The sequence below is a fragment of the Somniosus microcephalus genome, chromosome 27 (assembly GCF_052327205.1).
Source record: "Somniosus microcephalus isolate GS21.2 chromosome 27, FLI_Smic_1.0, whole genome shotgun sequence".
NCBI classification, from domain to species: Eukaryota; Metazoa; Chordata; class Chondrichthyes; order Squaliformes; family Somniosidae; genus Somniosus; species Somniosus microcephalus.
Genome location: NC_141013.1, coordinates 3182959 through 3327137, shown reverse-complemented (window position 1 = coordinate 3327137; position 144179 = coordinate 3182959). Strand labels below are relative to the sequence as shown.

At 46.8% G+C, this 144179-nt stretch overlaps 4 protein-coding genes and 1 long non-coding RNA gene across 9 annotated transcripts in view; 3 read left to right on the top strand and 2 right to left on the bottom strand.

Annotated features, from left to right (window-relative positions):
• Nucleotides 1-68910: 68910 nt before the first annotated feature.
• On the top strand, nucleotides 68911-71003 carry ankrd34c (ankyrin repeat domain 34C). Its single transcript, XM_085968369.1, has one exon. The coding sequence runs from the start codon at nucleotides 68967-68969 to the stop codon at nucleotides 70578-70580; it is 1614 nt and encodes a 537-aa protein (XP_085824495.1). The 5' UTR covers nucleotides 68911-68966; the 3' UTR covers nucleotides 70581-71003.
• Nucleotides 71004-74965: 3962 nt separating this feature from the next.
• LOC147099890 (retinol dehydrogenase 12) lies at nucleotides 74966-95100 on the bottom strand. Of its 2 annotated transcripts, XM_085968371.1 has the most exons (7): nucleotides 94918-95100; nucleotides 87498-87638; nucleotides 86778-86969; nucleotides 85929-86090; nucleotides 80321-80437; nucleotides 78110-78317; nucleotides 74966-77124 (listed from the first exon to the last, which is right to left on the bottom strand). In XM_085968371.1, the coding sequence occupies exons 1-7, from the start codon at nucleotides 94985-94987 to the stop codon at nucleotides 76992-76994; spliced, it is 1023 nt and encodes a 340-aa protein (XP_085824497.1). In that variant the 5' UTR covers nucleotides 94988-95100; the 3' UTR covers nucleotides 74966-76991. The 2 variants fall into 2 exon arrangements, with proteins under 2 accessions (XP_085824497.1, XP_085824498.1); XM_085968372.1 differs by lacking the exon at nucleotides 85929-86090.
• Nucleotides 95101-95149: 49 nt separating this feature from the next.
• On the top strand, nucleotides 95150-113736 carry snapc5 (small nuclear RNA activating complex, polypeptide 5). 3 transcript variants are annotated; one of them, XM_085968373.1, is made up of 4 exons: nucleotides 95150-95229; nucleotides 97664-97996; nucleotides 100444-100539; nucleotides 101206-101406. In XM_085968373.1, exons 2-4 carry the CDS (start codon nucleotides 97907-97909, stop codon nucleotides 101389-101391), a joined length of 372 nt encoding a protein of 123 aa, XP_085824499.1. In that variant the 5' UTR covers nucleotides 95150-95229; nucleotides 97664-97906; the 3' UTR covers nucleotides 101392-101406. The 3 variants fall into 3 exon arrangements, with proteins under 3 accessions (XP_085824499.1, XP_085824501.1, XP_085824500.1); XM_085968375.1 differs by lacking the exon at nucleotides 101206-101406 and adding an exon at nucleotides 110509-113736 and having other exon boundaries at nucleotides 95152-95229; XM_085968374.1 differs by lacking the exon at nucleotides 95150-95229 and adding an exon at nucleotides 96018-96112.
• An 84-nt stretch (nucleotides 113737-113820) lies between these two features.
• LOC147099888 (uncharacterized) lies at nucleotides 113821-125196 on the bottom strand. The gene is made up of 6 exons (XR_015073769.1): nucleotides 124951-125196; nucleotides 122696-122744; nucleotides 122481-122602; nucleotides 118327-118462; nucleotides 117468-117607; nucleotides 113821-113910 (listed from the first exon to the last, which is right to left on the bottom strand). It is a non-coding gene; the product is annotated as an uncharacterized LOC147099888 (long non-coding RNA).
• A 2062-nt stretch (nucleotides 125197-127258) lies between these two features.
• Nucleotides 127259-144179, top strand: part of LOC147099887 (lactase-like protein) — a 32510-nt gene continuing 15589 nt past the window's right edge. For both annotated transcript variants that reach the window (XM_085968367.1, XM_085968368.1), the window contains exons 1-9: nucleotides 127259-127656; nucleotides 129807-129967; nucleotides 131411-131498; nucleotides 133071-133180; nucleotides 134238-134366; nucleotides 137527-137622; nucleotides 140796-140850; nucleotides 141898-142059; nucleotides 143013-143287. In XM_085968367.1, coding sequence (XP_085824493.1) covers nucleotides 127530-127656; nucleotides 129807-129967; nucleotides 131411-131498; nucleotides 133071-133180; nucleotides 134238-134366; nucleotides 137527-137622; nucleotides 140796-140850; nucleotides 141898-142059; nucleotides 143013-143287 — 1203 coding nt within the window. In that variant the 5' untranslated portion in view covers nucleotides 127259-127529. The remainder of the gene's footprint in view (nucleotides 127657-129806; nucleotides 129968-131410; nucleotides 131499-133070; nucleotides 133181-134237; nucleotides 134367-137526; nucleotides 137623-140795; nucleotides 140851-141897; nucleotides 142060-143012; nucleotides 143288-144179) is intronic.

The following is a 144179-nucleotide window of genomic DNA, read 5'->3' as shown; positions in this document are numbered from 1 at the left end:
CCCATACCATCCCGCCACCAATGGATTGGCTGAAAGGTTTGTCCAGACCTTCAAGAAGGCCATAAAGGCCATGGGTAATGAAGACATAAAACTTCAGCACAAGGTGGATAACTTCTTGTTCGCATACAGGAATGCAACACATATGGTTACCAACCAAACTCCCACCATGATGTTCTTCAATAGAAACCTAAGATGCCGGCTGGATTTGGTCAAGCCCAACATCAGAAGGGACGTGGAGAACCGGCAGTTTCAAGGCATGAATGAAAGGCCAACTAGAACCTTCCAGATAGGTCAACAAGTTTTGGCCCGGGACTACCGTACCGAGAAATGGCAGTCTGGAACAATCTGCACACGACTAGGACCACTGATGTATACCGTGGACATCGGAGAAAGCATAATAAGGTGCCATGCTGACCAAATCATAGCGTCATCCGAAAAGGGACAACCTACACCACAACTCTGTACGCCGGTCGATGAAGTAGAGATACCCATATCTACCTCCGATCCGGTGATATTGGAACCCGATGAACCCGACACTGGCATTCAAACCGAATCAGCCTTGCCAAAAGAACCTACTACACCACCAGAAACTACTACACCACCGAGGCGTTATCCGGACCGAATCAGGAAGCCTCCAGAGAGACGGACTTATAATTAATTAACTACAGCAATGTGTATATTATTTTCTTATAACATATAATTAATAATTACTTAAAATATGATGTACTGGTTAGCTAAAAGGGGAGGAATTGTAGTGTATGTGCCTTTAAGAGCCCCATATGTGCTGTAATGCCGGTAATGGCCACTCGGGCTATATAAGCCTGTATATTGTGTTATATCCGTTAGTACCCCTCCAGACTTTGCTTAGTAAACACCTATGAACCAACTCCTGTCTTCAGTGTCTCTATCAACACACGGACACTACACTACAGGAACACCTAAATCCTACACCGCTGCTGATAGCAGAAAGATTTAAATTCCACAGGAGAAATCAGCTTAAAAATGAGAGCAATGCTGATTACCTTACGGAACTACGCAAGCTATCAAAGCACTGCCAGTTCGGAGCAGGACTGGCAGATACCTTACAGGACAAATTTGTCTGTGGACTCCTGAGTGAAGGAACCCAGAAGAGGTTACTCTCAGAGAAAGAGCTGACGCTAGATAAGGCTTTCAGCGTGGCAGTATCGTACGAAGCAGCAGCAAGGGGAGCTGCGTAAATACAACAAAAGCCACAGGAATACGGCACCCACGAAATGACACGGGGATTTGCAAAATGTTATTGCTGCGGCAGAACAAACCATGACCAGAAGGACTGCTGGTCCAAGGACAAAATATGCAGGCAATGCGGAAAGATGGGACACATTGCACGAGTTTGCAGGTCTGGGAAGAAGACCAACGACAACAAAAAGGCTACTAAGGAACCGTACAGGAAAGTACAAAAGATGACGGACAGTAGTTCCGAAGACCAGATGAGCGATAGTGAATCCGGGAACAAGAGACTAAGCTGTCTCAAACTTCACAACGTAATCGCAAAAGAGGATCACCGAATCATTTGGGTCACCCTCACGATAGCAGGGTCCCAAGTCAAAATGGAATTGGATACAGGATCAGCTCTAACCGTCATGAATCGACGAGATTACAAGCGGCTATTCTCACACATACCCTTGAGAGAGACATCCATTGTCTTGAGGATGTATACGGGGCAAAAAGTATACCCCAGAGGAAAAATAAGGGTGCCTGTCGAATACAACGGCAAGAAAATATGGAAATTGTATCTCTACATTCTGCAAGATGGTGGACCACTGTTATTGGGATGTGAATGGATCAGAAAGATAAGTTTAGACTGGCACTCCATTCAGGCACTGACGGTGGCTGGTAAAAAGGATGACGACGTCACTCCTGGACGATTGTCAACAATCTTAGCTGACGCCAAAGAGGTATTTCAACAAGAACTGGGCACTCTTAAAGGCATAACCGCCTCGATAAAAATAGAGGAGAATGCAATTCCCAAGTTTTTCAAAGCAAGACCGGTACCATATGCAATTCGCCCAGCCGTCGAGGCAGAGCTGGAGAATCTGGAGAATGCAGGCATGTTATCTAAGGTAGACTGGAGCGAGTGGGTGACACCCATCGTTCCTGTCATGAAAAAAATGTTAAACAATAAGTCTGAGGAGCCAAGGAAGGTTCGCATCTGTGGGGACTTCAAGGTGACGGTGAACCCAGTCCTTCACACAGTACAATATCCTCTTCCAAGGATAGAAGATATCTTCGTCTCACTATCTGGAGGGAAGCGTTTTACAAAAATTGACCTAGCACAAGCATATTTGCAGATGGAGGTTGAAGAATCCTCTAGGAAGTATCTCATGATAAACACCCACAAAGGTCTTTACCAGTATAATCGACTGGTATTCGGAGTAGCATCAGCTCCGGCGATATGGCAAAGAGCGATGGAACAAGTCCTGCAAGGGATTCCGGGGACTCAGTGTTACTTGAACGACATCCTAGTGACAGGTGAAGACGACAGTGAACACCTTGCCAACCTAGTGCAGGTGCTCACTAGACTACGTGAACATGGGCTACGAGCCAATCGCCCCAAGTGCGAGTTTTTTAAGAAACAGATATCGTATTGTGGCCACGTGGTTGATGAAGAGGGGTTGCATAAGTCCCCTGACAAAATTGAAGCAGTAGTTAAGGCTCCAGCGCCTGAAAATGTGTCGCAACTGAGGTCATTCCTCGGATTGGTGAATTACTACCATAAGTTTTTGCCGAATTTGTCCACAATTCTGCATCCACTGAACGCCCTACTACGAACGGGAGTAGCATGGAAATGGAGCGATGAATGCAAGCGGGCCTTTCAGAAGAGTAAGGACCTAATCACTTCAAGAGAAGTATTGGCTCACTACAACCCATCACTACTGATAAGACTGGCGTGTGATGCGTCTCCCTACGGCATTGGGGTGGTACTGTCACATAAATTCCTTGATGGTTCAGAGAGGCCGATAGCTTTTGCGTCACGCTTGTTAACTTCAGCCGAGCGTAACTACGCCCAGATTGACAGAGAGGCCCTCAGCCTGGTGTGGGGGGTGAAGAAGTTCAATCACTACCTGCACGGTCAGAAATTTACTCTACTAACTGATCATCAACCTCTCGTCTCCATTTTCAACCCTCAGAAGGGCGTACCGATAATGACAGCACAACGGCTACAGAGGTGGTCCCTTTTCCTAGGGGCTCACCAATATGACATTGAGTACAAAGGAACTAAACAGCATGGGAATGCTGATGGATTGTCGCGCCTACCGTTGCCGATGGTGGAAGAAGAACTGGCAGTGGATCCAGTGGAGTTATTCCACTCGACTATAGTCGAATGTCTCCCTGTGACGAATGCAAACATAGAAAAGGAAACACGAAATGACCCGACACTCTCCTGGGTCTATGATTTAATGGGGAAGGGATGGCCAGCACATGGCGAACCACTGCTGCCAGCATTCTCGCCGAGAACAGCTGTCAGTGTGCAGAGGAACCTTGATGTGTGGATCCAGAGTAGTAATTCCACCCAAATTGAAGGATAGAGTGCTCAATGAGCTTCATGAGGGTCATCTGGGAGGGGTAAAAATGAAGAACTTAGCCAGAGCGTTTGTGTGGTGGCCGGGAATCGATAGAGGAATTGAAGAGATGACCAAGAGCTGTACAGGATGCCAGAAGGTCCAAAACGCCCCACCACAAGCCCCTCTACATCCATGGGAGTGGCCCTCATCTCCATGGCAAAGGGTGCACATTGATTTTGCTTGTCCCTTTATGGACTCGATGTTTTTAATTGCGGTGGATGCACATTCAAAGTGGCCAGAGGTAATAAAAATGTCCTCAACCACCACAGAAAAAACTATCACAGTCTTACGAACCATATTCGCCAGGAATGGGCTGCCTGAACAGATTTGCTCTGACAATGGACCACAGTTTGTGTCTGAAGAGTTCCGGAGGTTCTTAAAGAACAATGGTGTTAAGCATTACACATCCGCCCCATATCATCCAGCCACTAATGGATTGGCCGAGAGGTTTGTTCAAACATTCAAGAAGGCTATCAAGGCAATGTGTAATGAAGATATACCCCTACAACACAAGGTGGATAACTTCTTGTTTGCCTACCGGAATGCGACACATGCAGTTACCAACCAAACTCCAGCCATGATGTTCTTCAATCGAAGACTACGATGCCGCTTGGATTTGGTTATGCCAAATGTCAGAAGAGATGTGGAGAACAGGCAGTTTCAGAATATGAATGAAAGGCCGACCAGGAGTTTTAAGATAGGTCAACTAGTTTTGGCCCGGGACTACCGCACAGAGAAATGGCAGCCAGGAACGATCTGTATACGGCAAGGACCTCTAATGTATACCGTGGACGTTGGAGAGAGCATTGTAAGACGCCATGCTGACCAGATTCTAGAGTCACTGGAAAACGTCAACTCCACACCACGATCTGATACACCTGGCGACGAAACCGAAGTACCAATTGCACCTACCGCAGAATCGGTGATATTGGAAGCAGACGAACCAAACAACGACATTGATCCTGACTCAACCTTGCCAGAAGAACCTGATATCCCAAAGAGGTGTTATCCAGACAGAATCAGGAAGCCTCCTCAAAGACTGAACTTATAATTGCTTAACTTCAACCAATGTATTTAGCAACCGTAATTGTAATTGTAATTAGTTATTATTTAGTTGTTAAATGAATGTTATGTACTGTTTATCTAAAAGGGGAGGAATTGTTGTGTATGTACCTTTAAGGGAATAACTGGTCTCAGACTGCAGTACCGGCAGTGACCACCCCTGTATAAAAGGCCCTAGCAGGCTTCTGTAGTTTCAGTTTCCAGGTTGTCTCCATTCAGTAAAGACTTGTTATAATCAACTCCTGCAGTCCGTGTCTCAATTATACACAGACATAATAAGTTCCATACCAAAGTAGTTCCATTTAACAATGTGATACTATAACAATGTAACACATCACATTGCTGTTTGTGGGAGCTTGCTGTGCGCAAATTGGCTGCTGCATTTTGGGACGTCCTGAGGTCGTGAGAGGCGCTACAGAAATGCAAGTCTTTCTTTCTTTGCTATCTCCTGTATGAGAATGTACAGGGTCTGTATAGAATGTACAGGGTCTGTATGAGAATGTACAGGGTCTGTATGAGAATGTACAGGGTTTGTATGAGAATGCACAGGGTCTGTATGAGAATGTACAGGGCTTGTATGATATCAGTGAGGGGCCAGCACAGTCTCAGCTTTCAGACAAAGCCAGTTTGTTGAAGTTGCTGCCTCTATTTATTTCTCTTTTATTGATGAATTCCTTCCACTGCAATGCTCTCCCTGAGCGATAAACCTCTGTCACAGATTGCTGCCGCTTTCAATCTCACACCTCCGACCCTTGGAGTTTTTTCTTTATTATTTTTCTCGCTGTTTTGTTTCCACGAGGAATGAGTCACTGTGGCAAGTCAGCTATCCTTCAATTCTATCAGAGGCTGCCTGGATGTTGTGTTTGAGCACGGAGAGCAGATTCTGTGTGCACTATAATAATTACAGCCTACAAATAGCTCGTCTCAGCAGCCCCTTCAGCTATGGCACAGCTGGATTTGTTTAGCTGCAAATATTCAATTATTATTTACTAATTATGATTCTCCTTAATATTATTCCCTTATTTTTAAAGAAAAAGTAAGAAAGAATTTGCATTTATATAGCGCCTTTCACAACCTTAGGACACTTTACAGCCAATGAAGTGCTTTTGAAGTGTAGTCACTGTTGTGATGTAGGAAACGTGGCAGACAATATGCGCACAGCAAGCTCCCATAAACAGCAATGAGATAAATGACCAGATCATCTGTTTTAGGTGATAAATATTGGCCAGGATCTCCAGGGAGACCTTCCCTGCTTTAAATAGCTGGGTATGACCAGTGTTTCATATCATGTGTTGTTTGTCATTGTTGCATTGTTCCATAATTTAGCACGCTGATAATCCCAGTGCCTTTTTTCCAACACCTGCCCTCGCGCTGCAGTGAAACCGCACTAAACTTATGTTTAATCTTGAAACTCAACCTACCATTAAAATTAACATTTTAGCAACTAGCAATTATGTCTCCAAAAGACACAATATTTTTATTAGCTTTGCCTTAAGTTGTGCGCATCTGTTGTATTGTCCCATGCAACTCACTGTTTAGTCTGTAGTATTTATACACAACATATCTTGTAATCACACCCTGCTGCCGTGAGTCCGGAAGGTGCAGGGTGGAGTGTTAAACCTGCATCTTCTCTTGGAGGCAACAGGCACATTCGCATTGCTGTTGGGGATCCCAAGAAAATGGTGCTTCAATGGAGACCAGCGTACTGCCTGCTCCACTATCACTTCCCTTCTCAGTACTGCTCCAAACCAAGGCCGAGTTGGAAGCCAAAGACCCAATGCTAGGATGGGAAAGTTAGATAAACACACGAGGGAGAAAGGAATAGGAGGATGTGCTGATAGGGTGAGATGGAGAGGGACGGGAGGAGGCTCGTGTGGAGCATAAACACCGGCACGGACCAGTTTGGCCGAATGGCCTGTTTCTGTGCTGTACACTCTGTGTAATTCTATGCGATGTGTTTATGCGATCTGGCTCAGAGGCAAATAGACACCTGACATCAATTTGCAGGACCCATAACAATGTGAGTCAGCGTTACAGAGGTTCCCCGCCTCAGATTGGTGGGGGTAGCCTGTGATGGTTGGCAGTGACTCTCCTTTGACACAAAAGTGCAACGTAAAGTACAATCCACGTCTCTCGGAAACCCCCACTCAGTTCAGTGGTATTTAAGACCAAATTAAGTAATTGCAAGGGGGAGCCTGATACTGGAGGCAAAGTTGCTATTAATTTGTAGCGTCCTGGTTGGAATGTGGAATATTGAAATTGCTGGATGAAAAAAGACCAACGTTCATCTAGTTCACCTTCTACCACCCTGGGAGTCCCATAATCCAATGATAATGGAGTTGTTGACCAATCACAGCGATCAATCTCTATCAATGAGTCTACAACATGAGGCGAGGGAAACCCCCAGTGGTGGAGAGCTTTGGGAACCAGAGGTCCAGAGTCACCTGTTCCTCCCGAGCTCGCTACACTCCCTACACGTCACCTCTCAAATTACTCAGATACTGGATCCCCAAATATTATTTTCTGATCAAGGATCCCATAAGAACATAACTCTCCACAAGATCACAAGGTGATTAAGAATGAGCCAGGAATGAGCCAGGCCATAAAAAGGCCTTTCCTAATCTCAGGAGATCCTAGAGTCAATGGGGAAAAAAATGGCAATTTTGGAAATCTCATGAGAAAATTAGTACCAGTGAGACATGGAGCAGAACAGAGTCCCAGCTCATCCCAGCCCATCTCATCCCAGCCCAGCCCATCCCAGCACATCCCAACCCATCCCATCCCAGCTCATCCCATCCCAGCCCAGTCCATCCCAGCCCAGCCCATCCCAGCTCAATCCATCCCAGCCCATCCCAGCTCATTCCAATCCAGCTCATCCCAGATTAACCCAGCCCACTTTAACCCAGGGTCTATTGTGTAAATCATGCTTTACTATATCATTGTTCTGCCATGTTTGCAATAATTATACACAATACAGCATATTCTTAGTATTTGTACCAGTTAAGTGTCTGGTGAGCTTCTTGAGAAATGTTACATGTTTGTTATCATTAAATCTTTTCCCCATAACTTCATGTTACAAAATCGTGTGTTCATCGGTGAATTGGTGATTTTGGAGAAAAAGTTGACCAGTCTCACAATTCTTGCATAAAAAAGGAACTTGGCTTGATTGGACACCGCCTGAAGCAGACGGTGCGGTTATTCACTTCATTGCTGTTCGTGGGACCTTGCTGTGCGCAAGTTGGCTGCTGAATTTACATTACATAGAATTTACAGCACAGAATCAAGCCATCAACAGGAACACTCTATCAAAACCCTTCATAATTTTGAACACCTCAATTAAATCTCCCCTTAATCTTCTCTCTTCTGAAGAGAACAATCCCAGCCCCACCAGTACAAATTGGGCTAAACTTCGGGTCCCCACGGGTGAGTACGCACTGGGTACTCACGCGTAGGCCCAACGACAGTGCCAGTTTCGTGCATGCACTGCGCATGCGCGGGAAACCGGAACTTCTGTTCCCTTAAAGGAAGGGGTTCACAGGTGGAACGCGTGCGCCGGAGAGGCAGCGCGTGCGCATGGAACTTCCGTTTTTTTTGCAGGTTTCTCCGGGATGATAAGTCTCCAGGAGCTACGCTTTTAAAAAGCAGTCGCAAGGCCTGCTTTTAACAAGGTAAGTGGTGAATTAAGTAAAATTAAAACATTTTTTTTCCACAGGTTTATTATTTTTAAATACTTTAAAGAAAGGTAAGTTTATTTTTAGCCCCATTGGAAACTGTAATTAATTTTTTCAAAAATTTAAATTATTGTTTAAAATAGTTATTTTATGTAATTTATAGTTATTTTAAAAATGTGATTTTTAAAAAATTTATTTGAAGTTTTAGTTATGTTTTGGGGCCGAACTGTATTCATAGATTTGACAGGTCTTCCAGTCAAATCCAAGAATAGAGATTCCCTGCTCCGATTGGCTCTCCATGGCCCACGTGATCCCAGGGGACGCTTCGAACTAACTGCGCCCCTGGGATACGTAAGCACTGCGCGCCGGCAGTTGGAGCAGGCCCAGGATCGGAATCCCACGCGGGCCCGCAGCTCAACGGCCGGCGCGCTAGGTAAGTGCAGGTCGGGGGCTTGCACCCGCGGGAAGCCCCCGACCCGAATTTCTGGGCCATTGTTTCAGAACTGTTCTGATGAAAGTTCATCGACCTGAAACGTTAACTCCATTCCTCTCTCCACAGATGCTGCCTGACCTGCTGAGTGTTTCCAGCATTTTCTGTTTCTATCCCAGTTTCTCCAGTCTCGCCACATAACTGAAGTCTTTCATCCCTGATTCCATTCTGGTAAATTTCCTCTGAGGCCTTGAAATCCGTGAAAAGAATAAAAATATAAAATGCAATGTGAAAATGGCTTCGAAGCTCTCAAGTTGTCTGACAATGACCAATACTCCCACTAGTCCATTGACCTTTTCTTTCAAGGCAGGCAGTATTATTTGCACAGAACTTTGAGTGCCTTCTCTTTTATATTTTATTATTTTCTGCTATTGCTGAGCTTAGAGGAGCTGCCTGTCTAAGAAACAAGAGTAATTGCATTTCTCCTGTCACGCTCATCCTATCGCTCCGTCCAGCACATTATCAAACCTCACACACTCTTGGTGCCACTCACTCATCTGCCTCTCTTTCCTACTCTCTCTCCCGCTCTCTCCGCTAGGGTTTGATTTTCTGTATCAGCCTTTCCTTATTCGACACTTTTTGCTTCACAGATTTCCAATGATTGGATAAGCTGCACCAATGACCTTTCACAATAATCGACACTAGTCTTAGGTTTTATTTCCTGATCCTGTCCTCACATAAATGTCCGCACTCAATTGGTGTTCAGCGATCCTGAGCCTGAGAAGTCCGTCAGAGCGGGAAAGAGCATAGAAGTCCAGGTGTTGCAAAGCCAAATCATTCATTGAATACGAATATAATACAAAATATATACAAACCGGCGACTCCCACCACCTAGAAGGACAAGGGCAGGAGACGCATGGGAACAGCACCACCTCCAAGTTCCCCTGCGAATCGCACACCATCCTGACTTGGAAATATATTGCCGTTCCTTCATCGTCATTTGGTCGAAATCCTGGAACTCGCTCCCAATGTTCCATGTCATTTTTTTTTGTGAGCAGTCCCTTTAACTGGCTGTGTGGCCCATTCAAATTTCCGCGCGTGCACGGTTTTTCCTGTGTAAAAGCCGCTGAGCGGCCTGCGCGGGACCTCCAGACCGCTGCTCGGCCATGCAGCTTAACGGGAACATTGCTCCCTCCCTAACAGCGCTGTGGGAGCACCTTCACCACACCAACTGCAGTGGTTCAAGACGGCAGCTCACCACCACCTTCTCAATGGCAATTAGGGATAAATGCCGGCCTTGCCAGCGATGCCCACATCCCGTGAATGTATAAGTTAAAAAAAGTGGTTTAAGGTGCTTATCAGAGATGTAATAATGAACTATAACAATTAATGTTTTTTTCCACTTTTATTGCTCTTTTTTAACATCAGGTCCCCTCTCCTGAAAGAGCTGATTGTCGTTGGATTCATAAGACAGGTACCAATAATCTCTTGGTGCCCCACCCAATGAGCCACACTTCACATGTGAACCTATAGTGTCAGCCTTGGCTCAATGGGTCGCTCTCTCTTGCCTCTGAGTCAGAATGTCCTGGGTACAATTCTCATTCCAGAGACTTGTGCACAAGTTTTAGGTTGACGCTCCCAGTGCAGTGCTGAGGGAGTGCTGCACTGTCGGAGGTGCCTCTTTCAGATGAGATGTTAAACTGAGGCCCCGTTTGCCCTCTGAGGTGCATGTAAAAGATCCCAGGGCACTATTTCGAAGAATAGCAGGAGAGTTCTCCCCGGTGTTCTGGGGCCAATATTTATCCCTCAACCAACATCATTAAAAACAGATTATCTGGTCATTATCACATTGCTGTTTGTGGGAGCTTGCTGTGCATAAATTGGCTGCCGCGTTTCCTACATTACAACAGTGACCACACTTCAAAAAGTATTTCATTGGCTGTAAAGCACTTTGGGACATCCTGAGGTTGTGAAAGGCGCTGTAGACATACAAGTCCCTTCTTTCTATCATTGATGAATCGCCCTTTGAGTATTGTGTCTAGTTCTGGTCACCAAGCCAGAAGCAAATCTTCAAGTACACGAGGCAGCGCAGAGCGGAACCTATCTGGCTGATCCTGGTGATAAAGGCTTGAAGCTTAAGGAAAGAGCACAGAAACAGGAACTTGCAGCTTGAAAGGAACTGACACTGCAGAGGATGTAAAATTGTTACGGGAATAGAAAAGGGAAATCAGAAAATTACTTTCAACTAAATTGCAAGAGGTCACAGTCTCCATGGACACGGTGGCATAGTGGTTAGCACTGTTGCCTCACAGCGCCAGAGACCCGGGTTCGAATCCGGCCTCGGGCGACTGTCTGTGTGGAGTTTGCACATTCTCCCCGTGTTTGCGTGGGTTTTCTCCGGGTGCTCCGGTTTCCTCCCACAGTCCAAAGATGTGCGGGTTAGGTTGATTGGCTATGATAAATTGACCCTTAGTAATAGGTGGGGTTACAGAGATAGGGTGGGATATGTGTTGGGGTTACGGGGATCGGGTGGGATATGTGTCGGTGCAGGCTCGATGGGCCGAAATGGCCTCTATCTGCACTGTGGGGTTTCTGTGATTCTGTGACACCAAGGAACTGTTCACACTACCAGCGATCAGCACAGAGAATGGACCCCTCACTAGAGGAGGGGAGGCGAAAACCCCTGGACTCATTTAAGAAACATCTGGATGCTGCAATGAAGGGATTTTAGGATCCTTCCGGGTGGATGAGCTAAGATTGGCCGAATGACCTTCCTCATCTGTAACTATCTTGTGATCTTCCCATCACAGCATCTCCCTGTCCCTGAACCGAATCTGTAGAGGAGCGAGAACGTGTCCCAGAGTTCTTCCCAGATATTGAATTACTTTTGACGTGTAGTCACATGTTTTGTAGGCAAACGGGCCAGCCAATTGGTGCACAGCAAGATCCCACCAAACAGAAAATGAGACGGATGAGCAGTTAATCTATTTTGGTTGTGTTATTTGAATGTTGGCCAGGGCACCAGGAGAGCTTCCTGAAGTTCTTCAACTAGTGCCGTGGGATCGTACCACCGGCGATCAGGATCTACGGTGCCTTACCACAGGCGCCTGCTGAAGCTGAACAATCGCAGAGAATGGGATAAGTGCGTGGAGAAAACTGTTGCTGGGTACAGGCAGAGCGGGGAGTGGGACCAGAGTGGTGAGCTCTGATGGGGTGAGCAAACATCAACACCCTCTCCTCTTGTAGCATGATGTCTTTGAATGGTACACAGAACGGTTCTGTGGGTAAGTAGATCTCATCACAGTTCTTGCCCGTTGGGGTTACCTTCTCCTTTAAGAGGAATCAACATGTGGAAATGTGTGGCCTCCACTGTGTCACTAGAGATCTCTGTGTACAGACACCCGTCTACACAACACAGCCCTGCTCATAAAACCCTTCCCATAGTCCGTAAATTCCATTACATGAAGTCGAAAGCCAAGATGAATGTCATTGTGGTAAACATGACACTAATTTATTGATTATCGCCACCTCATTATCTAGAACGGCTCACTGGAAGGCCAATTGGACATTCTCCAGCAGACTGGTGTCACTACATTGTCCCACAGCCTCAACAACCAGCAACAATATTTCAGAAAGAAAGAAGAGAGTGTCAACCACATCTATAACTTAGCAGATGAAAATTGCGAATTCACATGCCAGTTATAAGATTTACTTTAAAAAAGCAAGACTTTTAAAGCCACAAAGAAAGCATTTTGGACATGGAGTGGAGCTCCATAAACCGACCTTTCATCATATTATAGTTTGGTAACAGTAGAAGGATGGGATTAGTTTTGAGGTGTAATCACTGTTGTAATGTAGGAAACGCAGCAGCCAATTTGTGCACAGCAAGCTCCCACAAACAGCAATGTGATAATGACCAGATAATCTGTTTTTTTTAGTGATGTTGGTTGAGGGATAAATATTGGCCCCAGGACACCGGGGAGAACTGTTCTTCAAAATAGTGTCATGGGACCTTTTACGTCCGCCTGAGACAGCAGACGGGGCCTCGGTTTAATGTCGCCACCGAAAGACGGCACCTCTGACAGTGTAGCACTCCCTCAGCACTGCAACAAAGTGTCAGCCTAGATTATGGGACTCAAATCTCTGGAACGGAGCTTGATCCCACGACCTCCTGACTCAGATCCTTACAGCATTGATTCCCGCTCTGTTAGCCCATCAACAGCCGGGACACTGCAAATGGCCTCAGCGTTCCTGGGAGAAGGACACATTGGCTTGGGTTCCCACTCCCGGGTACCCTGTGCCAGGTGAGGGCAAGACCGGGCTTTGCCGTGACACCTTACGCAGTCGAATAGCCTAGCATTAAGGCCCTGAAATTTCTCAGGAATTTCCCCAAGTCTGTCCCGAACATCCTGGGACTTCCACTGTTTCTAAGAGTTTCCTCACTGCGTTGTAAGCGGTGGCACTTCTGCCCCCCTCCTACAAAGCACAGGGCGGCTGGGGGGGTGGGGGGGTGGACGGGAGACGGAGCCAGCTGAGAGACCCTATAAAGTCAGTGACGTAAGAAACTTGGTCTAAGCGTTAAACAAAGCTTTAATCAACTGTTTTACAACATGGAGGTCTAGTTGTGTCCTTCACTAGTTCCTGTTAATGAATGTCCTGCGCAAGCTGGGCCCGTGCCCGAGTATTTATACTCTCCCTGGACAGCGCCACCCGCAGGCCGCTCAGTATTATTTCATAAGTCTTTCTTTCATGAATGACTGATTCATGTCACTCGGTGTAGTAGTGTTGGCAGGTACACCCCGGGGTGGTGATTGGGGTCCCCAAGGTCTTATATGGGCCCCACTGCTGAGCCTCGGTTCTGGCATGGACGCCTGTAGATTGTTATCAACAGCGCTGCTGATCCACCCCACCTTGCACAGGGCTCAAAATAGGACCATTGGCAGGGTTGGTGGGGAGGGAATGGGGTGGGTGGGGGGGTGGGGAGAACCTGGGCAACACCCTCCTCTTATGGGCGGCTGCTGCAGTTTCTGGGGCTCATGGGCAGGTGGGCACAAGGCATACGGCCAAGTGGACCCAGGCTAAAGACTTGCCCACCCGCCGACCTCGCAAACTCTGACATTGTCAGGGTGGTGAGCAGAGGAACCTTGCGGGGGCTGGTGGGGTGAGGGCACAGCCCTCTATAATCGGGGGTGAGGAATATCCACTTGTTCACGGTACCAGCCCATGTCAGTGCCTTCAGGAGAGAAGAAATATTCAGCAGTAGATCGCAAACCCGTCACATTTATGTGACGCAGGTTAACGAATAGTGGAGCAGTCGAGGAAGATATTCAATCATGTTCCAGATCTTCTCCCACTTTAAGAATCTCACTCTCTCCTCAGCCTGATTTCCGCAGGTTCCTCCCGGCCCAGCGACTCCCCGAAAATTGTTGCGGAACTATTTTTAAACTGACAGTTGCCACGGCAACGTGGAGACCGCTGCCTCCCCTGGCACTGCTGTTGCATGTCTTCATTAGGTCTGAGTGTAGGAGTCGGCATTAATTCACAATCTGCAGCTAGCTCGAATAAACGAATCTCACACAGCGGAAACCAGCAGCCATGGCAGTGAAAAAAATTTAATCGATCAGATTCTCCTGTTGTGGCAGAGAAAGAATCAAAGCAATGCGCGGAGGAACTCGATGAGCCCCTGTTCTGGGCTGGAGTCTTCAGCAATAAACTGTAAATTGCCACTAAGTTATTCCTGTAATGTATAAAAGAGTTTAAAGAATTTTGGGAGAGGGGGAGAGGGGGGCGGGATTACTTTGTGCCTAGAAATAGTTTGGCGCCCGAGTCAGGGCACGTCGCGGGTTCAGCCGCTCCTAACGAGGCTGAGGGCACGACCCCGGGGAATTGGCTCGTTAGCCTCGCTTTCTTAATCCCGGCGCGAGCCCATCGTGGCCTCAGCGGCAGCTCACCAGCAAACACCGGCCGAGATCTTCCATTCCAACAGCCAATATGCAGGAAGTTGCCATGATGCCTTCATCCTTTGTCATTCGGTCCTCCCTGAGCTCTTCAGCGAAGAGAATCTGATCCACACATGGCTTCTGGGTGGTAAGGCCTACCACCCCCCGCCAACCCTCCACCCCCGTGCTCCCTCCCCACCCCTTCACTCCCCCCCCCCACCCCTGTGCTCCCCTAGATAAGGTCCCCAATCAGAGTGCCCCGAACAGCAGCAGAGGAGCCCGAGCGGCGACCCGGCCCGAGAGGACCATCGGGTTTTTGAAAGAGAGCTTTCGCTGCCCGGGCGGGTCGGAGGGGATCTCCAGGATCTCCAGGATCTATCGGGTATCTGGAATAGTGATAACCTGCTGTGCCCTTCACAATTGTGCCATCCAGGCAGGCCCGTGCCCTGGGCATGGTGGAGGAAAGAGAAGGAAAGAAAGAGAGAGAGAAAGAAAGAGAAAAAAGAAAGGAAGGAAGGGAGGGAGGGAGGAAAGAAATGTATTGCATTTATGTAGCACCTATCATGACATCAGGACGTCCAAAAACACTTTTGAAGTGGAGTCACTGTAATGTGGGAAACGCAGCAGCCAATTTGCGCACAGCAAGCTCCCACAAACAGCAATGTGATAATGAGCAGATAATGGGGGAGAAATTGAGTATAGCCCCATTTGGGGCGCCAGCCTCGCCAAAAAAAGCACCCCGGAAACATTCGCGCCCCCACACCGGAAATTGAGCGGTTGCGCCCCAAAGGGAAGCGCGGTGCTACTGGAGGCACCCCGCATCCCTCTTGGGGCGCTGCGAGTGAATATCGTGGCGATACGTGCCGCAGCACCACACGTTGCGGCTCGTCACGCTGCGGTATTGCAGGCCTTCCTCCCCTTCTTAAAGGGGAGGGGCCTTGTGCAGCGCGATCTGGGGCCTAGCTGGGCCCCCGAGAATCAGGAGTGCAGGCAAAAGAGCCCGGCACTGAGGAGAAGTGCCGGGCTCTTGGAGCACAGCCGGCACTCCGCGGGGTGGGGGGGGGGTTCAGGAGGCCGGGGTCGGGAGCGCAGGCAGGTGCTGGCAGGCGACCAACAACAAAAATGGCCGCCCCGCACCTCTCCTTTAATTTGCGCCTCCCCGGCCGCAGGTAGGCTCTCCTGACCCCGTCGGACATAGCGTCCGGCGGTAAATCAGGGGGCGCTGCCAAATATTGCGGCTGGGGCGTCAGCGGGGCGCTGCGCACACCGATGACGTCATCGGCAGTGGTGCAGCGCTAACGGTTAGCGCCACCACTAACATCCCGCGGAATTTAGCGGGAGGTGTGGACAGTGCCGCGCCCGGGCGCCAGTTGGCTTGCAACCCACTTAACGCCCTCTTAAGGCGCTAACGGGTGGTGCAACGTACTGAATTTCTCCCCCAATCTGTTTTAGTGATGTTGGTTGAGAGATAAATATTGGCCCCAGGACACCAGGGAGAACTCCCCTGCTCTATTTTGAAATAGTGCAATGGGATCTTTTACATCCACCTGAGAGAGCAGACGGGGCCTCGGTTTAACGTCTCATCTGAAAGACGGCACCTCCGATAGTGTGGCACTCCCTCAGCACTGCACTGGGAGTGTCAGTCTGTATTTTGTGCTCAAGTCTCTGGAGTGGGACTTGAACCCACAACCTTCAGACTCAGAGTCAAGAGAGAGTGTGACCCACCGAGCCCCGGCTGGGTCACGGAACCGATCTCCAGAGGCCAGATCCATGCTAGTGCCCGGAGAGACAGGGCAGGGGAGCAGGTTCTGTAGACACAAGTGTCACACCTGTAGACATGAGAGTTACACCTGTAGACACGAGTGTTACACCTGTAGGCACGAGGGTTACACCTGTAGACACGAATGTCACACTTGTAGACACGAGTGTCACACCTGTAGACACGAGTGTTACACCTGCAAACATGAGAGTTACGCCTGTAAAAATGAGTGTCACGCCTGTAGACACGAGTGTTACACCTGTAAACACGAGCGTCACACCTGTAGACACGAGCGTCACACCTGTAGACACGAGCGTCACACCTGTAGACTCCAGTGTCACACCTGTAGACACGAGTGTTACACCTGTAGACTCCAGTGTCACACCTGTAGACACGAGTGTTACACCTGTAGACTCCAGTGTCACACCTGTAGACACGAGTGTTACACCTGTAGATACGAGGGTTACACCTGTAGACACAAGCGTTACACCTGTAGACACGAGCGTCACACCTGTAGACACGAGCGTCACACCTGTAGGCACGAGCGTCACACCTGTAAACATGAGCGTCACACCTGTAGACTCCAGTGTCACACCTGTAGACATGAGAGTTATACCTGTAAACACGAGTGTCACACCTGTAGACATGAGAGTTACACCTGTAAACATGAGTGTCACACCTGTAGACACGAGTGTCACACCTGTAGACACGAGTGTCACACCTGTAGACACGAGTGTCACACCTGTAGACACGAGTGTCACACCTGTAGACTCCAGTGTCACACCTGTAGACTCCAGTGTCACACCTGTAGACTCCAGTGTCACACCTGTAGACACGAGTGTCACACCTGTAGACACGAGGGTCACACCTGTAGACACGAGGGTCACACCTGTAGACACGAGAGTTACACCTATCGACACGAGCATTACACCTGTAGACACTAGAGTTACACCTGTAGACACGAGGGTTACACCTGTAGACACGAGCATCACACCTGTAGACACGAGCCTCACACCTGTAGACACAAGAGTTACATCTGTAGACACGAGGGTCACACCTGCACACACGAGGTTTACACCTGTAGACACGAGCGTCACACCTGTAGACACAAGTGTCACACCTGTAGACATGAGTGTTACACCTGTAGACATGAGCATCACACCTGTAGACACGAGCGTCACACCTGTAGACATGAGCATCACACCTGTAGACATGAGCGTCACACCTGTAGACTCCAGTGTCACACCTGTAGACACAAGTGTCACACCTGTAGACATGAGTGTTACACCTGTAGACATGAGCATCACACCTGTAGACACGAGCGTCACACCTGTAGACTCCAGTGTCACACCTGTAGACACAAGTGTCACACCTGTAGACATGAGTGTTACACCTGTAGACACGAGCCTCACACCTGTAGACACGAGCCTCACACCTGTAGACATGAGCATCACACCTGTAGACATGAGCATCACACCTGTAGACACAAGCCTCACACCTGTAGACACGAGTGTCACACCTTTAGACACGAGTGTTACACCGGTAGACACGAGGGTCACACCTGCTTTTGGAGATTGTCCTCAGATTGTCTGATGTTCCTCGGAGATGATTGTTTTATTGTCCTGAGGCCTCACAATGTTCTCTTCTGGTGTTTAGTTGATTCCCAATGAACCGTGGCAACTACAGGAAGTACAATATTTTATGAGTTTCTACTACTTAGGACTGCAGCCAGCGGTATTACATTATCTCCATCTGTGTGTCTCTCTCTTTCTCTGTCTGTCTGTCTGTCTGTCTATCTATCTATCTGTATGTCTCTCTCTATATCTGTACGCGTCTCTCTGTCTCTCTCTGTCTATCTGTGTGTGTCTCTCTCTCTCTCTTTCTCTAGACAGAGATAGTTGCCAATTTGTATTCATGTCCTCAAGCGCTATGGTGAAATTTTAACTTAAAGAACCCTAATTATATTTACATTATTCATGCCTTTCAGTATTTGGAAGTCTAGGAGTGTGCTTCCTTGCAATCTTTTCCCAATGATAATAAGCTCAATTATGTCAGCCCATGCTAACCCCACATTCTAGGTCTCACAATCATCTCTGCTCAGAAGCCTCTCTAATGCATCAACAGCTATTTTAAATTGTACTGCCCAGAATTACAAACAATATTCAAACCGTGATCTTATGGGTAAATTATCAAGGGTTGAAATAATTTGGTTAAACTTGTAATAAAATGTTTCCAGGATTAGACCTGCCAGGCTCAGGTCAAGAATTATACCAAAACATCTTCTTTATTCTTTGACAATGGACAGCTTACGGGACACAGACCTTGCTGTTTAGACTCAGAGACAACAACAACAACAACTTGTAGTTATATAGCGCCTTTAACATAGTAAAACGTCCCAAGGCGCTTCACAGGAGCGATTATCAGACAAAATTTGACACCGAGCCACATAAGGAGATATTAGGACAGGTGACCAAAAGCTTGGTCAAAGAGGTAGGTTTTAAGGAGCGTCTTAAAGGAGGGGAGAGAGGTAGTGAGGCAGAGAGGTTTAGGGAGGGAATTCCAGAGCTTAGGGCCCAGGCAACAGAAGGCACGGCCGCCAATGGTGGAGCGATTAAATTCGGGGATGCACAAGAGGCCAGAGTCGGAGGAGCGCAGAGATCTCGGGGGGGGGGGGTTGTAGGACTGGAAGAGGTTACAGAGATAGGGAGGAGGCCGTGGAGGGATTTGAAAACCCAGACTGAGAGCCAATGTAGGTCAGCGAGCACAGGGGTGATGGGTAAACGGTACTTGGTGCGAGTTAGGGTACGGGCAGCAGAGTTTTGGATGAGTCTACGGAGGGTGCAAGGTCTGAAGCCAATCAGGAGAGTGTTGGAATAGCCGAATCTAGAGATAACAAAGAACTGGATGGCAGAGAGCCATTCACCATCCTAAGGAAAGATGGTTTGTCAAAAAAAAAATTCATGAAAACAATACCCCTTTACGTTGGCCCCACAGCTTCTGCCCCCTGTTTAAGGTTTGAATAACAGTAATTCCAGTCATCAGTGGAAGTGGAAGTGAAATTGTCACAAAAGGCCTCCAGTAATCGCTGAACTGGCTGGAGTGTCAGTCTGTCTCAACAACCCTCAAAGGTGTAATTAACTCCCAAATATAACAAAAAAAACCACAGCACTGACATCAGTGCATCACCATTTCACCATGGTTTATATTTAAACCTTTTATATCATTTTATTCCTCAAATGGTAACTGAATAATAAAAATAGCTTTCTATCTTTTGTCACTTAATGCATTGTTCAAAATATAATTCCTTTCCAAATATGTTTACTGGGATGTGTTAAACACAGTGAGAATTTGTTTTATCAGAAGTCTGTTATTTGTATTAAAAACTATCTGTTGGGAAGGAACTTCCTGCTCTCGAGTCAAGTCAGCTCTGCAATCCTGATTTTACAAAACAAAACATGTCGTATGTGAGAGTGAGTGAGTGAGTGTGAGTGAGTGAGTGAGTGAGTGAGTGAGTGAGTGAGTGAGTGAGTGAGTGAAAGTGAGTGAGTGAAAGTGAGTGAGTGAAAGTGAGTGAGTGAGTGTGAATGAGTGAGTGAGTGTGAATGAGTGTGAGTGAGTGAGTGAGTGAGTGTGAATGTGAGTGAGTGAGTGTGAGTGAGAGTGAGTGAGTGAGTGAGAGTGAGTGAGTGAGTGAATGAGTGAGTGAGTGAGTGTGAGTGAGAGTGAGTGATGTGTGAATGAGTGTGAGTGAGAGTGAGTGAGTGAGTGTGAATGAGTGTGAGTGTGAGTGAGTGTGAGTGAGTGTGAGTGAGTGAGAGTGAGTGAGTGAGTGAGTGTGAGTGAGTGTGAATGAGTGTGAGTATGAGTGAGTGTGAATAAGTGAAAGTTAGTGAGTGTGACTGAGTGAGTTAGTGAGAGTGACTGAGATGAGTGAAAGTGAGTGAGTGTGTGAGTGAATGTGAGTGAGTGTGAGTGTGAGTGAATGCGTGAGAGTGAGTGAGTGAGTGAGTGAAAGTGAGTGAGTGTGAGTGAGTGTGAATAAGTGAAAGTGAGTGAGTGTGACTGTGAGTGAGTGAAAGTGAGTGAGTGCGAGTGAGTGAGTGTGTGTGATTGTGAGTGAGTGAGCGTGAGTGAGAGTGTGTGCGCATGTGAGTGTGAGCGTGAATGAGTGAGTGATTGAGTGTGAGTGAGTGTGCGTGAGTGTGAGTGAGTGCATGTGAGTGAGTGTGAGTGAGTGAGTGAGTGTGAGTGAGTGTAAGTCAGTGAGTGTGAGTGTGTGCGAGTGAGAGTGTGAGTCTGTGTGAGTCAGTGAGTGTGAATCAGTGAGTGTGAGTGTGAGAGTGTGATTGAGTGAGTGTGAAACATTGAGTGTGAGTCAGTGAGTGTGAGTCAGTGAGAGTGAGAGTGAGTGAGTGTGAGAGAGTGTGAGAGTGTGCGAGAGTGTGAGTGTGTTAGTGAGCAAGTGTGTGTGAGTAAGTAAGTGAGTGTGAGTCAGTGTGAGTCAGTGTGTGTGTGAGTGTGAGTAAGTGAGTGAGTGAATGAGTGAGAGAGTGTATGGGTGTAAGTGTGAGAGTGAGTGTGTGTGAGTGAGTGAGTGAGTGAGTGAGTGAGAGGTTGAGTGTGAGTGAGCGTGAGTCAGTGTGTGAGTGTGAGTCAGTGAGTGTGAGTCAGTGAATGTGAGTCAGTGAGAGTGAGTCAGTGTGAGTGTGTGTGATTGAGTGTGTGAGTGAGTGAGAGTGAGCGTTTGTGAATGTGAGTGCGTGTGAGTGAGTCTGAGTGAATCTGAGTGTGAGTGTGAGTGAGTGAGAGAGTGAGTGAGTGTGAGTAAGTGAGAGTGAGAGTGAATGTGAGTGAGTGTGAGTGAGTGAGAGTGAGAGAGAGAATGAGTGAGTGAGTGTGAGTGAGTGAGAGTGAATGTGAGTGAGAGAGAGAATGAGTGAGTGAGTGTGAGTGAGTGAGTGAGAGAGTGAGTGAGTGAGTGAGTGAGTGAGTGAGTGAGTGAGAGAGAGTGAAAGTGAGAGTGAGTGAGTGTGAGTAAGAGTGAGTGAGTGTGAATGAGTGAGTGAGAGTGAGTGTGAGTGAGAGAGTGAGAGTGAGTGAGTGAGTGAGTGTGTGATTGAGCGTTTGTGAATGTGAGTGCGTGTGAGTGAGTCTGGGTGAGTGAGAGAGTGAGAGAGTGAGAGTGAGAGAGTGAGTGAGAGTGAGAGTGAGTGTGAGAGTGAATGTGAGTGAGAGAGTGAGTGAGTGAGAGTGAGAGTGAGAGAGAGTGTGTGAGTGAGAATGAGTGAGTGTGTGAGTGAGTGAGCAAGTGTGAGTGAAAGTGAGTGAGTGTGAATGAGTGAGTGTGACTGTGAGTGAGTGTGAGGGAGAGTGAGTGGGTGTGAGTGAGTGTGACTGTGAGTGAGAGAGTGTGGGTGAGAGAGTGTGAGTAAGAGTGAGTGTGAGTGAGTGAGAGTGGGTGTGAATGAGTGTGAGTGAGTGTGAATGAGTGAGTGTGACTGTGAGTGAGTGTGAAGGAGAGTGAGTGGGTGTGAGTGAGTGTGACTGTGAGTGAGAGAGTGTGGGTGAGAGAGTGTGAGAGTGAGTGTGAGTAAGAGTGAGTGTGAGTGAGTGAGAGTGGGTGTGAATGAGTGTGAGTGAGTGAGTGTGAGTGAGTGAGTGTGGCTGTGAGTGAGTGTGAGTGAGTGTGACTGTGAGTGAGTGAGAGTGAGTGAGTGTGAATGTGTGTGTGAGTGAGCGAGTGTGACTGTGAGTGAGTGTGAGTGAGTGAATGTGAGTGAGTGAGTGAGTGTGGCTGTGAGTGAGTGAGTGTGAGTGAATGAGAGTGACTGAAAGTGAGCGAGTGTGACTGTGAGTGAGTGTGAGTGTGAGTGAGAGTGTGAGCACATTTACTTGGATGTGCACCTGAAGTGCTGTAACCTACAGGGCTACGGACCAAGAGCTGGAAAGTGGGATTAGGGTGGATGGCTCTTTCGGCCGGCATGGACTCGATGGGCTGAATGGCCTCCTTCTGTGCCCTAAACCTCTATGATTCTATGATTCTATGTCTGAAATTCAGGCTGATAAATACTGTTACTTATTAGTCAAAGTAAGACTTCACAAGTTACAGCTACAACTCACTTGACAGGAGATGATGTTACTTTAAGAATGTTCTGGGGTTGTTGTGAACCCCAGGACAGTCCAACCAAAGGACTTTGTAGCTGCCATGGGCAGTGGAATCTCCGAGTGCCCTTAGTGCAGGTGCCACCTTGCTACCGATGGTACGTTTTATAAAACTGAGCCTGTAAGGGTTGAATCCCGAATGCTGGTATTTTTGTACCAGCAGACTCTGTTTAGTCGGCCACCAGCTATTCTGGGTAAATAATTGTAGTGATGAATGACTTCCTCTCAAATATACATTAATAGGACATTTAATCAACCAGCAAATCACTGTCCACATTTCCAACTAGCAGGAGATGACATTAAATGAAATATCGTACTGCGTAAACTGATGTCCAGTCTAATGACAGGAGCCGCACAAATCATTAATAAAACAGTCTTCCCTTAGTCACTCACACGTGAACCAGAACATACTCCAGATTTAAAGTGATGTATATCAGTGCACATCTCCCTCCACTTTAGGAGTTAAACATATGCTCAACTCACATTGCTTGCCATTTAAAAATTAGGAAAATATTTTACAGGGGTCATAAATATATCACGAATAAATCCAATCGGGAATTCAGGAGAAACTTCTTTACCCAGAGAGTGGTGAGAATGTGGAACTCGCTACCACAGGGAGCGGTTGAGGCGAATAGCAGAGATACATTTAAGGGGAAGCTGGATAAGCACATGAGGGAGAAAGGAATAGAAGGATATGCTGATAGGGTGAGATGAAGAGGGGTGGGAGGAGGCTCGCGTGAAGCAGAAACACCGGCATGGACCAGTTGGGCCGAATGGCCTGTTTCTGTGCTGTACATTCTGTGTAATAAATTGGTGCCTGTTTATCATCAAAACTGGAGTGAAATGAGCAAAACTATGAATGTACTGCCTCACAATGAATGTTCACTTCGTGGAATACCATGACAACAGCACCCATACCCGGCATTGGTGACAGGGCTACACGCAGCTCACAAACTACACAAACTAGTCGACCTTGACTAGCTCTCTCCTGTAATATGTACCAGTGTGTCAGCTGTGGCTCAGTGGGTAGCGCACTCGTCTCTTGTATGTCAGAAGGTTGGTGGGTTGAAGCCCCACTCCAGAGTATTTGAGCACATAGTCTAGTGCTGAGGGAGGGCTGCACTGTCAGAGGTGCCGTCTTTTGGATGAGATGTTACACTGAGGCCCCGTCTGCCCTCTCAGGTGGACGTAAAAGATTCCGCGGCACTATTTTGCAGAAGAGCAGGGGAGTTTTCCCCCAGTGTCCTGGCCAATATTTATCCCTCAACCAATATCACTAAAAAACAGATGATCACATTGCTGTTTGTGGGAGCTTGCTGTCCGCAAATTGGCTGCCGTGTTTCCTACATTACAACAGTGACTGCAGTTCAAACGTGTTTCATTATAAAGCATTTTCGGACTTCCTGAGGTCCTCACGATTAAATGAAGCCTCCTCGCCTGGCTACACCTTCCACCACTTGCCCCGCTCAGACTGCCGTGGTGGCGGTGTGGCCCAAATCACACCTTGGTCTGTCCCCCGGCTCCTCCGGCACTTTCTCCTCTGAGCATCTCACCTTATTCCACCCCTCTCACCTCTCATTTAAAATTCTCGTTCTTTACCGCCCACCCAAGTACCATAAAAATGTTATCATCGAGATATCTTCACTGCTCTCCTCCCTCTGCCTCTGCACCAAAGGACTTCTCATCCTCAGCGATTTCAACCTCCATTTCAATTCATCAGGCTCTCTCTCCTCTGAGTTCACTCGCCTCCTATCCTCCCTTAATCTCTCCCTCCATGTAAACTCCCCAACCCATACTCACGACCACCCCCTCGACCTTACCATTTCTCGTGGCCTCGCTACTCCCATCGTGTCAATCGCAGATAAGGCCATCTCTGACCACTTCCTCGTATCGCTCTCCACCCACATCCCCCTCCCCCCCCCCCCGCCCCCCCCCCCCCCCCCACCACCCAACCCTACTTCCTTCTGTGTCCGCCCCTGGTAAAAACTCTCTCCCAACTCTCATACAACTGCACTTATGAAATCCCAACTGTCCAGCTTTTGGCCCTCCATTCACCACAACATTTCTGCAGCTACTGATCTGCTCAACCACACCCTCACCACCACCTTTGATGTCCTAGTCCCCATTAAAACAATTACCCTCTCTCACCCTGGCCGCTCCCCCTGGTACGGCTCTCATCTCTGCTCCCTTAAGTCCAAGGGACGCAGACTCGAATGGATATGACAACTGGTTTAACCTTTCACCGCCAGATCTGGCTGGACCACATAAAGCATTATCGGGCCCTGCTCTCGTCTGACAAAATTGCTCACTATTCCAGAATCATTCTGAAATGTAAAAATAAACCCCGGCTTCTATTCTCCACTGCTAACCATCTTCTTAAACCCCTCTCCCCTGTCTCCTCCACCCTCGCCTCTAACAACAAGTGTGAGGAGCTCATGGACTTCTTTGTCTCTAAGATGGAGACCATCCGTTCAGCTGCCTCTGACACTTCCCTTCCTTCCCTTAGCCCACAGGGCCAAACATCCTCTAAGGTTCCCCCTGCCCTAGCCCTGAACTCACATCTTTCTCCAGTTTCTCTCCGATCTCCCCTCATGACCTCTCCGCGCTCATCTTGTCCATGAGACCCACCTCCTGCTCCCTCGACCCTATTCCCACCAAACTGCTGACCACCCAACTTCCTTTTCTGGCTCCCATGTTAGCTGACATTGTTAACGGTTCTCTCTCCTCAGGTACTGTCCCCCTCTCCCTCAAATCTGCCATCATCACCTCTCTCCTCAAAAAAACCCTTGACCCCTCTGTCCTTGCAAACTACCGCCCCATCTCCAACCTTCCTTTCCTCCCCTAAGTTTTTGAATGTGTTGTCGCCTCCCAAATCCGTGCCCATCTTTCCAGCAACTCCATGTTTGAATCCCTCCAATCAGGTTTCCGCCCCGCCACAGTACCGAAACGGCTACCATCATCGTCACAAATGACATCCTTTGTGACTGTGACAAAGGTAAACTATCCCTCTTCGTCCTTCTTGACTTGTCTGCAGCCTTTGGCACGGTTGACCACTCCATCCTCCTCCAACGCCTCTCCACCGTCGTCCAGCTGGGTGGGGCTGCACTCGCCTGGTTCCATTCTTATCTATCTAATCATAGCCAGAGAATCACCTGCAACGGCTTCTCTTCCCGCTCCCGCATCGTTGCCTCTGGTGTCCCCCAAGGATCTATCCTTGGCCCCCTCCTATTTCTCATCTACACGTTGCCCCCTCGGCGACATCATCCGAAAACACAGCGTCAGTTTCCACATGTACGCTGACGACACCCAGCTCTACCTCATCACTATAGTGTATGTGCTTTAAGTCAGAACTACTTTTTACAGCTCCTGTATACTGTAGTACCGGCAGTGACCACACCGGTATATAAGCTGTGCGCATGCCTCTGTACCCCAGTCTAGAGATTACCCTCCTCCAGTAAAGACCTGTTATTTGTTTATGTACAGCATCCGTGTAATTATTTATCCACTGAACCACGGATCTAACAGTGGCGACGAGTGTTGATGCGAATCTACCTGCAACATAAAAAAAATTTTTTAAATAGTCGAGTCCAGGAACATGTGCGTCGACCGCGAGCAACCGCCCAGCAGTCAGGCAGAGATCCAACTTCGCTGGGGAGGCTGTGGAGAGCCGGGCTTGGTTCCCCAGCCACAACGAGCAGTAAGAGACCGACGACAGGTCCAGAGCAGACCCTTCCCGAGCAGCGGCGGCTGGAGCCGACCGACGGCAGAGAGAGAGAGCCGGGCAGCGTCGACGGGGTAAGAAAGAGGGTGAAGAGAGCAGGGCGCAGCCGGGGGTTGATCACTGAGCGGCGTCGAGGAAAAATACTGCAAACCGGAGAGAGGGTAAGAAACAGCCGGGTTCTAGACTGAGCGGCGTCGACAAATATCAAGAGAAGAACGCGCAGAGCACAGCCAGGGATCACGGGCTGGTCAGGGTCCGCGGGGCAAAGCAAGGGGAGACGCCATTGAGAAGCAGGGAGAGCGTGGGAGGCGCCATTGAGCCGCGGAGAAGCAGGGAGAGCGTGGGAGGCGCCATTGAGCCGCGGAGAAGAAGGAAGAGCACGGGAGACGCCATTTTGCGAAGCCGCAGCGGAGAAGAAGGGGAGCGCGGGAGGCGCCATTGGTGATAGTTAACGCACAACCAAGGATGCCGAAGAGTGGCAGTATCTCTACGTTCAACAATGAAGTCGAAGATTGGGCGACATATGTGGAATGTATTGAGGTGTACTGCAGGGCGAATGAAGTGCCAGATGCTAATAAAGCACTGGTTCTGTTAAATTCCATGGGTGCAAAAACTTATGGGTTACTGCGAAATCTAATAACCCCAGAGAAGCCGGTAAACAAGAATTTTGAAAGCATAGTAGAAATCCTACAGGACCACTTAAACCCCACACCGCTGCTGATAGCAGAACGATTTAAGTTCCATAAAAGGAACCAACACAAAGATGAAAGCAATGCCGAGTACCTAGCGGAACTGCGCAAGCTATCGAAATACTGCCAGTTTGGAGCAGGACTAGCAGACACGTTAAGGGACAAGTTTGTGTGTGGGCTACAAAGTGAAGGAACCCAGAAACGGCTTCTATCAGAAAAGGACCTTACGCTGGACAAAGCTTTCAGTATGGCAGTATCACACGAAGCAGCCGCAAGGGTCGCTGCAGAGATACAATGGAGACCGCAAGAATATGGCACCAATGAAATTACCTATGGAACAGGGAAGTGCTATCGCTGCGGCAGAACAACACATGACCAGAAAGATTGTTGGTTCAAGGACCAAGTGTGCAGACAGTGTGGGAAAGCAGGACACATAGCAAGAGTCTGCAGGTCTGGGAAGAAAACCAACAGTAAGAAATCTCCACAGGAGAAGTACAAAAAGGTACACCAGATGATGGACAGTGGTTCAGACGAACAGAAAAGTGACACAGACTCTGGAAGCAAGGAGCTGGGTTGTCTGAAACTACATAATGTAACCGAAATGGAGGATCACCAGACTATCTGGGTTACACTCAAGATAGACGGAGTCCAAGTGGAAATGGAATTGGACACAGGGTCAGCTCTAACTGTCATAAATCAAAGAGACTACAAGCGGCTATTTTCACACATACCCTTGAAAGCTACAGAGATTGTCTTGAAGACGTATACGGGGCAAAAAGTCTACCCCAAAGGAAAAATAAGGGTGAAAGTGACATATAAAGGTCAGGAAATACCTAAAATGGATATATATGTATTGCCAAATGGAGGACCACCACTGATCGGGCGTGAATGGATCCGGAAGATACATTTAGATTGGCATTCCATACAGGCACTGAAGGTGGAGGCCAAAAAGGATGATGACGTCACACCTGGACGACTGTCAAAAATGCTAACTGATGCAAAAGAAGTGTTCCAGGAGGGACTAGGAACACTAAAAGGAATAACAGCAACAATTAAAATAGAGGATAATGCAAGCCCAAAGTTTCTGAAGGCCAGACCAGTGCCTTATGCGATCAGACCAGCGGTTGAAGCAGAGCTGGAAGGGTTGGAACGTTCAGGAGTACTGTCCAAAGTGGACTGGAGCGAGTGGGCTACACCCATCGTTCCTGTAATGAAGAGGTCGTTGAGTAATACGCCTGGGGAACCAAAGAAGGTCCGCATCTGTGGGGATTTTAAGGTGACAGTGAACCCAGTCCTTCACACGGTGCAATATCCGCTTCCACGAATTGAGGATATTTTCGCCTCGCTATCTGGTGGTAAACGCTTCACCAAAATTGATCTAGCCCAGGCGTACTTGCAAATGGAGGTAGAAGAAGCTTCGAAACATTACCTTACGATCAACACCCATAAAGGTCTCTATCAATACAACCAGCTGGTGTTTGGAGTAGCCTCGGCTCCGGCTATCTGGCAAAGGGTGATGGATCAGGTCCTGCAAGGGATTCCAGGGACCCAGTGTTATTTGGACGACATCTTGGTCACGGGCGAAAATGACGGTGATCACCTCGCTAACTTGGAGAAGATGCTCGCCAGATTAAAGGAATATGGGCTACGAGCTAATCGCCACAAGTGCGAGTTTTTCCAGAAACAGATCTCGTATTGCGGCCACGTCATCAATGAAGAGGGGTTACATAAGTCCCCTGACAAGATAGAGGCAGTAGTCAAGGCTCCAGCACCGGAAAATGTGTCACAACTGAGGTCGTTCCTCGGGCTGGTAAACTATTACCACAAGTTCTTACCAAATTTGTCTACGGTATTACACCCGCTGAACACCCTACTGCAAACAGGGGTACCATGGAAGTGGGATGACGAACGTAGATGAGCTTTCCAGAAGTGTAAAGAATTGATCACATCAAAAGAGGTGTTGGCCCATTTCAACCCAGCACTACCAATTCGTTTGGCATGTGATGCATCACCCTACGGCATTGGAGCGGTGCTGTCGCACAAATTCCCAGACGGGTTGGAGAGGCCAGTAGCCTTTGCGTCTCGGTCACTAACCTCAGCCGAGTGCAACGATGCCCAGATTGACAGGGAGGCCCTCAGCCTAGTATGGGGAGTAAAAAATTCAACCACTATCTGCATGGACAGAAGTTCACCTTGCTGACTGACCACCAACCACTTGTCTCCATCTTTAATCCTAAGAAGGGTGTGCCAGTAATGACTGCACAGCGGTTACAAAGATGGTCCCTGTTTCTAGGGGCGAATCAATATGAAATAGAATATAAAGGCACGAGACAGCATGGGAACGCTGATGGGCTATCGCGCCTGCCACTGCCTACTGTGGAGGAAGCACCAGCAGTGGACCCTATCGAGATATTTTATTCGTCGATAATTGAACGATTGCCAGTAACAAACGTGGATATAGAGAAGGAGACCCGCAATGATCCGACGCTGTCACGGGTATATGAATTGACGGTGAGGGGATGGCCAACACATGGCAACTCACTGTTGCCAGCATTCTCATCCAGAAGAGAACAGCTGTCAGTATGCCAGGGGACAGTGATGTGTGGATCCAGAGTGGTGATTCCACCCAAGTTAAGGGAGAGAGTGCTAAATGAGCTACATGAAGGTCATCTGGGGGGAGTGAAAATGAAAAGCCTTGCTAGGGCTTATGTGTGGTGGCCGGGAATCGATCAACAAATCGAAGACCTAACTAAGAGCTGCTTAGGATGCCAGAAGGTCCAAAATGCACCACCACATGCCCCTCTACACCCATGGGAGTGGCCCTCCTCTCCATGGCAACGGGTGCACATTGATTTCGCTGGTCCATTCATGGACTCAATGTTCTTAATAGCAGTGGATGCTCATTCAAAGTGGCCTGAGGTGATAAAGATGTCTTCAACCACTACAGAGAAAACGATTGCAGTCCTACGGACCATATTTGCCAGAAACGGGTTGCCAGAGCAGATCTGCGCTGATAATGGACCACAGTTTGTGTCCGACGAGTTCCAAAAATTCATGAAAAGGAATGGGGTAAGGCATTACACATCCGCCCCGTATCATCCAGCCACCAATGGATTGGCTGAGAGGTTCGTACAAACCTTTAAGAAGGCGATAAAGGTCATGTGCGACAAGGAAATTCCACTACAGCATAAGATGGACAATTTCTTATTAGCCTACCGAAACGCGACACATGCAGTTACCAACCAGACCCCGGCCATGATGTTCTTTAACCGAAGGTTGAGATCTCGTCTGGACTTACTCAGACCAAATGTGCGAAGAAATGTTGAGGACAAACAATTCCAGCACATCAACGAGAAGCCGACAAGGAGCTTCAATGTAGGGCAACCAGTCTTGGCCCGGGACTATCGAACAGAGAAGTGGCAACCCGGAACGATATGTACAAGGCAGGGGCCATTAATGTACACAGTGGATGTCGGGGAGAACATTGTGAGACGCCACGTCGATCAGATCTTAGCATCACAGGAATGCGTCAACCCCATGTCTCGAGTACCTGGGGATGAACCCGACATACCGGTAGTATCTACTTCAGACCCAGTAGCAGTGGAACCCGATGAACTACCCGATGAAAGGGGGTCAGAATCGCCTCTGCACCAAGAACAAGAACCTCCAGAAAGGCGCTATCCCGAAAGGGTCAGGAAACCGCCCCAAAGACTGAATCTATAAATGGACTTTTGTTATTGAATGTACATGTAAAAATGTAATTGTTATTTGAATATTAAGGGGGTATTATTAATCTAAAAAGGGAGGAATTGTAGTATATGTGCTTTAAGTCAGAACTACTTTTTACAGCTCCTGTATACTGTAGTACCGGCAGTGACCACACCGGTATATAAGCTGTGCGCATGCCTCTGTACCCCAGTCTAGAGATTACCCTCCTCCAGTAAAGACCTGTTATTTGTTTATGTACAGCATCCGTGTAATTATTTATCCACTGAACCACGGATCTAACAATCACCACTTCTCTCAACCACTCCACAGTCTCTAAATTGTCACACTGCTTGTCCGAATTCCAGTTCTGGATGAGCAGAAATTTTCTCTATTGGGAAAACTGGAGCCATTATTTTTGGTCCCCGCCACAAACTCCGTTCCCTAGCCACTGACTCCATCCCTCTCCCTAACATTTGTCTGAGGCTGAACCACACTGTTCATATTGGTATCATATTTGACCCTGAAATGAGCTTCCGACCACATATCCACAGCATAAGAAAGGCCACCTATTTCCATCTCCGCCCTTGCCTCAGCTCATCCGCGGCTGAAACCCTCATCCATGCCTTTGTTACCTCTAGACTTGACTATTCCAACACACTCCTGGCTGGCCTCACACATTCTACCCTACGTAAACTTGAGGTCATCCTAACTTGAGGTCGCACCAAGGCCCATTCACTCATCACCCCTGTGCTCGCTGACCTACATTGGCTCCGAGTTACGCAACACCTCGATTTCAAAATTCTCATCCTTGTTTTCAAATCCCTCCATGGCCTCGCCCCTCTCTATCTCTGTAATCTCCTTCAGTCCCACAACCCCCCCGAGATATCTGCGCTCCTCTAATTCTGGCCTCTTGAGCATCCCTGATTATAATCACTCAACCTTTGGTGGCCGTGCCTTCTGTTGCCTGGGCCCTAAGCTCTAGAATTCCCAGCCTAAACCTGTCCATCTCGCTACCTCTCTTTCCTCCTTTAAGACGCTCCTTAAAACCTACCTCTTTGACCAAGCTTTTGGTCACCTGTCCTAATTTCTCCTTATGTGGCTCGGTGTCAAATTTCTTGACTTATAATATTCCTGTGAAGTGTTTTGGGACGTTTTACTACATTAAAGGCGCTATATAAATACAAGTTGTTGTTGTTGCTGTTGTGAAAGCTGCTATAGAAATGCAACTCTATCAAGTCTATCCAAGAGTGGGCTACAGACCTCAAAACAGCATGACCTGTTTATTACTGGGATGGAGAAGGTAAAGGAGGGATCTAATAGAGATTTTCAAAATTATGGAAGGATTTGAGGGAGGTGAATATAGAAATATTGTTTCCCTGATTGGTATGACCAATAACAAGGGGTCACAGTCAAAGGATCATCACTAGAAGAATGAAAGGGAGAAGTTGGAAGAATGTTGCCATAGAGATGGTTTATCTTAAGATAATTTGTTCTCGGGATGTGCTTGATGTTGGCAAGGCCGGCATTTATTGGCCATCCCTAGTTTCCCTTGAGAAGGTTGTATTGGACCTGCTCCTTGAACCGCCGCAGTCTATAGTGATGGTGCTCCCATGATGGTATTAGGTAGGGAGTTCCAGGAGATTGACCCAGTGACGATGAAGGAACGGCGATATATGTCCACATCAGGATGAGGTGTGACCTGGAGGGGATGGTGTTCCCCTGATGATGCTGCACTTGTCATAGAGCTCTTTACCACAAGACCATAACATCACTTCAAAAGGAATTGGATAAATATTTGAAAAGGAATAATACAAAAAGAGTAGGGAAAGGATGAAGAAATGGGAGCAGAATAGACAGTTCCAGTTGCGAGCTAGCACCAGCACAGGTGGAATGGGCTGAATGGCCCGATCTTGTGCTGTAATTTCTATGATTCATTACAAATCAGGCAACCATCTCTGTAGAATAGATAAGAGGTCAGTATTAAATCAAGTATACAGCACAGAAACAGGCCATTCGGCCCAACAAGCCTATCCCAGTGTTTATGTTCCACACGAGCCTCCTCCCGCCTTACTTTATCTCATCCCATCAGCATATCCTCTGTTCCTTTCACCCTCGTGTCTTTATCTAGCTTCCCCTTTAACACAGCCATGCTATTTGCCTTAACTACTCCATGTGGTAGCGGGTTCCACATTCTAACCACTCTACAACACCTGCTCTATTATTTGCCTCCATGTAGTGTACTGTGGGAATTCTACTTTCAATTTTCCCTCCTTCCTTGCAGGGATGGAACCAGCCCTCTGCCCACTGGCTCCTGTGAGTCATGAGCCTCTGTCCTACCCTCCCACTCAGCAGAACAGGGCACCGACACGCTCATGTACCCAAACACTGGCTGCTGTCCTAACCGCCAAACTTAAAGCAGCGACCATGACCCATGTCCTCTATTATTACAATCACAATGTTCTAGGGAGATGCTTGGGTTTTTTTGTAAAATACATTGGATTAAAGAATATTAAACACAGCTCCAATGAGTCAGCTTGGGATATGTCAACATCGAGACGTTCTTTCACTGGTTATAGGTAACCAGGGTTTCCATGGCAACTCCAATGACAGCAAAGCCATTTAGCCATCGCCATGGATATTGTCTGTAGCCAATCAGAAGATGTGCTGATAGCATGCATGATTAGCTGAACCTGCATGAATTACTGTCGGTCCCTGACATGGTGAGGATGGTGTGGGTGTCGGGCATGAATATAGAGGAGAGCGTCATCATAGTCCTCAAGGGCACTGAGTAACACAAAAGCATCTCTTTGGGGCTATTATGATGGCATCCAACAACCAGGTAAAGTTCAGTGGGGGCAGCAAGGGCCCCGGCAGCACCTACAATAGCGGGGGCAGACCGTGCCAGCACACCCACGCACAGCCCCCACACACATACAGATGTTACATAAGCGTGTGAGTGTCAGCTTGGCTCCATGGTAGCCTTAAACTTAGAAGAGACTTTAGTGCATAATCTAGGTGGATACTAGAGGGAGCGCTGTACTGTTGGAAGTATTATCTTTCGGATGAGATGTGAAACCAAAGCCCTGTCTGCTGAAAGCAGGGTCAAAGAAGAGTAAGAGCGTTCTCCCAGTGCCCTGGCCAATAATTGCCCCTCAACCAACTCAAACAAAACAAATTAACTAGCCATTGATCTCACTGCTGTTTGTGGGATCTTGCTGTGCACAAATTGGCTGTTGTGTTTGCCTACATAATAACAGTGATAACGCTTCAAAGGTAATTCATTGGCTTCAGGACTCATGAGGACATGAAAGGGGTGATAGAATTGTAAACTGTTACTTTATTTTTTCAGATATATATGCACAAGTATGAAAACACGCACACATACACAATGTACTTGCGCACAGGAGCCTGTTTCTCGATAGAGAGAAACTATTTCCGTTGGTTGGGGATTCTACGACTAGGGGACATAGCCTAAAAATTAGAGCCAGGCCTTTGAGGAGTGAAGTTAGGAAACACTTCTACACACAAAGGGTGGTAGAAGTTTGGAACTCTCTTCCGCAAACAGCAATTGATGCTAGATCAATTGTTAATTTTAAATCGGAGATTGCTAGATTTTTGTTAACCAAAGGTATTAAGGGATACGGGCCAAAGGCGGGTATATGGAGTTAGGTCGCAGATCAGCCGTGATCTCATTGAATGGCGGAACAGGCTCGAGGGGCTGAATGGCCGACTCCTGCTCCTGTGTCCTGCTCAGCTTCTTTTGTAACACTCTTGCCCCTGAGTCTTAAGATTGTGGGTTCAAGCTGTACTCCAGAGTTTGAAGATATGATCTCGGCTGACACTCTAGCGCAGTATTGCCGCAATGTTTAAAGGTGCAACCTTCAGGTGAGATGTTACACCAAGACTTTAACTAGCTGTTCCAGTGATTCAGGTTCATTCATAGCTTGTCACTCCAAAACCACAGCCAGGATCTGGTCTCATTTACATTGAGCAATTCCTCGAGAGAACAGGCAGGATGTTGACGGGAGGCACTGCGTGAAGGAAGTGGTCAAGCATTGCCTCAGCTCTCCGCATTCACAGCGGGGCTCAGTTCCCAGCTTCCACTAGGTCACCAGAGTCCGATACTTTCTCATCGTGAACCCTGTTAATCTGCCGTTGTAACTAACTATGGGGAGAGTCCAATGCACCAAGACCAAAATAGAAGGTGTAGGAATTCAGATGAATGTTAAAGATCCCACGGCACTATTCAAAGAAGAGCAGGGAGTTCTCCCGGTGTCCTGGCCAACATTCTTCCCTCAAGCTACACCAACAAATAACAGAATAACTGGTCATGTGACTCAGTGTTGTTTCCGGGATCATTCCATGCTGCTACATTCAACTACATCGTGATGGCTGCCCTTCAAAGTAATTTGCTGTTTATGAAGGGCTTTGGATAATTCTGGAGATGTGATAAGACGTTATTTAAAATAAAGTCTTTGGGGGAGAAATTCAGTATCGCCCCGTTTGGGGCAGTATTATTGGCGGTACGCAAAGTTTAGCGCCTGGCGTTAATTATCGCCTCCGACAGCAAACTTGGCTTTTATTGCCCCTGGAGGTGATTGGAGCGCTAAATCAGGCGCTTCACACCTGTCTTAAGGCGCTAAGGCAGAGGAGCAGGGCGCTACCTCACAGCGCCGGCGAAGCTCATGTGATGTCAGTCAGCAATGGAGCACAGACACACTGGCACCATCCAGTTCTTAAAGGGGAGTTCTGACGAATGGTCATTGACCTGAAACGTTAAATCTGTTTCTCTCTTCACAGATGCTGCTTGACCTGCTGAGTTTCTCCAGCATTTTCTGTTTTTATCTTAAAGGGGAGGGATGATCTTGCTCTGCATCCACATCCTGCTCATTGCAGCCTTGAATCTCGGCCTGGAGAGACCTGTACATCAAATCTGCTGGAAAGAACAATGGAGAACCAGGGAAAGAGCTCAGAGTGCAGCCCCTGTAGCCTCTTCTAAATCAATACAAGGAAGGTCAAATCAAGACCAACCTGCAAAGTGCTGCTCAGTACCCAAAACTCCTTCACACAGCGTTGAATCTCTCCAGAAGTCTCTCTCTCTCTCTCTCTCTCTCAGAATGCGTGGTGCAAAAATGTCACCGACAAAAAAAGGCAGGAAGCGGTCGCCTTTAAATATCGCTCCCCCAGTCCCTTCTGACAGCAGAACGCTCCCCTCAACCTGTCGTTGCTAGCGGCAGGCGGTAAGGCAGGGGGCGCCACTCAATATCCGGTCCGGGGCGCTACTGGAGCGTTGCGCACTCGACTGACGTCACAATCTGCCGGCACAAGAGATCGTGGCGGTAGTGTTTAGCACCACCGCAAAATGTCCGGTCAATTTCACGAGAGGCGCAGATATCGCCGCACCCGGGCGCTAGTTGCTTTGCGCCCCACTTAGCGCCCTCTTAAGGCGCTAACGGGTGGCGCTACCAACTGAATTTTCCCCCCTTTATCTTTATGTACAAGAGGTTGATCTTTTCACAGCTCAGTATTTATCTATTCCTACAATGCAGGAGATAAGCATTTTAATCAAACATGCATCAAGAGGCAGAGGCTCGGTATGTTTGTACCACAGCGTAAAAACAGTATTCACAAGAGACGTGTCAAATAGCTTGGCTTTTTTCTAAATCTTGCTCCAGCCCTGGTGAAAAATTCACCACTGGCTTCATTGGACCCTCTGGAAAGTGCGGGGCTCAGTGACAGCCTGCAGTCTGGGCTCCAACTGCACGCCCCTCACTCCACCCCCCCCGGTCACCGGCTCACCAAATGGGAATTCCACTGCCCCACTTTGGTCACCTAACTCAGTATAAGACACGAGAATTACACAGAATGTACGGCACAGGAACAGGCCATTCGCCCAACAGGTCCGTGCCGGTGTTTCTGCTCCACACGAGCCTCCTCCCACCCTACTTCATCTCACCCTATCAGCATATCCTTCTATTCCTTTCTCCCTCATGTGTTTATCCAGCTTCCCCTTAAATGTATCTCTGCTATTCACCTCAACCACTCCCTGTGGTAGTGAGTTCCACATTCTCACCACTCTCTGGGTAAAGAAGTTTCTCCTGAATTCCCTATTGGATTTATTAGTGACTATCTTATATTTATGGCTCCTAGTTCTGGTCTCCCCCACAAGTGGAAACATCTTCTCTATGTCTACCCTATCGAACCCTTTCATTATCTTAAAGTCCTCTATCAGGTCACCCCTCAGCCTTCTCTTTTCTAGAGACAGGTCAAGAATTCCAAGATGGAGGATTTTGATAAAGTATGAACACCCAACAAACCCATTCATTTTCAGTGATGAACCCCATTCACTTTCCCACATTACAACAGTGACCACGCTTCAAAAGTATTTCATTGGCTGTAAAGCGCTTTGGGACGTCCGGTGGTCATGAAAGGCGCGATAGAAATGCAAGACTTTCTTTCTATCATCACCTCTCTGTACCCCTCAATCCCTCGTCTCTCCTCAAACTCATCCAATTGTCTTGTGGACCCATTTCCACCGTCCACTTCAGTCCCCTTCCCCAATCATTGATTCCATAACTCTACCACTCACTGGATAAAAAGGTTCTGCCTCACCTCTCTTACTCCCAGCGTTCTAAATCTTAACCTAATACTCCTGGTTTCTTGAATCCTTCACCACAGTGAACAATTTCACCGCATCAATATTTTTCATAATCTTGAAAAAACTCCAAAAGCATTTCATTTCTTATCTTTATCCCATATTTCATTGGTGAAGGATGCAAAATAACCTCGAACCTTCAAAAGAGAATGCCCCTCCCCAGAGATCGCTGTTCATGTCCTTAGAAAGATGAAAACAGCTATTTCAGTATTGTTGCTGGTTGTGAATGACAGTGCAAATTGCTCTGCAACAGATGGGATTGCAGCTATCTCGCTGTTTAAAACCGAGAGTCATTATCTCCCCAGCTGCCAACTGCATACACCTCCCCTTCCCATAACCCAGCACTCAGCTCAGAAAGAAATGAGTTCTTTTTCACCTGGAAGAATCCATATGCTATTGTATAATGAACCCCCAATGATGTGCTGAACATTACTTTAACAGTCTGTGTAAGCTTCAACTTAACATTTCCTGAACCAAAAAAAGCTTGGCTCAAACTCTGCTCTTCTGCTTCTAGTATGATGCTCACAATATGTTGCTTTGAAAGCATGTTATGGATAAGGTGCGATTCCCCCATTCCGGCGCCCCCGGTTGAGGGATAGTGTCTCGGGAATCACCAGCCTCGTCCATCCATTGAAATTGCGAACACTAAATCAGGCAATCATCTCTGTAACATAAAGCATTGATAAGAGGTCAGCATTACATAGAATTACATTGAGTGTACAGCACTTTGGGCCCACCAGGTCTGTGCCGGTGATTATGCTCCACACCAGCCTCCTCCCACCCCTCTTCATCTCACCCTATCACCATATCCTTCTATTCCTTTCTCCATTGTGTGTTTATCGAGCTTCCCCTTAAATGCATCAGTGCTATTCGCCTCAACCACTCCCTGTGGCAGCGAGTTCCACATTCTCACCACTCTCTGGGTAAAGAAGTTTCTCCTGAATTCCCGATTAGATTTATTAGTGACGATCTTATATTGATGGCCCCTAGTTCTGGTCTCCCCACAAGTGGAAACATCTTCTCTACGTCTACCCTATCGAACCCCTTCATAATTTTAAAGACCTCCATTTGGTCATCCTTCGGCCTTCTCCTTTCTATTGAAGATATTCACCAATCCTGCATTCCCACTGGGCCTCCTCGTTCAAAGGGAGTGTAGGCCAGGGGTGGGGCTAGACTGTAGCACCAATTCCCCAACCCAATGAGTGCAGCTTCACGATGGGGCTTGGAATTGATGAATTTACTAATATAGGGTGTTACAGGATAATACACAGCCAGCAGCATAGGAACAGGAGGAGGCCATTCAGCCCCTCCAGCCTGCTCCCCCACTCTAATAGTTCACGGCTGTTCTGCATCTTAACTCCATTTTCCCGCCTTTGTTTCATACCCCTTGATCCCCCTACCCAACAAAAATATATCGGTCTCAGTCCTGAAAATTTCCATTGACCCCCAGCCTCAACAGCTTTTTGGGGGGAGAGAGTTTCAGAGTTCCACCACCCTGTGTGTGAAGAAACGTTTCCTGAACGGCCTAGCTCTAATTTTAAGGTTCTGCCCCCTTGTTCTGGGCTCCCTGCACCAGAGGAAATAGTTTCTCTCCGTCTACCTGATCAACTCCTTTAATCATCTTAAACACCTCAATTAGATCAACCCTCGATCTGCTAAACTCGAGGGAATACACGCCCACTCTGTGTAACCTGTCCTCATAATTTAACCCCTTGAGCCCCGGTATCATTCTGGTGAATCTGCGCTGTCCCCTCCGAAGTCAATACATCCTTCCTGAGGTTTGGGGCCCAAAACTGAACGCAGTGCTCCAGATGGGGTCTGACCACGGCTCTGTACAGCTGAAGCATCACTAGGATATGCTATATACAGGAAACTTTGGTTTATCTGGAGGTTGTATGGCCGGAAACCTCGATCTAATGGCAGAAATCAGCAGCCGTTTTGTTAGTTTTTTTTTTCTTCTCCTAGCATTTTTTTTAAACAGTCAGTCTCTGGAAAGCCTCTCTGAAGCTGTTGCTAAGCTACAGAGACGCTTCCAAGGTACGGGCCGACTGTTTAGTGTTTGTTGTCAGATACGGAGATGAAAACCTCCGTATCCTTCAACATTAGCGCTGGTCTGTCCGGAAGTTTTCATAGATCGGCATCACACCGGTCCCGTCGGTGCCGGATATCGCCAAGTTTCCTGTACATGGTAACAAATAGCCAGGATTGTATTATGTAGAGTGAGTGTCAGCCTTGGCTCAATCTGCTTTCTCTCTGGCTGGTAAACTGCGCAGCATTCGGTCTATTTTGCACTATCCCCACTGCAGTTCACCATTAAAGATTGTGACCATTCCACTGTGAAATACACCAAATTATGTGTAAGAATGAGTACTTTTTGAGAGGCCCCAGACCCTTCAGATAGAAGGAAAGACTTGTATTTCTACAGGGTCTTTCACAGCCTCAGGACTTCCCAAAGCGCTTTACAGCCAATGAAGTACTTTTGAAGTGTGGTCACTGTTGTAATGTAGGAAACATGACAGCCAATTTGCGCACAGCAAGATCCCACAAACAGCTATATAAATGCAAGTTTTCTTATTTCCTATTCTAACCATTTCACTCTCCGAGCTGTACCGCGACAGATACCGAGCCTCCAGGTGCATTTCAATGGCAAGGTGCTGTGCTTCAAATATGGAGTCAGTCTGTCACCTACTCGATACATGTACCACTGGGCACCACGCAGACGCTCCCCAGATTGTAGAATACACCATGGGTTTCCCCATCCCGACACCTTCATTCTGACGACCCCAAAAATAATGGGATGAAAGCACAGCTTCATTCCAACAGGGTAGAGGGTTCTTCGGGTCCAAATCGAAGATGAATCTCTCAGCAATTGCTGCAAAATAATTCAGTCACTTTGCGCCCAGCTGAGCTCCAATCTGAGGACCGTTTGATTGCGCTGGTCATTTGAAGGGAACTGCAAATATTTGTACCTGTTGGGCATGACAAAATGAACAGGGGGCAACGGAAATGGAAGTGAAGTGAGTCCGACAGCAATTGGGGTCTTAAAGCGAAATGGCGACACCATTAATCACTGGCAATGGGCACTGCGGTTTGAGATGTGCTAAAAACTGCTGCTTTGGAAGAAGAGGAACCAACTGGAAATTCCCACCCATTCTCATCCAGTCCTGACAATGGAGCTTCTGGGCTGGGAGCAGGTAAATGGTGTCATAGGGGGAGAAATTCGGTATCGCCCCGTTTGGGGCGCGATTATCGGCCGGGCACAAAGTTTAGCGCCTGGCGCTAATTATCACCTCCGACTGCAAACTTGGTTTCTATAGTCCCTGGAGGTGATTGAAGCACTAAATCAGGCGATACACACCTGTCTTAAGGCGCTAATGCCGAGGAGCAAGGCGTTACCTCAGAGCGCTGGCGAAGCTCATGTGATGTCAGTCAGCGATGGAACACAGACACACTGGCGCCGGCCAGTTCTTAAAGGGGAGGGTCGATCTTGCTCTCCATCCACACCCTGCTCATTGCAGCCTTGAATCTCGGCCTGGAGAGACCTGCACATCAAATCTGCTGGAAAGAACAATGGAGAGGGCCAGGGAAAGAGCTCAGAGTGCAGCCCCCATAGTCTCTTCTAAATTGATGCAAGGAAGGTCAAATCAAAATGAACCTGCAAAGTGCTGCTCAGTATCCAAAACTCCTTCACACAGCGTTCAATCTCTCCAGAAGTCTCTCTCTCTCTCAGAATGCGTGGTGCAAAAATGTCGCCAACAGAAAAAGGCAGGAAGCGGTCGCCTTTAAATAGCGCTCCCCCAGTCCCTTCCCAACTGCAAAATGCTCCCCTCAACCTGTCATTGCTAGTGGCAGGGGGTGCCACTCAATATCCGGTCCGAGGCGTTACTGGGGCGCTGCACGCTCGACTGACGTCATGATTTGTGGGCGCAGGAGATCACGGCGGTAGTGTTTAGCGCCGCCGCAAAATGTCTGGTCAATTTCGCGAGTGGCACAAACATCGCCGCACCCGGGCGCTAGTTGCTTTGTGCCCCATTAGCGCCCTCTTCAGGCACTAACGGGAGACGCAAAGCAACCAAATTTTTCCCCCATAGAGTCATAACGGCACAGAAGGAGGCCATTCGGCCCATCGAGTCCGTGCCAGCTCTCTGCAGAGCAATCCATCAGTCCCATTCCCCCGCTCTATCCCCGTAGCCCTGCAAGTTTATTTCCCTCAAGTGCCTATCCAGTCTCCCCTTGAAAACATGGAGTGTCTCCGCTTCCACCACTTCCGTCGGCAGCGAGTTCCAGGTCCTCACCACTCGCTGCGTAAAAAAAAATGTCCTCACATCCCCCCTGTATCTCTTGCCCAAAACCTTAAATCTGTGTCTCCTAGTCCTTGTACCATCAATTAGTGGGAACAGCCTTTCACCGTCTAGCCTATCCAAACCCGTCATAATCTTGTACACCACTATCAAATCACCCCTCAACCTCCTTTGCTCTAATGAAAACAAATCCAGCTTCTCCAACCTGTCCTTGTAGCTAGGATCCCCCATCCCCGGAACCATTCTGGTAAATCTCCTCTGCACCCTCTCAAGGGCCTTCACATCCTTCCTAAAGTGTGGTGACCAGAACTGGACACAATACTCCAGTTGTGGCCTAACCAGCGCTTTATAAAGGTTCAGCATAACTTCTCTACTTTTGTACTCAATACCTCTATTTATGAAGCCCAAGACCCCATATGCTTTGTTAACCACTCTCTCAATATGTCCTGCCACCTTTGGGGACCTGCGCACATTAACTCCCAGGTCCCTCTGTCCCTGCACACTCTTTAAAACTGTGCCATTAAGTGTATATTGCCTCTCCCTGTTCCTTCTGCCAAAATGCATCACCTCACACTTCTCTGTATTAAAATCCATCTGCCACTAGTCAAATTCACCCTTACATATCCACACTGTAACAAATCTGTACACTGCCACCGTTTGGGATCTGTGCACTGGTGATGTATATCTATTGGGTTAATTGTACTCTACCACTATATATCTATACCGTAGATAGGATCAATGGAGCAGGAGGAGACCATTCAGCCCCTCCAGCCTGTTCCGCCATTCTATTAGATCAGGGCTGATCTGTATCTCAACTCCATCCACCCGCCTTTGCTCCAGATCCCTTGATACACTTACCCAACAACAATCTATCTATCTCAAAGTCTTGAAAATTTCAATTGTACCTCAGCATCCACAGCCTTTTAGGGGTGAGGGTTCCAGATTTCCACTAAGCCTTGGTGGTGTGCATACCGCAAGTTTATTGAGTGAGATCCCAGGGCGGGTTAATAACACGAATGTAATACAGCAATAAAATAATGTAATAACGCTCGTCAGCAGCTGTGTAACTCCTGTGTCTTATCTCTTGGGCCATGAGACTCGTCGTTTCAAATATTAGTAAAAGCGTGTGAAATTCCTCTGGCTAGTATTTTAACAGAGACACTAATCCATTGATTTTAAACAAGTTAACATCTCCATTAAAATAGCGGACAAGGATATTTTGTACAAACATGTTAAACATCTGTATGCTAATATTTAAAGAGCCTAACGTCAGGCACTGAGTTCCAACCACTCGTTTATCTGTGGCTCAGCACCATCTCGCTCATCGCTCAAGCTGCATCGCCTGTCAGCCCAACACACTCACACTGTCTCAGAGGGACTCCAGGCAGAATGGGAAACTCAAGGAGGGAGTGCGAGAAATATAGATCAAATAAAATTAAACCATAAATCAAAATGATTACAGGAGCAAAATACTGCGGACTCTGGAAATCTGAAATAAAAACAGAAAATGCTGGAAATACTCAGCAGGTCAGGCAGCTCCTGTAGAGAGAGAAACAGAGTTAACGTTTCAGGTCGATGACCTTTCATCGAAAGATTCTGATGAAGGGTCACAGACCTGAAACTTTAACTCTGTTTCTCTCTCCACAGAAGCTGCCTGACCAGCTGAGTATTTCCAGCATTTTCTGTTTTTAAATAAAATGAAAATATGGCGTTGTTGTTGCCTGAAGACTGTACTCCAGAATATGGCACTGGCTTAAACTCACATTACTTTCGGTATTTTATATAAAATCCTGAGTGTGTTCTTATCATATTCAACCTTTCTGTAGTGAAAAACTGCAAGCATTGAGACTTGAGAAACAGATTGCAAGCTTCCACGTGTGAACTGTACCACATCACACATCACACAGATACCACGGTAAGATACTGTGCATGCCCACTCTCGGACAATCGCAAACTGTCCACATATTATAGAACAACATAGCCTATATATTTATTATAGGATGGTAATCTATTCTGTGCATACTATACCCACCTGACAACCCACTGCAGATTATGTGCTGACATAATCTCAACACTAAGATGTGTTATTTCCTTAAACTCCATTATTTATATATAACTGGAGTTTGTGGGGCCGGAATTGCCGCTCTGTTGGGAAGCTGTTTCTTTCCCAGCACCTGCTGTCAGAGACGGATGATTCGAACTCCGGCAACGGGTTTGTTCATCTGCTTGGGTTTTTCTTTGATTCATTCGCGGGATGATGCATCGCTGGTGAGGCCGGCACTTATTGCCCATCCGTAGTTGCCCCTTGAGAAGGTGGTGGTGAGCCTCCTTCTTGAACCGCTGCAGTCCGTGTGGCGAAGGTGCTCCCACAGTGCTGTTAGGGAGGGAGCTCCAGGATTTTGACCCAATGATATATTTCCAAGTCAGGATGGTATGTGGCGTGGAGGGATTCCTTTCTCTAAAGGAATAGGCTGCCCTGAAATCCTTACAGGGCGATCACATTCTAGGGACATAAAATCATGTGACAATAGCAGGCCTGTATATATTTTAGGCTAGAAATTAGCCTATAAACAGCTAAGCCTCGATTTGAATTCCTGGCGGGAATTACACGGGCAGGGGTGAGGCGAGCGACAACTGCTCCCTCCCACACCGTGAGATTTTAACTCCCGAGCCTCACCTCCCGCCCACAGCCGAGCTGCCAGCGGACGGGAGCAGGAGCGGGATTTCCAGGGAGCGTTCCCCGGCACTCAGGTAAGTGTGAGGGGAGAGGTGGGCAGGAGGCAGAGGAGGCGGTATGGGGAGAGGCGAGGGAAAGCTTGGGGACTGGAGGAGGCCTAAGGTTTCCTTGTGGGGGGCAATCCCGATTACCCTGGCCTACACAGAAACCAAAATATAACTTACTTTTCCGGGCCACCTCTGTCCCCGCTCGGGTTAGAATTGCAGTCGGGCCCCGCTGCCTTCAGGTGAGTGTCTCATGCGCCTGCAAAAGAACAGCAGGTTCTAATTACATCCCATGGGGAAGGCAGTGGGGTCGGAGGGGGAAGTTGGTGTGCCGATTTACACTGTCCGCCTACTGGTTTCCACCAGACAAGTAGGGTTAAAATCAGGCCTAAGGTGACAGTAACAAACCATGTTCATACAAGATAACATACTGCCCATGTTAAAGGACACAGAATGCCATGTATTTATATCATCATATCACAGAATCATAGAAATTTACAGCACAGAAGGAGGCCATTCGGCCCATCGTGTCTGTGCCGGCCGACAAAGAGCTATCCAGCCTAATCCCACTTTCCAGCTCTTGGTCCGCAGCCCTGTAGGTTACGGCACATCCAAGCACTTTTTAAATGTGATGAGGGTTTCTGCCTCTATCACCCTTTCAGGCAGTGAGTTCCAGACCCCTAACACCCTCTGGGTGAAAGAATTTCTTCTCAAATCCCTTCTAATCCTCCGACCAATTACTTTAAATCTATGCCCCTTGGTTATTGACCCTTCTGCTAAGGGAAATAGTTCCTTCCTATCCACTCTATCTAGGCCCCTCATAATTTTATACACCTCAATAACGTCTCCCCTCAGCCTCCTCTGTTGTAAAGAAAACAACCCCAGCCTATCCAATCTTTCCTCATAGCTAAAATTCCCCAGCCCAGGCAACATCCTCGTAAATCTCCTCTGCACCCCCTCTAGTGCAATCACATCCTTCCTGTAATGTGGTGACCAGAACTGCACGCAGTATTCTAGCTGCAGCCTAACTAGTGTTTTATACAGTTCAAGCATAACCCCCCTGCTCTTATATTCTCTGCCTCGGCTAATAAAGGCAAGTATCCAGTATACCTTCTTAACCACCTCATCTACCTGTCCTGCTACCGTCAGGGATCTGTGGACATGCACTCCAAGATCCCTCTAATCTTCTGCACTTCTCAGTGTCCTACCATTTATTGTGTATCCCCTTGCCTTGTTCGCCCTCCCCAAATGCCTTACCTCACACTTCTCCAGACGGAATTCCATTTGCCACTGTTCTGCCCACCTGACCAGTCCATTGATATCTTCCTGCAGTCTGCAGCTTTCTTCTTCATTGTCAACCACACGGCCAATTTTTGATTTCCATGTGTCATGTGATACCAGACGATGCATATAACATAGCGTAACAATCTGTAAACACTATGGCAATTTTATATTACAGAGCAATAACCCCAAACCCAGGTCATTCATCAGCCACAGCTGGAATTCTGAAGCCACTGTAACAGGAATTGATGCTCAGGCATAAATTATATGGTGACAGTCATTTTATGGCCCATCAATGGTGAAATTGTGAAGATTAAATAGAAATTATTTCAGTAGTAATAAAAGGCAAAGGGCTGTAATTGTGCAGTGAAACATTAAAGATTTACTGCATAATAGGTGCTCGGGACTCTATCGCTATCAACAGGTTATAGAAGTTACTCCCTCCTTAACCCTCTCTACAATCACACACTTCCTGAGAACGCAAAGCCTGACGTAACACATGTTGTTTATGTTTTTGTTTTCATAGAATTATAGAAACTTACAGCACAGGAGGAGGCCATTCGGCCCATCGTGCCTGTGCCGGCTCTTTGGCCGAGCTCTCCAATTAATCCGGGCTTTTTCCCCAGAACCCGGCAAAATTTTCCCCTCCCAGTATTTCTCCAATTCCCTTTTGAAAGTTACTATTGAATCTGCTTCCACCGCCCTTTCAGGCAGCACGTTCCGGATCACAACAACTCGCTGGTGTAAAGAAAGTCTGCATGTCACCTCTGGTTTAACTCGGTGTCCTCTGGTTACCGATCCTTCTGCCACTGGAAGCAGTTTCCTCTTATTTACTCTTAAACTTCTCTGCTCGAAGGAGAACTACCATTATTAGTATCAAACACACCAAGGACAAATGAGGTGCAGGATTTATTTGTTGCAGACGGGGCCTCGGTTTAACGTCTCATCCAAAAGACGACCCCTCCGACAGTGCGGCGCTCCCTCAGTACTGCCCCTCCGACAGTGCGGCGCTCCCTCAGTACTGCCCCTCCGACAGTGCAGCACTCCTTCAGTACTGCCCCTCTGACAGTGCGGCGCTCCCTCAGTACTGCCCCTCCGACAGTGCAGCACTCCCTCAATACTGCCCCTCCGACAATGCGGCGCTCCCCCAGTACTGCCCCTCCGACAGTGCGGCGCTCCCCCAGTACTGCCCCTCCGACAGTGCGACGCTCCCTCAGTACTGCCCCTCCGACAGTGCAGCACTCCCTCAATACTGCCCCTCCGACAGTGCGGCGCTCCCTCAGTACTGCCCCTCCGACAGTGCAGCACTCCCTCAGTACTGCCCCTCCGACAGTGCGGCGCTCCCTCGGTACTGCCCCTCCGACAGTGCAGCGCTCCCTCAGTACTGCCCCTCCGACAGTGCAGCACTCCCTCAGTACTGCCCCTCCGACAGTGCAGCACTCCCTCAGTACTGCCCCTCCGACAGTGCGGCGCTCCCTCGGTACTGCACTGGGAGCATCAGCCTAGATTTTGTGCTCAAGTCTCTGGAATGGGGCTTGAACCCATGACCTTCTGACTCAGGTGAGAGTGCTGCCCACTGAGCCACGGCTGACACCTAAATGTGAACGTATCAATTTCCTCACCCCACTTCCACAGAAATTGCTAATTCATTTAAAATAGCTCACTGTCTGTTAAACTAGCGGAGAGAGGAACTCGATCTGAGTGCTTATGTGCTTGTGTAATAAGATTGTGACAGAAAGTTCTACAGTGTGGGGGTAATTCCGCGATCCCACACTCTCAGGGGAGAGAGCTGCTTCCACCGGGAGCTCAGGTCAGAGAATCTTGGGCAACAAGGTTGGAGCCCTTCTTCCAACTTGTATTTCCTTCGCGTGTTGCTTCACGCTGTTTTGTTCCCTCACTCTCTGTGACCTCCACTTCCTTGCTTCCCAATAATGGAATGATGGAGATCAGGAATCTCTTGGGGGGGATTGCGGTTAAATCCTCCTTGATGCTTCATACTGTCCATTGAAACCCACAATCTTCTGATTTACCAACTCGCTGGCCTGAGTCAGAAGGTCATGGGTTCAAGCCCCATTCCAGAGACTTCAGCACAAAATCTAGGCTGATGCTCCCAGTGCAGTACCGAGGGAGCGCTGCACTGTCGGAGGGGCAGTACTGAGGGAGCGCTGCACTGTCGGAGGGGCAGTACCGAGGGAGCGCCGCACTGTCGGAGGGGCAGTACTGAGGGAGCGCTGCACTGTCGGAGGGGCAGTACTGAGGGAGTGCCGCACTGTCGGAGGGGCTGTACTGAGGGAGCGCTGCATTGTCGGAGGGGCAGTACCGAGGGAGCGCCTCACTGTCGGAGGGGCAGTACCGAGGGAGCGCTGCACTGTCGGAGGGGCAGTACTGAGGGAGCGCTGCACTGTCGGAGGGGCAGTGCTGAGAGGGGGCAGTGCTGAGAGAGTGCCGCACTGTCGGAGGGGCAGGTCCGAGGGAGCGCTGCACTGTCGGAGTCTTATCCTCGGCCTAAAGTTACTTGATTCTAAAAGTGTTTCCTTCAGTGTAGGAAGGTCTATGTTGCACTCTAAGTAACAGAGGAAATGGTGAATTGGATAATAAATTGGTTTAATAATGGGGAACAATAAGGAATAATCAACAACAGGAGGTCTAACAGGATTTGTAAATCATCTCGGAAGCATTGAAAGTAGAATGTCCTCATTTACAGAAGACATTTAATCATGTGAAAAAGGGGATAAAATTTAGGATAAAATCCTCATAAATGCCATTTTTAGTCAGGGGCTTGGTCACTGATTAGTGATCAGGAGTTAAAACGTTTGAGTCCCCAACCCCTCCTCTCCCCCGACATCCAACCCTCCCCAACTCAACCCCCAACCCAACCTTCCCCCTACATCCACCCCTCCCCAACCTCTCCCCCAACCCAACCTTCCCCCTACATCCACCCCTCCCCAACCTCTTCCCCCAACCCAACCTTCCCCCTACATCCACCCCTCCCCAACCTCTCCCCCAACCCAACCTTCCCCCTACATCCACCCCTCCCCAACCTCTTCCCCCAACCCAACCTTCCCCCTACATCCACCCCTCCCCAACCTCTCCCCCAACCCAACCTTCCCCCTACATCCAACCCTCCCCAACTCAACCCCCAACCCAACCTTCCCCCTACATCCACCCCTCCCCAACCTCTTCCCCCAACCCAACCTTCCCCCTACATCCACCCCTCCCCAACCCCTCCCCCAACCCAACCTTCCCCCTACATCCACCCCTCCCCAACCTCTCCCCCAACCCAACCTTCCCCCTACATCCAACCCTCCCCAACTCAACCCCCAACCCAACCTTCCCCCTACATCCACCCCTCCCCAACCTCTTCCCCCAACCCAACCTTCCCCCTACATCCACCCCTCCCCAACCCCTCCCCCAACCCAACCTTCCCCCTACATCCACCCCTCCCCAACCCCTCCCCCAACCCAACCTTCCCCCTACATCCACCCCTCCCCAACCTCTCCCCCAACCCAACCTTCCCCCTACATCCAACCCTCCCCAACTCAACCCCCAACCCAACCTTCCCCCTACATCCACCCCTCCCCAACCCCTCCCCCAACCCAACCTTCCCCCTACATCCACCCCTCCCCAACCCCTCCCCCAACCCAACCTTCCCCCTACATCCAACTCAACCCCCAACCCAACCTTCCCCCTACATCCACCCCTCCCCAACCCCTCCCCCAACCCAACCTTCCCCCTACATCCACCCCTCCCCAACCCCTCCCCCAACCCAACCTTTTCCCCGACATCCACCCCTCCCCCAACCCAACCTGTCTCCGACATCCATCCCTCCCCAACTCAACCCCCAACCCAACCTTTCCCCCTACATCCAACCCTCCCCAACCCCTCCCCCAACCCAACCTGTCCCCCGACACCCAACCCTCCCCAATTCAACCCCCAACCCAACCTTTCCCCCTACATCCAACCCTCCCCAACCCCACCTGTCCCCCGACACCCAACCCTCCCCAACTCAACCCCCAACCCCTCCCCAGGTAAGATTTAAGGAGCGTCAAAGAAGGAGAGAGAGGCCGAGAGGTTTAGGGAGGGAGTTCCAGAGCTTGGGGCCTCAGCAGCTAAAGGCACGGCCGCCAGGGGTGGAGCGATGAAAGTGGGGGATGTGAAAGAGGCCAGAATTAGAGGAACGCAGAGATCTTGGAGGGTTGTGGGGCTGGATGAGGTTACAGAGATAGGGAGGAGGCGAGGCCATGGAGGGATTTGAAAACAAGGATGAGAATTTTAAAATTGAGGCGTTGCCAGACTGGGAGCCAATGTAGGTCAGCGAGCACAGGGACCTGTGATCTGCCTGGTCTGTATAGCTCAGTATCACACCAGGACTCGGGAGCTATACTCACCCACCAAGCCATTGGGAAGACAGAGACTGATTTTAATTTCCTTTCCCAAACACCGTGAGCTCAGGGAGTGAGGTCCAAGTACCGGCCCTGAGTGATCCTCATGGTTAAATTCAGACTGTTAGATGTCAGCAGTGAGTAGTCAATGCTGTTGGCCATAAATAGTTTCTCAACAGGATGTGGCATCTATTAGATGCGGAAGACAATGAGCCCAGATTGTAATAAAATTGGTATTTTTTCTAAAATAATGGCATTTGATATTTAAGATTCATTCTGCTTTTCAATGCTGTGTCAAAAGGTAGGGAGAAAGCGCTAAGCTTGTGATGCTTGCGTAATGTATGTGGTTAAAGGGAGAGATTTATTCTGAATACTGTTTAACCTTTTATCAGAATTGTTCCACATGCAATCAAACATCGCGCAACATGTTACAACACAGCTGACTCCATTTTGGGTGACACCTAATCAGAGCATTTTGAATAGAAATGAAAAATATTAAAGTATTCCTGTATGTGTGTGAAAGTATGTGAGTGTGAGTGTGTCTGTGAGTGTGTGTCTGATTTGGAAGTATATCGCCGTTCCTTCATCGTCGCTGGGTCAAAATCCTGGAATTCCTTCCCTAACAACACTGTGGGGGCACCTTCACCACACGGACGGCAGCGGTTCAAGAAGACAGTGCACCACCACCTTCTCGAGGGCAATTAGGGGTGGGCAATAAATATCGGCCTTGCCAGCGACACCCACATCCCAGGAATTAATTTAAAAAACCAGGGCCAGCGGAACAGAACAAGGAGCCTCACAGTTCAAGACTTCATCGAAAGGTTAACACCTGGGGCAGTGCAGAACCCTTTTAGTGCTGCTCCAAAAAAATGCTCCAGTTCTAGTTCAGTTGGACTATTATTGACTGATTCAGTACATTGCACATTTACACCAAGAGAAAAATCTTACATATCTGCCTCTGTTTTTTCTCAGTTTTGTGAATATGCTAACGAATGCAAATAAAGAATCCAAGTGCACGTTGGTCTTTGTCATCTCTTTAACCAGCACTTCATTTCCACAACCATCAATCACATCCAGATCTTGTCAGCTTAATTAATCACATGTGCTGCTCAGTACTTGCATCTGACTTACAGAAATAGAAATAGATGCTGCAATAACCATGGAGATCGTGGCAATATTTAGCTCAGAATCAGAACAACTCCAAGTCAAGTGAAATGTAGCTTGTCCCAGATTTACAATTTTTCAAGCGCTTTATTAAAGGAAGATAAACATTTTCCTGTTTATTGCTCGGCATTATATTCATGCAACATATATTGCCTTTCATATCCATGGTAACATCAGCAAGTTAACTACCTCCAGCACAGCCATGCATTAAACAAGAGCATTTCTAACTAGAGGACTCCCTCCCCCTCCCATTCCCCTCACCCTCAACCAATACCTTGTGGTCTATCGATATATTGATGTACCAAAAACAACAACAACTTGTATTTATATAGCGCCTTTAACGTAGTAAAACATCCCAATGTGCTTCACAGGAGCGGGATTTGACACCGATCCACATAAGGAGACATTAGGACGGGTGAAGTAGGTTTTAAGGAGCATCTTAAAGGAGGAGAGGTTTAGGGAGGGAATTCCAGAGCTTAGGGCCCAGGCAGCTGAAGGCACGGCTGCCAATGGTGGGGCGATGGGAATCGGGGATGCGCAAGAGCCCAAAGTTGGAGGAATGCAGAGATCTCAGATGCTGTGGGGCTGGAGGAGGTTACAGAGATAGAGGGGCGAGGCCATGGAGGGATTTGAACACAAGGATGAGAATTTTAAAATTGAGGCGTTGTCGGACCGGGAGCCAGTGTAGGTCAGCGAGCACAGGGGGTGATGGGTGAACGGGACTGGGTGTGAGTTAGGACACGGGGCAGTGAGCACAGGGGTGATGGGTGAACGGGACTGGGTGTGAGTTAGGACACGGGGCAGTGAGCACGGGGTGATGGGTGAACGGGACTTGGTGCGAGTTAGGACACGGGGCAGTGAGCACAGGGGGTGATGGGTGAACAGGACTGGGTGTGAGTGAGGACACGGGGCAGCGAGCACAGGGGGTGATGGGTGAACGGGACTGGGTGTGAGTGAGGACACGGGGCAGTGAGCACGGGGTGATGGGTGAACGGGACTGGGTGTGAGTTAGGACACGGGGCAGCGAGCACAGGGGTGATGGGTGAACGGGACTGGGTGTGAGTTAAGACACGGGGCAGTGAGCACAGGGGTGATGGGTGAGCGGGACTTGGTGCGAGTTAGGACACGGGGCAGTGAGCACAGGGGGTGATGGGTGAACGGGACTGGGTGTGAGTTAGGACACGGGGCAGCGAGCACAGGGGGTGATGGGTGAGCGGGACTTGGTGCAAGTTAGGAGACAGTAGGATGAGGGCTCATGCTTCTGATTCCTTACATATTGAGCTCTCTCCGATATGGGAGACTTGAGCACAAAAGTCCCAGTCAACACTCCAGTGCAGTGCTGAGGGAGTGCTGCACTGTCAGAGGTGTTGTCTTTCGGATGAGATGTAAAAGATCCCATGGCACTATTTTGAAGAAGAGCAGGGGAGTTCTCCCCGGAGTCCTGGGTCCAATATTTATCCCTCAACCAACATCACTAAAACAGATTATCTGGCCATTATCACATTGCTGTTTGTGGGACCTTGCTGTGCGCAAATTGGCTGCCGCGATTCCTACATTACAACAGTGGCTACACTTCAAAATAAAAGTGCCTAATTGGCTGTAAAGCGCTCTGGGGCGTAGAAATGCAAGTCTTTCTTTTTGGTCTTTCAAATGGCTGAATCATTAACGTTCAAACACTTGGTACCTGGTCTTTCTCGCTATCATTTCTGTCACTGGCAATTTAGCAACTAAGCTATCACTATAATTATCTGCTCGCCTCCAAAGTAACTGTGTGAAGCTGACGATCACAATAGAGTCCATCAGAAGCCACCATTTTGTTTCCCTCTGTGAGCTGTGTTGCATCTTAATTGAAGGAGCATAATGAAAAAATGACAAGCCCTTGGGCGCACACTTCGCTGCGATCTGATCACTTCTAAGAGCAAAGCTCTTGCTAATTATTCCTGTGTTTTTTCCTCTATTGCACTGCAGTACCCGAACTGAATTATAATCATCCATTTCACCGGTTGTTTGTTTCCTGCATTATTATAACTGATGCTCTAATCATCTAAATTAAGCAACAGTCATTGTGCAAACAGCAAAAAAGGCCATTTCAATATCAATTAATATATGTGAGGAGTGAGGGGAAAATTTAATCCAGTTCAACCGAGTTACTGCAGTGTGTGAGAGACAGGGAACAGACTAACAATCAGCCAGTGATTCACAGCTCGCAGTATCTAGAGCTACTTGTCCACCTCCACGATCCATTTAGCATTCTGGTTTGTTGGGAGTGTGTTAAATAACATTTGTTCGAATGCAACAAGTTTCAGGAACATGAAAGGGACATTAACACCAACATCATGCCCTTGTTACCCATCAAGTTTCTTACCATCTCTCTGAAGGTGTTGACTCTCACCCGGGACATGTCCATTGGACATAACACTCCTCCAAATATCTTGGTCTTTCTTTAAATACAATCTTAGACAATGAATGTCAGTAGGCTATTTGAGCGTGCAATGCATCGCACCCGAGCCTGATCCTGTTCTCATTCACACAAGCACACATTCCAGCAGGGGCCACGGGACTGATCAGGAGCAAGAGTGCAGGCAGGTCACTCCCCTACCTAGTCCACAGTACTGGGGACAACTGCATAGCCCCAACTAGTGCCCGCCTGAGGTTAGCCAACTCACTACAGACAGTAAATCAGCCCTGGGGCCATGCCAGTCAATACAACTCAAGCCCCTTACTATTTTATGTTTTTGTAATTCATTCTCAGGATGTGGGCATCGCTGGCACGGCCGGTATTTATTGTCCATCCTAGTTGCCCGGAGAAGGTGGCGGCGAGCCGCGTTCTTGAACCGCAGCAGTCCGTGTGGGGAAAGTGTTCCCACAAAGCTTTTCATAGATTTGTTGGAAAAGTTCTGCTTAATTTCTCTCCCCACTTCCTATTTTTAACTTATTAAAACCTTCACGGTAGTGAACAATTTGCAGGAAACAATATTTCTCAACCCACTTCTAAATTTTGGAACCTTCAACTCCATCGCCTCCAAGTCTCCTCTTTTCCAAAGAAGATTCGCCCACTTCTTCAACCTTGATAACTTAAATTCCTCAAACCCAGAATAATCTGCGGTGTTGGTTCTGTATCATCGGTAATCAGAGGACACAGATCACAGAAACCCCACAGTGCAGATAGAGGCCATTTCGGCCCATCGAGCCTGCACCAACACATATCCCACCCGATCCCCGTAACCCCTACACCAACACATATCCCACCCTATCCCCGTAACCCCACGTATTTAATCCCCCTAACACTAAGGGTCAATTTATCATAGCCAATCAACCTAACTCGCACATCTTTGGACTGTGGGAGGAAACCGGAGCACCCGGAGGAAACCCACGCAAACACGGGGAGAATGTGCAAACTCCACACAGACAGTCACCCGAGGCCGGATTCGAACCCGGGTCCCTGGCGCTGTGAGGCAACAGTGCTAACCACTATGCCACCGAAGACAATTGGCAGAAGAACCGGGGGGAATTGAGGAGAATTCTTTTTACGCAGCGAGATTTTATGATCTGGAACGTGCAGCCTGAAAGGATGGTGGGAGCAGATTCAATAGTAACTTTCAAAAGAGAATTGGATAAATACTTGAAGGGGAAAAATCTGCAGGACTGTGGGGAAAGAACAGGGGGAATGGGGCTAATTGGAGAGCTCAAAGAGCCGGCACAGACAGGATGGCCGAATGGCCTCCTCTGTGCTACATGATTCTACAATGGACAGAAATATCCCTTTTGTGATCAGGTGACTAGAACTGCACACAATACTCCAGGTGGGGTGCTGGGCAAGATGCTATTTATAGAAGATCAGAGACAACTTTTCCTATGACAGATTATCACCTTTCCTTCCTGCATCTGTACACCAGCTATTTCCCTGTAAAGTATCGCAGTTCTCATAGCTATTGAAGCATGGACTTTAGTTTAATTTTGTGATGGTACTTAGAGGTACTTGTCTCTAACGAGAGCACCTTCGACAGACTGTCTGCTGCACTCCAGACCTGTCAGACATTATCTGTGCAGAAGAAAGCAAAACCAGACCTGTGGCGACACAGTGCCAGGTACGTTATCACTTCCAGAAATTGACCCAAAAAGCAATAAAGAGCCGTGGAAAGAAAGCATTCTCTGTCTGAAGACAAGACATGTTCCAGCTTCCTTCCTGCTCGTGAGGAGCCACCTTCCCAGGTCTACAAAGGTTCTCAGTCGAGCTGAACCGTAATGTTTACGAAACCACCTTTTGCCAAGTCCATATTTGATCAGGGACCATGTTCTGGTCTGAGATGAGATGAGGTGAGAGTGCGGCCCTGACATCTGATCTTTGCTTTGCTGACAGTATTCATTGTAAACCTTAACACTTAATGTCACCAAATCACAAAACACAGAAGCACTTGGAAAATACGAGTTTCTATTTTAAAAAACGGTCTTTTGGTCTCTGGTTTATATCCGTTAGAGATTTCTGATCATGTCACTCAAACACTTTGCCGTCTGGTCCAAGCCTGAATACTTGACAATTCCAGCCTAGAAAGTACCGTGAATGCGATTGTTTAACTCGCTCATCTGAATTTCCTTCCGGAACTATTTTAGTGCAGTACTTAACCTATTTAAAATAAATGGGCTAGCATCGTCTCTAAAGTAATGGAGAGAGGAATTTCAACAACAACTTGCATTTATATAGCGCTTTTAATGCAGTAAAATGTCCCAAGGTGCTTCACAGGAGCGATTATCAGACAAAAAACATGGACACCCAGCCACAAAAGGAGACATTAGAACAGGTGACTAAAAGCTTGGTCAAAGAGGTAGGATTTAAGGATGGAGGGAGAGGCGGAGAGGTTTAGGGAGGGAATTCCAGAGTTTAGGGCCCAGGCAGCTGAAGGCACGGCCCCAGTGGTGGAGAAAGGGACTGAGAGATGCTCAAAAGGCTGGAGTTGGAGGAAGGCAGAGATCTGGAAGGGTTGTAGGAGGTTAGAGAGAGAGGGAGGGGGCAAGACCATGGAGGGATTTGAAAACAAGAATGAGAATTTGAATATTGAAGCATTGGGATGGGGAGCCAGGGTAGGTCAGTGGGCACAGGGGCGATGGCTGAATGGGATGTGGTGGAGTTAGGACAGGGGCAGCAGGGTTTTGGATGAATTTCAGATAAACACATTAAGGGTCGGTACGCTAGCATCGTGTGGCTCAATTGCAGGGCCCAGACATGCTTGGATGAATTTATTTGTCTGCTATTTTAATAAAGGCATTGGTCTAAAAATAAATGAAATGATAATGTTTTAATTAAAATAGGGACAATGTAATGTTCTAGGAACAGTTTAAGTATTTGTACACTAATATTGCCACATTATATTGCTGCCCTGATGCTGCACAGACTCAGTTAGTCTCTTGTGGTGACAATACTTCAATTAAAACATTTCACAGACCTGTAATTGCTTCGAGAAAAATTGATGTACAGATCAATAAAGTTTTCAATAAGCATCTCTCGGTTTCACTTGTCTAAATCACAGCCGCTGAAATGTTAACCGTCCTTACATGCCTTCCTCCTCGGCCCTTGTGGGGGGAACTTTGATTCATTTTGTGGGTCAAGGAAGAAAAAATCAGAAATTCAGATTCCTCTGAATATTTTACAGTCAATGGGCCACAACTGCATTAAAACTCGGAATAAATCAAACCAAATTAAATCTCTCTAACTGAAAGTATTGCACAGAACAAATGCGAGAGTCCGACTCCATCCGACACGTTCGGAGATGCGACTCGGGTTTTACCGTCACATTTGCCCCAAAACGGCCACTTCTTTGAAAAGAGCTTCCGAGACATTTCTGGGCGATGTAATGAGGCACTGCATAAATTAATGTTCTTTTTTGTATATGTTTATAAAACAGATTAAATATCGTGCGTATAGCAGGGGGGTCGCACTCTGTGATTCCACCCTACAACACGTCTCACCCACATTCCTGATTCATTTAAGTTTCCCAGGAACCAAAGAAAGAAACGCTCTGGGATTATCCCAAATCTTCACCAGACCGCTAAGCATATCCTACATCTCACTCTGACCAATCCATTCGTTTATATTCATGACTTCAGGGTTTAGTTGAAGGCTGATTTTTGCCCAAGGATGTGATTACCAAGCCGTTATTTAATCAAGGGGTTCGGGTGATTGGTAGATGGGATAACAGCTGTGATTACAAGGCAATAATGTAATTGAAGGATTCCGTTGGTTTACGCACAGAATAACCATTACCCAGGACTGATACAAGGCTCCACATCAGTCTGTCTCTCACCACCAACAAATGAAATGGTTCTAAATTGCTGAAACGATGTACCTTGTTAACTGAATACATTTTGATACAAGTTTACAACTTTGATACCAGAACTGCGAGGTTATACCTATCAGGAGAGGATGAACAGGCCGGGGCTCTTTTCTCCTGAAAAGAGAAGGCTGAGGGGTGACCTGATAGAGGACTTAATCATGAAGGTGTTTGATAGGGTAGACATAGAGAAGATGTTTCCATTTGTGGGACAGACCAGAACTAGGGGCCATCAATATAAGAGAGTCACTAATAAATCCAATCGGGAATTCAGGAGAAACTTCTTTACCCAGAGAGTGGTGAGAATGTGGAACTCGCTACCACAGGGAGTGGTTGAGGTGAATAGTATCGATGCATTGAAGGGGAAGCTGGATAAACACACGAGGGAGAAAGGAATAGAAGGATATGCTGATAGGGTGAGATGAAGAGGGGTGGGAGGAGGCTCGTGTGGAGCATAGTTGGTCGAAGCAGTAATAGTTAAATGGATCCCCCACCTCCAGCCAGGTACGTCTCTGGAATGTCATTTTTGGCTGATGGGGATTTTTGGAGCCATTTTTTGACAGTTTTTGACACAAGTTGGAGAACTGACATTTGGTTACATAGAATTACATCGAATGTACAGCACAGAAACAGGCCATTCGGCCCAACTGGTCCATGCCAGTGTTTATGCTCCACGTGAGCCTCCTCTCACCCCTCTTCATCTCACCCTATCAAATTATCCTTCTGTTCCATTCTCCCGCATGAAGTTTCTCCTGAATTCCTTATTGGATTTATTAGTGACTATCTTTCATTTATGGGAACTCATTGGTCAAGTTCCTGACAGATTCAAAGCAAAAAATCTAAACACTTTCAAACTGAAGCCATGAATTCTAACGATCCTGGCCAGATGGAGGGAGGGATGGGCATCTTCACTGTTTTGATGTCATTAGCTGCAGGAATACCGGAAAAGACGGGAATGTTGTTGGGATTACCACTGATGCTGTCGCAGTGCGGCAGCAACGGCAGAGACTTGTGGAGGCTCAAACAAGACAGTGAAGGAGGCCGTACAGCACGCGGGTCTTCCAGAACACAATGTCCAACCACAACACGGCAGAGGAGCAGTGTGTGAGGAGGCTGCAAAAGAGCTCGCCAATTAATCCCACTCCCCCTGCTCTCTCCCCACAGCCCTGCAAATATTTCCCCTTCAAGTATTTATCCAATTCCCTTTTGAAAGTTACTATTGAATCTGCTTCCACTGCCCTTTCAGGCAGCGCGTTCCAGATCACAACAACTCGCTGCAAAAATTCTCCTCATCTCCCCTCTGGTTCTTTTGCCAATCACTTTAAATCTGTGTCCTCTGGATACCGACCCTCTTGCCACTGGAAACAGTTTCTCTCTATGCCCTCTATCAAAACCATTAATAATTTTGAACACCTCTATTAAATCTCCCCTTAACCTTCTCTACTCCAAGGAGAACAATCCCAGCTTCTCCAGTCTCTCCACATAACTGAAATCTCCAAATAATATTGGCAGCACAAGTAGTCCTCCTTTTTCCAGTACTTCTGTCTCAAATTCTTTGGATCTTTACGGTGCCAATGAATCACAGGCATCAAAAATTTAGATCAGAGCCCCTGTGAATAATTATAGTTATTTTTTTCTCGGATTTTCTGAGGTACCAAATGGAGAACAAAATCAATCCATGTCCCCATTTCTGAATATATTAACTAGGCAAGAGACAGTTGAACGGCAAAAAATTATTCAATGAATGCTATAAATATATTTATATTTACAGTGAGTCACAGAGAGAGATTTAGATTAGCGTTGCAACAGATTATTAAAAGGGTCTATTTTTGGAACATTAACTGGCAATGAGTGGAATAAGAAAACAGGCTCAGTCCACAGTCCGAATCGATTACGCAAATAAATTATCATTGAATAACCAAAATGTATTAAATGGTCGATATCCCATAGAAACGGCTATAAAAAGGATAACATAGTCAAAGAGTACAGGTATCATTGATGTATGAGCTAGATATGGGATCCATTGCAGGTAATTCATATTTAACCTAACTCCATTTCAGCCCCAGAGATTTTTTTGTTTTCAGATTTTACCCCTTTTCTCCTCTCCTCTTCCGGGGTACGGGCAGCTCACTGATACCCCGCCCACGTGGCCATTCTACATGTGTGAACCCAGACAGTTAGTGTTGGCTGGCTGATCAACCATGAAGGGCATCAGAGCAGATCCTGTCTTCGCCCAATGTCAACACGAACATGCTTTACAGCCCACGGATCGTGGACGAGGAGTTGCTACCAATGGACTTTGCTGTTCATACCTGTGTGACTGTAGGGGAGCAGGCAATCTGAGGGGGATTTAACCCCAGGGGAGCTGTTGTTATTTGGCAGAGATGTTAAACTGAGGCTCCATCCAGCCGTGTCACGGCACTTTCCAAAGAAGAGCAGGAGAGTTTCTCTGTTGTTCCGACCAACATTTATCCCTCAACCAATACCTCCCCTTTCGATGAGGCACTCTACAGCCCTCTGGACTCAACATAGAGCTCAGCAATTTCAGCAAAGTGCTCTGGGACGTCCTGAACACATGAAAGGTGCTATAAAAATGTAAATCCTTTCTTTCTTTAATAAGCCCAGAGAGAAAGTTTAGAAAATATTTAAATTTGAATAGCTGAACTATTGAATCCTTCAATGCCAAATACTTAGTTGCTCTCAGATTCAGGTCGATGATCTTTCATCAGAACCTAAGATGCTTGGCAATGGCTTGGAGCTGTGTTGTTCTTCTGTGACTGGGTTTCTGATGAAAGGTCATTGACCTGAAACGTTAACCCAACATTCCTCTCTCCACAGACACTGCCTGACCTCCTGACTGTTTCCAACATCCGTAATATTTTTACTTTCAGTAATAACAGGGTCACTCCAGAGTGGAATTGACCCCAGGATTCCGGCAATGGGAGATTGGAGCTGAGATGGTCCTCTATGGCTGGTTGACAGTGCGGCACTCCCTCAGTACTGTCAGAGTGTCAGCTGGGATTTTGTTGAGAATTGGTCAGCCAACCTGGCTCAGTGATGGGACCTGAAGGCTGGGATCTTTCCAGCTCAGCTCCAGGTAGCCCTCAAGGCCAATGCCCCAATGAATAGGATGTTCATGGCTGAACTAGTGGTGGGATGTTTATCACTGCTCTGTGTTGGTAAATTGTTTGGTTTTAGTCGGATAAAGACCCAGCAGTACAATTTTAGTGGTTCTTTAGTGTGTCTTTTGCTCACCCGCACCTAGGTTCTCTGGGCTAACATAAGGTGGTGTCGTGGAGGGTGTCCTTGCAGGCAAAGATTGTGCACACCATATCAGCTGAACTCTAAAGTGGTTTGGAGATTCTCACAACTGGATCTCCCTGCAGGCTGACTAAAGAAAAGAGATAAATGTTGGCCAGGACATTGAAGAAAATTCATCAAATAGTGCCATGGGATCTTATACACCCATCTGAGAGGGCAGATGGAGTCTTGGTTTAATTTCTCATCTGAAAGACGGCACCTCCGACAGTGCGGCACTCCCTCAGTACTGTCAGAGTGTCAGCTGGGATTTTGTGCTTGAGTTTCTGGAGTGGGAGGCACGAGTGCTACCAACCTGAGCCATGGCTGACACCTGCCCAGGGTCCCTCTACTTCACCCTCTACCATCCAACGATAATGGGGTTGTTGACCAATCACAGCGATCAATGAGTCTACAACAGACCCAGACACGAGGTGAGGAAAACCCCCAGCGGGGCAGAGCTTTGGGAACCAGAGGTCCAAAGTCACCTGTTCCTCCCGAGCTCGCTGCACTCCCCACACGTCACCTCTCAAATCACTCAGAAACACTCCCAATAAATCCTGAACTGACCAATGCCCTTGAGAATGAGTTGGAAAATGTCCTGACCTTTTCCAGAACTATTGCTTCTGAAAAATCAGTGGCTTCCAGATAAGTTGGATTTTTCCCGAAGTTGAATTGGTGTTTTTTAATTAACCAGCAGCCCCTCCCTCCAGACAGCCCCGGGCTGCTCACACATTATATAAGAGGAGGGTTTGTTTTACACGAAGGAGTTATTTACTGCAGAACAGAGAGAGGGAGGGGGGAGAAGACTTTCCACACTGGTTACGTGGTTATTTTGGGGATGACGTTAGTGACGCGCACGCAATCGTATTTCTTCCAACAAATGGGAAAAACAGGTTATTTCTGAACCCGCTCTCTCCGCCTGCGCTCACCCTGAATACCGGCCGCCCCTGCACCGGTCCACCGCTTCCGCTGCTCTGTCGCGAAATATAATTTCAATGGAATTGCAAAATCCGCTGAGAATGTAACTCTGCAGAAGGTTTGCGTTTGACCTCGCGTTGCTGCCGCAGGTGGGACACAGATCGGCTCCTCGCTGCTTTATTTGGGGATTTTGAGAAGAAGAAGAAGAAATAGCCACCCACAACATTTTTATAAAAGGGGATTCAGAGACTGGGAAAGAGACAGCATGGACTGTCAGCCTCTGCGGCCGAGCCGGGCTGACTTCACAACCGTGAGTCTTGCTCAGTTAATAATATTTCATTTTTTAAATTTGGACTAAAAAAAATTGAAAACATGGGACCAATTTTAAATTTAAATATTTTTTTACAGATTCACCTGCGAGTTACTAATAATGATAACGATGAATGTGTTGCAATCTGTATTTTGCACCCCGGTTCGTTCAATGATGAATGAATGAATGTCTAAATATTTCTCTGTTGACCCTCCGGCCCCCTCCCCGGGGTGCGGGGTTGATGGATTTCGCCCATGGGTTTAACTTGATTTATTTTCTGTTTCCAAAGCTGCACTTTTTGTTCAAATATCTTCAGCGGGGCACCGCCGGGTATTCGGCCACGGGGTGCGGCACGTTTACCCACTGCAAACCCCCTGCGTTCGACCACAAGCAAACGGGGCTGGTGTTTCTGCACCGGCAGATTAACCGACCCCGGGAATCTCCCGCAACGGAGCCAACATTCCCCCGAATTCATTTACAATCAGGGGGTCCAAGTCGCGGCTTTTAGACTGAAGGATATCAGGACCAGACACAATCCCGCCCGCTGCAGGTGTTTGGGAATTCCTCACTCGGGCTCCTTTGCTATCGTTCTCCCTTCACTCGGGCTTCCAAAAGCAGCCCTTTCCTGAGGCTCCCTCCCAGGCTCTTTGTGCCCCCACCCCCGGGCTGGAGCCCAGATTCTGGGCACTTTCTCCGCTCCGGGGGAGTCGAGGCGGATGGTCTGTTCCTGGTCTGGGTCCCGGGCTCCCGGTGAATGCACCAGCCTCCTGGGCACCGAGCCAGGGGTCCCGGACTCTGGGGGATCCTGGGCTTCCCCCTCACTGAACATGTTCCTGTTGCGCTCAGCGCCTGACCCCGTTGGAGAGGGATCGCCTATTTTTCAGGGGAAATCAGTGACCAAATGGTGAACGGGATGTGTGCAGAGCACCGCACAGTGCGGGTAATTCACGGCTCTCCCTCCCAATCCAGAGAGGGAGCGGAGCAGAGGACAGAGATAGTCAGGGGGAGAATGTGAGGAAATAGACAGGTACAGAGGACAGAAACAAGAGTTTAATATCAAAACTGAAAATGCTGCAAACACTCAGCAGGTCAGGCAGCCTCTGTGGAGAGAGGAACAGTTAACGGTTCAGGTCGATGAGCTTTCAGCAGAGGTTAAGATACATGTGGAGAGAGAGGTTGTGTGACACAGAGAAAAGATACGGGGCAGATAGATAGAGGGAGCAGAGAATGCGAGTGGTCAGGAGTGAGAGAGAGAGATTGTGAGAGCTGTAGAGAGAGTGGGGAGAAGAGGAATGAAATTGTTAGAGCCAAGAAATAGCCCAGTGTAACTAGCAATAGTGTTCCAGCATTAGAGGGCTACCGGATCAGCACCGCAGACAGCGATTTAATTCCAGTCTGGTGTATGCCTATTGCTGTCTCTGTCTCTTTCTGTCTCTCTGTCTGTCTCTCTCTGTCTGTCTCTCTGTCTGTCTCTCTGTCGCTGTCTGTCTCTCTGTCGCTGTCTGTCTCTGTCTGTCCCTATCGCTGTCTCTCTGTCTCTGTCTGTCTCTCTGTCTGTCTCTCTGTCTGTCTGTCTCTGTCTGTCTCTCTGTCTGTCTGTCTGTCTGTCCCTGTCTCTGTCTCTGTCTGTCCCTGTCTCTGTCTGTCTGTCCCTATCGCTGTCTCTCTGTCTCTGTCTGTCTGTCTCTGTCTGCCCCTGTCTCTGTCTCTGTCTGTCCCTGTCGCTGTCTCTGTCTGTCTCTATCGCTGTCTCTCTGTCGCTGTCTGTCTCTCTGTCGCTGTCTGTCTCTCTGTCGCTGTCTCTTTGTCGCTGTCTGTCTCTCTGTCTCTGTCTGTCTCTCTGTCTGTCCCTGTCTCTATCTGTCTCTCTGTCTGTCTGTCTCTGTCTGTCTCTGTCTCTGTCTGTCCCTGTCTCTGTCTGTCTCTCTGTCGCTGTCTGTCTCTCTGTCGCTGTCTGTCTCTCTGTCTCTGTCTGTCTCTCTGTCTCTGTCTGTCCCTGTCTCTGTCTCTGTCTGTCCCTATCGCTGTCTCTCTGTCGCTGTCTGTCTCTCTGTCGCTGTCTCTCTCAAGCCAATCCAGCTCTTCCATTATTCCATGTCTATTCACAGCCTTTGCTATTCACACTCTCTAAATGCTCAATCCCACAGGGACTGTCCAATTCAACCCTTCTCAATTCCTTTATTTCTTCTTTATTTGCATCTTCATGTTGAAAATCTGAATAATTTGCATCTTATTAGTGCTTTAGTCCAATGTTGTAGATTTATGTAATTAATATTCATTACTGTGTGAACAATTATAACCCGGATTTTTCTGTAAGAACTAAATACAGCTTTAACACTCGGGGGATATTGTAACATCTTGTTATTAAAAGTTAATATTTATTTAATTTATAATTAAATACTTCGATTGAAATAGAAAATGTAGATTAGACCAGCAAAATATTCCGAACTTTCTGTCAATTAATGGACATCAAAGAGGAACAACTTCTCCTGGTGATCTTTTTTGTTACAACAACAACCTGCACTTAACCTGTCGAAACATGTCCCAAGGCGTTTCACAAAGTGGGGGGGGGGCTGAGAGTCGGACACAGGGAGAGGAGGTGAATCTTAAGGACACCCCTAATGGTGCAAAGAGATGCAGCAATGTGGAGAGGTTTCGGAGGAGAATTAACGATTGTGAGGGTGAAGTGACTGAGATCTCTGTCCGTGACTGAGAGAGTGGGCAGGAAGAGCTGGAGGAGATTACAGCGGTACAGGGGAGTGAGGCAGCGGTACAGGGGAGTGAGGCAGCGGTACAGGGGAGTGAGGCAGCGGTACAGGGGAGTGAGGCCACGGAGGGGTTTGTAAATGAGGACTAGGATTCTGAAATCAATGCAGTGAGAGACCAGGAGTCAGTGACTGGCATATATCCCATAACTGCTTAACCCACACCTGATAACATTAATGTACCTCTCCGATCCAATTCTAATTATTAATAATAAATATCAAGCTGAAGTACTTTGACATTTGCTGCACTTGCAGTTCAGTGACTTGTTAAATACTCTGCATTATATTAACATCCAACTAGATCCAAAAACATTTCATTGTAGTGTGATGTACAATAATGTCCCACACAAGCATATTGCCAAATAAAATCTTTGTTATTCTAATTGCAGGAGCTTTCAGCATCCTAAATGCAATCATTACCGTATTCGGAGCCCTGATTTTGGAGGATTTTTCTAGCTCACGTGGACTATTGTGCCATCTACTGTCCAAAATCAGGAAACTCCCCTCATCTTAAGATTGTTGCGTTTTGACTGTGACTTTCTGAAGGTTTATGCCTGATTGTCTGTACACGAACGTGGTTACATTTTGAAAAGAATTGTGATGGGGTGAAATGTGATGAGGTTTAAGCTGACAGAACCCGCTGCTAATGAAGAAAATATTCTTCCACCTTTTACACTCAGTGTGACTAGTGAGCTCTCCTTAATGGGATAGCAAAATACTGCGGATGTTGGAAATCCGAAATAACAACAGAAAATGCTGGAAAAACTCAGCAGGCCAGGCAACATCCGTGGAGAGAGAAATAGAGTCAATGTTTCAAGTCAAACTCTTTGTCTAAACTGAGGCCCCGTCTGCTCTCTCAGGTGGACGTAAAAGATCCCATGGCACTATTTCGAAGAAGAGCAGGGGAGTTCTCCCCAGTGTCCTGGGGCCAATATTTATCCCTCAACCAACATCACAAGAACAGATTATCTGGTCATTATCACAGTGCTGTTTGTGGGATCTTGCTGTGTGCAAATTGGCTGCCGCGTTTCCTACATTACAACAGTGACTACACTTCAAAAGTCTTCATTGGCTGTAAAGCGCTTTGGGACGTCCTGTGATCATGAAAGGTGCTGTAGAAATGTAAGTCTTTCTTAATGAGGGACAATACAGGTCAGATTCAGGGTAAAACACTGCAGACTCTCCCAACCAGAGAGAACCAATAAAGGGACAAGAGAGCAATCACACCACCCTCTAGCAGAAGTGTACAAGCACATTCACTCATGAATCTTATCACCACCATACTCTCAACTGCTCAAAGATAACTGAGGATCATTCACCTGCCAATTCCTGTGGTTATGTGAGGCACATCATTTATCAGCTGAATGTTCTGCCATTGACTATGAATGGTTGGGAAATCTCACCCAATTACTAAACCAAAGTTCCTTATTTTTCCTTCCATTTCTGTAAAGAATGACTTCTCCTTGACATTCCTTCGGTTTGAGGACACATTGACTGAGAGAAACAGTCCATTCGAAGTCCACAACCATTCTGCAATACAACTACACCCCTTAGTCACTTTCGTTAAGCACTAATGCAATGTTCATTCCAACCACAGGAATAAGACATTTTAGCAACAAGCACCAAGCTCCCTATTGTTGAATCTAATTAGCAGAATCCACAAATAAATGGAAAATGGGAAATGAAGCCCGTCGTTGCTGTGTTACACACACAAACCTTGCTGAAATCTTCGATCCAGAGTGGGAAAATGGGTTGAAGTTCTGGATTCATCTCAGGTCTGTGACTTGCTTCCCCAGAATCTTCCCAAGCATGCAGAAAACTGATTGATTCATCTTCCTGCAGCTAAGAAATCCAGCAATTGCTTTACCTCTCTCTTGGTGACTGTGAATGGTGGCAGTGAGTTCAGCTGAATTCTTTAGTATATAGATTTACAAGATTTCTTATAGTCCCAGAAATGCCCTGAATCCCATCTTTAGGAGACCACCATCCTTCATACTGCACCAGTGAGACATTACTCATCATAGCTTTAACATAGGGAGGGCTAATTGGATGGCCCTTTCAAAGCGCCGGCACAGGCACAATGGGCCGAATGGCCACCTTCTGCACTGTATCATTCTACATAAATGTCTCAAGGTCCTTCACAAGGGAAGAGGGAGAGTGGAAGTGGACACAGAGCGGGAACTGGGAGAAAAGTTACAGGAGGTAACCAAAGGTGAGGTCGAGCAGACGGGTTTTTGGGGAGTCTCTTGGAGAGATGAAACAAGGAGTTTAAGAAGAGAATTGCAGAGTGCAGGACTGCCAATGGTGGAGTGCAGGGAGAAAGGAGGGGGCTGCACAGTGGTCCTGACTTAGTGCGGGATGGATGTAGGGCTGGAAGAGGATGCAGAGGGAGGGTGGAGCACCGTCACTGAGGGATTTGCAGTTGAGGACGATGATTGTAAACTCAACACATTGAAGTTTGACAGCCTGTGGTGTTCTTACATTCAGGGCCGCATTTGTCTTACAGGTGCCCCATGCAATTGCACAGGTTGAACATTTCTAACACCATCCCATCTGAGTGAGCCCAATAATTTAGTGCTAAGTTATTTAATGGCAATTTTGGTTTAAAAAAAAAAAGCTGCTTAAGCATGGCAATTAGTCCACAGTTATACTGGAAGCACCAATCTCAGACTGCTCTGTGTATAGTGTCATATTCAGCTGACACACCTGAGCTCATCCAAATCTCTGCTGCCCCATGTCCTAACTCGCACCAAGTCCCGTTCACCCCTCACCCCTGTGCTCACTGACCTACATTGACTCCCGGTCCGGCAACACCTCGATTTTAACATTCTCATCCTCGTGTTCCAATCCTTCTACGGCCTCGCATCTCCCTATCTCTGTAACCTCCTCCAGACCTACAACCCCCCGAGAACTTTGCGTTCCTCCAACTTTGGCCTATTGTCCAGCCCCCATTTCCTTTACACCACCAGTGGCGGCCGTGCCTTCAGCCGCCTAGGGCCTAAACTCTGGAATTACCTCCCTAAACCTCTCCGCCTCGCTCTCTAAGTCCATCCTTAAAACCTACTTCTTTTGACTAAGCTTTTAGTCACCCCTCCCAGTGTCCATATATGTCTGATTACACCTCTGTGTAATATTTTCCTGTGTTAAAGGCACAAGCTGTTGTTAATGTTGTCATAATGTCGGCTAAGCCTCACACTGAATTTAATTACAAGAGGCTCCATTGCCTGTATGGACAGATGTGGAAGACTCCAGTCTTCAGGCAATCAACGTTTAATATTAGGACAGTGTGGGGGAGGGGGAGCATCTACCGTCTGACATTAAAAAGACTGAAAAATAAGTTTCTACAGTTCCCAGGCGGTCCAATTTCTAAAACACAGAATTATACTAGGCTGGAGTTAAACAACACCCAACGCAAACTCAAACTGGTAGTTCCATATCTCACTTTAGTTCCTACCTCCCAAGCCAAAGCAGCAGTTGGTGCTCATCGGAAAGAAAGAACTTGCATTTCTATAGCGCCTTTCATGACCTCAGGATGTCCCAAAGTACTTTACAGCCAATGAAGTACATTTTTTTTGAAGCGTAGTCACTGTTGCAATGTAGGAAACGTGGCAGACAATTTGCGCACAGCAAGCTCCCACAAACAGCAATGTGATAAATGACCAGATCATCTGTTTTTACTGATGTTCATTGAGTGATAAATATTGGCCCCAGGACACCGGGGTGAACTCAGGGGGAACTCCCCTGCTCCTTTTTGAAATAGTACCGTGGGATCTTTTACGTCCACCTGAGAGAGCAGACGGATCCTCAGTTTAACGTCTCATCCAAAAGACGGCACCTCTGACAGTGCAGCACTCCCTCAGCACTGCGCTGGAGTGTCCGCCATCCGTGTGAAAGTAGCAATAAAACTGTATGCTGAGCACATATAAACTGTACAATTTGTAACTCTAGGCAGACAGAGAGATACTAAAATACAGTTCATGTGCGTTGAGGGAATTATTACTTAGCTCCAGATATATTATTGATTTTTGCCTTTATCATTTAACTCAGATTTTCAAGTCTATCAGGCTTCCAGAGGAGCTACAGTAAAACAATTCACTATGGATGATGCCATTGAACTACGGACTGATGGGAACTCCCTTCTAAAGGCAGTCTGGTTGGGGAGGTTGAGATTAACCAGACTTTTGTTAGAAGGTGGAGCGTACATTAATGAAAGTAATGAAAGAGGAGAGACGCCTCTTATGGTGGCTTGTATGACCAGGCACGTCGACCAGCAAAGTGTGAGCAAAGCCAAGATGGTGAAGTACCTGCTGGAAAATCAGGCAGACCCAAACATTCAAGACAAGGCTGGTAAAACAGCGTTAATGCATGCCTGCATTGAGAGAGCTGGGGAAGAAGCTGTGTCCCTGTTGCTCACCAATGGAGCAGATCCAAGCTTGGAGGATCATTCCGGTGCCTCGGCCTTGGTTTATGCCATCAACACAGATGACAAAGAGGTCCTAAAATGTCTACTGAATGCCTGCAAAGCAAAAGGGAAGGAGGTCATAATAATAACTACTGATAAATCTCCTTCCGGTACAAAAACAACCAAACAGTATCTAAATGTCCCACCTTCACCAGAACTAGAGGAAAGACATACTCCTTCTCTCTGCATGTCCCCATCTGATATCGAACTCAAAACATCACTGACTCCATCGCCTACTGGCGAACAGGAAGATGAAAAAACCTTTAATTTCCAAGTAATGTCGCATCAGACCGGAAGTTACACTGGCAAACCCCACAACGATCCTGGCTCTCCAACCAGAAAAGTGAATCCTAAAAGAATTGGGACGCGCTTGCCACAACTGAAGCGGCTCCAGTCAGAGCCCTGGGGTTTGATTGCACCGTCTGTCTTAGCTGCTTCTGCCTACCAGGAGGAGTGCAAAAGAGTTAGCCCAGATGATGAGGTCCTCCAGGGGATCAACGGGTTGACTCTGCCCAAACGCACCACTTTGTCCAGAACCAACAGTATAGAAAGTAAGGATCCATCTACCTTCCCATTTGTAGGCGACTCAACTTCTAGGACTCCCTCCACATCTGCACCAGTTTCCCGCAAACAATCATATGAGAAAAGCCAACCTCAGCACCAACCTTTAGCTCGAAGAAGCACTTTGCCTTCTGAGCAAGATAGCGTCAGCAGCTTTGCTTCAATGGGTCCAGTGAGCTTGCGAGACACTGTCCACCGCAGAAGACTGGGCAATGACCACTATGATTCAGACTCCCAGCTTTATTCGGACTCAGTCTCCAGTCCATTCGATCCAGGGAAAATCACTTTTGAAAGAAAGAAACACAACACGTCTCCCCTAACATTGTTAAACAGCTCCCGTGAGTCACTAGACAGTATCTCCAGCACATCCCCCGGTTCCGTACGACGCAGGCCCCCTGGCCTACTTGAAAGAAGAGGTTCTGGAACGCTTCTTCTAGATCACATCTCTCACACAAGGCCGGGACATCTGCCGCCATTGAATGTAAATCCCAATCCACCCATCCCTGACATAGGGTGCAACAGCAAGCCTTCGTCCCCTCTGACCATGTGTCTGAAGTCTATGGTTCCCATGGCACCATCTTCACCAAAGCGAAACGACATGAAAGCCAAAAAGAAGCTGGTGAGAAGACATTCTATGCAGGTGGAGCAAATGAAGCAGCTGTCTGACTTTGAGGAGCTGAACACTTAGTGCATTTGACATTGTGGTCTCATCTTCACTTTATATATCAGTGGGAATATAAGACTAATTCAATTTACACTTTACAAACTAATATAATAAACCAGATTAGTGTTTTCTTTTAAAGTGGCTAGTAATGTGACCTGATGAAATACATTGAGCTGGGCTGGCTGGGTTAGATACCTTGATTGTATTTGGTGAAATTAAACTATGGCGGTGGCGGGAAACATGCGATAGCGGATTACCCGCCTGTTTCCAGACTGCACCCGACATTCCCCTCCATCGACTGCAGGGGGCGCCGGCCTCCCGCCCGACATTCCCCTCCGTCGACTGCAGGGGGCGCCGGTCTCCCACCCGACATTCCCCTCCGTCGACTGCAGGGGGCGCCGGTCTCCCGCCCGACATTCCCCTCCGTCGACTGCAGGGGGCGCCGGCCTCCCGCCCAACATTCCCCTCCGTCGACTGCAGGGGGCGCCGGTCTCCCGCCCGACATTCCCCTCCGTCGACTGCAGGGGGCGCCGGCCTCCCGCCCGACATTCCCCTCCGTCGACTGCAGGGGGCGCCGGTCTACCGCCCGACATTCCCCTCTGTCGGCGTAGGGGGCGCCGGTCTCCCGCCCGCGCGGTCCAGGTGTGAAGAGGACGGGACCTTTTTTAGACCCAGGTCGCAATTAAATGGAACCAGCGAGCTGCGGGCGCCAGACCGAGTTCCCGATGCAGCTCACTGGTTTCGAGCCCGAGGGATTTCAGCCGGCTCCCACTGGCCAAGGGAAGGACCCCTTCAAAATGGCAGCAGTGGGGGCGTGGGCTTTAACAGAGCAGTAAGTCCACCGACCCCATTTTAAGCCCGTTTCAGCCAACCCGACCAGTTGTAATCAGCCCGAATGTGTGGTCACTCCTGCCACAGCCACAGTGTTTCTATGGTTTTAGTATCTGAATGATGTCAAACCCTCCTAGCCCGCCCTTAGACATCAGCTAATTATACATTTCATTGCTGATGGACATGTACAACAGGCATTCATTATTTGAAGGCAAGCAGTTCCCTGTGGGTCAGTCTTCATTGTAATAAATATTTCCTTAATTGCGATATAACTTTAAATATAATGTAAATTTTTAAAAATAATCTAACTGCCTCTGTTGTGGACTTCAAATACCAAGTGTGATTTCCTCCTTACCTCTAGGTCAGTTTTAGATATTATTCTGAAGTGAGGGGTTCAGATCAAATCCTGCCTTCAATTTATAGAAGTTATGCTGGATTCAAAGGGATGGAAATGACAGAGAATAGGTTCTCTGCCTGGGTCTCTTGCATGGTTGATACAGAGTATGGTTATAGAGCTGTATACAGAAGGTGCAAAGTATATATGTATATATACCAAACATGCCCACTATCAGAAAGGCACAGTTGATCATAGTTTAAGTTCCATAATCCATCTATTTCCACAAGGACTATTAGCTGCTATCCAATCCCGCACGGTGTTCGCTAACTGGCTATCTGAGGGTATTCTTTGACCATCTCCCTACTTGATGGCGGTAGTTATTACCCATGCTCCTTAGGATAGATGAAACTCACTCTGTAACACATGTGTGGCAGTTTTAAGAATGCTGGGAAGAGTTAGCATCATTTTGAATCGGGTAACCAGTGCTCTGAACTCATAATAGCAAAATACTGCGGATGCTGGAAATCTGAAATAACAACAGAAAATGCTGGAAAAACTCAGCAGGCCAGGGCAGCATCCGTGGAGAGAGAAACAGAGTTAACGTTTCATCAGTTCTGACGAAGGGTCCCAGACCTGAAACGTTAACTGTTTCTCTCTCTCCACGGATGCTGCCTGGCCGCCTGAGTTTTTCCAGCGTTTTCTGTTGTTATCTCTGAACTCTTATGTCAGGTTTAATCATTAATTTCATATAAAGAGAAAGAACTTAGTTATATCGCACCATTAACGAACTCAGGACGTCCCAAAGCGCTTTACAACCAATGAAGTACTTTTGAAGTGTAGTCACTGTTGTAATGTAGGAAACACGGCAGCCAATTTGCACACAGCAAGCTCCCACAAACAGCGATGACCAGATACAGGTAATCTGTTCTTGTGATGTTGGTTGAGGGATAAATATTGGCCAGGACACCGGGGAGAGCTCCCCTGCTCTTCTTCAAAATTGTGCCATGGGATCTTTTACATCCACCTGAGAGGGCAGACGGGGCCTTGGTCTAACGTCTCATCCGAAAGACAGATATAGGCTAAGGAGCAGTGAGCAGCAACTATTGTCGTTTGGACCTATACATCACAATGTGGATAGCAATCATTAGAAACCAAGATTCAATAAGTTTGGCGATAAAAATCAGACCAGTGTCAAAAATGGTCAATATTTTTTATATATGTCAATCAATCTTTCAGCACTAACTTGGTCACAGACATCTCGTCTCCACTTCTCCTGAACTCTAACCTCCCTCACTCACACGGGCTCTGAAACATAATACAGCAAATCCTACTGCGTTGACATTTAATAATGCAAAGACTCACCTGCATTACCCGAAGTGGGCAGTTCATCAAATTAAAGGGCAGCGGACTTAAAGGAAGTCAGTATTTTGCCTCATTCCACCAAGCCTTCGACTCCACTAAAATTGCACCATCTCAAACTCATTAAAGTTTAAAACAAATTAAAATTGAAAGTTCAAGTAAATATCCTATAATTTACACTAGTGGACTATAATCATAATATAAACTAGTGTTGTATTAGCATTGGTCTTTGAGTATTCTTTGTGTGAGTAAATTTAAATTATTTAAGCTCTGTATACTTGAGAAAATATATCGTTCAAGTAAATATTTCTTTGTGCATTTCTGTGGCAAAAAGTGTGAATCATTTAGAATATGTGAATAATAATTGTAATTAGCAGTTTGCAGACAAGTGCATTAAGATGCGTGTGTTTCTCTGTTTAAAGCGCCTTAAAGTTTTGTCGGAGGCGAGACTCCCGCAAACCCCAAGCTTTCATTGAATGAGGGTTGGACAAAGTTTGTTAAACTAGCGGATTAAAATTACAATTTGTGGAAGCCATTTTGCTTCTAGGTCTAACTCTGTCCTTTGTGCTCCTCCTAGTGTTTTGTCAATGTGTAAATAACACGACATCTGTATTTTCTTAATATTGTACATTTAATGTCTGTAAATAAGCAACTTTCCCAGGATGGAATCTGCAAATGTTGACCTGTGTTAACAAAATGCTGGACATCATTTGGAGCTTCCCTGAAAAGGTTCGCAGCCTGTTCTAGATGTAAATTATCACTTGAAATAGCCAGCGTTTCTTTACAGAATGTAAGCAGATTGTTACAGTATCTTGTGTACAAGAGTATTTTCATAAAATAAATGAGTGGTACATTATTTGTGGCATATAACGTTGCATTAAAGTGGAACAGATAATCTTTCAAAAACGTTGAAGAGCAAAACTCCCCCCACTGTGCTCTGGTGAATAAATGGCCCGCCGAGACTCACTGTACAACCTCACATGAAGAATGGTTACCTGAGTGAGAGGTCGGAAATTATCAATGGGCAGGAACCATAACCGTCCTCAGGAAGAGTTACTGCCTGGGGTGGGAAGAAGAGATGAAACAAAAGAGATGGGGAATTCAAGGGGGTTAGGAAGAATAATTTAAAATGATCTGTGGGTCAGATAGATCATTAATAGGGACACACTGTGACATACATCTGTGGTCAGAGTTTCTGTTGCAACAGAAGGAACCGCCATTCTGCCTACAATAGATGAACAGTTTCCCTGAAGAGAATTAGAAAACTTACAAGAAGCCATTAATATTTTTATGAACACTGGGCAGGGTTGTGCTGAGCTAGGCCAAATAGGCCGCTGTGCCGAGCAAGCAGTTTGTTAACGATCGCTCACGACAAATTACAGATTAAGGAACAGAGTGAAGGGGTTAAATGCCGGTTAGATCTAAAGTACAGACAGAGGCCTGATTTAAGGGAGATGGAGTAGTATTGCCCCAACCTGAGAGGCAGAGAGAGAGAGACACACACAGGCAGAGACAGAGAGAGAAAGAGACACAGAGACAAAACAAGAAATTGAAGCTACAACTTGCCCAGAGGCGAGGGGGGTCCCTCGGCCCAGGATGGGGCGGGACCCCGGCCCCTTCGCCAAGTGCGTGTCTTAATGCAAACCAGCCAGTGTACTTAAACGGTACAGGCAGCCCTTTTCAGCCAAAACACGCCCGGTGAACAAACCAGCCGCTGTTGATGAATTTATTAGAGTGCACAGGATGATTCGCCTACCCCGGAGTTATTAATATAGATTGCAGAGAAGAGGAAGCACCATCTCCAGATAAAACTCCAACTCTGCAGACTGACACCGGCAACCGACAGGAACAGACCGCCGTTCACAAGTGATGATTAAACACATTTTTAAATATATTTTTTATTTGTGTTTGGAGATTTGAAGATCCGAGCGTTACATTAGCAATACTAGAGACTACGTTTACAGATAGAATTCAAAGTTCTGATACAAGACTTATTTTGCAAAATCTATTTAAAAAATAGCTTTTTTAATGCAAATGCAAGTTCTGAAAGATGCCAGAGCAAAAAAAGTGTCTTGGGCTGCAGGTTAAATCCCATCCTCCTGCTGCTGTGAATCAGATTCAGAGTCACCTGGAAAGTGGTGTCAATCGCCAATCCAACACCCAGACACATGAGCCGAATCCTGCAAGAACCCTTCGCCCAGCACCACCCCCGCGGTGCCCGCTTCGCACGGCTACCCGCTCCCTGTGTGTTAGCAAAGTTCCCAGGCGGGGAAAGCTGTCATGAGTGAACGGACGCTGCTGCCCGCTCTCCAATAAAGATGAGCATCCTGCAAAGTGGGGAGTTACCGCAGGCCAGAGCTGCGGAACAGCACCAGGCTATGGAGATGGGTAGGATACAATTGCCTACATGCTATCTTTCCAACTAGCCCATGCCATTGGGGTTGGGGCTTAGGAGATGGCTCGGCAATACGCCACAAGGTGATTCATGTCTGTAAACTCCAAGGCCACTCTTTCTCCTGAATCAGCAGCCTGGCAGGAGGCTATTATTCTACAAACTATTTTTCAGTTGAGAACGGTGACTCTTACCCCCACCACCCCCCAAAAAAAATACTGGTCAATCTTCTGTGAAATTACACACAGGGAGTACAGAACAAGTGCAGTCTTCAGATAAAAGCAAGAAAGATTTGCATTTCGATAGCGCCTTTCACTACCTCAGGATGTCCCAATATGTTTCACAGCTATTGTGAAATGGAGTCACTGTTATAATGCAGGGAAACGTGGCAGCCAATTTGCGCACAGCAAGGCCCCACGAACAACAATGAGATAAATGGCCAGATAATCTGTTTTTAAGAGATTTCGGTTGAGGGATAAATGTCAGCTGCAACACCGGGATAATTCCTCTCCTTTTGAAGTGCAGTCACTGTTACACAAACAGACACAGCAGCCAATTTGCACAATGCAAGGTCCCATAAACAGCAATAAAACGAATGACCTGTTAATCTGTTGGTGTCTGTTTGTTAGCATTGGTCGAGGCACTGTACAGCACTGCAGTGTCACCTAGATTAAGTGCTCAAGTCTTTGGAATGGGGTTTGAACCCATCAAAGGCAAGAGTGCTACCCACTGAGCCAAGGCTGACACCATGAGGTGGGGCTAGAGGGTGTGGAATAATTAGATGAGGGGGCGCAGATGTATTTCAGTCCCATTTTAAAGTCATACACGATCATTGTTCTACGTCCATTCTTATTTAACTTGTACACTGTAATTACATCCTCCTGCCAGTGGTGGTACTACAGCAATAGCACTTTGGGGTGGAAAGGGTGTAATTGCACCGTGACATGTTTACATAGCTAGTTCCCATTATAAATATGGACACAGGAATTTATAATAAGAAAAGTTGACAAAGTGGTAGGCAATGCAAGATGTTTCATTGGAGACAGATGTTATAAATCCCATACAGCCACAGTCTTGCAGGCCTATAACCCGGTCACTGCATCAGTCACCAAAGAAGTCAAATTCCATATTACTCGAGATTTTAACCAGCGTTGGAGATTGCGTGCTGCAGTTCCACTGACCTTTCCCATCTGAAACAGAATCCAGTGGCCCTGCCATTGATAGAGCGAGCTTTGTACCCCCTGCCCCACAAGCTACATGTTTGGAGTCAGTAGTAGTCAGGGGACCCCATGAAATTCAAATGAACTTTAGTGTTTGGGGAGACAGTCATAAATTTCATTGGCTCTGCCCAAACTTGAAAATCTCTACACAAATCCCAGCCCAGAACAACCCAAGGCCCGACAGTAGGCTCACTTTCAGAACTGGTAATATTAAAAAGTATCTCAGAAACATCACTACACACGAGAAGCTACAGGCAAGAATTATAGCAAAAAGATCCCACTAGTGAATTAACATCTCAGGATTCTGGAGTATGAAGCAGTTGTCTTTCGGATTCATCAAGTCCCACCATCTGTGCACTGAGCTCCCACAGTCTCTTGGCATCTTCATCATCTCTTGCTTGAGCGGCGACCTCTCCAACAGCACAGTCCCTGTCAAACATGAACGAGTTGGAATTAGTTTACTGTGTGGCTTTACCTGTACACGGTCCACAGGGAGACAGGTTACAATGGGGTAGACGGTGACTTTGTGCGATAGTGTAAAAGGGGTGAGAGCGAATCAGCAGCCGCTGACTTCAATGGAAATAAAACAGGGAGAGATGCAGAACGGGCTGCCGATTCACTCTCGTACAAAGTCCAAACCTACCCCAATATATTTCCGTTTCATTTTTTAAACCTTTTGTCTTTAGGCTTTGCCATTCCTGGTTATACAGATTTGCCAACTGATGGGGAACATGGGATCGCCCGCCCACAGCCCCTTTCTACCAACATCTACTCTTTATTCTACCAGGAGGGGTCAGGACGCAAGTTTTCCATTGCCGTTTCCTTTCATCCCATTCACCCCAACCCACCAAGACAGCATAAATGCATTCAGTATTTCTTGCAGGAGAACTTTGCATTAGAGAAGTAGTAAATTATCCAAATTCCCAACGCCATGGTTGGTACAAACTGATCTGAAGAGACCAAAAAAATATTACATTTGATTCCCAGACTGTGCCGAGTTAGCGGGTCTGAGGCAGGTAGCAGTAATGGTGGCATAGCTGCTCTCAAAGGCCCTGGGCTATGTAGGGGAGAATTAGCCAGGATTATGAGCCAGAGTCTCATGCTGTTCCTACAAGTGTCAATAGTAAAGAGTGTCAGATGCACACTATGGATATGTGTGTATAGTGCATCATCACTACATAGCCATGTGGATATATTTATGTACATCGTTCATTGTACTGTAACACTAATTATTGTACAATTGGAAGACCTACTTGCACATCCATGTTCCTTAAAACAATGTCTTACAATGGGGCAATGTGATGCGCTGCTATACTCCAATACAGCAGCAAATTGAAAGAAAGATAGATCTGCATTTCTTCAAATGTCTCGAGAAGCAGGCCAACACAATTCCAAGTCAAGAATTCAACCTCACCTGAAGTACAGGCCACTGACATTGTCCAGCTCCTCAGCAACTGCACAATAGATGCTCGTCTGAGCTCCCTGCCAAGGATTCTTGGCGATGAGCACGACAAATGGTGCAGCGAGGATCTTCAGCCATAAAGGTACAGTAGGCAAAAAGTGACGTGGCAACTCAGTCATTACTACTCCAGGGTGGAGAGAATTGGCAGTTACTCCTGTGCCTTAAATTAAAAGAAACACAAATACAGACACACTTAAATGTGGGATACAAATATTTTTTTTTTTTTAAAGTTCGCTGAGGATTAGCTCCCTGGAACTTGGGCTTGGGCTTGATTCGATCCCAGAATAAATGGACCTGTAAATCTTGCCATAATTTGGCATCAATTGGGAACAATGATTACCAGTGCAGGGAGTGGAAATGTTTGCCGCACTCTTCAGCGGTTGTGGTTAGTGCTTTGGGACATATCGGAGAGATGTGATAAGAAACATAGAAGATAGGAGCAGGATTAGGCCATTCGGCCCCTCGAGCCTGCTCCGCCATTCAAGGCGATCATGGCTGATCATCCAAACTCAGTACCCTGTTCCTGCTTTCTCCCCATATCCCTTTAGCCTTAAGAAATACATCCAACTCCTTCTTGAATATATTTAATGAATTGGCCTCTACTGCCTTCTGGGGTAGAGAATTCCACAGATTCACCACTCTCTGGGTGAAGAAATTCCTCCTCATCTCAGTCCTAAATGGCTCACCCCTTATCCTTAGACTGTGACCCCTGGTTCTGGACTCCCCGACCATCGGGAACATTCTTCCTGCATCTAGTCTGTCTAGTCCGGTTAGAATTTTATAATTTTCAATGAGATCCCCTCTCATTCTTCTAAACTCCAGCGAGTATAAGGCCAATCGACCCAATCTCTCCTCATACGTCATTCCTGCCATTCTGGGTATCAGTCTGGTTTTTTTTTTTTAAAGCCTACTGCACCTGGTACTCCAAGAATGAACAGCGCAGGAAGGAAGAGGAGGTAAGCTTGGCTGATCACCTTTAGATTATCAGAAAGGGTAGGATTTAGGGGACTCCATGGCATTCAGGTTCTGGCAAAGAGGTGTTTATAATCATGAAGGATTTAGATAGAGTGAATAAAGAGGAACATATTCCAGTGGCTGAAGGGTCGAGAACCAGAGAGAACACATTGAAGGTGATTGGCAAAAGAACCAGAGGAGACATGAGGAAAATCCTTTTTACGTAACGAGTGTTTAGGGTTTGGAATGCACTGCATGATAGGGCGGTGGATACAGATTCACTGGTAGCCTTCAAAAAGGAAATTTGATAAATACTTGAAGGAGAAAAAAATTGCAGGGATATGGGGAAAGAGCGGGGGAGTGGGACTAACTGCATTGCCCTTTGAAAGAGCCGGCACAGACTTGATGGGCCGAATGGCCTCCTTCTGTGCTGTACTATTCTACTAACTAGGCCTGACTCTGCTTAGCTTCCAAGATCAGACGAGATCGGGCGTTTTCAGACTAGTATGGCCGTAGGTTAAACAATATAGTCAGGGCTCAGCCTCTAAACCCATGCTACTTGCTGACCTGGGAGCACTCAATATTGAAACAACATTCCACACCCCAGTAGACATCCTTCAACTTCATAAGCACAGAGATCATCAAAGGGGGAAAAAAACTAAAATCCTTAAAGTTAATAAGGATACCAAAGGCCAATAATTTAACCCCCCGAGCACCGTACCCTGCTCCCTCACTTCATAACAAAGATTCACAAAAAATTAAGTCGTCTTTCTGAAGACAGTGCATAGCATTACAAAGTACTTCCAGCACAGAAATAGGCCATTTGGCCCAACAGGTCCATGCCGGTGTTTATGCTCAACATGAGCCTCCTCCCCCACCCCCCCTTCATCTAACCCGAGAGGAGCTATTCACCTCAACCACTCCCTGTGGTAGCGAGTTCCACATTCTCACCACTCTCTGGGTAAAGAAGTTTCTCCGGAATTCCATATTGGATTTATTAGTGACTATCTTATATTGATGGCCCCTAGTTCTGGTCTCCCCCACAAGTGGAAACATCTTCTCTGCGTCTACCCTATCGAACCCTTTCATAATCTTAAAGACCTCCATCAGGTCACCCCTCAGTCTTTTCTAGAGAAAAGAGCCCCAGTCTGTTCAATCTTTCCTGATGGGTATAACCTCGCCGTTCTGGTATCATTCTGCAGCACTCACCTTTTAATTTCTTTGCCAGCTCCCTGGTGAACAGTATATTTGCCAGCTTGCTCTGGTCATAACAAACAGCAGGATCATAGCCGGTGTCCAAATTAATGTCATCGAAATGAATTTTACCTACGTTTGAGAAAAGAATTAGAACAGCTGGTAACCCATATATTCTCTTCTGTGATTGATGGAACCAAATTATAAAAGCGGCTGAACTAGAAGTGACTGTTGTCTTTGGGCATTTCAGACGGTGCAGGCTCAATTCTCTCTAATCTTTCTCCAGATTGTGTAGATCACATCTGTATCAAATCACAGTTCCTTTGGTTCATTAAGTACAGCGAATGAGAACAGACTTTTTTTTAAAAAGAGACAAATTTACATTTGCTAAAATGACGATTTGTAAAACAAGAAACACAAAGGCAGGAAGGTCATTGGATGCACAAAATGAACAGCCGTTTCTCTAGCTGTAGGTATCTCAAACGTCATCTACCGTTCGGGTAGACCTACTGCAACCGATCAGAGCCAACTTCAGCTCAATTCAACTGACCGCACAGCAATGGCCAGGGGAGAGGGTCAAACAGAGAAAGTTAACGGGATATTACCAGGACAAGTAGGATAGACGGAAACAGAAAACCAGTGAGTTCACCTAGACAGTGGTTCAAAAGTATTTTAGGGACAAGCCCCACGAAACAATGAACTTTTCAGGGACAGTTTTGATACTATAAATTGCAGACAATTTTTAGCAGAAATATAAAAATAAGGGCAGAATATATGACTTTAAAATGGGGACTGAATATGTCTATGTCGTGGTCCTCTCTTGGTTGAAGACCTTGTTCCTCTTGTAGGAAGCTCCAGACCGTCTGCAGACACGTCACTTATATTAGGTGTCAGCCGGGGCTCAGTGGGCAGCACTCTCGCCTGTGAGTCAGAAGGTTGCGAGTTCAAGTCCCGATCCAGAGACTTGAGCACAAAATCTAGGCAGACACTCCCAGTGCTGTACTGAGGGAGTGCTGCACTGTCGGAGATGCAGTCTTTCAGATGAGAAATTAAACAGAGGCCCTGTCTGCTCTCTCAGGTGGACATAAAAGATCCCAGGGCATTATTTCGAAGAATAGCAGGGGAGATCTCCCCGGTGTCCTGACCAATATTTATTCCTCAACCAACATCACTAAAAAAGATAAGGTATCCAGGGAGCACTGTAAATAGCACAGGGGCCTGTCCCTTGATGTAATAATCCAATCTCAGGGATTAGGGCGAGGCCAGACTGGGGGGCAGAAGTCCTGTCCCGTCACACCGCACCTCCAGCTGTGCCAGGAATTTCTGGACTTGGTTTTTGCTTGTACTTATTCCCTGCCTTTGCTCTCACTGATCTATTTATAAAAAAACCAAAATATATCCCTGGGCTTACAGCAACAATTAGACTACTTGAATCGGTTCCGCAGTCCTCCTAGATATTGTACTGGAGGAAGTCCTTCAAGCCTCACCAGATTTTTGGTGGAAGGAGATTCTTAAAATCTCTCATTCCCTGATTAGGAGACCACATATTCTACTCTACTCTGGAATATCCTTAACATCTAGGATCGTGCCCCAACAGTTAGTCCTTCCTCCCTTGCCAGTACAGGAGTTGGAGGCTTTTAATTAAACACTAAAGTAGGCTTTGGAGTTTATTATAAATAAAAACAGAAAATGCTGGAGATACTCAGCAGGTCAGGCAGCATCTGTGAAGAGAGAAACAGAGTTAACGTTTCGGGTCGATGACCTTTCGTCAGAACTGGAAAAAAGCAGGAAATGGAACGGATTTTTAAGCAAGTGGAGGGGCTGGGAAAGGGGGGGGGGGGAGGGGATGAAAGAACAAAAGGGAAGGTCAGTGATAGGATAGAAGGCGGGAGAGTTTATTTCCTGGCTTCAGTTAAAGATGTCGTTTAATCTCAAGGACACAAGAGATCGCAGATTTTTCATTACTGGAAGCTAAAATAATGAGAGCAGAGAGTATGGTGGAAAGAAAACTTGCAGCTGGTATCAAGGGTACTGGCAAAAATTTTTGTTTTAAATAAGCAGATGAAGAAAAAGTTCTAAAGAGGAACTGGGCCCATTAATGAAAGAACATAAGAATTAGGAGCAGGGGTCGGCCATTTGGCCCCTCGAGCCTGCTCCTCCATTCAATGAGATCATGGCTGATCTTCGACCTCAACTCCACTTTCCTGCGCTATCCCCATATCCCTCGATTCCCTTAGTGTCCAAAAATCTCTCGATCTCGGCCTTGAATATACTCAACGACTGAGCCTCCGCAGCCCTCTGGGGTAGAGAATTCCAAAGATTCACCACCCTCTGAGTGAAGAAATTTCTCCTCATCTCAGTCCTAAATGGCCGACCCCTTATCCTGAGACTGTGACCCCTGGTTCTAGACTCCCCAGCCAGGGGAAACAACCTCTCAGCATCAACCCAGTCAAGCCCTCTAAGAATTTTATATGTTTCAAGGAGATCACCTCTTATTCTCTAAACTCCAGAGAATATAGGCCCTTCTACTCAATCTCTCCTGATACTCTCTCATCCCAGGAATCAGTCTGGTGAATCTTCGTTGCACCGCCTCTAAGGCAAATATATCCTTCCTTGGGTAAGGAGACCAAAAGACAGTACTCCAGGTGTGGTCTCACCAAAGCCCTACAGAATTGCAGCAAGATTTCCTTACTCTTATACCCCAAACCCCTTGCAATAAAGGCTAACATACCATTTGCTTTCCGAATTGCTTGCTGTACCTACATGTTAACTTTCTGTGATTCGTGTACAAGGACACCCAGGTCCATCTGAATACCAACATTTACTAGTCCCTCACATTAAAAAAAATATTCTACTTTTTTTATTCTTCCTACTAGCGTGAATAACCACACATTTCCCCACATTATACTCCATCTGCCATGTTCTTGCCCTGTCTATATCTCTTTGCAGGCTCTTTGTGTCCTCCTCACAGCTTACTTTCCCACCTAGCTTTGTATCATCAGCAAATTTGGATACATTACACTTGGTCCCTTCATCTAAGTCATTGATATAGATTGTAAATAACTGAGGCCCAAGCACTAATCCTTGCGGCACCCCTCTGGTTACAGCCTGCTAACCCAAAAAAGACCCGTTTATCAATACTCTCCGTTTAGTCCGATAACCAATCCATACTAATATATTACCCCAATCCCATGAGACCTTATCTTGTGTAGAAACCTCTTGTGTGGCACCTTATTGAATGCCTTTTGAAAATCCAAACATACTACATCCACTGGTTCCCCCTTCGATACCCTGTTAGTTACAACCTCAACAAACTCTTAACAGATTTGTCAAACTCGATTTCCCTTTCATAAAACCGTGTTGACTCTGCCTAATCATATTATAATTTTCTAAGTGTCCTGTTACCATGTCCCTAATGATAGATGCTAGTATTTTCCTTACTATTTTCCCTATTGTTAGGCTAACTGGCCTGTAGTTCCCTGTTTTCTCTCTTCCTCCCTTTTTGAATGGCGGAGTTACATTTGCCACCTTTCAATCCATAGGGACCATTCTAGAATCTAGGGAATTCTGGATGATCACAACCAATGCAGCCACCTCTTGGCCTACATCATAGGGTTTTATCAGGTCCAGGGATCTTTCGGCTTTTAGTCCCATTAATTTCTCCAGTAACCATGAAGAATATAAAACCTTCACATGGAGCAACATCCAGGCATGCCCAGGAAGTTTCTTTCGAGTTTTTGAAAGCTAAATTTTAGCAGTAGCTTTGCCCCAAGTTTCACAACACTGATTTCCATCGTCTTTTTAGCTTGTGTCTTTACATAAGAAATAAGAGCAGGAGTAGGCCATTCGGCCCCTCGAGCCTGCCCCGCCATTCAATAAGATCATGGCTGATCTGATCTTGGCCTCAACTCCACTTTCCCACCCGCTCCCCATAACCCTCGACTCCCCTGTAGCTCAAATATCTGTCTATCGCAGCCTTGAATATATTCAATGACTCCGCCTCCACAGCTCTCTGGGGAAGAGAATTCCAAAGATTCACGACCCGCTGACAGAAGAAATCCCTCCTCATCTCCGTTTTAAATGGACGACCCCTTATCTTGAAACTGTGCCTCCTAGTTCTAGATTCCCCATGAGGGGAAATATCCTCCCTGCATCTACCCTGATCACCTCTCATTCTTCTAAACTCCAATGAGTATAGGCCCAACCTGCTCAACCTTTCTTCATAAGACAACCCCTTTATCTCAGGAATTAACCTAGTGAACCTTCTCTGAACACCCTCCAATGCAGGTATATCCCTCCTTATATAAAAGGAGACCAAAACTGCACGCAGTACTCCAGGTGTGGTCTCACCAGCACCCTGTACAGTTGTAGCAAGACTTCCCTACTTTTATACTCCATCCCCCTTGCAATAAAGGCCAACATTCCATTTGTCGTGTTTCATGTACATGGACCCCCAGATCCCTCTGTACCTCAGCATTATGTAGTCTCTCTCCATTTAAATAATAATTTGCTTTTTTATTTTTCCTGCCAAAGTGGATAACCTCACATTTTCCCACATTATACTCCATCTGCCAAATTTTTGCCCACTCACAACCTATCTATATCCCTTTGCAGACTCTGTGTCCTCCTCACAACTTGCTTTCCCACCTATCTTTGTATCATCTGCAAATTTGGCTACAGTACACACGGTCCCTTCATCCAAGTCATTAATATAGATTGTAAATAGTTGAGGCCCCAGCACTGATCCCTGTGGCATCCCACTAGTTAGTTTGCCAACCGGAAAATGACCCATTTATCCCGACTCTTATCTTGTGCAGTAACCTTTTATGTGGCACCTTATCGAATGCCTTCTGGAAATCCAAATACGCTACATCTACTGGTTCCCCTTTATCCACCCTGCTCGTTACATCCTCAAAGAACTCTAGTAAATTTGTCAAACACGATTTCCCTTTCATAAAACCATGTTGACTCTGCTTGATTGTGTTATGATTTTCTAAATGTCCTGCTACTACTTCGTTAATAATGGATTCCAGCATTTTCCCAATGACAGATGTTAGGCTAACCGGCCTATAGTTTCCTGCTTTTTGCCTCCCTCCTTTCTTGAATAGGGGCGTCAGATAGCGCACATCACCAGCTTGTAGATCACTCCAAGTTCTCAGCAAGTCTCAACTCTACAAAGTGCAAATCTAGCTCGCTTATTGTATTCTGTGGTGTACATTTGCGAGGGGCTCTGTCCCTGCTATTCTCCTTCATGCATTTCCAGTTTTCTCTCCTTCCCATCTCTCCGGAAGCCACTGACTTTTTGCTGGGGTATAATTCCTTCGAATGCATCCAAAGTGGCCATTTTTCATAGCAGGAGCTTTGACAAGAATTGTTAGCAGGCTATTCAACCAAAGAGGGCATCACAGCTGAGCCAGATCCAGTCCACTGCTTTCAATCAGGGTTGTTAGATACTGATCAAGAGCCTAGCTGAGTTCTTGCTTCCCACTACCTCACCCCTCCCCCAATTCAAACATCTCCTCCTCTGTCACCGAGATCAGCTAACTAAACATGGACGGGGGATAGCTAAAACATTCCTAGGGCTCAGCTACTCACTGTCGCTGGGAGCGGGCAATAAACTTACCACGAATGTGCGCTAAACTGGACACGGTAACAATCCGACTGGGTGTGGACTTCTTCAGCAGGTCCAACAGGAGGTTGGTCAGCAGAAAATGACCCAGATGATTAACCCCAAACTGCATCTCAAAACCATCCTCAGTCTTCCACTTGGGGCATCTCATGATGCCTGGAGATAGCAATGTAAAAAATCACGTGAGAACAAGGCACGTAGAGCAATAGCCAGAGTACACGAAACGAGAAGCGATATGCACAGCAGTCTCAGATTGCACCTTCCAGTGTGTGCGGGATTATTTTAAATAAGACCAGGAGGAAAGAAAAAATTAAATATCAGTATTAGATTCTAAAGAAAGCATGGACTACAGGTTCCTGATAAAAGTACAAAAATCCTCACAGAGCGAATGTTGCACTGGTCGGATGAGAAGCTAAACTTAGGCCCTCACCTACCCTCTCAGGTGGACATAAAAGATCCCATGGCACCATTTTGAACAGCATGGGAGTTTTCCCACAGTGTCCTGGCCAATATTTATCCCTCAACCAGCATCACTAAAACAGGTTATCTGGCCATTTTTCTCATTGCTGTGTGCGGGATCTTGCTGTGCACAAATTGTTGTTATGTAATGGCAGCCAAAGACTGAGCTTCAAAAGTAATTCATTGGCTGTGAAGCACTTTGAATGCCCTGAGGATGGAAAAGGCTCGATATAAATTAAATTATTTTTCTTCTTTCACTTACTCCTAATTGGTAAACAAGCTCATAGGGAGGGGAAAATCCAATGAAAATAGGGTCTCAAAATTGAAAACAAGTACCTTGGAGACAGCCCTGGGAGTCTGACTGCCCCTTAAACCAACACTTGCCTGCATTATTGAGGAGAATGTCTAGGCGAGTTTCCGTTTCCTGGATCCTGTTAGCAAATGAGTGCACAGACTGCAGCGAGGCCAAGTCCAGTTTCTGCACCAGGACATTTCCATTCCCACTCTCTTTCCTGATCTCATCTGCCACCTTGTTGGCTTTTTCCAAATCCCGGCAAGCTAGTATCACACGAGCCCCTGCAATCACAAAGTGAGGCTGTTAGGATTCTTATTATTAAAACACAACTTAGAATGATACAGCACAGGAGGCCATTCGGTCCATCGTGCCGGTGCCAGCTCTTTGGTAGAACTATTCAATTAGTCCCACTCCCCTGCTCTTTCCCCAGAGCCCTGCAAATTTTTCCCCTTCAAGTATTGAATACAAGGTAAGTGACCCCAGAACCATTGAGAACCAGAGATCACCTAACATACTTTCCAACATGTACTTCCGACATTGCAACAGTGACTACACTTCAAAAAGTACTTCATTGGCTGTAAAGCACTTTGGGATGTCCCGAGTTCATGAAAAGCGCTATAGAAATGCAAGTTCTTTCTTTCTCGTTTCCTACAGGAACAATGCAGTAACAAGGCATGCAGGCCTAATCACTGCTAAATTAGAACTGGTTCGCCATAAACCAGAAACACTTTCACTCCCAGGCAGTCCAACATTATTAAAACAAGAGTCTTGCAAGGCAGGTAGCTACACACCAAACAAAGCAGGATTACCTCTCTGAGCAAGGTCCTTGGCAGTCTCCTTTCCGATCCCAACATTAGAGCCGGTGACAATCACTGTTTTTCCATCCAGCCGCACTTTACTCCTGCAAACCCCACCAGAAAACCATCTCCGCAGAACAACAAGTCCAATTCCTGCAGGATCATTAACAAAAGTCATTACTAATCTTACTTGCGTACTGAATCAGTTAATGAACAGAGCTGAGAACACCCATCCATTCTACTCCGCACGGTGCCTACATATTGCAAAATATGGCAGTCAAAGCTTTTGGGACAGTGTCTGCGTTTCCAAATGAAAATCAGCAGCTCCTCTTTCCCGCCCCCCACCTCCTGTTGCTGTTCCAAGAGACCGAATACTGCTGCAGACTGAGCTGGAATTCTCATTAAATCTCAAAGTCCTGCCCACCCTGTGCAGTGGCATTCAATCCCTTGAAGCATCAGCAGGAGGTAGCAGCCAAGAGCAGGGCTGAGAAAAGGGGATAGCAGTCGGGGTGGAGAAGGGAAGCCAGAGGCAGGGGAGGCCCATGGTTTCCTTGTGGGAGCCCAGAGGAGCACTCCTGCCCACAAGGAAACCTTAAAATGATCAAAAACTTGAACTTATTTGGGCCTCTTCTGGCCACGGTTCTGCCTCCCTCCTGGTTACACTGGGGGTCCAGGCTCTGAGCGTCACCTGCATTGGGGTACAAATGATGTCATCGTATCCCGACTTTTAAATATTATCTAGGCCCCCGCCTGCCTGTGGCGAGCGGTCCCAAGGATACCGAACACCCGGCAGTTAAAATGGCGGCAGGCGCAAATGCATCAGGAACGCCTGACCACCATTTTAATTGCACGCCAGGTGGTCAGGGTTAAAATCAGCCCTGAAGCCCGTAGCCAGCGTTGCACTTGGTATAGTTACTTGCTTCATGGGTCATAAGCTTATATTCAATCAACTTGCAATTACAGGTGAGCTTTAGTCTACTAAAGAAAAGTCCCAAGTGCTTCACAGATAGGCATAACAGAAATGGACACCAAGCTAGGAAGGGAGATGGGTTTTGAGAAGATTTTTAAAGAACAGAATTGAAGAGGTTTAGGGAGGGTTCAGGATGGGCGAGTTGTCAGCTAGATTTGCCTGTATTATGTCTGATAGTCGCTCCTGTGAAGCACCTTGGAATGGTTTACTTTGTTAAATGCGCTATATAAATGCAAGTTGTTGTTGTATGCAGCAGGTAGTTGACAACCTGAAGACTACAGGAAGGTTCACCAATACCATCACGGTTATCAAGTAAACTAAAGAACTTTCAAAGCAGATCATTATCACATTTGTTTTTCTTGAATCCAATATTGGGCGCAGAGAAAAATTTGAACATGGGGGTCTGAACAGGAATGCAGATTGAACCGTACAGAGTGTGAATCCCAACCTATTTATTCAAATTTCACTCAACAAACTTCTTCTATAGCACCTCCCAAACCTGCGACCTCTTCCACCTAGAAGGACAAGGGCAGCAGGCGCACGGGAACACCACCACCTCCAAGTGCCCCTCCAACTCACGCACCATCCCGGCTTGGAAATATATCGCCAATCCTTCATCGTCGCTGGGTCAAAATCCTGGAACTCCCTCCCAACAGCACTGTGGGAGTACCTTCACCACACGGACTGCAGCGGCTCAAGGCAGCGGCTCACCACCACCTTCTCAAGGGCAACTAGGGATGGGCAATAAATGCTGGCCTTGCCAGCGATGCCCACATCCCAGGAACAAATACATTTAAAAAAAATAGGTTTAAGGCCTCGCCAGCGATGCCCACATACAGTGAATGAATACATTTTTAAAAAGCGATGGTATTTGGCTGAGCGTATGCAGCAAATGAAGTGTTCAGTGACAGACAAACACACGGATTTTGGCAGAAGGAAGAGAGTGGAATGTTGCAAGATACACATTTACCACCTTAGAGAAACATAGATTGCAGCTATAGAGGAATCTGTGGCCCAGATCCTCCAGACAGATCCTCCCAAGCTTCAGGAGCGTCATCCCTAAGGTTCCTCCTGCACACCTCCCAGTGGATTGCAAAGCAGCAGCAGTTGGCCTATTCGCAGGTCACTTGCTGCTCCTCCCAGAGTGGGTACGGCATGATTTACAATATACGGCAGCACTGAAACTGCTATCCTTGAAGGATTAGCTAATACTCTGGCACCACAAGGTCCCCAGAACCTTTGTCCTTAGCAGTTTTATCTTGCCTATTTTTATTTGGCCATGAAAAAGTACATTACTTTGACTGGCCAGCAATTAATCAAACAATACACACATGGTCACACAAGCCAATGAACTCTAGAACAATTGGTCAAAAGGTCAAGGCTCAATGCTACTCCATTAGAGTGAACAAAATATTTAACAAAATGCTCATTATATTAAAACTAAACATTCTTCTCTTCACAAATCATTTTCCAGTTGACATGCGCCCACATCTTAGTCAACCTGACTGTGGTGCACATGAGGGGTCAGGCTTAGCTTGTCCTCCGTCTGACCTACAGGAATTTACATCAAGTTACATCGAGTCTACAGCACAGAAACAGGCCATTCGGCCCCTCTGCTCCGTGCCGGTGTTTGTGCTCCACACGAGCCTCCTCCCACCCCTCTTCCTATCAACATATCCCTCTATTCCTTTCTCCCTCATGTGTTTATCCAGCTTCCCCTTAACTGCATCTATGCTATTCACCTCAACCACTAGACTACTGCGATACAAGGCCATTACTGCTATCTGATTATACACTGAGGCCTTTACCACTATCTGATTATACACTGAGGCCTTTACCACTATCTGATTATACACTGAGGCCTTTACCACTATCTGATTATACACTGAGGCCTTTACCACTATCTGATTATACACTGAGGCCATTACCGCTATCTGATTATAGCTGTCAGCTGTGGCTCAGTGGGTAACACACTCGCCTGAGTCAGAAGGTTGTGGGTTCAAGTCCCACTCCAGGGTCTTGAGCACAAAAATCTAGGCCGTCACTCCAGTGCAGTACTGAAGGAGTGCTGCACTGTCGGAGGTGCCGTCTTTCAGATGAGACGTTAGACCGAGGCCCCGCCTGTCCTCTCAGGTGGGCATAAAAGATCCCATGGCACTAGTTCGAAGAAGAGCGGGGGAGTTCTCCCTGGTGTCCTCGGGCCAATATTTATCCCTCAATCAACATCACTAAAACGGATTATCTGGTCATTATCACATTGCTGTTTGTGGGAGCTTGCTGTGCACAAATTGGCTGCCGTGTTTCCTACATTACAACAGTGACTACACTCCAAAAGTGCTTCACTGGCTGTAAAGCGCTTTGGGATGTCCGGTGGTTATGAAAGGCGCTATAGAAATGCAAGTCTTTCTTTCTTATATACACGGAGGCCGTTACCGCTATCTGATTATACACGGAGGCTCTTTTTTAAAAATAAAACTTTGAGCCGATTCCTCCAGTAAAGTGAAGGCTGCAAAAGGAAAACTAACGCTATTACACAGCGGCTTAAATTAGGTCAAAGGAAAAGCAGTCGATTCATTGGCATTGTCTGTAACTGTATCAGAGAGTTACCAGCAGCATTAATAGGGCTACAATTTCACATTGTATCAGTCAATGTTTCCAAAGTCATGCAAAAGCGATCTCATTTCTTCAAGTATCCTTCCTTGGGTTAAGGTTTGGAAAAAAGATTCTAGGCCGCAAGTCACGAGCTGCAAGGTGCCATTACAGAACAAGGGTGCAGCTGGTGGTGAACGAGCAGTCAGCTGCACTCCGATAGAAACGATCCAAACTACCTGGTTCCGAGAGGAACCAGGTTCATCTTTTCACGGGTTTCATGGCCTGCCGCCAGACTCCACAACAACTTGTATTTATATAGCGCCTTTAACTTAGAAAAATGTCCCAAGAGGCTTCACGGGGCGTAATCAAAAGCAAAATGGGCTCCGAGCCACAGGAGGAGATATTAGGCAGGGAGATTAAAAGCTTGTCAAAGATATGGATTTGAAGGAGGTTTTTAAAAAGAAGAATGATACCCGGACTCCAAGCGTTAAATTACGAGGAGCGATTACACATACAAGGAGCGATTACACAAATTAGGGTTGCATTCCCTGGAATTTAGAAGGTTAAGGGGTGATCTGATCGAAGTTTTCAAGATATTAAGGGGAACAGATAGGGTAGATAGAAATAAACTATTTCTGCTGGTTGGGGATTCTAGGATGAGGGGCACAGTCTAAAAATTAAGAGCCAGACCTTTCAGGAGTGAAATTAGGAAACACTTCTACACACAAAGGGTGGTAGTAGTTTGGAACTCTTCTGCAACATAAGAACATAAGAAATAGGAGCAGGAGTAGGCCAATTGGCCCCTCGAGCCTGCTCCGCCATTCAATAAGATCATGGCTGATCTGATCATAACCGCCAATCTACTATCACAGAACCATCTCCAGAATCTAACAGAATTAGACACACGAAATAGGAGCAGGATCAGGCTACACGGCCCCTGGGCCCGCTCTGCTACCCACAGGGCCATGTCCGATCCAAACCTAGACTCATGTCCAAATTCCTGCCCGCTCCCCATAACCCTTAATTCCCTTTACTTCTAGGAAACTGTCTATTTCTGTTTTAAATTTATGTAATGATGTAGCTTCTACGGCTTTTTGGGGCAGCATATTCCATGGACCTACCACCCTCTGAGTGAAGTAGTTCTTCCTCATCTCAGTTTTGAAAGAGCAGCCCCTTATTCTAAGACTATGCCCCCTAGTTCTAGTTTCACTCATCATCGGGAACATCCTCCCCGCATCCACCCAATCCAACCCCTTCACAATCTTATATGTTTCAATAAGATCGCCTCTCATTCTTCTGAACTCCAATGAGAAGAGTCCCAATCTACTCAACCTCTCCTCATATGTCCATCCCCTCATCCCCGGGATTAACCGAGTGAACCTTCTTTGTACTGACTCGAGAGCAAGTATGTCTCTTCTTAAGTATGGACACCAAAACTGTATGCAGTATTCCAGGTGCGGTCTCACCAATACCTTGTACAACTGAAGCAATACCTCCCTATTTTTATATTCTATCCCCCTAGCAATGAAAGCCAACATTCCATTGGCCTTCCTAATCACTTGCTGCACCTGCATACTAACCTTTTGAGTTTCGTGCACCAGGACCCCCAGATCCCTTTGTACTTCAGTACTTTCCAGTTTCTTGCCATTAAGATAATAACTTGCTCTACGATTTTTCCTGCCAAAGTGCATAACCTCACACTTTCCAGTATTATATTCCATCTGCCAAATCTCTGCCCACTTACTTAGCCTGTCTATGTCCCCTTGCAGGTTTTTTATGTCCTCCTCACTCACTACTTTCCCTCCCATCTTAGTATCATCTGCAAACTTTGATATGTTACACTCGGTCCCCTCCTCCAAATCGTTAATATAGATTGTAAAGAGTTGGGGACCCAGCACTGACCCCTGCGGAACACCACTAGTTACTGATTGCCAGTCTGAGAATGAACCATTTATCCCAACTCTCTGCCTTCTGTTAGATAGCCAATCCTCTATCCATGCCAGAATATTACCCCCAATCCTGTGATTTTTTATCTTAAGCAATAATCTTTTGTGTGGCACCTTGTCAAATGCCTTTTGGAAATCTAAATACACTACGTCCACTGGTTCATAGATACATAGAGATAGGAACAGGAGTAGGCCATTCGGCCCTTCGAGCCTGCTCCGCCATTCAATGAGATCATGGCTGATCTTACCAGTTCAGTACCCCGTCCCCACCTTTTCTCCGTAACCCTTAATCCCCTTAGCCTTCAGAAATATATCCAATTCTCTCTTGAAAATATTTATTGAATTAGCCTTCACAGCCCTCTGTGGCAGGGAATTCCACAGGCTCACCACTCTTTGAGTGAAGAAATTCTTCCTCATCTCTGTTTTAAATGATTTGCCCGCTATTTTTAGACTGTGGCCCCTGGTTCCCCTTTATCCACCCTATATGTTACTTCCTCAAAGAACTCCAGCAAATTTGTCAAACATGACTTCCCCTTCATAAAACCATGCTGACTTTGTCCTATTAAATTATGATTATCCAAATGTCCTGTTACTGTCTCCTTAATAATGGACTCCAAAATGTTACCTACCACAGATGTTAGGCTATAGTTTCCAGCCTTCTGTCTACTGCCCTTTTTAAATAAGGGTGTTACATTAGCAGTTTTCCAGTCTGCCTGGACCTTTGCTGAGTCCAGGGAGTTTTGGAAAATTATTGCTAATGCATCCACAATCCCTCCCGCCACTTCCCTCAAGACCCTAGGATGTAAGCCATCAGGTCCAGGTGATTTATCCGCCTTGAGTCCCATTATTTTACCGAGTACCACTTCCTTAGTGATTTTGATCGTGTTTAGCTCCTCCCCCCCTTAGCCCCCTGTTTGTCCAGTGTTGGGATATTCTTAGTGTCCTCTACTGTAAAGACTGATACAAAATATTCATTCAGTGTTTTTGCCATCTCCATATTTCCCACCATTATTGAATGGTGGAGCAGGCTCGAGGGGCCAAATTGCCTACTCCTGCTCCTATTTCTTATGTTCTTATGACCACAGTGTACTGTACAGGACTACTGTGTGCAGTTCCAGTCTCAATACTAATGTATTCATGAGGGAGAAGGGAAGGGAATCGAGGGCAGGGTGGGAGGAGGCTTGTGTGGAATATAAACACTGGAATAAACCAGTGCTCTAGATTCGATGTAAAAAGCCCTAGAATTGTTTTACTTAAATAAATGGCAGTGTACTATAGGATTGCAGTTAGACAAATTCAGGTAAACAACTGCTGAACTTTACTGTGGGTCAAATGCACGTTGCAAAAATCCCGATACATTCCAGGCACTCGCTGTCTGTATTTTTTTTTTGTGCAATTTATAAAGTAAACAGGAATTGTGCAACAAACAAAATCACCAGCACCGATGCTGCTGAGGCTTTTATCGAAAGTCATTTATAAAGGCGACGGGCAAGAGCTCAGAAACCAGCTCGACTGGTTCCACATACACATACATTTTCAAAAAAGATGTCAAGTAACATGCTATGCCATTTGTTTTAGAGATATCCAACCTGCCCATAGTTATATACACAAACCTCAATGAGTTTAAACTGGGGTTCTGCTACTTTGAGTGACAAGGTTTCACCAATAGAAATCAAATTAACAAGTCTCCCCTATTTAAAGAAACTCTAAAATCTGAATCATAAATAAAACCAAAGGAAATTTATCAAATTAAGGCAGAATGTTACTGGCTGTGTCTGTTCTTCGCTCTAACCTGGGTTAGTTACAATTCACTCCGGAATCTCGGACTCAATCACACCGGAGCCCCGGGGTTCTCCGGCTCCTATTTCTGATGTTCGCTCTCTCTTCCCCACCCCGAGTCTCCCTCCGTGAGTCGCGCCCTTACCGACTGCCGCCAGGGAGCAAATCCCCAGCGAATGCTTCCGCCAAATCTCTCTCGCTTCCCAGGACTCCATAACGGGCCGGTGTCCCGGGGTTGCTGGGGACGGTTGCTATGGCCGGGGTCCCGGAGGGTGTTCCGGGGGCCCGGGGTTGCTGGGGCCGGTGTCTGAGGGGTTGTTGCTAGGGGCCGGGTCCCGGGTTTTGATTTAAAGCTGCCGGTGACGTCACCCCATCAAGGCCAGCGCGCATGCGCGCATCGCCGGAAATGACGCAGGGTCGCGGCCTGTACCTGGAGAGACCGAGAGAGAAGCCTCAGGTGAGAGAGAAGTGTGTACACTGAGGGAGCGCCGCACTGTCGGAGGGGCGGTGCTGAGGGAGCGCCGCACTGTCGGAGGGGCGGTGCTGAGGGAGCGCCGCACTGTCGGAGGGGCGGTGCTGAGGGAGCGCCGCACTGTCGGAGGGGCGGTGCTGAGGGAGCGCCGCACTGTCGGAGGGGCGGTGCTGAGGGAGAGCCGCACTGTCGGAGGGGCGGTGCTGAGGGAGAGCCGCACTGTCGGAGGGGCGGTGCTGAGGTAGCGCCGCACTGTCGGAGGGGCGGTGCTGAGGGAGCGCCGCACTGTCGGAGGGGCGGTGCTGAGGGAGAGCCGCACTGTCGGAGGGGCGGTGCTGAGGGAGAGCCGCACTGTCGGAGGGGCGGTGCTGAGGGAGCGCCGCACTGTCGGAGGGGCGGTGCTGAGGTAGCGCCGCACTGTCGGAGGGGCGGTGCTGAGGGAGCGCCGCACTGTCGGAGGGGCGGTGCTGAGGGAGAGCCGCACTGTCGGAGGGGCGGTGCTGAGGGAGAGCCGCACTGTCGGAGGGGCGGTGCTGAGGTAGCGCCGCACTGTCGGAGGGGCGGTGCTGAGGGAGCGCCGCACTGTCGGAGGGGCGGTGCTGAGGGAGAGCCGCACTGTCGGAGGGGCGGTGCTGAGGGAGCGCCGCACTGTCGGAGGGGCGGTGCTGAGGGAGCGCCGCACTGTCGGAGGGGCGGTGCTGAGGGAGAGCCGCACTGTCGGAGGGGCGGTGCTGAGGGAGAGCCGCACTGTCGGAGGGGCGGTGCTGAGGGAGCGCCGCACTGTCGGAGGGGCGGTGCTGAGGGAGAGCCGCACTGTCGGAGGGGCGGTGCTGAGGGAGAGCCGCACTGTCGGAGGGGCGGTGCTGAGGTAGCGCCGCACTGTCGGAGGGGCGGTGCTGAGGGAGCGCCGCACTGTCGGAGGGGCGGTGCTGAGGGAGAGCCGCACTGTCGGAGGGGCGGTGCTGAGGGAGCGCCGCACTGTCGGAGGGGCGGTGCTGTGGGAGAGCCGCACTGTCGGAGGGGCGGTGCTGAGGGAGAGCCGCACTGTCGGAGGGGCGGTGCTGAGGGAGCGCCGCACTGTCGGAGGGGCGGTGCTGAGGGAGCGCCGCACTGTCGGAGGGGCGGTGCTGAGGGAGCGCCGCACTGTCGGAGGGGCGGTGCTGAGGGAGCGCCGCACTGTCGGAGGGGCGGTGCTGAGGGAGCGCCGCACTGTCGGAGGGGCGGTGCTGAGGGAGCGCCGCACTGTCGATGGGGCGGTACTGAGGGAGTGTCGGAGGGGTGGTACTGAGGGAGTGCCGCACTGTTGGAAGGGCGGTACTGAGGGAGCGCCGCACTGTCGGAGGGGCGGCACTGTGGGAGTGTCGGAGGGGCGGCACTGAGGGAGTGCCGCACTGTCGGAGGGGCGGCACTGAGGGAGTGTCAGAGGGGCGGCACTGAGGGAGCGCCGCACTGTCGGAGGGGCGGCACTGAGGGAGCGCCGCACTGTCGGAGGGGTGGCACTGAGGGAGCGCCGCACTGTCGGAGGGGTGGCACTGAGGGAGCGCCGCACTGTCGGAGGGGTGGCACTGAGGGAGCGCCGCACTGTCGGAGGGGTGGCACTGAGGGAGCGCCGCACTGTCGGAGGGGTGGCACTGAGGGAGTGCTGCACTGTTGGAGGTGCTGTCTTTCGGATGAGGCATTAAACCGAGTACCAGTTTTTAAAAAATCTCTTACTTAAAAACGAAGTATTTTTTAAATGAGAGAGTTTGCATTGCAGCAGATATAGCCTCCAGTACTGCAGCTGTATGTGGCTGTTCAGGAAGTTAATCTATGCAAAATTTTCATAACTGTATGATCAAGACATTTGCCGGGATTATTTATACATAGCAACAGAAGTAGGCCATTCAGCCCCTCAAGCCAGTTCCACCGTTCAGTTATATCGTGACTGATCTGTACCTCAACCTCATTAACCCGCCTTTTTCCATAGCCATTGATACCCATATTTAATTTGACGATCTTGAAAATTTATCCCCCAGCATCTACAGCTTTTTGGGAGAGACCATTCCAGATTTCCACTACCCTTTGTGTGGATAAAATACTTCCTTATTTCACTCCTAAATGGCCTAGCACTAATTTTAAGAATGTTCCCCCTTGTTCTAGATTCCCCCACCAGAGGAAATAGTTTCTCCGTATCTACCCTATGGAATCATTTTAAACAGATCCCCCCCCCCCCCCCCCCCCCTTTAACCTTTTCAACTCAAGTAGGGGAGCCCTCTTGACATTTCCTGTTGTGGGTAAGGTGGAAGTGGGTTGGGTGGGGGGAAATGCCTTTTGCTCTTTAAGAGATGGCACATAAAAGCAGTGTAGTAATGGTGTAAAGGATTCATTAATGTTGTGGGTGTGAGTCCATCAAAACTGCTAAACGATCTTTCTCTTTCAGATATTGACTGACCTGACGGGAAGCTACTTGTTTCATCCGATGCTTTTAATTAGCGGTGTACCTGACTAAAGCCGCTATTCCTCCTCTGTCCTGGTCTTCAGACATAAACTGCTCCTCTTACAAGGAGTGCAATGTACAATCAAGAGCACCTCTTTGCACAATCCTTCTTCAAAAGGTGCCGTAATCCTGTCGTGAATTACACGTCCTCCTATAGGTGAACTTTAAAACTCTGAAGGGCTCAGAATGCTGAGTCGGCTCCAGGAGCTGAAGAAAGAAGAGGAAGCACTACTGAAAATCAAAACCAACTTACAAGATCAATTAAACCGACTCAAGGTAAACCTACAAGCAAAGAACATTGCACATTACTGCTTATTTATTTAATTATCATCGTGCTGTTCTGTGCCATGCCTGGGGATGGTGTCCCTTTTCATCCAGTGCCAGTATCGAGTGTTTCCGCTCAGGTATAGCACAGGTTGGCTGTAAGGTGAAGCTCACGACCCCTCTCCCCACCCCCACTAACTCAATATTGCCATTGCTTGCTCCAGCCACCATGTGACCTGTAACAGGAGCAGCTTGGGGGAGACCTCCACTCCCATCTCCAATCAAACACACTCAAGTTTTATTTTTTCGTTTTCTCCTGTGATTTCAGTAAAAGAATCCCCTGAACTTTTTAATTTGATTAAATTTGCCAATTCCAGCATTTCGCAGTCACTCCATATCAGTCATTATCAGCAGATCCTGCGCTATTGCATCAGGGTGGGAAATACATTAATTTCCAGTAAAAGCTACATTTTGAATAGGGTTGAACATTAATTATTCCCCCCCCCCCCCCCCCCCCCAATTATTTGAAAAGGTATTTGTTTTCTTTACTTCTCCATGCTTGTACCATTCACTCGCTGCGAGCTTGCAGTTATACAGCCCCTTATCTCTCTCGCTTTCCAAAAGCCCTTCCCATGTGTGACCATTGAAGTGTAGACACTGTTCCCATGCCAGGCAAACACAGCAGCCAGTTTAAACCCAGCAAGTTTTTGGTTGAGGGAGGATTGTTGTCCAGGACATTGGGAGTGCCATGGGATCTTTTACATCCAACCTATCCGGCAGCGGGAGTCTCATCGTAAAGACAGCACCCCTGACAGTGCAGCACCCCCTCGGTGCTATAAGTTGAGCCAAGCTGACACTGTTGGACCTCTGCAAATATCTCCTGAGACTGGCAGTAGACGTCCCTTGTGGCTCTCGCTAAATTCTCACTCACCACTTTCCCATCCAACAGTGCAACCAAAATTAGCAAAATGTTGAGCCACTCCTGTTGGATCACAGCCAGGAATTTTGTTCTGATAATCTCTCCTAACCTAGTTACAGAGAAACTATTGCCTCTGGGGAAATCCTGAAAAAAGGTTTTAATCTTAAAATTCGAGCTACGATATTTGAGAGTGAAATCAGTAAATACTTTTTCCCCACAGAGGGTAGTGGAAATCTGGAGCTCTTTCCCCCCCAGCCCTCCCACAAGGCTGTGGATTCTGGGGGTCATTTTGAAAGACTGAGATTGATGGTTTTTTGTTAGGAAAAGGCCTCCAGTGGAGCGAGGCTTTAGTTTAGTGATTAGCTTTTCCCCTGAGTCGACCGGTGGGTGGCTTAAACCTTGGAGTGGAGATTGGAGCTCCAGCTCTAGATTCTGGGTTCACGTCAAGCGGGGTACTCGCCAAGCGGGGTGGCTTTGGGTGCCCCCGCTTCCTCCCTCCATCAATGGGTTGTGGGATCCCTAAAGCCCATGCCCCGAATAGTGTCAGCCGTGTCTCAGTGGGCAGCACTCTCGCCTCTGAGTCAGAAGGTCGTGGGTTCAAGTCTCACTCCAGAGACTTGAGCACAAAGCTAGGCTGACACTCCAGTGCAGTGCTGAGGGAGCGCTGCACTGTCGGAGGTGCCTCTTTCAGATGAGGCGTTAAACCGAGACCCCGTCTGCTCTCTCAGGTGGACGTAAAAGATCCCATGGCACTATTTCGAAGAAGCGCAGGGGAGTGCTCCCCGGTGTCCTGGCCAATATTTATCCCTCGACCAATATCACTAAAACAGACGATCTGGTCATTATCACATTGTTGTCTGTGGGATCTTACTGTGTGCAAATTGGCTGCCACATTTCCTACATTACAACAGTGACTACACGTCAAAAGTACTTCATTGGCTGTAAAGTGCTTTGGGATGTCCTGAAGTTATGAAAGATGCTATAGAAATGCAAGTAATTTTCTTTCTCTTTCTAACCATCTAATCGGCTGCATTAATCTGGATATGGAAAGTGTCAGTGAAAAGCTGGTAGCAGCAATACGTCCTCTCGGGACAGGACCCCTGTCGTGAATCTTACCATTCATGAAGAAATGACTCATGAGATAACACTGGGCAGCCAGCTGGTGGCGCCGTCCAAGGAGTATAAATACTCGGGCGTGGGCTCAGCTTGCTCAGGACATTTTTGTAACCAGGAACTAGTGCTGTAACTAGAATCTCATGGTTGTGAAACGGTTAATTAAAGCCTTGTTTTATACTCAACCAAGTGCTTAGTGAGTTTTCTTACGTCAACCCCAAAAAAGGCGAGTAAATGGAGTTGAGGTACAGATCAGCCATGACCTAATTCAATTTCAGAACAGGCTTGAGGGGCTGAATGGCCTCTTCCTGTTCCTATGAACCCTCCCATGGCTCAGCGTCTTACTATTCCCAAGTTATTGTTAACATTGGATGCCAGCAGTATATTGGAATGTGTCTTTTCATAAGTGAGTGTGCTGTGCCTGCAGGTAGAAGAGTTGGCCTTGCGCTCGATGATCATGACCAGGGAAGATGGTGACGATGACGACAATGACAGCTGTGGTCAGGCATCTGAATCTGTAGAGGTGAGAAGTGTGATCTGAGCTGGAAAGGTTGAATTTTTAAGAAATGCACAGGAAAAGGAGTTATAGAAAACCCTAGTGAATGCCCATTGGATAGTTCTTCTGTGCACTACTTTAATTCTGCCTCCCCATCTGACATTTGCTTGTGCTATCCTTGGTTCATACTGACCCATCATTTGTTTGCTCTGTCCTCCATTTCTTCTCGGAGAAAAAATTGCAAGGATCTGGGGAAAGAGCGGGGGAGTGGGGCTAACTGGATTGCTCTTCGAAAGAGCCGGCACAAACTCGATGGGCCGAGTGGCCCCCTTCTGTGCTGGACCATTTGATGATGCTCCTGTTACTTACTCACTCTTGTGCACACCTTTCATTTTCCCACTTTGCCTTCTGTTCCACACTGTTGCTTACTTTGTCCTCAGTTTTCCACCTGTTCTTTGATCAGCTTGTTTCCTGTACACTCTCCCTGCCATTTGAATGCTCAGATGCCAGCTGTAGCTCAGTGGGTAGCACTCTCGCTTCTGAGTCAGAAGATCGTGGGTTCAAGCCCCACTCCAGAAACTTGTGCTTATAATCCAGGCTGACACTCCAGTGCAGTGCTGAGGGAGTGCTGCACTGTCGGAGGCGCCGCCTTTTGGATGAGACGTTAAACCGAGGCCCCGTCTGCTCCCTCAGGTGAGCGTAAAAGATCTCGTGGCACTACTTCGAAGAAGAGCAGGGGAGTTCTCCCCGGTGTCTTGGCCAATATTGACCCCTCAACCAACATTTGAAAAACCGATTATCTGGTCATTACCTCATTGCTGTTTGTGGGATCTTGCTGTGCGGAATATGGCTGCCACGTTTCCTACATCACAACAGTGACTATACTTCAAAAGTGTGAAGCACTTTGAGACGTCCTGAGGTCGTGGAAAGCACTATAGAAATTCAGGTACTGCCACCCTTGCGCTGACCTGCATCATTGGGTTGTTCTTGCCACAGTCCCCAAGTCCCAGCTCCTCAAATGTGGGGAACCAGCAAATCCATTCTTCCTGAACGGGCTTTGAAGTCAAGAATTAGTACAAATAATGGAAGGAGGGAAAAAAATCATTTAATTTGATGTAAAATTACAAAATTTTACAGCAGAATGATAATTGAAGAGAACTGCAATCAGCATATGAGATTTAAAGATATTTTGAGATGTCCTAGAGTCATAGAGTTATACAGCACAGAAAGAGGCCCTTCGGCCCATCGTGTCTGCACCGGCCATCTAGCCCTGTCTATTCTAATCCCATTTTCCAGCACTTGGTCCGTAGCCTTGTATGCTATGGCGTTTCAAGTGCCCATCTAAATGCTTCTTGAATGTTGTGAGGGTTCCTGTCTCTACCACCCTTTCAGGCAGTGAGTTCCAGATTCCAACCACCCTCTGGGTGAAAAAGTTTTTCCTCAAATCCCCTCTAAACCTCCTGCCCCTTACCATGAAACTATGCCCCCTGGTTATTGACCCCTCTACAAAGGGGAAAAGTTCCTTTCTATCTACCCTATCTATACCCCTCATAATTTTGTACACCTCAATCAGGTCCCCCTCAGCCTTCTATGCTCTAAGGAAAACAACCCCAGCCTGTCCAGTCTCTCTTCATAGCTGAAGCGCTCCAGCCCAGGTAACATCCTGGTGAATCTTCTCTGCACCCTCTCCAATGCAATCACATCCTTCCTATAGTGTGGCGACCAGACCTGCGCACAGTATTCCAGCTGTGGCCTAACTAGCGTTTTGTACAGCTCCATCATGACCTCCCTGCTCTTATATTCTATGCCTCAGCTAATGAAGGCAAGTATCCCATATGCCTTTTTAACCACCTTATCTACCTGTCCTGCTGCCTTCAGGGATCTATGCACATGCACACCAAGGTTCCTCTGTCCTTCCTAGGGTCCTACCATTCATTGTGTATTCCCTTGCCTTGTTAGTCCTCCTAAAATGCATCACCTCACACTTTTCAGGGTTAAATTCCATTTGCCACTGTTCTGCCCATCTGACCAACCTGTCTATATCGTCCTGTAGCCTGAGGCTTCCCTCCTTGCTATTTACCACTCCACTAATTTTCGTGTCATCTGCGAACTTACTGATCATACCTCCTACATTCATATCTAACTCATTAATATACACTACAAACAGCAAAGGACCCAGCACCGATCCCTGCGGTACACCACTGAACACATGCTTCCAGTCACAAAAACAACCTTCGGCCATCACCCTTTGCCTCCTGCCTCTAAGCCAATTTTGGATCCAATGTGCCAAATTGCTCTGGATCCCATGGGCTCTTACCTTCTTGACCAGTCTCCCATGCAGGACTTTGTCAAAAGCCTTACTGAAGTCCATGTAGACTACATCAACTGCACTACCCTCATCCACACACCTAGTCACCCCCTCTCAAAATTCAATCAAATTGGTTAGACATGATCTCCCCCTGACAAAGCCATGCTGACTATCCTTGATTAATCCTTGCCTCTCCAAGTGGAGACTAATTTTGTCCCTCAGAATTTTTTCCAATAATTTCCCTACCACTGATGTTAGGCTCACTGGCCTGTAATTCCCTGGTTTATCCCTACTACCCTTCTTGAATAATGGTACTACGTTAGCTGTCCTCTGGCACCTCCCCTGTGGCCAGAGAGGATCTGAAAATTTGTGTCGGAGCCCCTGCAATCTCCTCCCTTGCCTCACACAGCAGCTTGGGATACATCTCATCTGGGCCTGGGGATTTATCCACTTTTAAGCCCGCTATCATTGCACAGAGTTACACACCTTTCTCACTCTCCCTCTCCTGGTGTGTCTCTATCACTGCACAGAGTTGCTCGCCATTCTCTCTCTCTCCCTCTCCCTGTGTCTCTTTCACGGCACAGAGTTACACACCTTTCTCACTCTCCCTCTCCTGGTGTGTCTCTATCACTGCACAGAGTTGCTCGCCATTCTCTCTCTCTCCCTCTCCCTGTGTCTCTTTCACGGCACAGAGTTACACACCTTTCTCTAACTCCCTCTCCTGGTGGATGGTGTATGGTAGATGCAATATAACGTGGATAAATGTGAGGTTATCCACTTTGGTGTCAAAAACAGGAAGGCGGATTATTATCTGAATGGCAATTGATTGGGTGAAGGGGAAGTGCAACGAGACCTGGGTGTCCTTGTGCACCAGTCGCTGAAGGTAAGCATGCAGATGGTTAAGAAGGCAAATGGTATGTTGGCCTTTGTAGCGAGAGGGTTTGAGTACAGGAACAAGGATGTCTTGCTCCAGTTGTACAGGGCCTTGGTGAGACCACATCTTGAGTATTGTGTGCAGGTTTGGTCGCCTTATCTGAGGAAGGATGTTCTTGCCACGGAAGGAGTGCAGCAAAGATTCACCAGGCTGATACCTGGGATGGCAGGAATGACGTATGAGGAGAGATTGGGACGATTGGGCTTGTACTCACTGGAGTTTAGAAGAATGAGAGGGGATCTTATTGAAACTTATAAAATTCTGACAGGACTGGACAGACTAGATGCAGGAAGGATGTTCCCGATGGTTGGGGAGTCCAGAACCAGGGGTCACAGTCTAAGGATAAGGGGTAAGCCATTTAGGACAGAAATGAGGAGGAATTTCTTCACCCAGAGAGTGGTGAACCTGTGGAATTCTCTACCACAGAAGGCAGTAGAGGACAATTCATTAAATATATTCAAGAAGGAGTTGGATATATTTCTTAAGGCTAAAGGGATCAAGGGGTATGGGGAGAAAGCAGGGACCGGGTACTGAATTTGGATGATCAGCCATGATCGCATTGAATGGCGGAGCAGGCTCGAGGGGCCGAATGGCTTACTCCTGCTCCTATCCTCTATGTTTCTATGTAAAACCGCTAGTACCTCCTCCCTCTCAATACTAATTTGTTCAAGTATATCACAATCCCCCTGCCTGATTTCTATGCCCACATCGTCCTCCTCCGTATTGAACACAGATGCAAAACATTCATTTAAAACATCACCCACATCTTCTGGCTTTACACACAGATTCCCACTTTGGTCCCTAATGGGCCCTACTACATAAGAACAAGTAGTAGGAGCAGGAGTAGGCCATACGGCCCCTCGGGCCTGCTCCGCCATTCAATAGGATCATGGCTGATCCGTGATGCGCCATCAATTACTCAAAAGACTGAGGTTAAGCGAGTAACAACCAGGCTTTTATTAACTAAAGAATGAAGGTCTTGTCTCGAGTGGTCGACCCGTCCAGAATACTAAGGGACTGGGAGGTAGTCACTTATATACCTGGAATAGTGGGAGGAGTCAGCCGAGGCATGTCCAGACCTGTACCTAGTGGAATACACATACACTTACAGACAGGTATAACAGTGGTTTACCACATTCACCCCTTGTTTAAAAATGAGTCCGGCGGGGTGAAGTGTATTTAAAAGTTCGTGTATTGGAGTCTCTCCGGAGGTCTTATCTGCCGCTGTGATCGACGTGGCGATGGCAGGGGTGGTGGAGCTTCCGGCGTCGCGTCCCGTGTAGGCTGGTGCACTGGAGTGTAGTCCTCGTGGGTGACGGGCTCAGGCGTGCCGGCTGCTGGGGTTGGATATCGGGTCGTGGGGGGGGGGGGGGTGGTAATGGGTAGTGGGTTACAGCGGTCCCCGAGGGTGCGAGGTCTCGTATGGAGACTGTGTCCTCCCGCCCGTCCGGGTACGCAATGTAAGCGTACTGGGGGTTGGCGTGGAGGAGGTCGACCCTCTCGACCAGGGGGTCCGTTTTATTGGTCCTCACGTGTCTTCTCAGTAGTACCGGCCCTGGGGACGTCAGCCATGGCGGTAACGATGTCCCCGATGTGGACTTCCTTGGGAAGACAAACATTTTCTCGTGAGGGGTGGCATTGGTGGCAGTGCAGAGCAGTGACCGAATCGAGTGGAGCGCATCGGGGAGCACCTCCTGGCAGCGGGAGGTCGGAAGGCCCCTAGACTTTAAGGCTAGTAGGGCGGCCTTCCAAACTGTTGCATTCTCTCTTTCCACCTGTCCGTTCCCCCGGGGGTTGTAACTAGTGGTCCTGCTTGTAGCTATACCCCTAGCGAGCAGGTACTGGCGGAGTTCGTCGCTCATAAACGATGAGCCCCGGTCGCTATGGATATAGCTGGGGAAACCGAACAGGGTGAAGAGGCTGTTCAGACATTTAATGACCATGGCACTGGTCATGTCCGGGCAGGGGATAGCGAACGGGAAACGGGAGTACTCGTCAATGATGTTGAGGAAGTACACATTGCGGTCGGAGGAGGGGAGAGGCCCTTTAAAATCGACGCTCAGGCGTTCGAAAGGGCGAGTGGCTTTTATCAGGTGGGCTCTGTCTGGTCTATAAAAGTGCAGTTTGCACTCAGCGCAGACTTGGCAGTTCTTGGTCATGGTCCTGACCTCCTCGATGGAGTAAGGCAGGTTGCGGGCCTTGATGAAGTGGAAGAACCTGGTGACCCCCGGGTGGCAGAGGTCATTGTGGAGGGCCCTCAGCCTATCGATCTGCGCGCTGGCGCAGGTGCCACGCGATAGGGCATCTGGGGGTTCATTGAGCTTCCCAGGCCGGTACAAGATCTCGTAATTGTAGGTGGAAAGTTTGATTCTCCACCTCAAGATCTTGTCATTTTTGATTTTGCCCCTCTGCTTGTTGTTGAACATAAAAGCAACTGAACGCTGGTCAGTGAGCAGGGTAAATCGTTTTCCGGCCAGGTAGTGCCTCCAATGGCGCACAGCCTCCACAATGGCCTGGGCCTCCTTCTCGACCACGGAGTGTCTGGTCTCCGGGCCCTGGAGGGTTCGTGAGAAGAAGGCCACAGGTCTCCCCGCCTGATTAAGGGTGGCGGCCAGGGCAAAGTCAGACGCGTCGCTTTCCACCTGGAAGGGGATGGATTCGTCCACTGCGTGCATGGTGGCTTTGGCAATGTCCTCCTTGATACGGTGGAAGGCCAAGCGGGCCTCTGCCGTCAGGGGAAAAGAGGTGGACTTGATCAGCGGACGGGCTTTGTCTGCATAGTAGGGGACCCACTGAGCGTAGTAGGAAAAAAACCCTAGGCACCTCTTCAGAGCTTTTAGGCAGTGGGAGTTACATAAGGGGACGCATCCGGTCCGGGTCGGGACCGATGACCCCGTGTTCCACAACACAGCCAAGGATGGCGAGGCGGTCTGTGCGGAATATGCACTTCTCCTTGTTATATGTCAGGTTCAGGAGTTGGGCAGTGTGGAGGAATTTCTCGAGGTTTGCGTCATGGTCCTGCAAGTCATGGCCGCAGATGGTCACATTGTCTAAGTAAGGGAAAGTGGCCTGCAGCGCGTTTTGATCGACCATCCGGTCCATCTCCCTTTGGAAGACGGAGACCCCGTTGGTAACGCCAAAGGGAACCCTAAGGAAGTGATAGAGGCGGCCGTTTGCCTCAAAAGCAGTATACTGGCGGTCTTCAGGGCGGATGGGGAGCTGGTGGTACGCTGATTTCAGGTCAATGGTCGAAAAGACGCGGTACTGCGCGATCAGGTTGACCATGTCAGCTATGCGGGGGAGTGGGTAGGCATCCAGCAGGGTGTAGCGGTTTATTGTTTGGCTGTAGTCGATGACTAGGCGTTGTTTTTCGCCGGTCTTAACGACCACAACCTGGGCTCGCCAGGGGCTGGAGCTGCCCTCAATAATCCCCTCCTTCAGGAGCCGCTCCACTTTGGTTTTGATGAAAACCCTGTCCCCGGCACTGTATCGCCTGCTCTTTGTGGCGATGGGCCTACAGTCGGGGGTGAGGTTAGCAAACAGTGGGGGGGGTGGGACTCTGAGTGTGGAGAGGTTGCATCTGGTGCGCGGCGGGCAATTTGGAGGCTGCTGGCTGCAGACTGAGAGTGGGGGGAGGGGGCCACCGTACGCCATCGTAACGCTTTTGAGGTGGCACTGGAAATCCAACCCCAGTAGAACGGCAGCGCAGAGGTCGGGCAGGACCAGGAGTTTAAAATTATTGAACACAGTCCCGTCTACTACTAGTGTCACCACGCAGTAGCCGCCAATGTCCGCTGACTGGGACTCGGAGGCCATAGAAATCCGCTGGTGCGCAGGCAGGACTGGGAGGGAGCAACGCCGCACCGTGTCGGGGTGGATGAAGCTCTCTGTGCTCCCGGAGTCAAAAAGGCAGTTTATTGCATGGCCGTTTACCTTAACGTCCATTTTGGACCGAGCTAGTTGGTGCGGTCTCGTTTGGTCCAGCGTAACAGAGGCCAGCGTAGGGGTCGGTGTGTCGCTGCGGGTATCAGATGGGGGGGGGTTGGCGGCCTGCTGCGTCCCGGCTGGTGTCCAAGATGGCGGCGTCCATGATTCCCATGTGGCTGGAGTCGTCCAAGATGGCTGCTGCTGCGGTGGTTCGCACATGGCTGGGGAGGCCCAAGATGGTGGCCCACACGCGGCGCTGTTGGGGGCCCAAGATGGCGGCTCGCACGGCCCACACGCGGCGCTGCTGGCGTTCGGGGTGGCTTTGGCCTTGCAGACGCTGGCGTAGTGTCCCTTTTTCCCGCAGCCTGAGCAGGTCGCATTCTTCGCTGGGCAGCGCGCTCTGGGGTGTTTGGCCTGGCCACAGAAGTAGCATTTCTGGCCTTGGGATACTGCTGTCTGGCTTTGGTACACTGCTGCGGTAGTTGGGCCGTCGTTGGGCTGTGGCTGGGGTGGCACGGTGCTATGGGGCTGTCCTACCGTGTCCCAGGTTGTCGTTCCCCGCAGCGTCCACGGTGCAGAGGAGTAGGCATCCAGCGTTAGTGCAATTTCGGAGGCTTTGTCGAGGGTGAGGTCACTGCTCCAGCAGTCGCTGTCGGGTGTAGTTGGACCTGTGGCCCGCTACGAAGGCATCCCGGATCAGTTCCTCCGTGTACGTAGTGGGCGTTACCGCCTTACACCCACGGGCCCGGCCAAGCACGGACAGAGCTTGGAGGTATTCCTCAGTCGATTCCCCAGGTTGTTGCTTGCGACTCCCCAGTAGGTGCCTGGCGTATACTTCGTTCACAGGGCGCGTGTACTTGGTCTTGAGGAGCTGGAGGGCGGCTGTGTACGAGGTCGCGTCCCGGATGACTGAGTACACTCGGTGGTTCACCTTGGAGATCAGGACAGACAGTTTGTTCGCATCCATTACGACCGCAGTGGAGGCAGTCAGGAATGTCTCGAAGCACATGAGCCAGTGAGCAAACTTGGTGGAAGCGTCCGCTTCCCGACTGTCCAGGTCCAGGCATGCTGGTGTGAGGATCTTCTCCATTATAAAAAATTTAGTTAATAAAATTGATGCGCCATCAATTACTCAAAAGACTGAGGTTAAGCGAGTAACAACCAGGCTTTTATTAACTAAAGAATGAAGGTCTTGTCTCGAGTGGTCGACCCATCCAGAATACTAAGGGACTGGGAGGTAGTCACTTATATACCTGGAATAGTGGGAGGAGTCAGCCGAGGCACGTCCAGACCTGTACCTAGTGGAATACACATACACTTACAGACAGGTATAACAGTGGTTTACCACAATCCGAACCTAGACTCTCATCCACTTCCCTGCCCCTTCCCCGTAACCCCTAATTCCCTTATCTGCTAGGAAACTGTCTATCTCCGTTTTAAATCTATTTAATGTTGCAGCTTCCACAGCTCTCTGGGGTAGCAAATTCCATAGATTTACCAGTAAAGAAGTTTCTCCTCATCTCAGTTTTGAAAGGGCAGCCCCTTATTCTAAGATTATGCCCCCTAGTTCTAGTCTCACCCATCAGTGGAAACATCCTCACCGCATCCACCCGATCAATCCCCCTCACAATCTTATATGTTTTGATAAGATCGCCTCTCATTCTTCCTGAACTCCAATGAGTAGAGGCTCAACCTTTCCTCATACGTCAACCCCCTCATTTCCGGAATCAACCGAGTGAACCTTCTCTGAACCGCCTTGAGAGCAAGTATATCTTTTCTTAAATATGGAAACCAAAACTGCACGCAGTATTCCAGGTGTGGCCTCACCAATACCCTGTATAACTGCAGCAAGACTTCCCTGTTTTTATACTCCATCCATTATACTCTTTCCCTGGTTATCCTCTTGCCTTTAATATACTTATAAAACATCTTGGGATTTTCCTTTATTTTGCCTGCCTGTGTTTTTTATGCCCCCTCTTCGCTCTCCTAATTTCTTTTTTAAGTACCCCCCTGCACTTTCTATACTCCTCTAGGGCTTCCACTGTTTTTAGTCCTTTGTATCTGCCAAAAGCCTCCCTTTTTTTCCTAATCCATTCTTGTATATTCCCTGGGCTTGTTGGTCCCACCCTTGACCTTTACCGGAACATGTTGGCGTTGTACTCTATTTCCTTTCTGAAAGACTTCCACTGCTCTGATGTGGATTTTCCTACAGGTAGCTGATCCCAGTCCACTTTAGCCAGATCCTGCCTTATCATATAATCGGCCTGCCCCCAATTTAGAACCTTTATTTCCGGTCCATCTTTGTCCTTTTCCATGACTACCTTAAATCTCACCGAATTATGGTCACTGTCACCAAAATGCCCTCCTACTGACACTTCTACCACTTGTCCGGCTACATTCCCTAGAATTAGTTCCAGTACCGCCCCCTCTCTTGTAGGACTTTCTACATGCTGGCTCAAAAAGCTCTCCTGGATGCACTTAAGAATTCTGCACCCTCTAAGCCTTTCACACTCTGACTATCCCAGTTAATATTGGGGAAGTTGAAATCCCCTACTATTATTACCCTATACTTCTACACTTCTCTGATATTTGCCTACATATCTGTTCCTCTATCTCCCCCTGACTGTTTGGAGGCCTATAGTACACTCCCAGCAAAGTGCTTGCCCCCTTTTTGTTTTTAAGTTCTACCTATATGGCGTCATTAGAGGAACCTGCTAAGATATCATCCCTCCTTACAGCAGTAATTGACTCCTTGACTCCTTTTAGCCTAATCTGCCATTGCTATTGAATGACTATTGTTTCAGTTGCTAACCATTTCTTTCTACAGCCCTCGATGCAGGTAGACAATGAAATTGCCATCAATCAAACCCAGCTTCAGTTGAGCACATCACCGTCTGTTCGTCATGTAAGACAGGGAGAGGAGGAGGAGGAGGATGGAGAAGAATACAACTCCTAAATGTGTTGTTTTCTGGCAAAAATGCGAAGAAATAGCACAAACAGAATGCACTCTTTTCCTTTTTAAGATGAAGTGCTGAACTGTACTTGTGAAGAGTGATGCCTCTGAATACAAAGATGTGTCAGAGTGCGTGGTTTTCTGGTAAGAGTGTACGGTGAGCTGGACACTGGGCACCACGGGGTGGAAATCAGCCATTCTATTGTCCCTGAGAGCTGCAGTCTGTTAACTGCTGGAATATCGAGCGGAATTTGAAACTTTAAACTGGTCGTCTTCATTGCTGTGCCTCCTTCCTCGAGAGAAACGGAGAAAGATAGACTGAAGGAGGAAAGAAAACGTTTGTGGGGGGGGGGGGGTGGGGGGGAGCTTAACCTTTAGCCTGCTGAGTAAAGATGATGTGTATGTTATTGGCACATCAAAAAGCTGTGAAAAGTCCTTGGGTTAAGAAAATGAAAACCGAAATGCAAGATCGTGGCCAAGGAATAAGAGGGTGTGAAATTCTACAACTCTGAACTTTTTTTTGGAGCATTGGTGCCAGGACATCAGAACTATAGACATATATAAAAGTCAGCCGGACCTATGAATTCAAATACTGCCGTATCTGTTCTCAGCCACTGTGGGGATCTTTACAGTTCTGTGCCTCACTGAGGATCTCTAATGGTGGGTAACCAGTACTGCAGCATTGCCTCCTTACACACAAACTCCCAGGGAACCGAATAGTGTTGATCTTGACCAACATATCTCCGAATTAATGTTCCACTCCTAAATGTGGTAAAGGAAGGTATGTTTGATATTGAGGGCTGGGTCCAGCTGCTGTGCATTGGGTCTGCCTGGATGTTTTGCCTCTTTGCATGAATAAGTTTTGTTGAATATTGAAAGAGATTTTCGTACCGTTGTTCTGCTAGATATCGGCCAATTCATGTATTTTTGTTTAAAAAGCTGACTAGCGAGCAGTTACTGCAGCCTCCTAGCATGGAATTATAATCAGCATCATCATTGGAGCTCCCTTGACTGTCCTCCACAGCACTGTGTTTGGGACTGTCTGCAGTCGCTCTTTCATTGACTTGTGTACTGCAGCTGCATCACAACTTGCAGGCATGGGATATATCGACAGATTAACTTTGTTAACTCGAATTACTCGTGTGGAGCGTATCAGTTATTGAGACTCTCCCCCAAACCTCCAGTCTGTGCTCCGGGCTGGCAGAGCAGGGAGTGCGGGTTTGTAAAATGACCCCTGTAATTCCAGTCATTCCCTGTATTTCACAATGTAATTGTTTTCCTTATGGGTTCCCAGCACCGCAACCTATTCCACAGCCTCAGAGTAACAGGCAAACAAACTGCTGCTATGGGATGTGTTATTTATATTGTACCCATGCTTAAAAAAAAAATGCCACCATTTTAATTGGCTGAAATACACTCTGTTCCTTTGTGTGCCTTTTTCAATAGATGTGGCACTGTGCCAGGTCGAGTGGGTTTTCAATGGCCTGCGAAAGCCATAAATAAGGAGTGCCATTCAATCACCGGAACAATTGCACCACGACTGTGTGAGCTAATCCAAACTGAACCGAGTGTTGACTCTAACACAAGGTGTGAAGCTGTGAATCTGACCGTTCCATTTCTAAAATTGAGTATTTTGATTCATAGTCGTATAAATAAAGAACTAGGTCCTGAAATACTGGCAAGAAACGTGATAATTCTTCTGTACCTTAAATCATCCGTGGGGTTTAAATTCCTCTGATAGCACACTGGCTGATGTATTTGCATAATATTCCTTTACATGCAGCCCATAGCTGGCTTATTTTGAAAGTGTGGATCTCCTGTGGTGATGGGAGTCCAGGCTAAGTGTTGTCTTTAGGTGGAGTGGGTTTAGAGGGCGGAGCATAATTGGACCGAGGCTGCAGATGTAATTTGATCCCCATTTTAAAGTTATGAATTCTGTATTTTTATATTTCCATTATAAATTCCTATGTAAACTTGTCACGCTGTCATTACATGCTCCTGCCAGTGGTGATGCTGCAGGACCTCCATTGGCAGGTGAGTGTAATGTCAGTGTGGCAAATTTTATAAAGGCAGTTCCAATTATAAATGTGGACACAAGAATTTACAATGGGGAAAAAAGTTGACAGGAAGTGTATGCAGATGTAAGATTTTTAATATATTATAGATGGGTTAATGACCACAGTAAAATAACACAAGAAGTTTATACAAATGCAGCAGGCAGTGAACTACCAGTAAACCCATGAATGTGGTTTTTGGGTCATTGTAGTCAAGACCTCAAGGTACTGCCTCAAACAGCTTCAAAGGAATTGTTTAGCTTTTGTTTGATATTAAAACTGTGAATGTAGAATTTGATTGTTTGTTTAAAAAAAAAGCACCGTAAAAACTGTGTAAAACTTGCAAGAATTGAATTGAAAAGTGTGTACCCTGTAATGCTTTAACCTGGCCAGTGAATGCCCTTTCTTTTTCACATTGAAAATAAGACGTCTGTTGTGTTTTGTTTTCCACTTGGGACTTTTAAATCAAACCCATCAGCATGAAACGTGTGGCAGGTAGTTAACGCCAACATGCAGCATCATGGGCTGATGGGGCAAGGGCTGGTGGCGAGTTCCAGTATTCACTGAGCTACAGGGGGAATGCAGAAATGAGCCAGAAGGGTGGTGATGCCAGGACACTGGAGCCAGCTCGACGTTGAATGCATCTTGTGATCTTTCCTTCCAAAAAACAGGGCGGGAAAACGGAGAACAGAATCAACGGGGTGTGTTCCCGCCACCCTTCTGGTGGGCACACTCAAGATTGGCGGAGGCCGATGAAGAGTTTGCGTAATCTCCACTCGCTGCCGGGGAGAAACCGGGGACAAATAAAGAATTTGGGAGGAGAGTGACCGAGTTAAGTTGGCATTTATCCACTGGCTGGTTAAATTGTTTCAGGGCACAGACTGGTTGCATTTTTTTGACTGAAAACCTACCTTTCTAACTTCATATTTTAAGTATTGTTGTAAGATAATAAATGCATAGGGCTTTACGTGAAAAATGGTACTGAATACTGCAGCTAATCATTTGCACTGCTACAAGGTTAGCCAATAATAAAACATTGTGAACTCTTGAGATTTTTATTGTGACAATGGCGGAAACTCGCTCCTTATCTCAGTGAAAGCGGATTCGTCGAATGGAGCCCACGGTGGTAGCAGTCGCTCCCCACTCAGTGTAATTGTTGAAATCCCTTTTCTCCAAAATGTAGTGTAGGCCCCGGTAATTTGGATCCTGGTAGGCTACCCAGCTATGATGAAAGGGGAAAAAATATTAGCAAATATACGCTGACCCTGTAAGATCATGTTTATTTAAAGCTGTGCTTCCCTGTCCCTGACACAATGTCTGGGTAAATGTGGTTATGATGTAATTGCCATTACAGAGACATGGTTGCAGGGTAACCAAAGCTGGGAACTGAATGTTCCAGGGTACTCAACATTTAGGAAGGACAGACAAAAAGGAAAAGGAGGTGGCATAGCGCTGTTAATAGGGGATGAGATCGGTACAGTAGAGATAAAAGATCTTGGCTTGGCAGATCATGATGTAGAACTGGAATCAGTTTGGATGGAGCTAAGAAACAGCAAAGGGTGGAAAACATTGGTGGGAGTTGTGTATAGGCCACCAAACAGTAGTGGTAATGTAGGGCACAGTATCAATCAAGAGATTAGAAGTGCATGTAACAAGGGCAATACGGTAATCATGGGGGACTTTAATCTACATATTGACTGGCAAATCAAATTACCACTAATGGTGTGGAGGACGAATTCTTGGAATGCATGCGAGATGGTTTCCTGGATCAGTATGTGGAGGAACCAACCAGGGAACAGGCTATTCTGGATCTGGTACGGTGTAATGAGAAAGGGCTAATCAATAATCTTGTGGTAAAGGGGCCTTTAGGGACAAGTGACCATAATATGATTGAATTTTATATTAAGTTTGAGAGTGATGTAGTCCAATCTGAAACTAAGGTCTTCAATCTTAAAACAGAGGAAACTACAAGGGTATGAGGGGCAGGTTAGCCATGGTAGATTGGGAGACTACACTAAAAAGTATGAAGGTGGACATACAATGGCTAACATTCAAGGAAATAATGCATAATTTGCAACAAACATATATTCCTCTTGGGCATAACAACCCAAAAGGAAAAGTGATCCAACCATGGCTAACAAAAGAAATTAAAGCTAGTATTAAGTCAAAGGAGGAAGCTTATAAAGTTGGCAGAAAAAGCGGTCAGCCTGAGGATTGGGACCTTTTTAGAAATCAGCAAAGGGGTACCAGGAAATTGATAAAGAAAGGGAAAATGGAATATGAGCACAAACTAGTAAAATATAAAAATGGATTGTAAAAGCTTCTATAGGTATGTGAAAAGGAAAAGACTGGCGAAGGTAAATGTAGGTCCTTTACAGTCAGAGATGGGAGAATTTATAATGGGGAATGAGGAAATGGCAGAGAAATTAAATAAATATTGTTTCTGTCTTCAGGGAGGAAGACACAAAAAACCTCCCAGAAATATGAGAAAACCAAGGGTGTGTTGAGAATGAGGAACTTAAAGAAATTATTATTAGTAAAAAAACAGTACTAGCAAAATTAATGGGACTAAAAGTCAATAAATCTCAAGGACCAGACGACCTACATCCTAGGGTTTTGAAAGAGGTGGCCATTGGGATAGTGGATGCATTGGTTGTCATTTTCCAACATTCTATAGATTTCTGGAACGGTTCCTGGAGATTGGAGGACAGTAAATGTAACCCCGCTATTTAAGAAAGGAGGGAGAGAGAAAACAGGGAACTACAGACCTGTTGGCCTCACATCAGTAGTTGGGAAAATGCTGGAATCTATTATAAAGGATGCAATAACTGGGCACTTAGAAACTAATAGTAAGATTGGGCAGAGTCAACATGGATTTATGAAAGGGAAGTCCTGTTTGACAAACCTATTGGAGTTCTTTAAGGATGTAGCTAGTGGAGTAGACAAAGGGGAACCGGTAGATGTGGTGTATTTGGATTTTCAGAAGGCCTTCGATAAGGTCCCACACAAGAGGTTGGTGAACAAAATTAGGGCACATGGAATTGGGGGTAATATACTAACATGGATTGAGAATTGGTTAACAGACAGAAAACAAAGAGTAGAGATAAACGGGTCTTTTTCAGGATGGCAGGCTGTGACTAGTGGGGTACCGCAAGGATCGGTGCTTGGGCCCCAGCTATTCACAATCTATATCAATGATTTGGATGAGGGGACTAAATATAACATTTGCTGATGACACAAAGCTAGGTGGCAGTGTCAGTTGCGAAGAGGATGTGAAGAGGCTTCAAGGGGATCTCAACAGGCTCAGTGAGTGGGCGAGAACATGGCAGATGGAATATAATGTGGATAAATGTGAAGTTATCCACTTTGGTAGAAAAAACAAAGACAGAGTATTTCCTAAATGGTGAAAGATTGGGGAGTGCAGATGCTCAAAGGGACCTGGGTGTCCTTGTACATGAGTCACTGAAAGTTAATGTGCAGGTGCAGCAAGCCATTAGGATGGGAAATGGTATGCTGGCCTTCGTTACAAGAGGATTTGAGTACAGGAGTAAAGAAGTCTTACTCCAATTATATAGGGCCTTGGTGAGACCACACCTGGAGTACTGTGTACAATTTTGGTCTCCTTACCTAAGGAAGGATATACTTGCCATAGAGGGAGTGCAATGAAGGTTCACCAGATTGATTCTTGGGATGGTGGGACTGTCGTATGAGGAGATTGAGCAAATTAGGCCTGTATTCTCTTGAATTCAGAAGAATGAAAGGGGATCTCATTGAAGCATACAAAATTATTACAGGGCTTGATAGGGTGGATGCTGGGAGAATGTTTCCCTTAGCTGGGGAGTCTAGAACCAGGGGCCACAGCCTCAGGAGAAAGGGTAGGCCATTCAGGACTGAGATGAGAAGAAATTTCTTCACACAGAGGGTGGTGAATCTTTGGAATTCTCTACCCCAGAGGGCTGTGGAGACTCAGTCATTGGGTATATTCAAAACAGAAGTCGGTAGATTTCTGACTAGTAAAGGCATCAAGGGATATGGTGATAGGGCCAGTGAATGGAGTTGAGGCAGAAGATCAGCCATGATCTCATTGAATGGCAGAGCAGGCTCGAAGGGCCGAATGGCCGACTCCTGCTCCTATTTCTTTTGTTCTTATGTAAAGTGTGATCTTGCTGCGGGCAGCAGGTCAATGTGAAGCATTCCCATCCCTAAACGGTTAGTGTTATTTTGGGGGAGGGGGAAATTAGGAAATATTTGCTCTGTCAACATGTTTTTAGTGCCATGTAGATAGATGCACTGTCCACACAGGCCAAGGACCCCCGCGTTTTGACTCCCATTCTGTGCTGGGTTAGCCGAGTCGAGCCGAGCTGAGCTGAGCTGAGCTGGGCTGAAAGTGGCCACTAACCCCCTACTCAGTGAAGGGGGGAAAAGTCAGCCAGGGTTTCTGCTCCTAATCATTACCCCAGTGACCCCTCCAGTGGATATTGGGTGAGGATGGGATCAGGCTCAGCTGTGAGACTATCTGAGGGTCGGATAGCCCAGTGACAGTGTCGAGGCTCACGTGATGAATGGCCACATGAGCGAGTTGCCAAAGGGGTTCTGGTCCCAGCATCAGTTCGCACCTTCCTGAAGGAGGGGAAACAGTTGGGAATCTTCACTAAATATCCATGTAAATGGTGTGAATAAAATTTTAACTGCAATTGCATTTATGTAAGTGTATCGTTACACTTAAACACCGCACAGTGAATTATGCTCAAGTACAGTAACTCGGCTCACTGTACTTACACTCCTCCAAGAACCCTGGCCGAGGCAAAGCGATTGAGACTGAAACGTGAAATGAAGTTCGGAATATCCTCTTGGAGTTCCACCTTCCTTCCAGAAAAGCCGGGTTTTTCATATAAACAAATTTTAGATGGAGAACATTCCTGATTGGATTCAAGGCACAAAGACATTGATTTGTTATAGTTCTGTGTCAATGTTTGCAGGTTTTTAAAAAATCTTTACACGTGGCATTCCAATTTTTCAATATAGATGCAATTTTTTTTTACATCATCTAAAAATACTTTTTTTTCCCCTCTGCTTTTTGTTGCTCCCCAGTTTAACCATAGACATGCAGCCTGCTTCTTGAATCTACCTGTGTGGCCTTTGGGCTAATCATTGACAAATTAAGTGATTTAACTATTGGGAGTTGACACCTTCTGTTTGTTCCATTTCAAATAAACAAAATGTTTTCCTTCTCTTCCTGGCTCCCTATCTATGAGGCAGCAATCAATCTCCAATTGGCGCCTCTACGTGCCCCCCCCCCCCACCCCCGGCACCTCTACCCCACCCCCACCCCCACCCCACCCCAGTGCCTCTACCCGCCCCCCCATCCCTCCCCCAGGCACCTCTACCCCCCCTCCCCCCCGCCAGTGCCTCTACCCAATGGCACAACAAAGTTCGAGGACTCACGGTGAGATATTTTAACCATGAACCTGCATCTCATAACTCTGCGATGTACCATCTGATAAAGGAGGTGATTTTATTTTTTTAATTACAACGTCCCCCTTAGCTTAGATGATTTAACTGAGTAATGTCCCTCTCTACAGGTGGTAATTTACTGCATTATGTAACATTATAATCAGATCACATTTTTTTAACCCACCTCTCTCACTGCTCTTACAGAGGAGATGTGATCTGATGTTCCGAGCCACTTATCATAGTTGCTGTATTCTCGTTTGTCGTACACATCCCAGAGATACTGGCGGCCACTGTAGTTTTCACCCTCATATCCAACCCAACTGTTAATGAGAAATAAAGAACGTATTATTTACACTGCAACAGTTGGGTCTGATAAAATAAAGCAATATAGGAATAATAAATAGAAATTAGTGCTGATATTGGTTGATTGGCTCCATAGCAACCATATGGTCCAAAATGTCACAAGGCTGCAAAGTGCGGACTAAAAATCAAATTTCTCTTAACAGAGAACTTTGGGGGTGAGGTCAGTGTCAGCCATGGCTCAGTCAGTAGCACTCTTGCCTCTTGAGACAGAAGGTCACCCCAGAGACTTGAGCACATAATCTAGTCCAGCATTTCAAAGCAGTAATGAGGGAGCACTGTGCCATCTTTCAGGTGAAATTTTACACCAAGGCCTCATCTGCCCTCTTCGATGGATATAAACGATCTCATGGCACCAGTTCAAAGAAGAGCAGGGGAGTTGTCCCAGTGACCTGGCCAATATTTATCCCCCAACCAGCACATTAAAACAGATCAACTGGTTATTCAATCCATTGCTGTTTGTGGGAGCTTGCTGTGCGCAAATTGGCTGCCATATTGGCTATGTTACAACAGTGACTACACTTCAAATGTATTTCTTTGGCTGTAAAGAGCTTTGGGATGTGGAAGTTCTTTATCTGTTTTGATAGTACTCGTCCCACAGTAATGTTCTGTGCAGCCCAAGAGGCCAGTTAGAATGAACTTCTGATATAGTAATGGATATTGTGATTTTTATTTCCTCTGAATTTCTCCACAGGAGTGTTTTCTTTTCACTGTTTTTTCCTCCCCTTCCATCCTCTCCCCAGCTACAGAGGATGACTCTTGCTGGGGTCCAGTTCTACAACTGCAAGCAACCCTCCAAGTTATAATTTTTAATGTGTAGTTGCAGACTGAGTGCTGTCAGGCTATTCCACTGCAGAGGGCATCACAGCCTAAGCCTAATCTTGTACACAGAAGCAAAGCCAGCAGTTATTGGCCATCTCTAGCGATGTTCCCTTTAAGCTGCACGGCCGCGCGTTTGCACAGCTCTCTGGACCTCCCGCGCAGCCAGCTCGCCAGCTTTTCAATAGGAAAAACCACGCATGCATGGTATTTTAAATGGGCCGCGCATCTCCTTAAAGGGGCCACGCACCCAAAAAAAATTAACGGGAACATTGATCCCTAGTTGCCCTTGAGAAGGTGATGGTGAAGGGCCGCCTTCTTAAACCGCTGTAGTCACATACGGACCGGGGTCAAGCAAGGCTGTGGCATCACACCAACGCTCTTCTCGATCTTCCTGGCTACAATGCTCCATCTCACCCTCAGTAAGCTCCCTGCTAGAGTGGAGCTAATCTACAGAACAAACGGGAAACTGTTCAACCTCCGTCACCTCCAATCCAGATCCAAGGTTGTCCCATCCTCTGTCATCGAATTACAGTATGCAGACGACGCTTGCATCTGCGCACACTCTGAAGTCGAACTCCAAACCATCGTCAACACCTTCACCGAAGCGTACGAGAGCATAGGCCTTACACTAAACATCTGTAAGACAAAGGTCCTCTACCAACCTGCCTCCGCCACACAGTACTGCTCTCAGATTATCAAAATCCACGACAAGGCCTTGGACAATGTGGATCACTTTCCATACCTTGGGAGCCTACTGTCAACAAGGGCAGACGTTGATGATGAAGTCCAACACCACCTTCAGTGTGCCAGTGCAGCCTTCGGTCGCCTGAGGAATGCAAATCCATTGGCAGGATAGGCGCACCAACGTCAGTGTTCTCGCTCAGGCCAACATCCCCAGCATCGAAGTTTTGACCACGCTCAATCAGCTCCGATGGATGGGCTACATCATCTGCATGCCCGATACAAGATTCCCAAAACAAGCGCTCTACTTGGAGCTCCGACACGGCAAGAGAGCCCCAGGTGGGCAGAGGAAATGCTTCAAGGACACCCTCAAAGCCTCCTTGAAAAAGTGTAACATCCCCACCAACACCTGGGAATCCCTGGCCCAAGACCGCACAAAGTGGAGGAGAAGCATCCGGCAAGGTGCCGAACACTTCGAGTCTCTTCGCCGGGAGCAAGCGGAAACCAAGCGCAAACAGCGGAAGGCGCACACGTCAACCCAAGCACCCCACCCACCTGCCCCTTCAACCACCGTCTGCCCCACCTGTGATAGAGACTGTAGGTCCCGCATTGGACTCATCAGTCACCTGAGAACTCATTTTTAGTGTGGAAGCAAGTCATCCTCGGTTCCCAGGGACTGCCTAAGAAGAGAAGAAGTTGTCTATATGGTGAAGGTACTCCTACAATGACCTTAGGGAAGAAGTTCCAGGATTTTTACCCACCAACGCTGAAGGAACGGGTGATATATGTCCATGTCAGAATGGTGTGTGACTTAGAACAGACCTTGGAGATGGTGGCGGGTGTCCCCATGCGTCTGCTGCCTTTGTCCTCCTATTGGTGAAGGTCACGAGTTTGAGAGGTGTTGCTGAAGAAGCCAGGGCGAGTTGCTGCCATGCATCCTGTAGATGATACACACTGCAGCCACGGTGCGCCGGTACTGGACTTCCCAGCAGGGGTCAGTGGATAGCAAACTGGAGTGCTGATCCCTAACTGGGGGGGGGGGGGCGGTACCGAGGCCAATTGTAACAATCCAATCGCTGCTACAGCAGAGATTAGCCAACTCAACACAGACCAGGGATCGACCCTGGGACATTTTAATCTGTGTGGCTCAGGACCACACCTCCTGGGGCATCAACCCACAAAGCTATTGGGGGAGCTTTCATAGAAAATAGGAGCAGGAGTAGGCCATTCGGCCCCTCGAGCCTGCTCCGCCATTCAATGCGATCATGGCTGATCATCCAAATTCAGTACCCTGTCCCTGCCTTCTCCCCATACCCCTTGATCCCTTTAGCCTTAAGGAATATATCTAACTCCTTCTTGAATATATTTAATGAATTGGCCTCTACTGCCTTCTGTGGTAGAGAATTCCACATGTTCACCACTCTCTGGGTGAAGAAATTCCTCCTCAGTTCTGTCCTAAATGGCTTACCCCTTATCCTTAGACTGTGACCCCTGGTTCTGGACTCCCTGACCATCGGGAACATCCTTCCTGCATCTAGTCTGTCCAGTCCTGTCAGAATTTTATAAGTTTCAATGAGATCCCCTCTCATTCTTCTAAACTCCAGCGAGTACAAGCCCAGTCGTCCCAATCTCTCCTCATACGTCATTCCTGCCATCCCAGGGATCAGCCTGGTGAATCTTCGCTGCACTCCCTCCATGACAAGAACATCCTTCCTCAGATAAGGCGACCAAACCTGCACACAATACTCAAGGTGTGGTCTCACCAAGGCCCTGTACAACTGCAGCAAGACATCCTTGTTCCTGTACTCAAACCCTCTCGCTACAAAGGCCAACATACCATTTGCCTTCTTAACCGCCTTTCAATGTTATAAAACTGAAGGAGCCGTTGTGTGTAGTTTTGAGACTCAATAGAAGTGAAATTAGTCTTGGCTGGCAGCACAAAATGAGCAATAGTGAATCGGCCGCCCGTTTCACACTCGGCCCAATATTCTTTGCCATAGATAATATGGCCGTGAGTGTAAAATGAGTTACCAATTTGCTATTGCTCGGTTTGCAGTACTGCCCCAGACGAATTATATCTCTAATGTCTCTATCCTTTACCAGGGCCATTAAGCTAAGCTCGGAGTCAGACAGTGCAGGGTTTGAACCTCACTCCAGACAGTCCCAGTGAGTGGAGCCCCGAGCTCCGGTTCTGAATTCTGGGTTGACATCTAGCGGGATTCTCGCGTCCAGTGGGTGTGGGTGGTCTCCCCTCATCGTATGGGTTGTGGGGGCCTATAAAACCCTCCCCCACCCTATAGGACTAACCCGCACTATCGGCTGGGAGAAAGATGGTCACGGCCATAGAAGGAGCGTTCACGTTGCAGCTTGTCAGACTGTTGATCAGCCCGTGACTCCTCCACTACCTCACATTGTTCTCTAAGGAAAGAGTGTGAAGATACGACAACAACAATGGTTTAACTTTAAGTTACTTACGCCCCACTCTCCACTTGCACAGAATTGCATCTCTCGGGGAAGTTACATTCTGACAGCTTTGGGCAGTCACTGGTCACTGCTAACCGCCTGCCAGAGAAGTTCCTTTGCTCATATAGGGTCACCTGAGATGGATCACAAAGATTGGGCCGTCAGCGATCACACATAATCTTCAGCAAGATGTCAATGCTGTTAAGAATTGCCTCGTTTTTACTTACGCAGCCTCCAGACCCATAGAACGCACGTTGGAGTACGGACCCCAGCTTGCTGTGCAACGAAAATCAATGGAGGTCATTAAAATATTTATATGTATCAATATATTAGAAACAATATGTGGGCACACACAGACTGCAGATGTTACATTTGTTATAGATCAGAACAAAAAACGGCCAGTTATAGAAGGGTTTCGACCTGAAACGTTGACTATTTCTCTCTCCACGGATGTTGCCTGCCCTGCTGGGTTTTTCCTGCATTGTCTGTTGTTATTTCAGTTATTTAATGTTGGGCATATTTTGGCCTGGAGTTAAAACTGACAAGCACTTTACAATTTGCAAGATTCCCTGACTAAACAACAATTAAACTCTGAGTGATCTGAGCTTGTGTTCACCTAACAGTTGGACATTGTTGCCTTAAAGAGATTTACCTCCACCAGGCAGAATAATACATTGTACATTACATGTTATAACACAGCATATCATCTAATTTACATGAGCAATGCCACTGGGAGAGCCACTAGTAATATATTAACGCTGGTACAGCAGAGTGCACAGGTGTTACACTCCAGACATCACATCTTATTACAGGTGCAAGGAAATCTTAAAATGCAGTGTGCTTGTCAGTTGCAAACTGAAATTGACAAGCACATTGCAATCTACGATGTTGCCCAGCTAAGCAACAATTAGACCCTGGGTGACCTCAGGTTGTGTTTCCTTGGAGAAATTAGACTTTCTGGCTTTAAAGAGACAGTGCAAATTAAACACGCCTCCAACTTAGCAACAGAATAATATATTGTGAATTAAATGGTTCAATACTCCTGTCATTATAAAACAATTTATCATCAACCTACCATGAGCGATGCCACGAGAAATTCACGAGTTGATATATATGCAAGTGGGAATGAAAACCACCAATTATGAAGCTCAAAAAAATCCAAACGAAAATTGGGCAGTCAGCAATATAACTACCAATAAAACAAAGGTGAACGAATCAAATTGCTTAATATTCACTGCCAATATCCAAAGCGCTTTCAGGATGCCAGGGCCGCTGGAAGTATCAAGCAGCGAGATCCAGTTGGAGAGAGTGCGTCCTCTCAAATCTCACATGTCAAAGGTCTGCGCACATTCTGGGGCCCAGAATGAGTCTGAAAGCCTCAAAATAAAAAGCGCCGGCAGTAGTGTCACTTTAAATCTGGTGTATGTGGCCGGTGCGCACTCCAGGGCCCTCTAACCTCACATCAAACTCCTGTGTACAAGGAGCAGAATTCCTGAACTGGCGCAGAAGGTTGAGGTCCCGCTTCCAGAGCTGGTCCAGAAACGACCTACTGGTAGACAGTTGGGCCTCATTTCTGCGAGACTGTGAAGGATGGACTCTTGCATGGAGTAAGTTAGCCCCAACCAATCCAATGGTGCAACTTTGGACTTTACTGAGTCCGAGTATGAGATCATAGCCTTTGTTTCACACTATGATAGGTAGGACTTAACTTGCTGAAGATTCCCATCGAATAGAAACATCTCCAGCTAATCTGACTGTCCCACCATCAACAAGGACACGACTACCCGTCTTAGGAGAGATCGTTACCTTGATCTTCCCAATGGAAATGTGAGCGTGCCAAAGAACCATTTCTACCCAGACACAATCCTACCTGATTTGTTCTGCTGTTCGGGGACCTGAGTGAAGATACGATTCTGGCCCTATGGCTCCGGTAAGGTACAGATTAAATACACACAGCCCCATCAATGGGCGGATACTATGGACGGGGTGGAGATTGTTCTTGCAACTATCCCGAGTCTATTGAAAGGTTGAAACCCCAACAAAAGCTAAAGGTAATTACAACAATCATTGAGTTTGGCGAACGACAACAATAATCCATTGCAATTTTACAATCAGGAGTTCAGAGTTACTGCAAGAAGGTTTTTTGGATAAAGTGAAAAATCACTTTTCGGAAGAATGAAACATCCTAATAATTACATTTCCAAATTGTTGAAATATATAAACCCCCCCTCCCCCATTTAGGCCGGGGTCATGTGCGGTAAAATGGTTTTGTCAGTGAATGCCGCTGTAGGCAGCAGTTTGCAGTCTCTTGCCCACAGTGCTGACGCTCATTGTCCTGTCCTGCCTCGCCAGGTATTCGCTTACGTTCAGAACTGTTCCCGTTAATCGCCACACAGGGCTCGGCCTTTCTCATTGTAAGTTACCGTCATCAAAAAAACACATGAGTCGCTGGTTCAAATGCAACAAAATAAAGTTTGCTTACCTAGGGAAACTCGCGCTACATAAAGGGATGTGCGTCGCTAAGCTGAATTGAGCAACGCATCATTGAGTTCCAAAGGGAGTTTTCTCTCTGTTTGAATGGTGTGCTGGATTGTTCTTCCGAGTTTTGCTGGATTTTGAGCTGTGTGGGGCTGCGGGGTATTTTGGAGTTGGTAGATTTATTCACTAAGCACAGGGTGTTGCTTGTGGATCGAGTCCTCGCCCCCACTCTAGATCAATGAAGAAGGGTTAATAGGTAAGATCATTCGGGAGATGAAGCGCCCTTTTTAAAATTCATCTTCATTTGCCAAACCTGATTGATTTTGGTTGTGCATTTGACCATTCTAACCGTTTCGGTAGAAATTCAGCATTTTCTTGGGCAGGAAACTGACGAGGCTGGGATAGGGGAGGTTTATTTAAAACTGTAATAAGGAATATTTTATTATCTGTTCCGTTAGATGGGCGGATAATGCAGCAGAGATGCGACCTGAGCAATGTTTGAAATGTACGGGAACTTTCAAAAACTTAAAGCAGTCCGGTTTATGAAATAACATTTTGTGTTGTGAATTTCTATATTTAATATCAGGGTGGATCAATATTCCGTCATTTATTGTCCATATTTTCTGTCAAATTGGAAACCCTTGTTTGAATTTTAACGCGGTCTTTTTGTGTGGAGAAATGCCAAAAAGTGGGTGTAAAATGCTAATCATACCATGTCACAATCTTAAAACCACCCAACCCTGTCATTGAGGTGACACTTTGAACTGTCTGGTGCAAATATTCACCAACACTCACCTGAAGGATTCCGCACACAAGAAAAAAGAATCACAGAGCCAGAATCAGTTCAGAGAAGGTTGGATGTTGTATTGGGGAAATTATCCGGCTTTCTGGAAGGATGAGATAGGATGAGGCCAAATCCTAGACATTCATTTCATTGATACTTCGTATCAGCTGTGGCTCAGTGGGTAGCACACTCCTCTGAGTCAGAAGGTTGTGGGTTCAGGGACTTGAGCACATGAATCTAGGCTGACACTCTGGTGCAGTGCTGAGGGAGTGCTGCACTGTCGGAGGTGCCGTCTTTCGGATGAGATGTTAAACTGAGGCCCCGTCTGCTCTCTCAGGTGGATGTAAAAGATCCCATGGCACTATTTCAAAGAAGAGCAGGGGAGTTCTCCCCGGTGTCCTGGAGCCAATATTTATCCCTCAATCAACATAACAAAAGCAGATTATCTGGTCATTATCACATTGCTGTTTGTGGGAGCTTGCTGTGCGCAATTTTGGCTGCCGTGTATTCCACATTACAACAGTGACTACACTCCTAAAGTACTTCATTGGCTGTGAAGCACTTTGAGACGTCAGGTGGTCGTGAAAGGCGCTATAGAAATACAAGTCTTTCTTTTTTCTTTCATGTCATTACCTGGGTGGGGAGGGTGCCTTTTAATATAATAACACAAGACAAATTGACTATTTATTTACATATAGAGAGACAGAAATATACATTTTTGATAGTCTGTTGCATTTGTTGAAAGTTGTGATGTTAACCAGCGCTAGGTGCTATTTTACATCAAATTCACAGCACAGAAACAGGCCATTCGGCCCAACTGGTCTGTGCCGGTGTTTATGCTCCACACGAGCCTCCTCCCACCCCTCTTCATCTCACCCTATCAGCATATCCTTCTAGTTCTTTCTCCCTCATGTGCTTATTGAGCTTCCCCTTAAATGCGTCTGTGCTATTCGCCTCAACCACTCCCTGTGGTAGCAAGTTTCACATTCTCACCACTCTCTGGGTAAAGAAGTTTCTCCTGAATTCCCGATTGGATTTATTAGTGACTATCTTATATTAATGGCCCCTAGTTCTGGTCTCCCCCACAAATGGAAACATAACTATTTTAAAAACCTAGAAAATAATAAGAACATAAGAAATAGGAGCAGGAGTCGGCCATTCGGCCCCTCGAGCCTGCTCCGCCATTCAATAAGATCATGGCTAATCTTCTACCACAACTCCACTTCCCTGCACTATCCCCATATCCCTTAATTCCCTTAATATCCAAAAATCTATCGATCTCTGTCTTGAATATCCTCAACAACTGAGCCTCCACAGCCCTCTGGGGTAGAGAATTTCAAAGATTCACCGCCCTCTGAGTGAAGAAATGTCTCATCTCAGTCCTAAATGGCCGACCCCTTATTCTGAGACTGTGACCCCTGGTTCTAGACTCCCCAGCCAGGGGAAACATCCTCCCTGCATCTAACCTATCAAATCCTGTAACAATTTTGTATGTTTCAATGAGATCACCTCTCATTCTTCTAAACTCTAGAGAATATAGGCCTAGTCTACTCGATCTCTCCTCATAGGACAATCCCCCCATCCCAGGAACCAGTCTGGTGATCTCTATCAGGTCACCCCTCAGCCTTCTCTTTTCTGGAGGTAAGAGCCCCAGCCAGCCTGTTCAGTCTAACAGTTTTCTCCTGAATTCCTATCGGTTTGTACGATCCGCCTGTCCTCTTTGTGCCGACAGGTTGTGGGGAGGAGTGGTTGTCAGGGTGCAGGCGGGAGAGTGCTGGCTCGACATTAACTGAAGGACGATGCAGCCCCCAGTTCCACACAGTGTGTCCCATGCCTTTCTGCTGGTGCTGCCTCTGTGTCTGTCTCAGAAATTCGATTGGACAAAAGACCATGAAGGATCCTTCTATTACGGGACTTTCCCAGCTGGTAAGGATATTTGAGGACCCAAGGAAACGTGGGACATACGTGGTGTAGTTATTTAGTGTTGTAGAAAGTATTAAAAACACTTCTAAGATGCGCAGTTGTCAGGTGCCATGTGGTTAAGGTGTGTGTTTCGTGTTTATACCATGTGTCCATCTTCCCAGAATGTCCAGCTCCTGTCACTGACCTAGCATTTTATGATGCCTTTAAGAACAACTATTTCACAAGTGAACTGTACTTTTTCGGTTTTACATATTTTCAGAATAAACTGAGCCCTTAATATTTTTGTGTGTGTCTAAAGGAATTAGAATCTTTACCATTTTAAAACTGATCACCAACATCCGCTTTGCGGGAGCTGGATTTTGTACATTATGTTGTGTTGTGTTTTCAGATATTGAAGGGCTGGTTAATCCCACAATAAACAGCCTGCACTGTTAAGCTCAGAGTTTCACAAACTGAGGTTCAGAAAAAAATGAGACAGGTTTTCAAAATCTTGATTCTCTAACCTCATTTCATAATACAGTGCTTGGTAGATTAAGAGGTATTAGGGACATAGGAATTGGTAAACCAAAAAGGACAGGTCCCTCTAGTTCGCCTTCTCCCATCCTGGTAGTCGCACAATACAACAATTATGGGGTTGTTGACCAATCACAGCGATCAATCTTTATCAATGAGTCTACAATAGACCCAGACATGAGGTGAGGAAAACCCCCAGTGGTGGAGAGCTTTGGGAACTAGAGGTCCAAAGTCATCTGTTCCTCCCGAGCACACTACACTCCCCACACGACACGTCTCAAATTACTCATAGACTGGATCCCAAAATGTTATTTTCTGAAAGAAATCCATCCAATTTGCATTTGAATGAATCAATACTAACTGCTTCCACCTAGGGAGCCTCCCCTGTGCTCGCAGACCTACATTGGCTCCCGGTTAAGCAACGCCCCAATTTAAAAATTCTCATCGTTGTTTTCAAATCCCTCCATGGCCGTGCCGTCAGCTGGCAAGGCCCTAAGCGCTGGAATTTCCTCCCTAAACCTCTCCGCCTCTCTTTCTTCCTTTAAGACGTTCCTTAAAACCTACTCTTTCCTGCCCATATAGCTCCTTATGTGGCTCGGTGTCAAATTTTGTTAAGCATCTTTGGATGTTTTACTACATTAAGGATGCTCTATAAATACAAGTTGTTGTTGTTGTTGTTTCGTAGATTGACCGCTCGCTCACTGAAATATTGTTTCCTCAGATTAGTTTTGAATTTCCCCCTCCTTCAAGCGCAGGCCATGTCCTCTGGTTCCGCTGTTCTGGCCAAGGTGAAACAGCTTGTCACGGTCCACATTACCTAGTCCCTTTAGAATCCTAAAACCAGCAATCATATCGCCGCTCAACCTTCTCCTTTCCAGTGAGAAAATGCCAATTTGCATAATCACTCCCCATAATCCAAGCCCACCACCATTCTGGTTACTCTCTACTAGTTGCAATATGTACTACGGTGACTAGAACTGTACAGTGTTGGAATGTATAATCTGTTATCACAGCTAGGTGTAGAAGCCGAGTCAGTCACAAGATTTAAGAAGAAATTTTAGATAACCACCTGAACAAGAAAATATAAAAAAGTAAAGGAAAGAGGTGAAGAGTCGTTGAATATATTCAAGGCTGAGATTGACAGATTTTTGAGCTACAGGGAGTCAAGGGTTATGGGGAGCGGGCAGGAAAGTGGAGTTGAGGTCAAAATCAGATCAGCTATGATCTCATTAAATGGTGGAGCAGGCTCGAGGGGCCGAATGGCCGACTCCTGCTCCTATTTCTTATGTTCTTAGAGCAGGAAAGGGGGTAGATCAGGAAAGGGGGTAGAGCAGGAAAGGGGGTAGAGCAGGAAAGGGGGTAGATCAGGAGCACTGAATGGTCCCCATCTGGCTTCAATTACGTTTCTAATCCTTCTGCTCCCTTGATTGAACTGAGCACAAACAATGAAGTCCACATAAACAATTCTCGAAATTACTTAAATGTTGTATTTGGAGCTGAAAATCGTGGAGTACAATCTTTAAACTTGCTGCATTGGAACGTTTCAGTTGGCTGACAGCTTTTCCTGGAACAAGTTGGTATTTAGCCGAGTATTGTCCAGTGTTGTGAAACATAGATATTAACGATTGCACCGTTTTCAGGTTTCTCCTGGGGCGTGGGCAGTTCTGCCTACCAGACTGAAGGGGCTTGGGATCAAGATGGGAAAGGACTCAGTATCTGGGATGTTTTCACCCATACAAAAGGAAAAGTGTACCTGAATGAAACAGGAGATTCATCTTGTGAAAGCTATTATAAATTCAAGGTAAGAACACATAAATAAAGAAAAAACTTGCATTTATATCATGCCTTTCACAACATCCCAAAGCGTTTTACAGCCAATGAAGTACTTTTTGAAGTGTAGTCACTGTTGTAATGTGGGAAACACAGCAGCCAATTTGCGCACAGCAAGCTCCCACAAACAGCAATGTGATAATGACCAGAGAATCTGTTTTTTTTATGTTAGTTGAGGGATAAATGTTGGCCCAGGGCACCAGGGAGAACTCCCCTACTCTTTTTCAAATAGTGGGATCTATTTACATCCACCTGGGAGGGCAGACGGGGCCTCGGTTTAACACTCTCAGTGCTGCGCTGGAACGTTAGCTTAGATTTTTGTGCTTGCGTCTCATGGAGTGGGACTTGAACCCACAACCCTCTGACTCAGAGGCACGAGTGTTGCCCATTGAGCCACGGCTGACACGTGACATAAAGGTCAAACACAACCTGTAAGATTCAAATAAATGGATTCACTATTTTTAGACAATGTTATTTTTGGACAGGGGAGATGGTCGATATTGCACTAATCGCCAACACTGGATAGAGGTACAATAAAGCAGCTTCCTCTATTCTGCCCCAATATGTGTAACCTGCAGCTATAGTACAGTGGCCCCCAGAGCCCCAGTGTGATGATTCCATTCTCCACAGCAGCCAACCCAGTGATGCAAAATTGTTCAATTAATGCCAAATTATGGACAGTTTTGTGCTATGATTCTTATCCATCTAGGAGCTGAACTAAGGTGGCCTGAAACAGATATAGACTGCTGGATTATGGGTTTTCTGTTGAGATGTGGGTGACACCGGCAAGGTTGTATTTATTGCTATCCCGAGTTGCCCTGAGGACAATAAGTCAACCATGTAGCGTGGACTGGAGTCACATGTAGGCCAGACCGGGCAGGGCTGACAGACTCCCTTCCCTGGACATCAGTCAACCAGTTGGGTTTTTTGCAACAACCCAGCAGCTTTCATGGTTCATTTTCAGGTGTCATCCCACAAATTACCTGATTTATTAAATTCAGTTTCACAACTTACCATAATGGGATTTGAACTTACAACGAGGCCAGCACCATTCCCACTACGTTACTGTACCCTGTTAACACAGCTATCATGGTGATAATAACCAATTAGTATACACCAGATAGACCGTCAAATCATTTTGCCTGAATTGAAATCTAGCGTCTAGAGGTGAAAGAATTGTTTTATTTGGTTATATCACTCACTCCTCATCCTTGCCCCCAATTAGAAAGGGCCCTGTTTCTTTAAGCTCGGAGGAGGAACACTGTCTGAAATGTTAACCTCTCTTTTTCTCTCTGCCTGCTGCATGTTTGCAGCATGGTCTAGTTGAGTTTCGCTGTTTCCTCTAATGAGGAAACTGCTTCAGTCAATCCTCCTCATGTGCGCAATGCCTGGTTAACATATGGTTCGATTACAGGAGGACATTGCCCTGCTGAAGGAGTTGAAAGTCAATCATTATCGTTTTTCTATCTCCTGGCCTCGAATCATGCCCACTGGGATAAAAGGTAACATCTCTCACTTTGCGATCGTACAGTGTTCTTGCTGATAGAAGGGGTCACAAGCTGGGAGTCACAGCCTCGGCCGGTGCTCAGATCCAGCCTTCTCCTAATGCCAAGTTCCTTATATTAGTTGTGCTCAATGAGTGGAGGTAAGCAAGCTAACTTGCTGCTGACAGGGAGAGAAAACAGACTTGAATTCAATCCTGGGTTGCACTTCAGTACCTGCAGATTGGCACAGAACTGGCAGAAGCTGGGGGGCGGGGGGGTGTCAACTAGGGATTAGGGTGTGCAGGCCAAAAGTAGAGAAAGTACGCAGGCATAATGAATTTTTATTTTGTAGTAAAGAAAAATAAATGGAAAGCATCCTGTTGGCATAGCTTTTTGGCACATTGGGGTTTGGAATCCCCCTTGAACGTTCTCAACACAGCGAGCTGCCAGCCTCAGTCATGCTGTAAGGGAACAACAGGCAGAGGCAAGGTGCTCGCCCAACAGGCCGTGACAGACCAGCCTTGAGGTGTGAGGGTCTGGCTTCCTCTTCTATAGGTTCACGTCTTTCTATTAAGAACAGACGGCACTGTTACTGTAGCGCTCAGGTTATCTGTGCTGCTCCAGCCTTGTCTAAATCAACTGCACTCTATGAAGTAGGTCAATCACTGTGTCCCCAGATGATTGCAAGCCTTCCTGACAATGAGATACTACCTTAGTGTAAAGTTACAAAGAGCAGGTCAGAGGCTAGTTATTCTGCAGCGAGTGTCTCACCTCCTGACTCCCCAAAGCCTTTCCACCATCTACAAGGCACAAGTCAGGAGTGTGATGGAATACTCTCCACTTGCTTGGATGAGTGCAGCTCCAACAACACATGAAGGTCGACACCATCCAGGACAAAGCAGCCCGCTTGATTGGCACCCCATCCACCACCTTAAACATTCACTCCCTCCACCACCGGCGTACCGTGGCTGCAGTGTGTACCATCTACAAGATGCACTGCAGCAACTCGCCAAGGCTTCTTCGGCAGCACCTCCCAAACCCGTGACCTCTTCCACCTAGAAGGACAAGGGCAGCAGACGCATGGGAACAGCACCACCTGCAAGTTCCCCTCCAAGTCACACACCATCCTGACTTGGAAGTATATCGGCCGTTCCTTCATCGTCGCTGGGTCAAAATCCTGGAACTCCCTCCCTAACAGCACTGTGGGAGCACCTTCACCACACGGACTGCAGCGGTTCAAGAAGGCCTTCTCAAGGGCAATTAGGGATGGCAATAACGTCCACATCCCATAAACAAATAAAAAAATGTTTTAAATCTGCAGTTGTGCGCTGTCCCCCAGCTTGTCCTGACCCCACAACCTCTAAGGCTGATCTCCAGCATTTCCCTCACACAGGAGTACAGCAAGATTAATGACTACAAAGCAGCCTTCATAGAGTTGTGGGAGGTGGTGGCCAGCACAGGAAGATTGGAGGGTGGCGGTGATATAACAAGAAAGGGTGGAGGAGAACATTTTTACTGTTGCCAAATAACTTCCTGTACAATTTGTAAGTCGTAGCTCGTCTGTTCTCTCTCTCTCTCCGTATTATACAGCTCAGCAGATCAACGACAAAGGAATCAAGTATTATAATGATATAATAAACACCCTCGTGGAGAGCAAGATCCAGCCCATAGTCACCCTGTACCATGGCGATCTTCCGCAGGTCTGTGGAAAATGTTTGAACATAATTTGTAACATGCTAATATCTGTGTCAGTCACAAGGACGGCAGAGGTTCAAGGAGAAGGCTCACCACCACCTTCTGAAGGGCAGCTAGGGATGGGCAATAAATGCGGCCTTGCCAGCGACGCCCACATCCCAGGAACAAATAAAAAATCCCAGAGCTACGTTTTCCCCAAGCACTAAACACCGACAATACTTTAGAATTATCAGTGTTTTTATGGTTTTTGTTCCAATTTTCTCTTCCTCTCTTGAACGTGTAGACACAGAGGTTCAGCTCCATGAGCATAGGCCATCCTCTGTTGCCATGTGGCTACCTTTCATGTGTGTGCCGATAGGCTATTCAGCTCGACCAGAGGAGCACATCAATCTATTGAGAAGACGGCAGTGTTACTCAGGTTACCTATGATGCTACAGCCCTGTCTAAATCTACTGTATTCTGTGAAATAGGTCACTCACCAAGTCCCCAGATGATTACAAACCTTATTGACAATGCAGAGTTACAAATCTGCAGCTGAGCACAGTCCCCCAGCTTGTCCTGCCTCCACAACCTCGAAGGCTGATCTCCTCCAGCATTGCCCTGGCACAGGAGCCCATCAAGGCTAATGGTCATTACAGTCGAACCCAATCCTAGCCTCACCCTGCACCCACACACATGCACCTTCCAGCAGGACTCACTGGACAGTGGTCAGTGACCCTCTGCAGGGTTGAGCAGTGAAGCCAACTGTAGCACCCCTCCCACCTCCACCCCTTCCTCCATCACAGGCTGAGCTTAGACTGGAGACTCAAGCTGTGACCTTCCCAGTTGGTACAGTCCAGTTCCACACAGGGCCCTGTATCAGCCAACTGATCTCTGCTTACTTTTGGTGACTGGGAGGTTTCTCTTGTTGGAAGTTTTATCTGTGGCTATGCAAGCCTGGGATAGGTTGATAAACTCTACATAGTCTGTTGGAAGGAGCAGGCATGATGGTCAAATGGCCTTTTCTCATTCTATGCTTATCCTCTTAGAACTGACTACAGTCTGTCATCATTTATTTTTTAGGCACTCCAAGATAGATTTGGAGGCTGGCAGAACAGCACTCTGATTAACTTCTTCAATGATTATGCCAACTTGTGTTTTGAGAAGTTTGGTGACCGGGTAAAACACTGGATTACTTTCAACAACCCTTGGGTACGTTTTATGTCACAGTGTGGTTTGGTTAAATGAACATTAACCATCGCAGTTTTAAATGATATTTTAGTTCAGTTATCTCCTGCATGTAGGCATAATGGATTGAGATTTACATCTGAGTCAAAGGTTTTATTGGGATGACCGATTTAGTCCTACATAACCCACCTCAGGTACAAAAACCATTTAACTCTTGGGTTTCCAAAGATATCATGTTTTCAGTTTCTATAGCAAAGTAACAGGTAGATATTATCCTCTTGTTTAAGTCTGTCTCTTGACACCTCACATGTTATACTGTCATATTACATTTCTTTAAACTGGTCATTCAAACAGTAGGACTACTCTCCAAACTGAGCTATGAACATATCTAACACTACTATGCACGGACATAAGAACATAAGAAGTAGGAGCAGGAGTAGGCCATACGGCCCCTCGGGCCTGCTCCGCCATTCAATAGGATCATGGCTGATCCGAACCTAGACTCACGTCCACTTCCCTGCCCGCTCCCCATAACCCTTAATTCCCTTATCAGCTAGGAAACTGTCTATTTCCTTTTCTCCCTTTCAAAGTTCTTCTGACTTACGTTCAGCTTCCTGGTTTGACTTCTTAATTAAAAAAGACAAACTAAAAACTAAAGTCCTGGTAGGAAGCGAACCCTTTAGTTCATTGCGATTAAAAACATCACATCCATGTCTAAGGCTTTAGTGGGAGATCTAATTTTCTCACTGATTTATCCTGCATACCCCAACTCAAGGCTTCTTCGGCAGCACCTCCCAAACCCGTGACCTCTACCACCTAGAAGGCCAAGGGCAGCAGGCGCATGGGAACACCACCACCTCCAAGTTCCCCTCCAAATCACACACCATCCTGACTTGGAAGTATATCGCTGCTCCTTCATCGTCGCTGGGTCAAAATCCTGGAACTCCCTCCCTAACAGCATTGTGGGAGCACCTTCACCACACAGACTGCAGCGGTTCAAGAAGGCGGCTCACCACCACCTTCTCGAGGGCAACTAGGGATGGGCAATAAATACTGGCCTTGCCAGCGACGCCCACATCCCATGAACGAATAAAAAAAAAACGAATAAAATTACAAGACCCAGTTAACTCTGACCTTTCCAAGGCTACCAAGAACTGAAAGCAGCATTTCAGTATCACAATCCTATCTAGGCGCAGCTTAACATAGAAACATAGACAGTGTTTGCTTTGAGGATTACAGTGCGTGCTTGGCAAAGTTTGTGTTTTTTAAAAATAAAAAAAAGTCTATCTGAACCATTCAAGCTTTGACCAAGGTTGGAACTGTTACTTTACTATACCTGCCCAAATAATGGTCGGTCTCCCACATTGCTCTTCCAGTTGTATGTATGCCCTGAGGTAAGTTTGTTTGTCAGTGAGCTTCCCCTGTTAAAGAATGGTTCTTATCTGATTAACCTTTTCTTATCAGGGTCTTATTAGGTCAAGTTTCAACCAAAGGTCAAAGGCTCAGATCTCTGAAACTTGGAACCAGGGTGGCAGCTTGGTAACACCATTGCCAACATGCCCGACACTGTTCCCAGCTAGGATGGGTCAAGGACTTCCCTTTTATATAGTGTCTCATCACATCTCTCAGAAACATCTCAAAGTGCTTCATATACATGAACTTGCTCCCTGACTGCAGTGACATGCTATTGTTATATCGGCAAACATGGCAGCCATTTTGCACACAGCAACATCCCACAAAAAGTTAAAGACTACAATGTTGGCTGTGTTTATTTGCCTAGGCACATGCGTGGTTGGAACATCGAGTGCACATACGTGGCTCCGGTGGGGGGGGCGGGATGGGATGGTGTTTCGGCTGGGCTCGGCTCCGCCCCCATACAGGTGTGCATGTGCAGAATTGCTCAAACTTCTTTGTGTCAGCAATCACTCCCTACAAGCCTGGCTGGTTTCTCTTAAATGTTGCTTGCAAGTATCATATTGGAAATCATTTCAAAATAAAGATTAATTGTGATGGCTTGAGATCAAATTTTTTTTTTAAACTTTACTTTTTAAATTATTTATTCAGTTAAAGCCAATCTAACACTGTTGTTTCTGGTTTATCTGATTTGTGTAATATGGTAAGTGAGGGTGTAAATAATAAGAATTTGCATGAAAAGTTGATAAAAATACAACTGAAAAATCTAAAATTAATTCATTCTTATATGACTTGTTTTGTAAATGGATGAAGTGACAAATCTCCTTAACTCAATAACTATATTTCCTACTCTATTTTTGTGTGTCCTAACTGCAGTCTGTGGCCTGTTGTATTTGTTCAGTACTCACTGGTTTATTCGGTGTGAACTTTGTCAGGCTGGCAGATTTAGAAAGGGTTGTTCTTGGCACTGATGCCTCATTGGTGGATAAATCCTAAATCAGAGCACCAAGAACTGTTGGAATCGGCAGACTGAGATACCTGCACATTAACAGGAACAGGAACACAAATTTAATCTGAGGCGTGCGAGGCTCTGTGATATGCACTTAAGCAGCCCACAAAGACAAACACCTTCGACTCTCTATTTATCCATTATCTGTGATGTAACCGCTATTTCTGGCACATATATCCTGCCTTGTGATGACAAGAACTCTAGAACACTTGTGTCTCTTACCATCAAAGAGGATCCCAGTTCACCCGTGCTTCAGCCCAACTCCTATTGTTGCAGGCAAACCTACCAACTCACTGCTTCATTGCCATGGCTGGACTAGGGTAGGCAGAAGGTTGCCTGCCACATCAGAGCTTGCAAGACAGCACAGCTAACCTAGGATTATCCTGAGTCGATCAGGAGACATGAGATCTATGCTCATTCTGCTCCCATATAGGTGGGAACAATGTCTAGAATCGAATGGAAACAGTGTTTAATACATCATTTCCACCTTCTCTTTAGGTTACTCCCACCGTCACCATTTGCCATTCTCCAGTTCAGGGTAGAGCAGATGCCCTGCTCTCAAGTCATTTGCTTATGATATTCCTGATTTGCTGACAGGAGATATGCAGAAACTAGCCTTTGCCAATAGCTAGAGTGAATGCCTATTTTTCTGCCCCTGATTAAGCAGGATCCCAACCCTGAAGAGGTTGTATATAACAGTGGAAGTAGTGCAGTATGTGTGAACTGACTCCACTCGATAAAGTATTGTATTTTACATTGTAGTCCACAGCTGTGGAGGGATATGAGATGGGTGAGCACGCACCAGGGTTAAAGCTGAAAGGAATAGGAGCTTACAGAGCAGCACATAACATCATTAAGGTAAGCACCCTCCCTTTTCTCTACATCAAAAAATACATAACTCATTGAAATAATAAAGAATTTGTTTGTGTACAGCGCCTTTCAAGTCCTCAGGATGTCCTAAAGTGCCTCACAGCCAATGTAGTACAATCACTATTGTTATGTAGGAAAATGCACCAGCCAATTTGCGCACAGCAAGGTACAACAGACATGACAAACTAATCTATTTTTGGTGGTGGTTGAGGGATAAATGTTGGCCAGGACATGAGGAGAACACCCCTACTCTTCTTCATAGGATCTTTTGCACAAGTAAACAGGACCTCTTACAGTGCAGCACTCCCTCAGTATTGCACTGAAATGTCAGCCTAGATTATGTACTCACGTTTCTGGAGTGCAGCTTGAACCCACAACCCTCTAACTCAGAGCTTCGAGTGTTACCACTGAGCCAAGCTTACAGGTAGACTTTTATGATGTACATTTTTGGAGGCAGGACAGTTTGTGCTCATTAAGATAAGAATATAAGAACATAAGAAATAGGAGCAGGAGTCGGCCATATGGCCCCGCGAGCCTGCTCCACCATTCAATAAGATCATGGCTGATCATCGACCTCAACAACACTTTCCCTTGATCCCCATATCCCTTGATTCCCCTAGAGTCCAAAAATCTATCTAACTCAGCCTTGAATATCCTCAAAGACTCAGCACTCGCAGCCCTCTGAGGCAGAGAATTCCAAAGATTCACCACCCTCTGAGTGAAGAAATTCCTCCTCATCTCAGTTTTAAATGGCCTACCCCTTATCCTGAGACTATGCCCCCTAGTTCTAGACACTCCAGCCAGGGGAAACAACCTCTCAGCATCTACCCTGTCAATCCCCTTCAGAATCTTGCATGTTTCAATGCGATCACCTCTCATTCTTCTAAACTCCAGAGAGTATAGGCCCATTCTACACAATCTCTCATCATAGGACAGCCCTCTCACCCCAGGAATCAATCTAGTGAACCTTCGTTGCACCGCCTCCAAGGCAAGTATCCTTCCTTAGATAAGGAGACCAAAACTGTGCACAGTACTCCAGGTGTGGTCTCACCAAGGCCCTGTACAATTGTAGCAAGACTTCCTTACTGTTATACTCCAACCCCCTTGCAATAAAGGCCAACATGCCATTTGCCTTCCTTATTACTTGCTGTACCTGCATGCTAGCTTTCTGTGTTTCTTGCACGAGGACACCCAAATCTCTCTGAACACCAACATTTAAAAAATTCTCACCATTTAAAAAAGATTCTGTTTTTCTATTCTTCCTACCAAAGTGAATAACCTCACATTTCCCTACATTATACTCCATCTGCCACCTTACTGCCCACTCACTCAGTCTATCTATATCCCTTTGCAGGCTGTGTGTGTTCTCCTCACAGCTTACTGTCCCACCTAGCTTTGTATCATCAGCAAACTTTGATATGTTACACTTGGTCCCTTCATCTAGGTCATTAATATAGATTGCAAATAGCTGAGGCCCCAACACTGATCCTTGCGGCACCCCACTAGTTACAGCCTGCCAACCTGAAAAAGATCCGTTTATCCCGACTCTCTGTTCTCTCTCCATTAACCAATCCTCTATCCATGCTACTATATTACCCCCAACCCCATGAGCCCTTATCTTGTGTAATAACCTTTTACGTGGCACCTTATTGAATGCCTTTTGTAAATCCAAATATACTACTGGTTCCCCTTGTTAGTTACATCCTCAAAAATAAATTTGTCAAACATGATTTCCCTTTCATAAAACCATGTTGACTCTGCCTAATCATGTTATGATTTTCTAAGTGCTCTGATACCACTTCTTTAACAATGGGTTCCAGCATTTTCCCGACGACTGATGTCAGGCTAACTGGCCTGTAGTTCCCTGTTTTCTCTCTCCCTCCTTTCTTGAATAGTGGTGTTAGATTTGCTACCTTCCAATCCACTGGGACCATTCTAGAATCTAGGGAATTTTGGAAGATCAAAACCAATGCATCCACTATCTCTGCAGCCACCTTTTAGATTTGTCGGCTTTTAGACCCATTAGTTTCTCTAGTACTTTTTCTTTACTTATATTAATTACGTTAAGTTCCTCACCCTCATTAGACCCTTGGTTCCCCGCCATTTTTGGTATGCTTTTTGTGTCTTCTACTGTGAAGACAGATACAAAAAACTTGTTTAACGTTTCTGCCATTTCCTTATTCCCCATAATAATTTCTCCGGTCTCAACCTCTAGGGGACCAATGTTTACTTTTGCTACTCTCTTCCTTTTTACATACTTGTAGAAGCTCTTACAATCTGTTTTTATATTTCTTGTTAGTTTTCTCTCATTCTATTTTTTACCTTTTTATCAATTTTTTGGTCGTCCTTTGCTGGTTTCTGAAACTCTCCCAATCCTCAGGCTTACTACTATTCTTTACAACATTATAAGCTTCTTCTTTCAATCTAATGCTATCCTTGACTTCTTAGTTAGCCACGGATGCATCACTTTTTCCGTGGAGTTTTTGTTTCTCAATGGAATATATTTTTGTTGAGAATTATGAAATATTTCTTTAAATGCTAGCCACTGCTTATCTACCGGCATACCTTTTAATCTATTTTTCCAATCTACCTTAGCCAACTCACCCCTCATACCTATGTAATTGGCTTTATTTAAGTTTTAGACTCTAGTTTCGGACTTAGGCAAGTCACTCTCAAACTTAATGTGAAATTTTTTCATATTATGATCACTCTGCCCCAAAGGATCCTTTACTATGAGATTGCTAATTAACCCTGTCTCATTACACAGTACAAGATCTGAAATAGCCTGTTCCCTGGTTGGTTCCATGATGTATTGTTCTAGGAAACTGTCCCAAATGCATTCCATGAACTCGCCCTCCAGACTACCTTTGCCAATTTCATTTGTCCAGTCTATATGAAGATTAAAGTCCCCCAAGATTATTGCATTACCTTTGTTACAAGCTCCTACTATTTCTTGATTAATATTCTGTACAATGGTATAGCTACTGCTAGGGGGCCTATATATTACTCCCACCAGTGTTTTCTGCCCCTTGTTATTCCTTATCTCCACCTATTAAGATGGGGAGTGACAGCTGAGAAATTTTTTTAAAAACTGTGGGGGAGGAAAATGCAAACACACCATAATCTCATTAACACTACAGGTGTTGACTTCTGTTTGACAGGCTCACGCGAAGGCTTGGCACACGTACGACAGACTCTGGCGCAGTCACCAAAAAGGTATCCGAGCTGTCAGAGTTAAGACTGAACAGTCTCAAACATAATGCAAACAGATCACAGGACTTGATTGGAGTTTCTAACGTAAAGTATATTGTAAGGGGTTGACTAGAGTTTCTGCTGTAAAGATTAGCAGAGTTTATAGGGTGAAGCATTTCATCGGCTGCAAGTGGAATTTATGAGATTTGAGTGATAAGTGGATGTGACAAATTCCATGGAACTGTATACAGGTAGAGGCAGGTTGTGTATAAATATAAATTAATACCTTGTGTTCTGTATATAAATATAAAGCCATGGATTGGAAGGATCTATGATGGCCATTCAGCTCCAGCATGTCTTGTTTTATTTCAGTTAGAGCAGGGATGAGGGACATTAGTTATGGGGAGAGACTGGAGAAGTTGGGACTGTTCTCTTTAGAGCAGAGAAGGTTAAGTGGTGATTTAAAATAGGTGTTCAAAATTATGAAGGGTTTAGATAGAGTAAATAAGGAGAAACTGTTTCCAGTGGCAAGAGGGTCAGTAACCAGAGGACACCGATTTAAGATCATTGGCAAAAGAACCAGAAGGAGGATGAGAATTTTTTTTTCATCCAGCGAGTTATGATCTGGAACACACTGCCTGAAAGGACGGTGGAAGCAGATTCAATAGTAACTTTCAAAACGTATTTGGATACATAATTGAAAAGGAGAAATCTGCAGGGCTATGGGGAAAGAGTAGGGGAGTGGGGCTAATTGGAGAGCTCTTTCAAAAAGCCAGCACAGGCACAATGGGCCGAATGGCCTCCTCTGTGCTCTATGAAGTAACATGCTGCATTGTAGAGTTGTAGCACTCATATATATTTTTTTAAATCACAGTAAATCTATTTGTATTCTAATTGCAAGAATTAGAAGCCATTTTAAAAAGACAGTATGGGTTTTCCACTAATGTGGCTGAAGCTGCACAATTTTACATAGAAAGTTACCAGCAGTTTTGTATACCTCAGCCCGTATCCCAATTGCAAGACTATTTGTGTGGTACAAATAACTTACTAAACATTCTTTCAATATTAAAGGATTGGTGGGTATTTCTATCACGAGTGAATGGGGAGAGCCGATCGACATTACAAGCCAAAAGGACATTGAGGCTGCTGAGCGATACATGCAGTTTTATCTAGGCTGGTTTGCCAACCCTATTTTCAATGGCGACTACCCTCAAGTTATGAAAGACTGCATTGGTAAGTGTAAAATAATGGGAGGGAATATTGGGAGCGCACACACTCAGACTGCATAATCAGTTAACCAGGCACGATGAGAGCCAAAAGCACAAATCGAACATATCTGTTCAGATACTGAGATCTATAATTCTGGCTTTCTAATGGATTATTTAGAGGTCAAAAATACCATTAGGCAAACATATTACAGAATACATTTTGTTCTCTAATAGTAAAGTGTGTAAAGGGGGTTATTTTGCGGTATTTGTTTAATATCCCCTGCACTACAATGTGTGTAACAGGGCAGATGGGCGGTGACCCCAGGGACTTCCCCCGTCCCCCAGTGTTGTGGATGAGCCCATGTAGTCTCAGCTTACCTCTGCACAATAGCACGGTTGAGTTAGGAGACTCACCATGTGGGCAATGATAAGCATGCATAGTGGGTGGCAACTCGAGGGCACTGTATCACCAAAGAGCTCAGTTATGGGCTGCTGTATGCATCAGTGCAATTTCAGATAACAAGCAAAAAAAAAAGCATAAAAACTTGCCTCAGAGTAGGACTCCAAAAATGATGATTGGGGAAAGATAGTGTTCTGTAATGGCGTCCTAGCATAGTACAGAATTGCACAGGAAAATACTTTTCATGGGTGTAGCTTTTATGTACTTTTAGTGAGGACGCAATGTACTGTCAGGATTGCTTCCTGCAGCTGCTATCCAAACCTTTCCTACACATCCACATTAGTGCAGGTGTGGGAGATTTTGATTGAATCTGAACTAGGTAAGGCTGTATTTTTGTGAGGACACAATGCATTTCATACCACAATCAGAGGCGATCCTGAACACAATTGGACCAGTTCAAGATCTTGGACAACTAAGATCTCTGCTTTACGTATGAGAAATGGAGTCAATTGTATTGTTCAAAACGTGTAACCTTTGTACACGAATTTGATCTACCTCGGTGTTTGTTACATTAACAGGGAGAAAGAGCTCACAGGAAGGCCTGGGTGGCTCGAGGCTGCCTGCCTTCACTCCACAGGAGAAACACTTCATCAAAGGCACATCTGACTTCTTTGGGCTGGGTCACTTCACGACCCGCTACATCACTCACAAGAGCTACCATTACAGCAGGGGGCCAAGTTATCAGACAGACCGGGACTTGGCAGAACTTGTCGACCCGCAGTGGCCAGACCCAGGTTCTGACTGGCTGTACTCTGTACCTTGGGGCTTCAGGAGGATTCTGAATTATATCAAGGTATTTACTGCAAATCAGAGATACATAAATATATTGTTTCCTTTGCAGTTATGAAAAAAAGACTTGTATTTATATAATGCCTTTCATGACCTCGGGACGTCAAAAAATGCTTTACAACCCATGAAGCACTTTTTTTTGAAGCATAGTCACTGTTTAAATAGTGCCTTGATCTTTTACGTCCACCTGAGAGGACAGACGTTTAACGTCTCATCCGAAAGACGGCACCTCCGACAGTGCAGCGCTCCCTCACCACTGCACTGGGAGTGTCAGTCTAGATTTTTGTTCTCAAGTCTCTGGAGTGGGACTTGAACCCACAACCTTCTGACTCAGAGGCAAGAGTGCTACCCACTGAGCCACATTAAGTAGAAAACAAGCTTGAAAATATTTTGCAGTGTTCATCTCAAGCATCAAAATATTCAGTTTTAGGTTAGTGGGTAGCAAGCACTCTTGACCCACAACCTTATGACTCGGAGACAAGTCCCACTTCTAAGACTTGCACACATAATCAACCTCAGTGCAGTACTGAGGGAGTGCTACACTGTCAGAGGTGCTGTCTTTTGGTTGCGACGTTAAATCCAAGGCCCTGTCTGCCTTCTCAGGTGGATGTATAAGATCCCAACAAGGAACTATTTGAAGAAGAGCAGGGGAGTTCTCTCCAGTGTCTTGGCCAATATTTATCCCTCAACCAACATCGCTATGTTCATTATCACATTGCTGTTTGTGGGACCTTATGGCGCACAAATTGACTGCTGTGTTTCCTGCATTACAACAGTAACTACACTTCAAAATAACTTAATTAGATGTAAAGCGCTTTGGGACGTCCAGAGATCGTGAAAGGCCCTATATAAGTGCAAGTTCTTTATTTATAATATAACCATATCTTCTGTACCCC

Bases quoted from the DNA above. Each gene is read 5' to 3' on its own strand.
- LOC147099890 (XM_085968371.1), bottom strand. From the start codon at position 94,987: ATGGAGTCCTGGGAAGCGAGAGAGATTTGGCGGAAGCATTCGCTGGGG. The intron at 86,091-86,777 runs GCAAGTGTTGGT...TGCTATCTCCAG, and splicing joins CATTCTCCTCAATAATGCAG to GCATCATGAGATGCCCCAAG. The intron at 77,125-78,109 runs GTGAGGTTGAAT...CATGTTTGACAG, and splicing joins GTCAGTGGCCTGTACTTCAG to GGACTGTGCTGTTGGAGAGG.
- ankrd34c (XM_085968369.1), top strand. From the start codon at position 68,967: ATGGATGATGCCATTGAACTACGGACTGATGGGAACTCCCTTCTAAAG.
- snapc5 (XM_085968373.1), top strand. From the start codon at position 97,907: ATGCTGAGTCGGCTCCAGGAGCTGAAGAAAGAAGAGGAAGCACTACTG. The intron at 97,997-100,443 runs GTAAACCTACAA...CTGTGCCTGCAG, and splicing joins ATCAATTAAACCGACTCAAG to GTAGAAGAGTTGGCCTTGCG. The intron at 100,540-101,205 runs GTGAGAAGTGTG...CTGCTCCCTCAG, and splicing joins AGGCATCTGAATCTGTAGAG to GTGAGCGTAAAAGATCTCGT.